Source organism: Eucyclogobius newberryi, unplaced genomic scaffold (genome assembly GCF_026437365.1).
Source record: "Eucyclogobius newberryi isolate DKJ021-1_F unplaced genomic scaffold, fEucNew1.0.hap1 SCAF_2, whole genome shotgun sequence".
NCBI lineage: Eukaryota > Metazoa > Chordata > Actinopteri > Gobiiformes > Gobiidae > Eucyclogobius > Eucyclogobius newberryi.
The window spans coordinates 23,036,840-23,156,251 of NW_027315834.1; the positions used below are offsets into that span (position 1 = coordinate 23,036,840).

Sequence of the window (119,412 nt, forward strand, 5' to 3'; positions counted from 1 at the left end):
CCCTTACCTCTTTTTTTTCAAACGTGTGATTTTCGTTTTTTTGAAGAATGTGCAAGTTGAAGTTATGAAGGAGCCCTTCCATGCTTCAGATAACAGTATCCGTTACCTTAAAAGTACACATTAAGCTGTTAAAGATGGGTAGTTTTCGTGCTCCGCTCGGGGGTGTTATCATGGCATTTGTTCCTGCGCTAGCCGCTGAGTTCGGCTTGTTGTTGTTCCGACCGGAGCCGGACGGAGCTAAGCTAAGCTAAGCTAAAACCCTGCACTGTTGAGCGCAGTGAGATCTGCAGCACTGGACCCCTGCATTGCATTTCAACGGAATTGAGGTCCTTTTACTCTAAAGGATTGCTTTAACGCTGTGTTTTATGGTGGTTTGGTGTTAGTATTCGTGATTTCCGTCACTTTTGCCTTGGGCACCGGAGCAGACGGAGCTAAGCTAAGCTAAAACACTGCTTCAGCGCACTGCTGAATCTAGCAGATTCAGATCTAGCAGTGTTATTGACTCTAAATCACAGGTTGCCAAACGTGAAGTTAAACTGACCGTCAAAGGTCTTTCTGATAAACTTGATAGACTGCAGACAAATAGGAAATCATTGATAAATAAGGCCTCGAATATTAAACGGACAATGCAGAGTTTTTAAAAAAAATGGTGAATGGTCCAAGATGCTCTTAATTTACTGGTTTTAAGTTGTGGCAAAACAAGATGTGATTTGTTAACGTGAAAATAAAATTTCACTTAACTCTGTGTTTGTGTAGATTGTTACCGTTAGCCATTAGTGTAATAAACATTTCTTAAATCTAAGGTTTTTCTGAATGCACCAAAAACAGTCAGTGTGAGGAGGGGAGGACTTATCTCAATGAGATGCAAATGAGCACATTGTCCTACCTTAGGAACCCAGGTCAGGAATGTTTGAGCCCCGTTTTCTCAGTAAAAGTTTTTCAGAGGTGTATACATTCAAATGACCACAACTTATTCCCATAGTATCAGATGTACATGAGTGAGACATCATTGGATAGCTTTGAAAGTACACTTTCAGAATCTGTGAATAAATGTATCTGGGGAGACTTGTGCCTGGTTTTAAGACGGCTGGTCACAAATGTTTCCACATAAGCTAAAATGAACCCGTGACACTAATAAAAAGATAAATTGCAGTCGTTGTTGAACTTAAAACATATACAAGTTTCAGAGTCTGAATTAGTCAAAATATTTTGTAGACTAATAGATATTGTGCAAATCCAGCTTTAGTATAATTAAGATCAATTTACAATTTAGAGAATAGACCAGCAGGGAGACAGAAAAGTCGACTTCTTTTAATTATAGTGAAGTCCTATTCACTTCAGAAGCTTTATTGTCAGTGAAGGCATTAACAGCACAGTCTATTGTTGGCTGTTTAAATTAATGGGAAACTTTACTGCACCCATCAAGCTTTGTAGACAATCGTTAACAGAGCTTTAAACCAAGAGAAACTTGACTCTTAAGTAGATATACACAGGGATACTAAGAGACAAGATTCAAAATTAAGTATCAAAACTATAAAATCTTGATTCAGAAGATTGATTCAATTACATCATCTTGGGTTATATCTATATCTCGAGTGTTATAATGGTGCTGCACTAAAGCTAACTGGGAGAGAAAAAGGAGGGATGAAAAGATAGCTGCACACGTGTGCATGCTAACGGTGCATATGATTGTTTTCCTGATAGTTTGGGCAGCTTGAAGGTAAAGACAGACGTGATGCGTTGAAATCAGATTTTTGAGTGAGGTCTTCTTTATTTGCATTTCATTCATTGGCATTTGAATAATCATGGGTGTGTCTAAAAGGAGTAGAAAAGAAGTAAAGTACTTGTATTCTTACCCCTTATTACATACATTTTCCAAGGTAACTCATATCCAGTTTAGGTTCAGTTGCAAGATACATCCATAATAACATGTTTATTGTTGTTCGTTAAATGTTAAGTTTCATTATTATATTGATTTGTTTTCCCTCAATATTGTCATATTTTATAAGTATACATTGTCGGTGTAATCCCTCATTCGTCCAGGTGTGTTCCATAGTAGAAAAAGCTTCAGTTGTAGTCATCTGGACTCAGTTTGAAAAAGTAGACGTTTCGACTCTCATCCAAGAGTCATTGTCAATAACAGAATTTAGGTCGAGAACTCCGATATTAATACTGTTCTGTGGTAAGACCCGCCCATTGGGAGGAGCCTTCCTGAAGTAGAAAGAGTTGTTGGTTTCAACAGAAAGTATACATTGTCCGTACTGTATTTTGAAGCTGATTGTATCATTGCAAATCTTCATTTCGTCATTTAAACTATTCCATAAGTCAACCACATACTTTTACTATACTTTTTTAAATTAATTTTTACGTGGAGCGAAAAGGCAATTTGTCAAAGTTCAATTTAGATTATATTTACCTTCTCATTAAACATGTTTTGTGTATATTTTGGCAGTTGTTAATACCTTGCTTTATGTATTACTTACGTTTGGAATTCTGCATTGTTTTCAATTTCCCTAAGTCAAATCCTCAGTTTGGACATCAAGAACAGCTCGTTGGTGTGGTCATTATATGGAGTCATGACTGAATGTGGTGGAGAGATGCAATGGGTAGTTATTCTAGTTGAATAGATTATCATTGGTTAAGAATGGGAAAGCCTAATAAAGAAAAGGAGTTATTGGAGTTTTAGGAGAGTTGGAGAGCAGTTGATAGAAAGACATGTGTCAAAAGGTACATAAAGATGAAAATGTTTCTTTTCATTTCTGTTTCTCAAGGATATAGGCTACATAAGACACTTTTTGGTCTGGAGTCCCACATGCTTTATTAGACAGGAGAGGACAGGGTGAAATGGGGAAAGAGGAAGAGGGAAAGACATGCAGTGAATCACCGGGGTCAGGATTCTGGCATTCATGTGCTGCGCCTTCATCTATCGACCACAGGGCAGCACAGCCACAGTGTCCATGTTCACATCTAAGTCTGTCAAACAAACAGAACTGATTGAGAGGGTGCAGTACCACCGCTCGCCAGGAGAGGGGAGGACAGAAAATATAGCAGATTTTTCTAAATATTTAATTATATCTGAAGTTTGGAGCAGTACATTTGAATGCATTTTGAAGGACACTTTGCCAGGTCATTTGTTTGTCATGTTTAGCACCATATGTAGATAATGCATTTTTCTGTGAGTGCATCTGTAGTCTAATTTCCTTCACATGCCCGTGTGAAGTGTGCATGTATATATTTGTGTTTTCTGTCATTTCCCACGTTCGTTTGCACTACAGGAGAGCTACAGAGCAGGAAGCTACGGCACTGAGACCTCTAATGTGTGCTTGTTTGGTGCGCTTCACATCTCCACAAATAAAGCATACTTGGCCGGAAGCACGCTTCAACCGGACCAAGTGTGAACACTTCCTGAAAACAGTGAGACACGATCTGTGCTTTGCTTTTGTTCAAGGAAGAACTTCTGAGTTGATTCAATCCAATGAAACACAATGTAATGTACACAAACTGTGTAGTTTAGACCAGTGGTTCCCAACATTTTTCTCCCAGTGAACCCATTTAACAGAGGATTTATTGGCGACACAAACATCCTACTCCAGCCTGATAAGATATCGTCTTATTGGGCAAAATGTAATATTTTCATGTTAATAAATATGTTACAGAGCAGCAATTATAATTAAAATAATAGAAGCAATTAACATGCCATCCCTTCTTTAAAAAAAAAACGTACAGAACGTACAAACGTAAAGAACTTCCTTGGAGACCCAAATGTGCGTCCCGACCCCCAGGTTAGGATTGAACAAATTTCAGCTGGCAATACATGCTAATCGCTTAACAAACAGGTAGGAGAAAAACATGTTTGAGCCAATTAAGGACTATTTTGGAAGTAACTATATTTCCCATACCAGCGCCGTAAGCCTTGCTTCCCTAAAAACTTTGGTTAAACAGGTTAAAACTGTAGAGTGTGAAATGTGGATGAGACTGAAGGAGACACTGCAGCAGCTGTCAACTGTCAAGGGCCGGATTCAAACTCACGGCGCTGTGAGTTAATCACACGGAGCCCACGTGTGCTATCCACTCGACCACTGAGCGACACAGCTCGCCTTTTTCAACCAGAAGTTAGCAGACATGTTTCTTTTACCAAAAGATATTAGGCATTTTTTTATCTCAACATTTAGCATTTGTTTGTCTTGAGTGCGGTCTCATTTGGGGAAGTGAGCTTTTAGTTATGTTTCTCCTACAGCTTTACAAACTGAACTGACATTTTGTGAGCTGATTCTTTTTTGCTTCATTAAAAAAAATATAAAAAACATGAAGAATTCTGTGAACATTGTTTGTGTTTTTAAATGTCCATTTCTATTCTACTGCATTTCACCCTGGAGAAACAGAAAAGGGGATGGTAGATATATATATCCTGACTGACAGGTGGCCCCAGAGGTAGAGAGGGATGGGTCAATGCAGAGGCCATATTAATCGACGAGGACAATAAAGTGCAACTTAACTAAAATATTCATAAGTTGATCGTATTGCTAAGTAAAACTATTTAAAATTACAGAAAAAGAGCTTGATTAAAAATACTCTCTCAAACAAGGGTATTTCTGATGAGGATTATGCAATACTTAAACCTCAGCTAAGACATTTACACAATTTAGCACATTACTGATGCATTGCGAAAATATTGTCTGAATATCATTATGGATATTGTAAAACATATATAGAAATATTCACTTTTGTCATTGTTACCCCCCTATCATATGGCAGACAAAAGCACAAGTATTCCATATGGTTGCTATTTTACTCTGCAGTACATAGATGGACAAACCTGTACTTTTACTATACAATAAAAACACATTTAATTTCCAATTGCTCCTGTGGCAACAATATTATAGCGAGGTTAAAGGGGAAAGCAACACGCAGATGTATTAATGTGCGCATGAGAGGCACGGATCAAGGTTAAGGCACATGTTTTTCATGCACATGCAGCAGCAATCAGTACATACTCTTCTTCTCAACATACCTTAAGGTGTGCTATTAAGACTTTTTAAAATGAGCGAGTAGTCAATAGATGTGTGTGAATAGATGTAGTGGCAAGACATAGGAGACAAAGGAGAGAAAAGACATGACTCTTATGAATAACCAATCTATATGTGGAAATATAATAATTTAGCTCATTAAATCTTGTAATAGAAAAATACTCATTTTTTTGCCAGTTTGCTTTCTCAACATATAATTTGGTTATTTTAAACGCTCACATCTTTTTAAAATGTTGAGTAAGAACATATAATACACATAATACTCACTTATGCCCTATCAAACTTTTGGTTTTACTAGGCCATAAGTTGTACTATGTTTAGATATAGGAGTAAAGTTAACTCTCACACTTTTCCATTCTCTGAAAGTCCTGTTTTATTTAGATTATTTAACTCCGTGTGTCATCATCATGTCGTCTCCTCCTGTAACAGCAGCAGAACTCTCTCTTCTTCTTCTTAAAACCACCCTTTAAACTTATGTGGAGTAAACATGTCTAAACTGATCATTTAGGGGGAAAACTAGTCAAGTAATGTTGCTTATTTTTTTATTTTTTTTTTCGTCTAAAACTTTCCCAGAGCTTTTAAAAGTCTATAACGTAATAATAATAATTTCTGGGTCTTTTGACTCAGAATAAAGACTGGAGTAAAATGTACAGTCTGTTCTGTATATATACATATATATATATATTTTGGCAAACCGAGATAAATAAAGCCAGGGAAAAAAATGAATCAATCACATGATACAGTAAGAAAATTTAATTGTTTGTTTTAATTACTTTGACGCTGCAGTGCTAAACCAACCTACGAATGTTCGATTAGACTACACAGCTAATAAATTGAGTGATCAAGAACTGAGTTTGGATCATTTACATATTTTAACTTATCATTAATCATTCCTTCCAAAGGTGTATAGCACGGTCCAATTGAAAAATTGCTTTTAAAATAGTTTCTGAAATTCTAAATCTCAAACAACCCCAGTTGTGCCTGTGTGTCTTCAGGTTTGTGTCCACTTAAGTAACTTGTGTGTGTCCATTTCTACTGTAGTTTCCAACATCAGGAGGCAACTGTCACATGTGATCAGGTGGCACATAACTCATGTTTCCAGGATTTAATTTGTAGTGCTGCCCTTGGGAAGCTAGTTTTCCTTTTCCTTAATTGGTTCATTAATTAGATCAAGAAAACATTGTGTTTCCGCACTTGAAAGCCTAGCATTACTGAAGCATCTCATATATATATATATGAATGTCTACGTCTGTCACAAATAAGGTTAATCACAGAGTCTACAGCAGTGAACAGATGACAGGGAGAGAAGCTGAAGAACCAACCACTGTTTAGTTACAGGTTACAAACTGTACCTTTAAATACGCTGCACACGGCAACAACAAAATCATTCCTAAAACATTTTTCTACAGTACAGTTGCTGCCATTAGAGATTATGCAGTGTGTCAAGATTCTATTTTACAATATATAAACATACATAAAAGCATTCCATGCACTTTTGAATGCTTTGTATTTTTTGTCCTAATTGTGAAGCACATTCTGGCGTTTGAAAGAACAGACTCAGCTGTCACTGCACTTTTTATGAAGCCCTCAAGGCTCATAGAAGTTTTATAATCCACTGAATAGCTTGTACTTGAATAATGAGAATAAGGAAAAAAAATAAGCAAGTAGTCCTGTTTCATTCCTAATTTACCCAACACGTGCATGTCTTTGGACGGTGGGAAAAGGTCAGAGAGAATCTAGGGTAACACAGGAATAATCCACAGTAACACAGGAGGGGCATGCAGACTGCACCCAGGAATTGAACACATAATCTCCTTATCGGGAGGCGAGAGCTCTAACCACTCTGCCACCGTGCACTAAGTTGGGTGCTCCGGAAGCCTCTAGTAGCCCCTCTCATCCTCAATTGGTCAGTGAGCTATTTCATTTCCAGTCTGGACGAGTACATTTCTCATCAGAAGAATACATACACATCTTAGATGAAAATCAATTTAGATATTCCAGCGATCAAAGGAATATGTAACTATTTACATCTCTGAATCATAGAATTATCCTGTCGCTCATGCTGCAGCAGAAAATGCAAATGAGAGACAGACCAACACGAGCAAAACATGCAAGCAGCTGTCCTTCACACCTTCTCTCATAATTGACTCAATTAGCAATCCTCGCTATCCCAATCCTCTAGGCTTGGTAGTGTGGGAAATATGTTCAACTTATTCCAACTAAACCTTTTCCCGCCTCCAAAGGCAGTCTCCCTGAAAACTGCCAAGAAATTAGTCTCAGCGCAGCGGTCAAACTGGCACTCAGCTGGAGAGAGTAAGTGCACATCCAACAGTCTTGTCATGTTCTATTTTATGCTCCTCCCTGTTCTGCCTTCTCTTCATTTAAAGTACACCATGCTAGCGATGTCTCATTATCAATAGCACCCCCCTAACTCCATCACAGCTGTCAGTGTATTCATCACGCAGCAGGACCTATACCCAGTCAACTGTGAGCTCCACCAGAGAGACGCACCAAACCACACTTCCCTTTTAAAAAACCCTGTCTTTGAAGGGTGGTTTTATGAAGCTCTTTGTTTGAACAGAACAAAACATGAATACAGTTCTATGTGAATGTGGAAATGTATCAAATAGAAGCAGACAAATGTATGTCCCGGCCTTAGTGATTGTACCCTTTAAAGCTTGCGCATCAATTGAAACGATTGCAATTAAAATGTTAAAATATAAACTTTTTAATGTATTTATGAAAGGCATTACTTCCAACAATAGTCTTTTGAATAAGTGTTTATAAGTGTTTTGTTTGCTTAATTTAGAAGTTATTGTTTAATTGAAGTTACTGTGTTTGCAGGTAAGATTGTACTTTTACTAATTACACTTTTCAGTATAAACCTTTCAAACCATTCTTCCATCTGATCTCGTCCATTGAGAGGAATCCAATAGGTGAAATGAGCACTTCTTGTCTCATCAGTTTATGAGGGGAATATTAAGCGTCCCTTTATAATCCTTTTTATTCTGTTCCTTTTCCCAAATCGAAAGTTCTTTTATAATTTATGTCGGTTCATATCACAGTGTCTGCAGTGAAAGTCAGTGGGCTGTCTTTGTGCATGTGTTTGTGAATGTAAATAAGGTTAGAAGTACATGCACTGCCACATGGCTCATCTGGGAGTCTTCAGCCTCAGATGAAACATTACTGCTTCACATTTGGATCTGGCAGTCACATGATGTAAGCCCACAGTCACACTCTTTTGGACACTGTCACTTGCAATAATGTTAAATATTGCACTCGCTATAAAAGAACATTTTGTGATTCTTATGCAGCTGCCTGTGTAAAAAACGCCGCTGGCATTTTGGTTGGAAAAAAAGAAAGCAATAAAGCCCCTTATCACACTTTGTACTAGAACCGCACAGCACTCAAATTTGTTTGCTCTAGCCCTGTGTGACCTGCCTGCTTTTGCATTCAGTTTGGTTTTCACTCCCGAGTGTGCAGAGCGAGAGTATTCTGTGGTTGTAAAGAAACATGAGCCAAGGAAATCAGGTGGAATCACCCATGAAGAGGCAAAAAAGGCCAATTACACACGTTTTTAGGAGGTGGCTAAAGGTCAAGATACTCTATCTGTCTAAAAAAAAGTTGCCACAAAAAAAAAAGAAGCACAAGGTCAATTATTTTGTAAGACCACCAGCTTTGATTACAGAAATTCACTGTGGTATAGTTTTAAAAAGCTTCTGCAAAATGAATTATTTATTTCCATCCAGTGTTGCATTATTTTTCACCAGTTGCTCTTGTCTTGATGATGTGAGAGAGTGACCGCTGCACAAAGCCTTCTCCAGCTCAAACACTCTCACTGGGGTTCAGATCTGTAGTAGTCATTTCTGCTTCTCCTTAGATGTTCTCTCTGCTTGATGCCAATGATCTGACTCTTCTCAAACACACTGACATATTTTCCATGACCACGGGATTTGTCTTTCCACATGGTTGTTTCAGAAATGAGAAGCCGCTCACTGCATCAATTGGGTTTAAATGTTGTGTTACAGCTGAAAGATCGTCACCCATGCAGCAATGATCCAGTAGGACGCTCGTACCTACTATTTGCTTTGTTGAAACCAAGTGGCGACTTTTTCTTTGGAATGGCAGTATATTTAAGTTTAAAAGTTGCTCGGCAAAGCAAAGATTGCACTTTTCAGTATAAACCTTTCAAATCATTCTTCCATCTGATAAAGGCACATTCCATTTCCGGTCTCGTCCATTGACAGAAATCCAATAGGTAAAATGAGCACTCCTTGTCCTATCCGTTTATGAGGGGAATATTAAGCATATCTTTATAATCCTTTAATGCTGTTCCTTTGCCTAACGCTTTTATTTTTTAAATTTTTTGTGCAACATTATAGTTTGTTTGAGCAGCACAAGCATGTTTGGCGACAGAACCCAATCGCACAAAATGATACATGTACAGAAAAGAAAATGTTTACTGAAAATTATCTTTAAACCATAATCATTTTTGGCTGTATGTAATGCAAGGCAAGTTTATTTGTAGAGCACATTTCATACACACGGCAATTCAAAGTGCTTCACACAACAGGAAAAAAAATGCATTCAAATCACAAAGAAATTACAGAAATAATTACAGTAATAATTGTCTCCGCTCTTATTATAACTTTCCGATAAGTCTAATGCCAGCCTTTGTATACTGGTTAAAGCGGTGCACATTTACATTTTCACAAGGCAAAAAGAAATCTGACTGTTATGCTATAGCTATCCTGCCGAACAATTGATCAGTGTATTGTTAAGAGGTCTTGATAATAACCGGCATGAACAACATAGCTGGAAAGAAATACAATAGGAGCAGCTGTATGGAGCTTTTTAATTACATTTCATTAGATAAGTAATTGCATCAGGCACACTGGTAATGAACTCGCATTACTTGAGGCGGTCTGGATGAAGAAATCAGTTGTGGGTACTGAAGGCCAAAGGTGACTATCTTTGGGGAAATTTGCTTGACAAATGACCATGTTTCCACTCAGCTCTACATATTGTAAAACAGAAGATAATGGGAGAGAGAATGACTTAAGATTGGTTTTCTATTTCTTTTACCGTATTTTCCGGACTATAAGTCGCACCGGAGTAATAGCACCATCCAAAAAATGCATAATAGAGAAGAAAAAAACATACATAAGTCGCACTGGAGTATGGAATGCGGTTGCAAGTGTGAAAATAACAAATAATATCACATATAAGTCGCTCCGGAGTATAAGTATATAAGTATAAATATAAGTATAAGTCGCACCCCGGCCAAAACTATGAAAAAACGTGCGACTTATAGTTACGGTAATTTTTTTCATCCATTTTCTGTGTGTCAGTCTTTTTTCCCCCAGTTGTTGTTTTCTGTATCTGGAGGCGTCTTGCCCTGCAGTGTTCAGTGTTCCTCTGTTGGCCAGCCTCTTCCATCTCCTGGCGCTTCGAGTCTTTGTGTACTTTGAGCCCAAATGCTCTGTCAGGACAGGAGATTAGTCATTCAATCAGAGTGGAGAGGAGTCATTCTGCAGATAAGGAGCTCTTCCTCCACGGCTCCATATGTGGCTAGAGATTGGAGGCTCACTTATCAACGAAAGAAATTTGCATCTTTCTCAAACACATTTTCATCAAAGAGCCATTTTCAGAGCTATCTTTAAAATGAGTGCACGTTATTTTATTTTATTTTTTCTTGTTATACAGGTCACACATTCTCAACAAAAGAGCAATTACATTTGGCTTTTTATCCCTGGTTGGTTTGTGAAACATTAAAAAAGCACCCCTTTAAAAGGACCTCCTTGTTCATATCCTTGCAGTGTGGTCATGAAAGGATTTAAAGGTGCATTGTGTAGGTTTTCCTGCGACTACAACCTGCTTGTCCATATTTAGATGTTATGAATGTTCCTCCGAATGGCATTGAACTTATCTATCTACTTGGAGACAAGCAGATGGCGCCACCAGGACAATTGATAGGTCAGATATTTTTGTAAGTATAATCACTGGAAGCTGTGATAAATTTTCACATCAGTAATTATAATTAAATCCAGCTTCGACCTGCTCCTGTGACTTTCATGTCTTTCTGTGTGTTATCTGTGTTGTCGATCTCTGCACAAGAGTTTATGCTGATTCTGAGCCTCAGGTGCGTCTCAGCGTGTCTCACTTCATGGACACTTCCTGGTTTTACTCTCATCTCTGGTTCGCTTGTGTTCACAATTCAGAAGAATTTAGTCAGAGTTTGATTCAATCTGACCAGAGGTCGCTTCTTTGGACCGGATCAGAGTTTTTTTGCGTGTTCAATTACCAAAACAAACTGAACCAACCAGGCAAACAAATCCTGATTCGAATCCAAAGTGTATTGTGAATGCACCGTAAAAGAGCTTGACACACCAAATCTCATGATACGTGTGTGAAGTGAATTAAGAACTTAGCCATGTGCAAAAAACTTTTAAGTGGCACAGATGGACCAGGAGCAGAAAAATACCAGGGTTACAAATATGGTTAATTATTCAGACCATCACATTTACACTGGTAAATATTTTGAAGCTTTATTAAATGACAAATGATCATTATAAATAATATCTGAAATAATTTAAAGATACAATATGAATATTTTCAGGACGGTTCACCTGCTTCTAGCTACTGTATGTAAGTGTAGTCTATACTTTGTCTGGAAAAGGCCTGCAATTGACTGACCTGTAATTAAATAAATGCAAGATATATTCAGTTTCATGCCAGATTGTGAAACATTCTAGACACACTAACAACGGGATAAATAAAAATTTCCTTAAAAAAATACTTTGACGCCATCTTTCAAAATAGAGGAGGACATGTTTGTCTCTGCACATTTCACATTCACCCACATACACATTCACATTTTGGCAGTGGACACCTTTTAAATATAGAGCAACAGCACAAGAATGCAAGGGCTTTACAACATCAAATATGACAGCTATGTATGTACATACCAGTATGAAGTGAAGGTAGCAGGAAGTTAAGCAGGCCAACCAATAGAAGAATCCATAGTTCAAACATCCTTGCAACCCTGCATATTATTTGTTGTGCCCTAAGACCCTTGGTCCACTGGTTGCTCACTTACTTAAGGCCAATGTGTATCTCTTAACATTGTATAAAAAAACAACTGTGTTCTCAAATACATCTACATTAACATAATTAGAGTAATGAAGCTACTACTATTATATTAATAATTGTGAAGTCTTCTCCGATATCAAACTATACTTTGTCCTTGTCTCTTCCTCCATACCGTCCTGTTCTGCCCCACCAGTTTGCAGACTATGAAATATGATTGGGCCTTTTGCTGCAGCTTCCAAAACAATGCAATTTATCAGAGTTAGAGCCATGCAAGGGAGAAGCCTAGCAAGTACACCCCCAAACAACCTCCTGAAAGCCTCTGAATACAGGTAATCAGAGCTGGCTGAAACCCTATATTTTCAGGTTTGCAGAGGAGCACCCTAAACCCCCTGACACTCTACTATCAGACCCAGGTACTGAAGAGATGCAGATGTTTCTGTGCTGCCTATGTTCTGCCACCTCCCTCTCTCGCATTGCTGTTTGTTGGCATCCTTTTGGCTTGCCTTCCATATTTTCACGACGAGTCTTGCTTCCTCTAATCTTTATTTACTTGGTACCCACAGTCGCTGTCTGCCAACCCGTGCACACAGAGGCACTCGTATACCAAAACAAAACAAGGTCTCCAAGGTCTCCATTTTACAGTTGCAAATGAGTTTTTTTTTTTTTAATGTAACATTTCTATGAGCTAATATAAAAGTTTGATACAGACTTATCAGAATTGGGAAGTAACAAAGTTCAAAAGCAAAATATTTTTGGTATCAGTACTTCTTCCCCAGTCGGAGCATTGACGATGGGTCGTGGCTAGGTGTTCCAACATGACAACGACCCGAGGCACACAGCTACAAAAACCAAGGAGTAAGAAGCATATCAAGGTTCTGGAGTGTCCTAGCTAGTCTCCAGACCTAAATCCAATAAAACATCTTTGGAGGGAGCTGAAACTCTGTGTTGCTCAGCGACAGCCATCTGTGTGGAGGAGTGGGCCAAAATCCCTGCTGCAGTGTTTGCAAATCAGGTCAAGAACTACAGGAAACATTTGACCTCTGTAATTGTAAACAAAGGTTTTTGTACCAAATATTAACGTTGATTTTCTCAGGTGTTCCATCTATTTTCTACCGCTTGTTCCCTTTCGGGATCGCGGGTGACTGGAGCCTATCCCAGTGACTTTGGGCTTTAGGCGGGGTACACCCTGAACAGTGGCCAACTCGTCGCAGGGCTAACACAGAGACATAGACATAGACACACAGATAACCAGTCACTCTCACATTCATTCACAAGGGCCAATTAAGAGTTGCCAATTTTGCCTAACACATGCATGTCTTTGGACGGTGGGAGGAGCCGGAGAACCCGGAGAAAACCCACGGTAACACGGGGAGAACATGCAGACTCCACCCAGAGAGATCTTGTGATGTTGGTCTGGTCCGGAAATCAAACCCATGATCTCCTTCTTTGGAGGCAAAGGCGTGTTTAGATACTTTTTTGCAGCAAAAGCATACACACAGTACTTAAATATCATACAATGTGATTTGCGGATTTTTTTCTTAACTGTGGAAATTCACCTACAATGAAAATTTTAGACCCCTCCATAATTCCTCCATAATTCCTACGTAAAATAACTAAATAATAATCAAATATTAATTTTCCTCACAAATACAACAACAACAACAACAACATGGCACAAGCCAAAGAGCACAGTGATTAAAACTAAATCATGCTTATATCTATATCTCTGCTCTATCCCATCTCAAGTCTCATGTAGTCTTTCATTCTGTCTGTATGTGTGGGTGTTTGAGAAGTGGGGTGAAAACTCAGTTGCAGTACAATACAGGATTACTCGAACAAGCAGGAATCAAAAAACAACGTTAACACTAATGAGGAAACACTATTGTTGGTTAAAAGCCCATTACATTTTATTTTACATTATGTACGTCGTTGGAGATGTTAATTGTCAGGAGCAGGACCACGCCTCAACCTCTACTCCTCCAGTAACCACGCCCCACTCTTTAACCACACCTCTAATTACCCAGATGCCCTATTTATAAGGCCTATTCACCTATACACATCACCACCTTATGGAGGGGGGGTTCTGAATCAGCTGGACTGATTACCCGAGACAGAGCCCCCATCCAGAATCTCTACCCAGCCAACTCTCGTCGCTTCATTGTCACTTCATCGTCGTTTAATCATCGTCGCTCCATTTCACCCTGGAGAGACTCAGACAAACACAGAAAGGACCATTTAGCGAGCTTTATTACGTGGGTTATTTGGCGCTCAGACCCCGGCGGAAGACATTGCGATCATGGGCACTCCATGATCTATTTGAATTAGATGACTCCCCCCCAGGGCCTGGAGACTGGTGGTGGTAAATATGGGGAAAAGGTAGAGAGGAGGATTAGGATGAGAGGGATGCAGAGGAGGAGAAAGGGGGAGGTGGTGGGTCGCAGTACGGTCTGAAGCGGCCGAGCCAACTGCATTAGGGTTTAAATGGGACTCGCTGTGCGCTGATTGGGAAAATAAGAGGTGCGCCGTGCCACTGGGAGTAACTTGGGTGCGTTGATTGAGGATGGGGAGTAGGTGCGAGGGGCGATGCGGGTGGCCCTGGCGTAGCAGTGGACGTAGATGTGTGGAGTTAGGTCTTCCAGGCTGAATTTACGCAGGCTTCATCATCGCTCCATCGTCGATCCATCATCACTATTATCAATAAACATTTTTTCATATTCCATTGTTGTGGCGTGGTCCTTGCTAGTGAAGTTCCCTTTAACTGAACATAAACTCCATCACAAAAGTGCACTATTTACATACAACATACAACAGCTTAAACAGTTATGTATCTACTGTATAATTGCTAAGCGATCATCTCATTGTGCAGAAAACAATGTAAACTTGCAAAGAGATTTGACATGTTAAGTGAACTATAGAATGTCATAACATTTAAGATTCACTATATGTGTCAATATAGTGGCTTTGGGATTTACGTTTTCAGCCACATTTATAAAGGCTGCTGTAATTATTCCCAAGCGTTCGATTTTACAAATTAAATTCCCAAATTACATCTAGTTGCTTAGAATTATTATTCATTCTGTTACATTCTCTCTGTCCCACATCACATCCCACAATGACACACTCCATGTCCGACTAATCCCCGGGGGCCGGTCTTTGCAATCAATGCTAACAACATTTTACTAAACAAAGTGTCAATTGCCCGTGCATTTCCTGTAAAATGACAGAGGGAGAGATTTCATGTGTGAACATATTCATCCATCACTGTCATTTGGGGTTTGATGGGGAGACACATTTACCAAAAGGGTACCACACTGTATGGATTTTATGCTGTTGTAGAAGGAAACGTGGCTAATGAATCTCAATGACTTGCAATTACGGCTGTTGTAATTACGTGCAGAGTCTGCCAAGCATGTCGAGAGGAGGGACTGGCTAATGTTTACATTGAGTATGTGCGTCAGGGACGGGTCTGGTAATATATAGACGGTTTGAAAATCACGATCAGGCAATTGCACTTGTATGAATAGTTTATTCTAAGTAAACGTTTGGGTAACAACGCAGCGAAACAGTTCCAGCCTTCACGTACTATAGAAGAGTGAACATGTGTTGCTCGGTGTGCGTGTCTCATTTCTCATTTCCAATCATCTCCCTCTCCTCCGCTCATCTATTCTCTGTTCTTTTTCGTAAATCCATAAAGCCAACGTGCTTTCTCCTCACCGTATTCAACAAGTGCATCCACAGTCATGTCGTGAAGTGAAAGTGAAAAGTGAAGCTGGTGCTGATTTTTGGATACTTCTCACAGCTTTAATTTACACTATAAATCATTAAATGTTGTTAGATGTTAAGATCTTTATTTTTGATGGCATATTTCTCCTTCTGCTCTGGTCAGATGCTGCTAATTCAACTTTCAACTTCAATCAGACCACTGCGGCATTCGTCAAATAATAGACTTGTTGCATATTTATGTATGCATATATATGAGACATTAAATCAAATGTTATCAAAATACATCAAATAAGCAGTTGCAATTACTTTGAACCAATTTTCTGTGATAAAAAATGTGAAAGTGAATTTAATGAGATTTCTTTTGTATTTGTTTTGTTCTCTCTCTGTGTCATGTTCTGTTTAAATATAAAAAAACTAAAAACGTACATTTAAAATAAATTGATGCTTGATTAAACAGCAGCTATTAAATTGACTGTGAAATAGTGTTCACCAAGGTCACCAGCACACAGCTCCTTTTGTGATTATTGTTCTATACTGACATCTCCATTATATGCTGATGCTTCAGCAAAAGCATGATGTATACCTGTATTTAAAACAATTCTGACTAACAAACACAAGGGACTGACATGTTTGTGGATGAGCTTTGCTTTGGAAGTATGACCATTTTACAAGAGGAAACCACATCACATTGTTACGTTTGTATTTATATTTAGTTTTCACTCAAATGTATTCTTCATTTTCACTATGCTACATATAGTTTAAATACTCCTATGAAAACGGTTAGTACGACAAGAAGACAGAAGTTATGGGCTTTGATCCTTATCTACAGCAGTGAGTCGCTGACACTTAAAAACAGCTTTCGCGGACATTTACATCTAAGTTTTCTTGCAAACGGACAAGCCCTCAAGATGGCAGTAGCAACGAGTGTGTCAGACCCATGAATATACTATGTTAGAACACAACACATTCGTAGTTTGTGAATGATGTTACTGCTTTTTTTACACTTTTCCCCTCCCACTCCTCCTGTTGGTCAGTTTTTATCATGTTCTGAGTGACAGGTGGATTTAACCAATTACAGAAGAAGTTGTTCTGCCTCAGTAAGGACCTAATTTCTACATGGTCAGTTTTTATCATGTTCTGAGTGACAGGTGGATTTAACCAATTACAGAAGAAGTTGTTCTGCCTCAGTAAGGACCTAATTTCTACATGTTATGTATGGCCATCTGTAAATATGACATGAATTATTTCCTAAGGAAATGTAATCCTAACGAGTCGACCAGCAGTCGAGTCCAGTGGGCCAGTGTTGTGGAGTGTTTCGAGACAGAAAAGATGTGAGAAGGGCCGAAGGAGCGGAGCGGAGGTTACAGGCAGCCATGGCTGCACAAACTGGTCTCCACTGCGGTTCTTTAAGAAGCTGTCAGCCACCGAACCTTCCTACACGTCACTTCTTTCTGTTCCATTTCATTGTGGAACAAATAGCAGTTTAAAATTTATTCACAAGTACCCCAGAATCTCAGAAAAGTTCCCAAAGTGGTATTGTTATGTTAAAGTTCCTCTAACTTCAGAAACGGCCTTAGAAAATGACAAGGCAATAACTATGCCAAAGACAAAAGGCTGTCCAAAGCAACAAAAAATAAAACAGCATAAAATAGGAATTCATGCTATGTTTTGCTACAATTTCCTATGGAAGAACCCCAAGATATTTTAATGTATTTTTTGCTGGGGAAAAAATGGTTTGATGAATGATGCATAATCTGTGCTGTGGATTTGGAAAGCAATAGCAAACATATCCAACTTTGCCATCCTGTTATATTGTATACTTGTGGCTCTTATGACGTGTTGTGGATATGATTATTGAAAGAACTGATTTTCCATTACAGTTCAGTTCTATGTTTGTGACTTTTAACTCAACTGCCTCTCCAAAAGCAGCACATGCTTTGAGTAGGAGCAATGCAAGCCTGATAAAGAGTTGAATGAAAAGGTCAGATAGAAAGCAAATGAGAAATAAGAATGTGAGAGGACTGATTTTTTATTTTTTTCTTCCAGACCTGCATGGAGCCCACAGCAGCTGTCATCAGTCTTGTGCCACTCCCCGCAGTGCCACTGAGTCCAATGAGGAATAATGAGCTTTAGAAATCCAAAAAAGGTCAGTCACTGCAAAGATCTCCCTCTTCAGAGCTGCCCAATCAGAAAGGCCACCACCAGAGCTTGAAAGGAAGCTCAGTTAGGAGATGGCAAAAGTAGGAGAATAGCCGAGCCAAGCACTCTAAAGAAGATCTTCGCCTTTCTCTGACAACCTGAGAGTAGAGCAGCAGCATGGGGTGCAGGCGGGAGATGAGAGGATGGAGCAACAACGGAAAGTAGGGAAGGGAGCAGAGAGGGGAAGTTTATTGCATGACACTGCCTCATTTTGTACCGAGAGCAGCACTATGAGATTGTCAAACTCAAGTTAAAGCCACATGATAGGGTTGAATTACTAGAGAAGAAGCTGTGCAAAAGTAGAAATGGAAAACGGAGAAGTAATAATGCAATTTAGGAGAGGGGACTGAAATCTCCGGGCAGTTTACGGTTAGAAGAGTTTGGAAATTACAATGTAAATGCAAAGGCAGTCCTGCAAGTCTTTTTGTTCGGGCACATTTTGAATTTGTTGCAGATTATTTGTGTGTACTACATCACATCTATACAAATGCAATGCCACGTGAATTATTTGTTGACTACCTGGTCGTTGCTATCAAAGTGAAACCAGGCGTATGTTTCAGAATTAAGCAGAAGACAATTGTTGTTCAAGATGAGTGTTTTTCAATTGTTTTCTTTAGTGCCTTGTCATGAAACACATTGGATCCCAGGACAGTGCTGGCCTTTTGCTGAACGCTGCATGGTGATATCAGCATATCCAACTGTCTCACAGCATTCACATCACCAACAGTCCTGTAAACATTTCAAAACGATGAAACATATTCAGGATTATCTTATCTTATCTTATCTTCAATACATATATTAAGGGAGTCATTTGTCTTTTTTCCCTTTTAGTTGTGGACGGCAATATTCATTACAATTTCTTCTATCAAATTAATGTATAATAAATAAAAGATACATGTTTATTGTGTGGATGTTTATCTATTAGAATGACTGGATAGGATATTGCTTGCTCAAACCTTTTGTGAGTTGGTACTACAGCGAGAAAATCCAGAATTTTTTTCAGTACAAACAACTCGTGTTCAGCTGACGTCTACATCTACAATCTTCAAAATACTGGTAGTTGGATTTTATGGCGTTCTTTATTTTATTTTCAGGTCATTAACCAATGCGTTAATTGGAGTTTGGGTGGAAGTCAAAATAACCAAACCAAAATGAACATGGCGATGCCAAAGAATGCACTTCAGTCTAATTTAGCATAAATACAGTCTATTTTGGTAGGTTTTTGCTAAAACAGATTCAGACGGTAAAATGTAATCTTTTATCATCTCGCACAATCCCCAAATCCTTAAAACAATTTTCAAAACTAGACTACTATTGAATAATGTTAACAATACACACACTTTCTATATTTTGGTAGGCTCAACAGTATATTGCACGCTGTCATTCTAGATACAAGCAGTCTCTAGTGATCTTTATTTCTATAAGATAAGATAAGATAATCCTTTATTGTCCCACATGGGGAAATTTCATTGGTGCGACGCAGATAGATACAGAGGTAGAAGTATAGTAGTTTACAGATACAGAGTAGTATACAGATACTACTCTACAGATATAGTAGTTTACAGATACAGAGTAGAAGTATAGTAGTTTCAACCAGTAATATACAGCAATCTGAGGACAAAACTGACTCAACACTCCAGTCGATAAGTGATACAACGTTAAAGCGGCAAACAGGCTAGCAATCAAGGCTTTCTAAACACATTTTAATTCATTCACTTTGCTTTTTTAAAAGCAGCATAATCCAGGAGTTTTTATTCAAAAGCTCTACACTTGTCCAGCCACTTGTCGTATTTTCTATCACTGCTTGTCACACATTTATTCTACAGCTTTATGTTTGATTAATTCTACTTTAACCAAACATAAAGTTGTTTAGTCATAACATTGGCATTTTTCAAACAATTAAAATGTCATAACAAATGCTTGATGCCTCATCATTTTGTATCTAATCACTCATCATTTTTGTTTTTTGGGGAATCCAATAATAACTTTAAGTAATGGAGAACTTTTATAAATTTTCTCAGCACATCCACATTTTAGTAAGTCAATATTTGAAAGTTGGAGAGGCAGGAACACAAAACAAAGTAAGTGGTGCGTTTGTCCAGTGGAGTGTGGAAAAGGTTCCAATGCCAATTATCTCTTGAGCTTGCTGCTTGAAATGTTTGTCTTGGACTAAGTCGTCCATAGCTCTGCCAAAACACAGCAAGAGGAACAAGTGAGCGGCTTCCTCCTCCGTTTACTCACTCAATGAACAGACTTCCACAAATCATTTCTGCTTTTCTTCTTTGGAAATAATACAATTAGGAGTAAATGCACACGTTTGGATAGAAATAGAATGAACAAGATTTAAGGAACACTGTGTTACTTTATGGAGGTGTTTTTAGTTTATGTCCAAAATGTTATGCGACGTGGCTTTAAATATCATTGATAATATAAAGCATACATTATTTTAATATCCAAAAAGTGGCACCTAACAAGCAGAAATAGAAGGTGCGATAGCTCCATGGATTCAGCAGTAGGCGTGGCACGGGCGAGGGCCAATCATTGCTGTTTGTGGCTATATTTATGTTTATTCATTTATTTGTTTGATTTATTTTTTCAAAAACTGTATCCATAGCTTGTGATCACATTGTATATGTCATGCAACATGAAGCAAATGTACAGTGGAGAAAGTCTGTGTATAAAATGTGTATTAAAGTATATATATATATATATATATATATATATATATATATATATATATATATATATATATATATATATATATATATGGTTTGATTGTAGACAACTTTTTCTCATAGAACATGTCGTATGCCTAATGTTTCCAACTAGAAATGCTTAAAGCTACAGTGTGTAACCTTTTGGAGGTGTGAGGGTGTCACCTGCAAGATTTCATGGAAATAGAAAGCTAAAACTTCAGAACATTCTCAATGTATGCCATACTGTGAATAATTGATGATATTGATTATATTGTATTTCTGTTGTATAGATTAATAATTTTCACTGACATTTATTATGTTAAAAAACGCTATACTTTAGAACAAGTTCGAACAAGTTTTGAATTTCACTACAAAACCATTGAAACATTGACCTAGTTTTCAGTGGCACATGATCTACTATGAATACCTCAGCGGGAGAAACAGAAGGTGTGAAACATTTCCAATCCGAAATGATGAGGTGTATCATATGCATGCTTTATCAGCTCTGAGATGGTTCATTGTTTATGTATACAGATTAAATCTGAGCAGAAAAGAGAATCAAAATGTGTGCCAAAACATGGTTAGTCACTCTTGTCTCCAAATTTGTTGAAGAAATAAGAGGAAAAGAAGATTAGAAACCAAATCTCTGTTCCTCCGGGTGACAACCCACTGAGTTAAGCCTGAATGAGGTCAATAAAGAAAACCATTAGCTGAAAAACACTGCCGCTTAATGCAAATACTAATGCTCCCTAGCAATAAACCTGAGTTTCTTTGTCTGAAATGATCATTACATTGTGTCACTCAGTTGTGAATGGGAATATTTTGGTAATTTGTATGCTTTAATTGGCTCTAACCATGCCTTTATGCATTTTTTAGGCAACAAAACTCATTCGTAATTGTACTGTATTTGTCTTTTTAATATCAGACTTGTCTCAGATTAAAACAATGATTGTAGAGGAAATATCCCCCTGAATCGAAGCACCACACTGGCTGTCAAACATGCCTCTTGCTGGTGAGATAGCTGTCCTTTCAAGCCAATGTTGTCATTATACCTATTGTTCACACTCCATCACTGCTCCGTGTACATGCTGTCCCCTTAGCCCTTTCCCTCCTCCCTCTGGTGAATATCAAATGAGCAGAGCACCCCAATGGATATATCACTAACTCCATTAAGCAGACCGTTAGCCTTTCCGAACGCCTGTAATCTTGAGTGTATGCTGCATTTGAGGAAACACCGGCTAAAGGCCAAAGCATGGGAGGTATGGAGAGAATAATTGCGTGTCAGGATTAAGTGTTTACATGGGCAGCCCCCGGGTTACTTACAACTGAGGTTAAATTTAAGCGGAAGCATATATTTCTTGATGATGGAATACAGCATTTATCTGGCAAAATACACTCAAACAATACAACAATAAAGCATGGGTTTAATTAAGCTTGAATAGACACAAGCGATTACATTTGTAAGTGGCTGGATGAGAAAAAGGGTAGATCTTTCCACTCTTGGAGGAATTTATAGCTTATCGTTGTTAGATAAAATAAAATCAATCAAAACAGAAAATCCATAATAATATATTGTCCACTTTTTTATTTTGTTCCTTGAGTGGGAGCAGTTTGTAAAGTGTCTCTTGTCCCTCACTGTGACAAACATCTTCTGCTTACAGCCAGGGCTATTATATTATATAGTGTAAATAATACTTGTGAAAAACACTCCAACAGCATCGATCTGGTCTGGTCAGGGCTATAAACTATGTCCTTAAAAATGTTTAGTATTTACACTTAACGCGAGAGGTTCTAGTCCGGACTCCTGTCTGAAGTAGTTGTTCAAATATTGCTGCAACATCTCTTCATTTGCGTATCTGCAGATACTACATAGTGTAACGAGACGAACTAGAATAAAGGTATAAATTATGTGCGAGGAGCTGGACAAGAGGTGGGCAGCAAGTAAAACATGACTGCTATATCTAAGTTGAGAGTGTCAGGAGCTGCATGCAGAGCAGAGGTGGAGGAGGCTGAAGCTGTAGAATGAGCCTGAGACATCAGAGGAGTGGATTCAGGACAAATTCTGCAATCAGTATTTTGATTTGATACGTACCCAACATTAATGTTCCAAGCCTTAAAGGTGAGTTCTCTCAGTCAATGAAACATTTTGAATGAATATCTTCATTTTCATGTAGTCTATGGACCTCCGATTTGTATATGTATTCATAGGTATATATGTATTTATACTCCAAGAGAGAGGACCACATCATGTTCCTAATTAATTGTATCGATAAAATGGTAGAATGCATCACTCTAGTCCTGTATTCTGTTTACTCATGCAATAACGTTTATTTATGATCAGTCCTCATAATGGCATCACTTGTGTGTGAGTTACATATAAAGACCAGCAGGTGGCACCAGTGTATCTAAAAATTGATTTAATCATTGGTGATTTCGGTTTTTAAACATTATATATTTATATTACTATAGGATTACATAAGAGCTCACTGAAGAAGTGAATAAACAAACAAAAAACAATAAGAAAGGAATATTATTTATTATTTAAAAAGTACATTGTATATTATTTATTTATTATTATAAAATACTTTATTATCTCATTATTTATTATTTTCATCTTCATTGACTTATGATAAGTGTATTTTAGACTAGACCTGCAGGGGCGCTGTTTTGGCGGACAAGAAAAGACTATTTTGCCCTTTTTTCACAATAGCGCCCGGCTAGTTCCGGCTGCTGTAAAAGTGCAGATCTTTACTTGGTCACTCTATGGTAACTATAGTTACCATCTTACTCAAATAAATATAAAATGAAAAATATCTCAAAGCTCGTTACAGATATTCACTGTCGGCATGATAAGACTGTTACGTACAATGTAAATATGTCACCGGAGATATGTGTTTATAAAAGTAAGCTAAAGGCTAACATACATGAACATGAATATAAAACAGACACACTTGTATATAGTACATAGATATACAGAGTGATCAGCCATATGTGACTTGCTCTCCAGTGTATATTTAATAAGGATTGATCTATTTTGGCGAGACTAATTCCCCATGAAGCATGCGTAGAGCCCAAAGTGGAGCTCAGCCGTTTGAAGGGAACCGGAACTAGTCTATTCTGGGATCTAACACGCAACCTAATATTAAAGGTGTGAGGACAGTCTGCTTATTAACCTAAAGGTACAATATCCAATTCATTTCTGGGGATTACATTTTTCAAGCGGTAACTGCAATTTACTATCTTGAATGGGTAGATGTTTTTTTGCCACTACATAAAAACATAAAAATGCACAAATGTTAAGACCTCCTCTTTTTACAGTTATTATTTAAAAAATAGCTTTGACTCATTTTCTTAAACTTTTCATGACTCTAATTACAACTATAGCACACTTTGCCAACAACTGTTGGCAAAACAGTTCATAATGTTTAAAGAATTTAACTAAAGTTGTGTGTTCAGTTGTGTGTTCTGGTGTGTGTTCAGTTGTGTGTGTTCAGTTGTGTGTTCTGGTGTGTGTTCAGTTGTGTGTGTTCTGTTGTGTGTGTTCTGTTGTGTGTTCTGTTGTGTGTTCTGTCGCGTGTTCTGTTGTGTGTTCTGTTGTGTGTTCTGTCGTGTGTTCAGTTGTGTGTTCTGTCGCGTGTTCTGTCGTGTGTGTCGTGTGTTCTGTCGTGTGTTCTGTCGTGTGTTCAGTTGTGTGTTCTGTTGTGTGTTCTGTTGTGTGTGTTCTGTCGTGTGTTCTGTTGTGTGTTCTGTCGTGTGTTCTGTTGTGTGTTCTGTCGTGTGTTCAGTTGTGTGTTCTGTTGTGTGTTCTGTTGTGTGTGTTCAGTTGTGTGTTCAGTTGTGTGTGTTCTGTTGTGTGTGTTCTGGTGTGTGTTCTGTCGTGTGTTCTGTCGTGTGTTCTGTCGTGTGTTCAGTTGTGTGTTCAGTTGTGTGTGTTCAGTTGTGTGTTCTGTCGTGTGTTCTGTTGTGTGTTCTGTTGTGTGTTCTGGTGTGTGTTCTGTCGTGTGTTCTGTCGTGTGTTCTGTTGTGTGTTTTGTCGTGTGTTCTGTTGTGTGTTCTGTCGTGTGTTCTGGTGTGTGTTCTGTCGTGTGTTCTGTTGTGTGTTCTGTTGTGTGTTCTGTCGTGTGTTCTGGTGTGTGTTCTGTCCTGTGTTCAGTTGTGTGTTCTGTTGTGTGTTCTGTCCTGTGTTCAGTTGTGTGTTCTGGTGTGTGTTCAGTCGTGTGTTCTGTCGTGTGTTCTGTTGTGTGTTCTGTCGTGTGTTCTGGTGTGTGTTCAGTTGTGTGTTCTGTCGTGTGTTCTGGTGTGTGTTCTGTCCTGTGTTCAGTTGTGTGTTCTGTCGTGTGTTCTGGTGTGTGTTCAGTTGTGTGTTCTGTCGTGTGTTCTGGTGTGTGTTCTGTCGTGTGTTCTGGTGTGTGTTCTGTCGTGTGTTCTGTCGTGTGTTCAGTTGTGTGTTCTGTTGTGTGTTCAGTTGTGTGTGTTCAGTTGTGTGTTCAGTTGTGTGTGTTCAGTTGTGTGTTCAGTTGTGTGTGTTCAGTTGTGTGTTCAGTCGTGAGTTCAGTCGTGTGTTCTGTCGTGTGTTCAGTTGTGTGTTCAGTTGTGTGTGTTCAGTTGTGTGTTCAGTCGTGTGTTCAGTCGTGTGTTCAGTCGTGTGTTCAGTTGTGTGTTCAGTTGTGTGTGTTCAGTTGTGTGTTCAGTCGTGTGTGTTCAGTTGTGTGTTCAGTTGTGTGTTCAGTCGTGTGTTCAGTCGTGTGTTCTGTCGTGTGTTCAGTTGTGTGTTCAGTTGTGTGTGTTCAGTTGTGTGTTCTGTCATGTGTTCTGTCGTGTGTTCAGTTGTGTGTTCTGTTGTGTGTTCAGTTGTGTGTGTTCAGTTGTGTGTTCAGTCGTGTGTTCAGTCGTGTGTGTTCAGTTGTGTGTTCAGTCGTGTGTGTTCAGTTGTGTGTTCAGTTGTGTGTGTTCAGTCGTGTGTTCAGTCGTGTGTTCAGTCGTGTGTTCAGTTGTGTGTTCAGTTGTGTGTGTTCAGTTGTGTGTTCAGTCGTGTGTGTTCAGTTGTGTGTTCAGTTGTGTGTTCAGTCGTGTGTTCAGTCGTGTGTTCTGTCGTGTGTTCAGTTGTGTGTTCAGTTGTGTGTGTTCAGTTGTGTGTTCTGTCATGTGTTCTGTCGTGTGTTCAGTTGTGTGTTCTGTTGTGTGTTCAGTTGTGTGTGTTCAGTTGTGTGTTCAGTCGTGTGTTCAGTCGTGTGTGTTCAGTCGTGTGTTCAGTCGTGTGTGTTCAGTTGTGTGTTCAGTTGTGTGTGTTCAGTTGTGTGTTCAGTTGTGTGTGTTCAGTTGTGTGTTCAGTCGTGTGTTCAGTCGTGTGTTCTGTCGTGTGTTCAGTTGTGTGTTCAGTTGTGTGTGTTCAGTTGTGTGTTCAGTCGTGTGTTCAGTTGTGTGTTCAGTCGTGTGTTCAGTTGTGTGTTCAGTTGTGTGTGTTCAGTTGTGTGTTCAGTCGTGTGTGTTCAGTTGTGTGTTCAGTTGTGTGTTCAGTCGTGTGTTCAGTCGTGTGTGTTCAGTTGTGTGTTCAGTTGTGTGTTCAGTCGTGTGTTCAGTCGTGTGTTCTGTCGTGTGTTCAGTTGTGTGTTCAGTTGTGTGTGTTCAGTTGTGTGTTCAGTCGTGTGTGTTCAGTTGTGTGTTCAGTTGTGTGTTCAGTTGTGTGTTCAGTCGTGTGTTCAGTCGTGTGTGTTCAGTTGTGTGTTCTGTCGTGTGTTCAGTCGTGTGTTCAGTCATGTGTTCAGTCGTGTGTTCAGTCGTGTGTTCTGTCGTGTGTTCTGTTGTGTGTTCAGTCGTGTGTTCAGTTGTGTGTTCTGTCGTGTGTTCTGTTGTGTGTTCAGTCGTGTGTTCAGTCGTGTGTTCTGTCGTGTGTTCAGTTGTGTGTTCAGTCGTGTGTTCAGTCGTGTGTTCAGTCGTGTGTTCAGTCGTGTGTTCTGTCGTGTGTTCTGTTGTGTGTTCAGTCGTGTGTTCAGTCGTGTGTTCTGTCGTGTGTTCAGTTGTGTGTTCAGTCGTGTGTTCAGTCGTGTGTTCTGTCGTGTGTTCTGTCGTGTGTTCAGTCGTGTGTTCAGTCGTGTGTTCTGTCGTGTGTTCTGTCGTGTGTTCTGTTGTGTGTTCAGTCGTGTGTTCAGTCGTGTGTTCTGTCGTGTGTTCAGTTGTGTGTTCAGTCGTGTGTTCAGTCGTGTGTTCAGTCGTGTGTTCAGTTGTGTGTTCTGTCGTGTGTTCAGTGTCAATGATCAGATTGTACAGTTTTTAGCTGTAGAATGTGTTACAACTCCGACCCGTGTTAGAAAAGTTGATCACTGTGTTAAAGGTTGTGCTGAAAGTGTTTTGCAGCTTTGGTTCGAGAGTGGAAAACAAATTCAAGGTTGTGCTAATATAAGTGTTTGATCCCTGAGTGGAAAGTTTTGGAATCTACACATTAGTGTCAAAGTGATTGCGAAAAAAATCCAATGAAACAACACTCGCACAAGCACCTTTTTCCATTTGCGAACAGCAGAAATTCAAACTGCAAATTGCAGTGTGAAAATCCAGAGTCAAATTTAAATGTAAAACTTGAAACCAGAGTGTGTGGAGCATTTTAATGAAGCCATTGAGGGGGATTAATATGCTGGGTAATTGCTGGGTCTCGCGGTCCTTTCTAAAGCCCCTTTTTAATCAACAGTCAGCTAATTACCAAACCGGGCGATGTTGGACGAGTAAAATGCTGTTGGTTTTAGGAGGATGGGTGGTCGGGGAGATAAGCTGCTCTTCACATATATTGTTTTGAGCAAGTAGTGAACATGTAATCAGTAATAATGGCATGTACTGTAAGTTTTTCAATATGGCTAATGTGAAATATTACACTAAACCGGAGTCATCATACAATGATGCTAATTTGTTCCTTCAGTGACTTCATAAGACAGAAACAAATCAATTATTAATATCAACAAATACTTCCAAAATCTGCAGCCAAAACAAAACACAAATAAATATGTGATTTTCTGACAAACCCTGCGATTGCAATTCAATTTGTGATCTGTGTTATGATCATTGGATTCTGTTGAAAGTTCACCTTCTACATTTGTCAAGGAGAACTGACAAAAAGACTGAACTATGAACTGACAAAGTATGTTTTACAGAACATAGTTGCTCAAATCTAAACAATTGTGTTGGTAGTTTTTTATGCAGAATAAGACGCTGAAGGTTTGAGTCCGGCCGCTGTGTGGCTGACCAGTCACAGCGAAGTCAAAAAGTTGAACCTAAAGAAACATGGCAACGCTGTCAGACTTACTATGGCCTATTTTAACAGATTTACAGACAATAGGGCTGCAACTAACAATTATTTTGATTATTATTTGCAATTATTATTTTGATGAATTGATTAGTTGTTTAGAATGTGAAAGGCCAGTGAATATGAGATTTACCGGGATAGAGCTGAACTAAGACATCCAGGTGGAGATTATTTGAGATGAAAGGGTGTTTTCATCAAAAACACAAAGTTTACACATTTCCCATGTCCTTTTTACGGAATTCTTGCCCTGTCTGAGTAATAAAAACCTATTTTCTCAGATCATGGCATGTTTTGGAGTCTGTGTATTGACCAGTTAACAATTATTTCATTACTTAATTAGCTGACAACTATTTATATAATCCATTTGTTGCAATTAATTGATTAACTTCTTGCAGCCTTAACAAACTAGTTTGTTTTTATAAAGTGCTTTGTGTAATTGAGTACAGGGAAGAAGTCTGTGCTTTTCTCCGAATGGATTCAACAAAAGTTTGAATTTACAACTTGTTCCGCTGTTGTGACCTTTTGCCCAATCAGATTCAAATATTTGTCATGACGTTACACCTTTTCCCAGCTTTTTTAGGTTACTCACATATTGACTGATTTAAAATTGAAACATACTTTGTAAAAACTATTTATAATTTATGATTGCCATAATTCTACAAGGAAAAAGATACATGTTACGTTATAATTATATTTGTATACTCTTGCTTCTTTGCCAAGACATGTTTCATTTCATTACATTTTGAAGGTCATAGGGCTTTTTTGAGAAAATGTGTGCAATTCCAGGTGATGTTTCTGATGATAAGGTGCTTCTAAAAGGCTCATTAGTTTCTCAGATAACGCCTTTCCCTCGGGGATGTCACTGCCACTGCCTCCTGCATCGCTAAGCGAATGCTGACAACTGTGACATCTAATCCCATAACTCAATGCAACAACATGGTGTCATCATGAAGAGGAGGCAGTCCCTGTGAGTTGTGAGTCACAGAGCAGCAAGCGTCATATCGTGACAGTCATCAGTGACATGAAAGGTTGAAGGTGACAGTAAGGCCCAACGCACTGAAGCAGATATGAGAAGTACAAAGCTTGATGAGCAGAGAAGACTACACAAATATTGATAGTTGCTTTAAAACTATGGTAAAGGTGTGACAACAATTTTCATTTTCCCTCATCCGTAACTTAGAGTTGTACAAGTCTCTCCATGGCCGAGCACCAAAGTACATCTCAGACATGTTAGTGCCATATGAACCATCTCAGACTCTGAGGACCTCAGGGACCGGCCTCCTGCTGGTGCCAGAGTCAGGACTAAACATGGACCGGCCTCCTGCTGGTGCCAGAGTCAGGACAAAACATGGACCGGCCTCCTGCTGGTGCCAGAGTCAGGACTAAACATGGACCGGCCTCCTGCTGGTGCCAGAGTCAGGACTAAACATGGACCGGCCTCCTGCTGGTGCTAGAGTCAGGACTAAACATGGACCGGCCTCCTGCTGGTGCCAGAGTCAGGACTAAACATGGACCGGCCTCCTGCTGGTGCCAGAGTCAGGACTAAACATGGACTGGCCCTCCTGCTGGTGCCAGAGTCAGGACTAAACATGGACCGGCCTCCTGCTGGTGTCAGAGTCAGGACTAAACATGGACCGGCCTCCTGCTGGTGCCAGAGTCAGGACTAAACATGGACCGGCCTCCTGCTGGTGTCAGAGTCAGGACTAAACATGGACCGGCCTCCTGCTGGTGTCAGAGTCAGGACTAAACATGGACCGGCCTCCTGCTGGTGCCAGAGTCAGGACTAAACATGGACCGGCCTCCTGCTGGTACCAGAGTCAGGACTAAACATGGACCGGCCTCCTGCTGGTGCCAGAGTCAGGACTAAACATGGACCGGCCTCCTGCTGGTGCCCAGAGTCAGGACTAAACATGGACCGGCCTCCTGCTGGTGCCAGAGTCAGGACTAAACATGGACCGGCCTCCTGCTGGTGCCAGAGTCAGGACTAAACATGGACCGGCCTCCTGCTGGTGCCAGAGTCAGGACTAAACATGGACCGGCCTCCTGCTGGTGTCAGAGTCAGGACTAAACATGGACCGGCCTCCTGCTGGTGTCAGAGTCAGGACTAAACATGGACCGGCCTCCTGCTGGTGCCAGAGTCAGGACTAAACATGGACCGGCCTCCTGCTGGTGCCAGAGTCAGGACTAAACATGGACCGGCCTCCTGCTGGTGCCAGAGTCAGGACTAAACATGGACCGGCCTCCTGCTGGTGCCAGAGTCAGGACTAAACATGGACCGGCCTCCTGCTGGTGCCAGAGTCAGGACTAAACATGGAACGGCCTCCTGCTGGTGCCAGAGTCAGGACTAAACATGGACCGGCCTCCTGCTGGTGCCAGAGTCAGGACTAATCTTTCTGTCATGTATTTTTTTTCCTGTTGTGTGAAGCACTTTGAATTGCCTTGTGTACAAATTGTGCTCTACAAATAAACTTGCCTTGCCTATTTGAGCATTTGAGTTGCGTGGTCAGAAAACTTTGGATTTTACCTACCCCCTATCCCTGCCCACAATTATTTGGGGGTGTCCTACTGCACACCTGCAGCCTCGTTCCCAGCATAGCAGCACGTTACCCTGGCTGCGCATGCGTGGTTGATATGCTGGTGTATGTTTAGTGAGTTCCTTCAGTGTACAGTTCAAAAATGACAACAGAGAAAGACTGTGTTTGAGCTCAGAAGAGACGTAAATCTGCAGAGATGAGAGATGCGATGCGATCCGTCGCGCTAATAAACAAACGCACATGTAGCAGCGGGGCTGTTGCGTGCTTCCGAACGAGGTTTGATGGTAAGCGACCTCTTAGAAACAACAGGAGGGTGGGGGGTTAGTGTTTGAACTGTCGCTTGAGTTCTCAAATTGGCAAAAAATCCTCTATTATTCCTTTAAAAAGGAAAAAAAAATGTTTTTATTTTTCATAAAACTGTATATATATGTGTGTGTATATATATATATATATATATATATATACACACTATCTTTCTAACAATAGGGTAGAGAAAGAGTAAAACACAACAACCAAAACCACAACCAAGAGAAAATTTAAATGTATTCCTCAATCAGTTAATAGCATATAATTTCTGTATAGTTGTTGTACTTGTATGATATTATTTCAGAGGGATAAAAATAATAAAAATCTAATGGTTTCTACAATCGCTGACTACACAATTGTGTACTGTATACATTCTATTACAGGCAATATTGATGTCCAAACCAACTCTGTTCTGTGTTCCAGCTTGGGCTTCACTTGTCAAAAGGGTTATAAAACAGTGGGGGTCCGGTGCAGTAATACTCTTGGGTGCCGAGCAGACGTTCCCTCTAGTTTTAGCAAACTCATGCTGAGCTCATCCAACCAACTCAAACGCTCTCTTTAGAGAGGACCTTTCTGCTGACTTTTGGGATGTGTCATTGTAAAAAAAAAAAGTTTGCTTTAATCCACAAAAACACATCTACAAGACAACATTTTAAATAAACAAGCAGATTTCTACATGTATGTATGTATGTATGTATGTATGTATGTATGTATGTATGTATGTATGTATGTATGTATGGATGGATGGATGGATGTATGGATGTATGTATGGATGTATGGATGGATGTATGTATGGATGTATGGATGGATGGATGGATGGATGGATGGATGGATGTATGGGTGGATGTATGTATGTATGTATGGATGGATGGATGTATGGATGTATGGATGGATGGATGGATGTATGGGTGGATGTATGTATGTATGTATGGATGGATGTATGTATGTATGTATGTATGGATGGATGGATGTATGGATGGATGTATGGATGGATGTATGGATGTATGTATGGATGTATGGATGGATGTATGTATGGATGTATGGATGTATGAATGGATGTATGGATGTATGTATGTATGTATGTATGTATGTATGTATGGATGGATGGATGGATGTATGGATGGATGGATGGATGGATGGATGGATGTATGGATGGATGGATGGATGTATGGATGGATGGATGGATGGATGTATGGATGGATGGATGGATGGATGTATAGATGTATGGATGGATGGATGGATGGATGGATTGATTGAATATAAATGGTAGTGCCCATGACCATATCAGGGAGGTTAAATTCTGAGATACTGCCATAATGAACTCCATTCAACTCCATGCTAACTGCATTATACACTCATCCACATTCAGCAAAACATATTTTAGCCCAGCCTGCTCTTTATTCAAAGCCAACAAAGGATTTCACAGCAAATTGATGTGGTCCCATTTACGATGTCCCTGGCTGAGTATTGATAAAGCCCCGATAAATCAAGGTAATCACAAGGAGTTATGGGGACGGCTTGGCAGAAAATCCCCATTGGATCATAAAAATACTGCATCTAATGCGTCTGTCTACAATACCAGACTGTTCTGTTTCAGACATTTCTGTCCAGCTCCCTTTCACAAACATATGTTATGATCAAACAAGTGAATGTGAACATAGTCCTTCAGTTCTATAGACTATATACAATTACTGCCTGCTAATGGTGTAAATAATGTCTTGACATTATCAACATGGAATATGATGTAAGGATTTAACTTCAAACCAACACAGCCCCTAGTGTGGAGAACAACCAGCTGCCAACACTAGAGAACGACCCCAATTAGACAGGAAGTGGTGTGGTGGAGGGGTAATAGCAGAGTGCACACCTGGGATGGAACTCTGCAGGAGTTTCAAGAGCTTTGTGAGGTCCATGACTCTTGTGTGCAAACCCTAAACAGTGACCAGTACTGACTTCTCCGGACTGTAAAATACATTGCACATTACATGGCCTCTTGATGCTTCTTTGTAAGTTGAATTGTAAGTGCAAATATTTTAAGAATTACTTCAAAATTGCTTTAACCAAATTAAAGTAGACAGTTCCGTTGGGCTGCAGTTGAATCTGTGTGAATTATCTACACCAACTCTTTACCAATTTCTGCGTGAGCGCAGACATAAAGTGAGTTTGGACACTCACGGAGGAGGTCTGGCACTAAGAGCCAGGCTAACAATATTACAGCTAACAGGCCCCACTGTGGCCCCGGACACTGCATCCCCGACTGCCTACGAGTAGAGTTCCAGCTCCGGTTCTGATTCAGGCGCCGCTGTGGACAAGAGCAGTAGCGAGATGGACCCAGTTGTTATGGCGGCTCTGCGGGAGATGACATGATGATGATAATGTAAAGGCAGTTGACGCGAAGATTGATGCAGCGCTCGGTTGTATGCAGGTCCTAAATTCAAAGACTAATGAGATGGATAGTCGAGCCACGGTAGCCGAAAAGGAAATCTCTGACTTAAAAAACATAATGTGGTGTATTTAATGAGGAAAGGTTTGCGTTATGATGGACCAAATGGACAACCAGGAGGATCATATTTGAAGAGGTGATCAATGGATTGTCGATCTTCCAAAGGACATTGGGAAGAACAACAAGGGGAAAATGTGGTCAGGATTATGGAGGCTTGGATCCACTAACATCTTAAACTTTCAACAAAAGCTGGAAAAATAAAGTGTTGACAGACACGCTTCCAGACCCTTGAACGATAACATTATTCCATTTATTTCTGTTCTTCAACTGAAGGGACCTGGACTGTATTAGAGACATGTGAATATTTACCCAATGTAGGCTGTTGTTTCTCCTTTTGCTTTTAAAAACCCAGGTGAAAATGTTTTACTGACGTATCAGAGGGCCTTTTTTATTTTTCTGCAAATGGTTTTCCCTCCATCTTCTGATCCCTTATTGTCAATCAAACAATCAATGGGCTCTTTGCAGGTTTTTGTTAAGAGCTCTTTTTTTGTGTGGTTTATTGCTTTTATTATGTATTATTCTTGTAATGTTTGTGTTTGTGTGTTGGCTCGACCAGAGAGTTTTGTAACAAGAGCAATATAGTTAATGGAATGGCATCTGAAAGAGTAAGGTTAGCCTCCTTTAACATTAATGGCAAACAAATATACACCCACACAAACACACACCCACACACACAGCTACATCCACACAAACACACACAAACCTACACACACACACAAACCTACATCCATGCACAAACACACACACACACACACACACACACACACAAACCTACAACTTAATTTGAAAATGAAACATTCGACAACCCCTTTTCCTTATTTTCTCTCTTTGGTCTCTTTTGTTGCTGTTTTATTTTCTATTAAACAATTAATGTCGACTTTACAACGTTGTTTTACAAAACATACATTTCTATATAAATCCTTCAGCTATTAGTCACTCTTCTCAAATGTAACGTATAACGTATTTGAGAAAACATAAGCAATACTTCCTTTGACTACTAGTAGGAGGAGGAAATTCAAAAAGCCCCATTATTCCCCCCCTGAAGTCCCTCCTCCTGTGTCTGGAGGGAAAACTTCTCCAACAAAGTTCTTTAGATGCCACAGAGGAGAAACATATGTGAGAGTTAACAGACTGAAGAACAAAGCCTTTGGGAAAGAGGCATTTCTAAAGATTTTTACAATGTTTTCCTTTTTACTAAACTTGAATCTGTTTGTGTAATTGAAGCTGCTTTAAAACATGGATGGATCTTTTTATTTGATACTTATTGTTTCTTTTCAATGCTGTCTTTGTGCCTGGGCTGCGATGGACTCCTGTTACAATGACGAGGGGAACCCCAGCAGCTGCATGCCCAAGTTCGAGAACATAGCATTTAATCGCACAGTTATTGCGTCCAATGCGTGCGGCTCTCCACCTGAGGACTTCTGCATGCAGACTGGCTCGACACGCTCCTGCCACATGTGCGACGCCTCTGACCCAGCGCTCAGTCACAATGCCAGTCTGCTAACTGACTTCAACAGGAACGATGACCCCACATGGTGGCAGAGCCAGTCCATGTTTTATGGCATCCAGCACCCAAACTCTGTCAACCTGACTCTGCATCTGGGTAAGGAAATAAACATTCAGTGCTTGTTCTGTCCATTTATTGTGAATTATGATAAATGGTCCAAAGGCTCCTCGTGTGTAAAATCTTTAGTGTTCTTGTCTTACAAATAGGTGTGTTTCCTCTTACATCACGGGGTACCACATTTTTCAGACCCACATAGGAAATATTAAATATTAAAGTTCATCCAAAGGCTCCAACCTTTTAGTGTAAATATATAAATTCATTAACATTTTAAGCACTGACAGCACACTGCCATATGGCCGCAGTACATCTATTGCCAGAATATACATTTAAAATGAAACCCCTTTTTGGCTGAAGTTCAAAGTAAGCACATGGTAACCTGCCTAAAGTTATGCAGGAATACCTCTGTGATAAGGCTAGCAGGGCCATCTACAGTAGACATTTACATAAAACACATTTTGAATTCAAAACATAGTCTTACTTTGGGGGAGGTACATCTCATTAACCCCCAACTAGAGTCCCTTTTGCAGAGCCAAAGACTTGGTCAGCAGGTCTGCTTTTATTAAAAAAATATGGTAATTTTCCATTTATTCCACTAAAAGTTTTCAGTTTTCACAGAACTTTGGGAAAATCCACCTCATTAAAGCGCTCCCTGATGAGTGAATTACAGAACTGTGACAGACGTTTGTGAAATCTTAAGTGAAAAATTTAATTAGTATTGTTGTAGTTGGGAACTATGTAGTATTAATTATTTACCATTTGCCTGGTAAATTATTGAATTCTCAATTTAATCATAAATTCTATACTATATAAGCGCAAGGGCAAATCTGGGATTCCATTTTGTTTGAACTGTCTTTCATCTGCCATAGTTTTATTTTCCCTTGACAAAATGTATCACTTATTGTTAAAGTTGTTATTATTAATTTACTCATATTCAAATGAATCAGAGCTTAACATAATAGCATTATTGTCCAATTACCAGACAGTGGAAAGTGTAGAAATAATAACTGAGAAGGTCTGGCATTAATTTAATTAGCAGCAATACTGCTACTAATTAAATTGCATTTTTACAAAAGCAAGTGTCCCCCACATTCTTGTATTTTTTTATTTTTTGCAACATTACCCCAATGTAAGGGAAAGGACTTAGAAATATAGGTCTTTTAAAATATCCTTTGAGTTTCCCTGTTTTAATAAATCTTTTTACAGATATATTGAAATTCAACAGTGGTTTCAGAGTTCACCCTTGGGCTTTGCCTGGAAGTCATCTCCATATCAGAGGATCTGAACAGAACACAGGACCAAATACAATCAGTGCTTTAAAATATGTTCTTTGATTTTTCTTATCTTCAATATCAACATCCCATTTGATTTTCAGACTACATAATATAAAATGTATGTATTTAGCAGAGACTGCGAAATATTTAAATATCAACTTAATATTTCATGATAAATGTTGCATTCCGTGCTTAAAACATGACTTACTTGCTCACATTTGAAATAGGTCATGACAAATATTTAAGTTCAAAGGTCAAGTTATACATGTTTATACCGGATGCTGCCAGATGTTGATCATGGAGAGTATTACGTCTTGTCTGGAAGTTTTGTTGATCGATAAACATTCCCGACAACTCGTCTAATCTTTAAAGTGACCTTAACAACCAAGTAAACGACCAATCATCTGTTTGTGCATGAGATCCAACTCTCACACTTTCATATAAATACAATACCCTTTGAATAATGTAGCCGTGGCACCCTTTTGGTCTCTCTGAAAGCTCTGTAACCCATCTGGAGCTCTGGTGGGAGGTGTCTGTGACATGCCTGTTTTCTTTTGGCTCTCCAAACAAAACAAGCTCCCCTCTGAAGGGAATGCAGGCCATCGCTGGGCAGATAAACACAGAGGTTTGATGCGTAGACACACATCCTGCAGCCCGAGCAGCGTGGGTCTGAGGCAGGCTGGGGAAAGGAAGGGGGGCGCTTCGTAGGGAGTAAACAAAACGGAACCAAGAAAGAGACCGGTAAAAATGGACAGAAGTAAGAAATCAGGGTCAGATTCTCTCCCATAGAAACACACATTCAAACAACACAGCCACGTCTACAGCTGGTTCTCATTGAGAGTCGTGAAAGGAAAGAAACATCCTGTCCCAGATGTAGAATGGTAAAGTACTGGGTTTGTATGTTTGAGGTGGCTTACATCTTATCTTGTGGTGAATGCTTATAAAGTGGCTGCAAAAGTACATGATAAATGACATTCCTGGTGCTTCTGCTGCACAGTCTAAATATTGATAGTGTAGTGGAGAGGATCACAGCAGTTTATTCTGGCCGGCAGATGCTGAAATTGACTTGAGTTCACACGGGTGAGTCAGGGCAGGTCATGCAGCAAACAACTGTATATTCTGATTACTTTAGTCTTTTTGGAACATTTTAAGGTAGTGATTAGCCAGAAAGAACAAAAAAGTATCTTAGTACATAGAGATTCTCCCTCTAACCTCCAAGTGTGGTGGTTTGACACAGCCATTGTGCTTTGGGGCAAGATACTTTGCTTACCACGCCTCCTGTGTGTGAGAGTGAGGTTGTGAACTTGTCAGTGGTAAATTATACATAAGGTGACATATGTCTGACTGATTTTTTTAGGCTTCTATAATTATTTTTGTTCATTTTTCACTCTCAAAGTTCTTAAAACACTGAAAAAAGAAACAGAATTTATTTATACATTTCTTTTTTGGGAAAAGTTGCCTAATTATGGGTTTCCTTTCAGTGTTTGGTCTCCATCAACCCAAAGGTCAGGCATAATAGTCCCAAATCAGACCAGAATCCTGGTTGAATGTGATCGCCCGCAGCTCCAGACAGGTCCTGCATCACTTGTCAGTCATTTGCTCGTCTATGAAATTACAAAATATGAATCCTAAATGTTTGCCGTAATAGACTACAATATATTATAATTTAATCGCAGGTGAAATACTTCGGATACATGTGAGAAAATATTAATCTTCTCCTGCTTTAATCCTTTTGACTATGCAGAACAGAGCTCATGTCATGCAAGTAGTACGTAAATAAAATCAAAATGATCTCCTAGAGGGAAGACACTGTTAAATACTGTACTGTGGAGACAAAAGACTGCGATGCTGCCGTGGCACAGAAAAGCAACAGATGTCAGAATGGCTGTGTCGGTGTGAGCCATGTAACAGTGGGGACTATGTGGGCTCAGTTTATCTAATGGAGGAGAAAAACACAGTGAGACAGTAACAGTGGAGCCTGTTAATAGAGTTTCTACACAGACCTCTTATGTGGTCAAGACGACTGGAGCTTGTGCTCTGCTCAGTTAATCTTTCATCAAACTGGAGCTCACATTGCCACAATCTGTCTATGTCTAGCAAAACACTTCTGCTTCTAACCACAATAAACGCTGTTATTAACGTAAAAATAAAGGCTTTAAATTGTTATTTTCATTCAGCATATCTGTCACTTTTAACCTCTCATTGTTTCCTTGGAGCAACATTTTAGATCTTTTAACACATCATTTTCAATTATTGCTACAACAAAGAGGAAAAACGCTGTATTTCTAGTGTGGTTTTGCAGTTTTCTTTCCTCCAGTTACTGTATAATAACCTGTTTTGTCTTTTATCCCTTTGACCCTTTTTTTACTTCTGGGGCCTATTATTGTGTGGATAATGAGAAAATAATCCTACATATTATTCCTCTCCTGCAGGGATGACATTCATTTACCCTGTGTCAAGGCAGGGGAAATTAAGCCTATCCCCTATTGTTTTCCTTCCTTCTATCATGCAATTATTATATCAGATTTGTTTCTAACTCTTTGGCTTTACAATGCTGTGTTTGTGTGCTTACCATAACATTGCCAAAACTGCAGTGTAACTACTACACACTTATGACTGTTTCGTTCTATATCCCAACTAAATCATAGTTGTCTTCCACAGGAAAGGCCTTTGCAATAACTTATATAAGATTGAAATTCTACACCAGCCGGCCAGAGAGCTTTGCCATCTACAAGCGCACGGACGAGGACGGGCCCTGGATACCATACCAGTTTTACAGCGCGTCCTGTGAGAAAACCTATGACAAAGCTGCCAGAGGTTATATTCGCCCAGGGGAAGACGAGCGCGCTGCTTTGTGTACGGATGAATTCAGCGATATCTCACCGCTCACTGGAGGCAACGTGGCATTTTCTACCTTAGAGGGACGCCCCAGTGCCTACAATTTCGACCAGAGTGTGGTGCTGCTGGTGAGTTACTCATTTTTCCACAGGTTAAAATAAAAAGATTTCAACATAGATGGAGGCTAAAGTGTGCCTTGTTGTAACCTTTAAAATATGCTGCACACGGTCATTATGAATTCAGAAATGAACAAACTCCAGATCTTCACATAGAGACAAATCAAAAGTGACTTACAGTATGATGTAAAGTTACAATCCAAGGATTAAGTAACCTGAAAGTGTACTACTAGAGATGGGACAAAATCTCATTCCACAAATTCACGCATATAGAAAATGATCTTGTGAAAGTCGTTTTTTTGCCTTTACAGCATGGCCCTATCAAAAATCTAGATGTGTCATTGCAAGCTTCAACCTGTCGTGAGTTGGATTAGTGGCCAATTCATTGGTACTGTAGCGAAAACAGTCAAGTCATCTACAGTCAAGAAATATTTTTTCCCTTCAAGCACAATGTACGACCAAATGCTCGGCTGACAGGATACTGTCATGGAATTGAGACATTACACACCGATGCTATTCCGTAACACATCGAGAACACAATTCAACTTAGAATATGAAACAACACGGAAATATCATACATTTGTATGGCAAGCTTGGGAGAAAACGCTGGGACTGATCACGCAAGCCGTTGTAAGCAGCCTGCGTGATCCTCCTGTGTCTCACCTCGTTTTTTCCCATGCTGGTTGGTTTTATTAGATATTCTGGAATAGGCGGGTCACATTTCTCATTGGTCAGCCTCACATCAAGGCACTTGGTATTTTTCCGTAGAGATCAAGCCTGCAAGGGGTGGTGCAACTCCCCCCCTGGGGCAACATTGTTTGGCCCATCTTTACGATACCTTCACAAACAAATGCAGTTTGTCACACACCCGTTCTTCTCTTAGACTAATGATGCAGATAAAATATCACTATTATGCAGATAAAATACATCACAGAAATATAATCATATATTCACATTTTATCACAGATACCGACCGGGGTAAAGGGTAAAGTGTTTCAAGAGTTGGAACTCACCAGAGTTACAGCTCTTGAAAAGCAGTAGTTCAATAAATAAAACAAAAACATTTTGTCCAAAAAATTCTCATCGACCCAATCACGTGTCTAATTTCATCCCTAAATAATCCAAAACCAACGTAAAACATAGAATGATAATTATTCCTCAGCGTTAGCACGTTAGCACGTTAGGCTTTAGGGTGGTATCAGAAAGCTTCTGGGTAATAAGTTGTCTGAAGACAGAAGTGGAAGCGTAGTCCTGATCAGGGACCACAGTTAAAGTATTAACTAGTTTACAGTAACTATATTAACAATAATTTTGTAATATACTTGTCTTCACCTGTCTACTTAAATCACATATTATACAAATAAAATAGATAGATATTTTAGACAGAATTCTCTCACTGATAAAAAACAAAAACAAAATGAAAACCTTCTACTGTAACCAAGTGTAAACAAAAAAACAAAGTTATTGCCCTTTAAATGAGCAAAAAATATTGAAGTGAAAGTCAAAACATCTTGTTTTTCAAAAACAGTGTTGAGACGACTATAACTGGATCTATTTGATGTTCCAGGAATAAACTTAACGAGTCCAACATCCCAACCCCTCGCTTCAACATCTTACATATCCAAATAGAGAGGATAATTTGTGCCTTGAAGCCGATTAGTTCCACAGCGACTGTAGGGAATGTAATGTTTAGCCATGGATAACAGTGGAAGGCAGGCAAACTATGAATTCATGGCAGCCCCCTGTGGGGGGCGGGTACTGAAAAGCAGAGCTAAAAAGGGTAAATAAGGCACTTAATGCAGGCCCTCCAACCAGCACACTACACATATCTACATATGAGAGTGGACGAGCTTGATTTCCAGTAATTTTGCTATGCATTATATACATATTTTTTTTTATTATCTAATGGAATATAAACTATAAAACCTTCCATAATCCTTAATAATTTCCTAGAGGAAATACTGGAGAAAAAAATGTGGTCAAATTATTAAGGATTATGGAAGGTTTTATAGTTTATATCCCGTTAGATCAAAAAATGTATGTAATGCATAGCAAAATTACTCATGGAAAAAAGCATTCTATAAACAGTTTCATTGTCAGCGTTACTGCAAAAACACAACACGTAATGCTAAGCAGACAAAAGGAAACGGCGATGTCAGATGCACATTTACTGTGTATCTGAAAGTTTTCACTTTTTTCTTATTCCAAAATGGATTAAATTCATTATTTGCCTCAAAGTTCTACAGACAATACCCCATAATCACAATGTGAATGAAGGTTGATTTGAATTCTTTGCACATTTATAAAAATGTAAAAAAATACGAAAAAGAAAAAAAAATACTTTTGTATTCACAGCCTTTGCTCAATATAAAAGCACCTTTAGCACTAATTACAGCCTCACGTCTTTTTGAGTATAATGCTACAACCTTGGCAGACCTATTCTTGGGCAGTTTCTTCCCTTTCTTTTTATTCCACTGTGAATACTTTCAGATGCGCTGTAAATGCAAAATAACAGAATACTGATTAATTGAATTGCTATTTATTTTTTTTACATACAGAAATCATGTCAGTCTCATACTATTTTTTCTACTTCCACATTTCATTTCATTTTATTATTTTATATGAGAACGCACAACAAGTAATACATAAAAGTCGTCTATATAAGTTATCTGTAAAAATCAAAATATAAAACACAGACACATATTGTACATTTAGCTTCCCCTTGATGGTGATGTGATCTGCATAAATGGATTTTTATTTTATTTCACAACAGCCAAACCCACTCTGGACATACTTGAAAAACGTCTGATTACTAGAGTGTATTTTGCGCCTTTAACTTCGAACTCCAAAAAAACACACAGTCATAATGATTTGTTCTGACCTTTCTCCTTATAGAACAGTGTAGAAATATCCAGCCATGCATAGCTCTGCATAAAATGTTGTCCTCCTCCACATCATTAAATAAGAATGAAAAGGGTATATTTTGGAAGCAGGCAGCTGGAGATGTAGTCCAACCAAAACCATGGGTCTAAGAACTAAAGGTGAAGAACAGCAACCGAGTTTAGGCAAATTGACAATCCACTTTAATTAATATTAGTGGCTTTAATAAATGGTATTGGCAAGGAGCATATTTTATTCAAGGGTAGGGCGATACAAATCTAATCGTGATATGATACTTGATCATATTGTGATTCAGTGCTTTTCTGTTTAATGCTGCATTTGGCTCTATGCACAAACACACACCCACGTTTACACACAAATCCACTACTGAACCAAGCCAAGTGTTTCAAATCCTCCAACCAAAACCAAACATTTAATCTGTGGCTCATCCTGAAAGTCACACAAATTCAACCAGAGCAGAACAATGATTTTAGACATGTGTAGAAACAAGAGAGTGGCATTTTTATTAAACTTAAAGACTGAGCTTTATTGTGGCCCAGGGCTCTATACGTATTGCACATGCCTTGACACATCCCCCACTACACGAGTGCACACACGTGCCAGATGCTGACTTCTCGTAAAACCTCCCCTAATATCAACCATGACACTTTGGATGTGGGATGTCTCCAGAAAACCACCCGCTGAGTAGAAAGTGCCAGGGATTTCATTTAGAAAGATGGAGGCTCAGACAGCAGTCCCATCACATCAGAACCGTACGGTAAGACGCACAGAGCCGTATAAAGAGCCTCACTACAACTGTTCCTGTACGTTAAACAGGATAGCCTTATCTTGCATTATTCAATTAAAAGTGTTTTTTTGTTGTGGCTAAAAACAAAACAAATGCCTTGACATAAATGCAAACTGTGAGCTACTTATCCGGAGTTGAATGCCGATCCAGAGCCATGCAGACCCGCACCAGAAAAATGTCATGGTTTATTATGAAAAACTAAGCTAAACTAATCCAGTAAATATGGTATTCATATCATCAGACAAATCGCCAATGGCTCAAAGTGAGGCTAAAGTTGATATTTTTTTACCATCCATTTATTTTTTTATTAAGCTTAATTTAAACAGGCAAGAACTTTGAGATGAAGACGTCTTTTTCAAGGGTGACTTATAGGATGAATTATACATTTACACAATTAAGGGACATTTATGAGCAAATAAAAATAGAGTTTACATTTAAAATCACAGTTGTGTTTTGTATTGCATATATTTAATATATAGATAATGCTTAAAACCAAGAAAATGCACTAAATAAATATGCAGAATTATCGCCAGAGCTAATTTCTATCCAGTCGTGTTTCCCATTTCCCAATCTATTTCAAACAGTTATATTTACTTGGCTAGTCGTGAAACTCAAACATAAATGTATCCTTTTTTTTCCTTTTTGTTTATCACACATTTCTGCTCCCGTTACGCATTATAAGTGTCATTACTGGACAATTGAAGGTGCATTCTTGATCAAATTCTGTGTACACATATATTCCTACTCGCAGATATCCTACACTCATTATGAGTAATATTAATTTCATTATATTAATTTAATCAACTTGTAGAAAAAGTTGTAGTCATCTGGACTTTATTTTTTAGGAAAAACAAAATGTTTCGACACTTATCCGAGAGTCATTCTCAATCTGCAAATCAAGACCAGGAACTCAGATATTTATCCTACTCTGAGTAGGCCCTGCCCACCGGGCGGGACCTCCTGGTAAAAGGTGTTATTGGGAAAAAGCTCGCTGACACATACACCATTACCACGAGCTCTCTGCGGCCGCATGTCAGCATTTCCTACATTACTTTTGAGAATGAATTGAAAAATGGAACATCAATCCGTCTTATTGAAATTTGTCTTGTGAATCAAAACGAAAAACTAAATTCTTCTTTTTTTGTTTATTTTGAAATAGAAAATTAATTGAAATAATCATATATTAATGTTCTTTCTTGCTGCCTCACTTGTTGGACGGGCGTCTCCTCTGCAGTGAACACTTTCTTTGCCTGGATATGAGGCCATGACAGCAAACATCCAGCCTCCAGTGGCCTCTTTACGCTAGTGTAAATGTCGTCACGGTAGAAGGAGCTTGACCTGGGATCACCCCCTGCCCAAAGCTCCCGCTATCGCCAAGATCAAGGGTAAAATACAGCCCTTGGGGTCATGGCAACAAGTTTCACGAACTACAAAAATCCTAAACAATCAGGAAAGTGTGATAACTGAAAAAATCTGCGGCATGATTTCAGAAGGCACCAAATAACGATCAATTGAGGACGTTTATTCATAGAGGGCTCATTTATAAGCGACTGTTTCCCGCAGAGAGATTGACTGGGAATTTGTGTTGGTGTTAGAAGCGCAGTCTTTATAGGTATATTCTCAGCAGAGCATAAAATGATCCTTGTTACTCTTCTGTGGCATGTTAGTGCGCCATTTCCTCCTCGTATGGCTCAAACAGAGTAATGCATTATTCATGGTTTTAAAAACCCAACTGAATCCTGTCTATTTTATTAGCATTTTAATCCCATTCCACATTTATCACACACTCTTATTCAAGCATCACTGACATGAGATGTATTTATTTTTGAGTTTTTAGTGGTCAGTAGCAGTAGCAGTGGTCAGTGGTCAGTATCATACAATCTTCTCAAATCAGCATGCAATCCATCAATCGTGTGTCACTATCAATTGTTGCACTAAGGACACATTTGAAAATGTGTTTGTTGTTTGCTTTTTATTAGTTTCAAATATTGTAAAATTGACTGAAATAAAAAAGAAAATAGATATATTATATTATACAAATATATGTTGTACTACTTGGAGTTTAATATTTTAAAACAGAGAAATGTGTGCATAATTTCCAGTCCAAATGAAATTGAATAATAATTGCAAGTACATTTATGAACCAATCGGATGGACTGTAAAAAATATAACCTCATCATCATCATCAGCATCATATTATGGCGTTCTTCCATGGTAGAAATACCCTCCTCAGAACACAACATGTATTTAGCCCTTTCAACTGTCTCAGCTCAAACTCAACTTATAACACAATATGTTTTTTTTTTTTTTTTTCACTTCAAAGCCGCTTCTGTTGACAAGTTAGTAAAGATATTTTGAACTAATCTCACCAAAGATGAAAACCGCAATGAATACAAATTAATGTGTTCAGCCATCCATTAAAATCGTTTGTCTGTCTCTTTTACGGCCAGTTTGTCCACTCTCCCTCTCCTTCACTCTGTCACTCAGCCTGCTTCTCTTAAAGGCTGTGTGGCAAATTGGAGCACCACTGCTGAATGACAATGAGTTAAAGGAGAAAATGCATATTGAGGGCAGAGTGAACTTAGGCAATTAAATTAAAAAGTTATTAACTTTGGAAGGAGGGACACTGCACAATTTGCCTGCAGCCAGACATTTTGGAATTCAAGAAAATACATGCTGGGGGAGGATGAATAAAGTGAAAATGTTGTAAAGGGGTAATAGGATGGACACAAGGTCATTTCAGAATGTGAAGGTGAGGAGCCTCAACGCAAACATACAGTATGTCTCTGTTTACTCATCATGCATTTGTGATCGTCTTTATAAATCAGCTAATTGCCATTCTCATCACCCGAGCCACAGTCAGCATCACTGCAGCATTGTGTGTCTAAATTCCATGAGAGTGGGAATCAAAGTTAATTAAGCTTTTGCTGGGGTTTGCACAAATAATAAGTAATGGACTGACTGCTAATTAACCTTAAGAAACTATTTCCGTTCAGTAAAGTGATATTTGCAACTATGTCTGCTCTTTTTAACACAATTAGCAGTGGTTCTTCAAGCAAAACTAATAAGTAATGCTCGTGTATGCTCTTCTGAGTGATGAATGAAAAAGGACTCTACGTTTTGTAGAACATAAAAAAATAAAATCAACTTTCATGTGGTTGTGAATAATTGAAAAGTAACACACAAAAGTCATTTGTTCTTTCAATCAATAAAGTTCCGTTCTTGTCTCCAAACAGCAGACTTCTTACAGTTTCATGGAAGACTGCTTTACCTGAATATAGGGCTTATAATGCAGTGGTTCTTAACCTGAGGGTCTGGTCAAAATGATTTCATTAGGTTAGGGGGATGATGTGGGGAATATTGAAAATGTATGTTACAGTCTTAAATAAGGCTTGACACACTTCAAATGCAGTGGTGGATGTAGATTCGTGTTTACTGGCCTACCAAAAGACTTTGCAGTCTATTTTTTGTGTTTGGGGGTCGTGAACACCAACAGTTATTATGGGGGTCACGAGTGAGAACCACTGTTATAATGTATAATAATTCATAATATTTTTTTTTCTGAATTTCTAATGTAAGTTCGAGTTTGTATGCTTCATTTTCAACCCTTGTTACCAAGAACTTTGAAACATGGTTGGTAGACTAATTGTTTTATTGAATTATTATCTGATTAAGACTATTTTCAAGCAACAGAAAAACCCCGTCAAGCTTTTCATTTCCTGGCTGCCCAGGTATTGTAAGACAAAGTGTAGCATCAACATCAGTTTTCTTTGGCTATTGCAGAGCCTTGAGGTCATCCGCTACTGCCCAAAACCCCATTATCCGACAGAGCTGTGTCAAGCGAGGCCAAAGTCGATAAGGAAGTACAGTAACAATGGCATGGCAGCCAACTGCACTCAATTTTGTAACACTGTATTCACGCTTATGACCAAATAGCAGTTCTATAAACCTCAATAGGATCTGTCTGGAATTGTGAGAGAGCACTGAGAGAGCTGGGCTGGCTGAAGGAACAGCGGAAAATAAAAGCAGATGCAGGATGGTTATTTGAGGCAAGTATAAACAGCAGTTCCGCGGCTTTTATTATGTACGTAACGCGCAGTGTGTAAGGCATCAAGTGCTGGAGGGGCACCAAACTGATCAGTCAGTATGGATTGTATGACAGAGGCTATTGTAATTAAATAGTGAGCCTCAATGGGCATAGCCTGTCTTTAGTTCTTTATCATTTCAAACCACTGAACGTTTCTGCTTAGGGCAGAGCACAGGACGGGGTGGGTTGCAATGTAATCCAAAAACTTCAAATTTTGATACAGCTAAATTGAAAACAAGAACTGAATAAATATGCACCAAGCAGCAGGTATGCAGAGGTCATGAATGCAGAGGACATGAAGAGAAACATGTGTGAGATATTAACACCAGATGTTCACCCTCTTGCCAGTCATGGGACCCTGCATGTGGTCTCTTACCAGTCATGGGACCCTGCATGTAGTCCTTCACTCCACAAACTGTTCAAGCAAAATGGATGCAGTACTATGACAAAAAATGCCCAAAAAAATATATCAGCTTTTTTAATCAATAAATCCACATACAACCAATGTAATTAATTAATTATTGAATTACTCTTGTCATCAGTTTACTAATGTAACATACAAAAATCATTACTGTGTGTATTAACTGGTTATTGGCAATTGCTCATTCTAAACGGTAACTCTTGTGAAAGGTGTGAATTAACTCATATTTTAAAATCTGAGGCCGTCTGTTGCCGTCTCTCTTTTTCCCACCACTTTTCCCACATCAAAGTGCGCTCAGGGGAGAGGCTTCAAAATGTACAGCCTGGCAGACTTCTTTTCAGGCCTGCCACAGAGTAAGCACACACTGTTCAAACAATCTATTTGTTTTAAACTTGTGCCTTTGTCATTTTTCCTCCCTTCTACCGGGCCTCCCTTTCATCTTCTGCCCCACTAGTGCACTTCCTGCTTCCTCTCTTTCACTTCACTTTCTTCTCCTGCCTTGTTACACCTCGTCTTTACCTTGCAGCCAGTTTTAACTGACTAACTAAAACCTGTCTCAAAGATAAGCCATGAGTCAAATTGAGAGACATTAATAATTAGGGCCGAGCGCCACAAGCTGGCAAAGTACTGCAAAGTGCTGCAAAGTGCACACAAAGTATCAAGCGCGAAGTGCTCGCCTGCTTCCAAACACTCACTGATGCACTCCTCCACTCATGCACGTCCCGTGCATACTAGTTAGTAGTAGAACAATTTTACATTATCGTTATAAATGGGCGAAGCCCATGAAAAAGTGCGTTAACTAGTCATGAATGCGTTCCCCAACTCATGCACGTTCTGTGCTTATAAGCATGTAATGCAAAAAAAATTGTAAATTGTATACAAGGCCAATAACACAAAGGGTAACTCAAAAATAACGAAAGTGCCCGTCAGTGACCAGGGACCCACACTATGACCAAAAATGTATAGTTTATGATATTTGAAAAATGGGAGAAAAAAAATCGCATTGGGATCCCGGCCCCCCGGGGCTCCGGGCGCACCACCGGCCCGTCTCGCCCGCACCGTCGGGGAGGTGGAGCATGAGCGCGTGCGATAGGACCCGAAAGATGGTGAACTATGCCTGGGCAGGGCGAAGCCAGAGAATATTATTAGACCCGAGCCCCGGCCTAGCGGTCCTACAACGCTGTCTAAGGCGATCATCCAGTCGCCCCTGGCAAAAAACAGTAAAAAAGCATGGGTCATGCATACTTACTCCTGCTGTAACAAAAATAGATCAAAGGGGGTTCAGGTCAACATTTTTGGGATAACTTTTACTGTCTATGTATGGCGCAGCCGCAAAGTTGGACAACGCATTTTGAAATTATATAGATCTAAAAGTTGCTCCTATTTGTGCAAAACGTGTCCAATTTGGATCAAATTTGAATTAGTTATTAAACATTTAAGCTTGGACCTGTTCATTGTGGGGAAAAATAGAAATTGGCGCAATAGGGCCCCCCTACAAAGTGATATTTAAAAATGTACCTTGACAGAAAGAAATGTATTTTATGACAATGTAAACAATCTTGCCAAAAATTCTACTTTGGCATCCCAATCAAAAAAGCCAATCAGACCCACGCCCTAATTTTTTCATGGTAGTCGTAGCAGTGAGAGAAATAGCCAATGTTATCCTAAAATGGGAAAATTGCAAACTCTCTGAAATATTCATTTTTACGCTTCACATTTTAACAAACTTCTCCTTGGGCGTTGGCCCAACCAACTTTAAATTTGCTGACAATCCTTTTCAGGAGTGGGGCATCAAAAGTCATCCAAAGTTGTATGGTCTATGTGCGGTCAAGCAGCAAAATTTACTAAGATCAAGTCAAGATCAAGTTATCAAGTCTAAAGTGCAGTGAAGGAAGCCCGGCGGCACCTGAGGGCCGTTAGATGCTTACGGCTTTATTTCTGTCTTTCTTCTCGGGACCAACCCCCTTTATTTTCACCCAGTGAACATTGATGAAAAGTCACGAAAATTTGCACACCTCGAAAAATGTTGCCTCTTTACATGCTGGCTATCTCCTTTTTCTAAAATTAGCAAATAGCCTGATTGTAGAATCATCAAATTTGGCACTGAGGTAGATGGTGACAAGAGAGGTAAAATATATGATTATGTCAACGCCGTCTGCCCAACCAAATGTTGGACATATTGGTATCTTTCTCGGTGTCTGTGCTGTCTGCAAACTGTAGCTGGAATTTCAGAAATGTCCCAAATTTTTTATTTTGCGAGACCCATATCATATTTGTTACGGCGTAGCATTCCATGTTACTCCAATGGGAAAAATGAGAAATCCCTGAAATTTGAACATACTTACACCCATACTTGTAACTCCAACCTAAAATTTGGTGGGACTCATCTTCAAGAGTGGACCATCAAATGTTATCCACATTTTTCTTTTAAAAATAAAGTCTTACAGTCACACAAACTTTTCTCAAAATTTAGACATTTTCAGTACACAATAATGCCCCTATTTGTAAAGACAAGGGGAGAAGTCGGTAGTAGATGAATAATTGGAAGGAAATTTGGGGAACGTTAGCGCCCCCTCCTATTGCGTTGCAGGGCAAGAGCCGATCATTGCCGCTTGCGGCTATACTTTCCCTTACTTTCTCTTAATCCAACTATAGTTTGGTTGTGCACATCAAATATGTTCAATGTATCTGCTCTATCACAACATAACTGTTACTGTGTGCTATAGCAGCATATTTCAGACTGTTTTGTAATTGTTTATAAGTCTTCAAAAGCCATTTGAGGAGATCTTTCTCACCCTCATCTGGTCTCTTTTAATTTCTTGTCCAGGAATGGGTGACTGCCACAGACCTGCTCATCTCACTGGACAGACTGAACACTTTTGGGGATGAATTCTTCAAGGACACCAAAGTGTTGAGTTCGTATTTCTATGCCATCTCGGACTTTTCTGTTGGTGGAAGGTAAGAGCCAAGACTTGAATGTCACTTTGAATAGACCTGTGTTTTCTTAAAATAAAGATATTAGGGCAAACTATGTTATTGCGAAATAAGGATTGCAAGGATCCCTTCAACATTGTATACCAACATGACAGACAAAATAAATGCCACAAAAAGGCATGGATAATTTAGTACGCATGTAAAAAGCATACATTGAAATTTTGCAGTGTAGTAGTTCTTCCTATCTGTCTAGTAGCACACGCAAAATTGTAAGATAATCTTGCATCCTAGATGGAGTTCTTGGGCTTTATTACTCACAGTAATGAGATAGGACATGGCGCCAAGGACCAGGCTGCACTTTAGCACTGCAAAATAAGTTCACGATTAACTAGTTGAGATGAAGCCTTCAGGAGGAATATAAACTTGATCTGACACCTGTCATAAACACTTAAGATCAGCACAGCAGCAAGACAAATTACCAGCCAGTGTCACAACACCTGAGGGAGAGACTGCCCATGACAACACGTTGGCCATGTAGCGTAGCTTTCTGAACAAATACTTAACACCTCACCAAGTCGCTCAATTTCTGCTGGTGCCCAGAGGATCACCGGGTATTTTAGATACACTAGTGTGTTAACCACCAGGGCAAAATACATCATTTTGCCACCTTTCCTATAAATAGTTTTCTACAATTGTCAGCATTTTAATATTGAAAATGATGGAGCGGGAGTGCCGGTGGTCGAGTGGTTAAGGCGGCAGCACACATGCCAGGCTCCATCTACAGCTCCATGTGTTGTGAGTTTGAATCCCGGCTCTGACAATTTACTGCATGTCCTCCCTTCTCTCTCACTCCCATTTCACACTCAGCTGTCCTGTCTAAGTTTACAGGACAAAACATCCTTTCAAATCAAAAAAGGAAATGAGAGGTGGGCGAAGTATTGCCTTCAAGAAAATATCAACCATGTTCATTTTGAATGGTAATATAGAGTTGGCCTATACAGTCTCTAAAATAAACAAAAAAATTCAAGAACTGCAAAAAGAGTTTTTGTGCAGTATTTAAACCAATCAACCATGACCTTTACGGGCACATTTTTGCAAAAGGTTTGATGGATTGCAAAAGTATGATCTAAATATTGCTATTGGCAGCTCGAAACATATATTAACAAGATGTTTGTCAATATTGCTATCAAAAATGCATTTTTAAACAAATAAATAATGGGAGTGGGAAAACACAAATGCCCATCGCAAATGTCATCATAGACACCAGTTCCCTTTGCTCCACTTCAGCACATGCAGAGTCGTCTTCTGTGTAACTCCACAGATGCAAGTGTAACGGCCATGCCAGCGAGTGTGTGGAGGGCGAGAATGGAGACTTGGTGTGCGCCTGCCAGCATTCCACAGAGGGAGCCGACTGCCAGAGATGTCACCCCTTCTATCAGGACAGGCCCTGGGCTCGGGCCACAGGGGACTCGGCCAATGAGTGTTTGAGTGAGTTCGGCTTCTGGGACTGTCACACATCAGCACTGCTAAATCCCCAGGGAAGTGTGAAATTCAACTGACACAGTCTGATTGCCTTCAACCAGGATGCCTTATGTCCTGTATATGGAAAGTAATTTATTTATCATTATTAACTACACAATATGTCACATTAAATGCTTTTCCAAGGGACGTTAAATACGTACGGTAAGTGAATGCGGTTATATATATTGTATAATTTTAAGTTATAAAAATGGCAAACAATATTTCAATGTTGTGATGTCATTGGTTAAAAGCAAAATATGATCAGACTCAGACACACACGTTCTCTAATTAATATTTTATATCCAGAACTACAACAACTAGCGGCTCAACAATTACCGGTCTACCTGCAAAGACCTCTAGATCATAAACACTTTAATCTTAATTTTTTTAAATTGAATTTATGAATAATCATTGGTTTTATTCCATGGCACTGGGCAGCACCTGAAAGTAATCGTAGCAAAACTGAATTTGCACTCAATAATTCCTCATTCTCTCAGAACTCTGCAATGTTCATGTTTTTTTTTTTTTAATACCACCAATCACACAGCACAATTATGGTTATCTAAAATTACCATTATTGTTGCTCAATAAAGCAGCCAGTATTTGAAAGAGATGTGGCCCAAATGTCAAATGTTTTTTTTAAGCCACTGGATTCTACTAACCCAGATAAACCATATTAGACGTGTGACCTTTTTGAGGCTTAGAAAGCCACAGAAGCAAACAAAAAACACAAATGAGTGTCTGCATATGGTTAGCGTTGACATATAAACTATTCAGATTTTCCAATTATTCTTTGCTATCATCTATTAATGTGACAATACAACAATTGCTTTTTTGCAAATACTAGATTTCAAATGAGCAAAACTCACTGAAACAGACGTGAACATTTTGAATCAATGCCATTTATAATTTACTAGTTACTATATTCTGTGAAATTGATGCTGTACTGAGATTTCTTGAGGCTTTTACGTGTCTAAAATTGTGTTATCTAGGTATGACTGAGTGGCACTTCTTTTAGACAGTTCACTTTGGAGACCTCAGTCATTCTAGCTGGAGGAAATTGCTGCAGGTCTTCATGATTTCCACAGTTTTGTTTGATGTTGTCATGGGCTTTGCTTGAGGCTGTTCTTAAAGAAAAAACATTCTTCAACCCTTTCTTAGTCACCACCGATTTAAGTCTGAAGGCTGCGGGTTTAGCCTGGGGGGTAATTGTTGTGTTTTTTTCTTTTTACATCAAGATCAACAGCATTGACAGTCAGGTCAAGCTTTAAAAAAACCTCTGACACCTAAAGCGAGTTAATTTGACTTAAGTGTTGTGACATTAGCTGCCTCCTTTTCAAACATGCAAATGGGCACCTGTCAGTACACTTCCACTTCATTTAAGCCCTTTATGCTTCATCCGGCAAATGATTTGCCTTTCACTGTGTCCAGTCCACTGTCCACAATGAAGAATCATTTGCGGCCACAGAAAGTGACACTCAACCCTCCACATATCCATCCATCCATTTTCTACCGCTTGTTCCCTTTTGGGGTCGCAGGTGACTGGAGCCTATCCCAGTGACTTCGGGCCTTAGGCGGGGTACACCCTGGACAGTGGCCAACTTGTCGCAGGGTAACATATGTGGTACAAAAGCATATAATGAAGTGTATAATCTACAATAAATGTCTTGCTCATCTTTAGATTATTCTTTACTGGATAGAACTTATAGAGTTTACTTTGTAGCTTTATCAAGTCAAATATGGGCAGTATAATGGCTACTTCCTAAACAGCATATTCTCCTGCACTATAGTCACTGCTGTTGTTGTGTCCTTGGGCCTGACCCTTCATACACCTCATCTGCATAAATGTGGTCTGTGAGTGCATGATTGGTGATCAGAGAGATGATTGGGGCAATCATTGAGCCCCAGGGCAGTTGTGGCTACAAAAGTCGTTTACCCAATTCAAGGACTAATTGAATCACTAATCAGTCACACGTGGTGTTGCCCCCATGGTCTGCCCTGGAGCTGAAGTATAAAGACATGGCAGCCATTCTGTGTCAAAGCCCCCTTTAACCACCACTTACCACACAATTACAGGTGACTACAGGTCATCTGCTAGAATTATCTATTGTATTTAAATATGTCTTAAACACTTCAAAAAGCCACTGATGTCCGTAGTGTTTCTTCTTTACAAATTATTCAGTATTCCATTTCTCAGCTCTGCTGGCGATCCGCTGTCAGAGCTGAATGTTCAGCAAAATTTAAGTTAAAATAAGAAATGATTGAGCCTGCAGGGTGTTTGCTCTTTCTGTCCTTGTATTTTGTCACAAAGCTTCTGTTCAACATTTATTCTTAATGCCTAAAGGGGAAGACAAGTGAGCTCAACAGAGACCACCCTCCTCTTGGTTCTGGAAGTAAATGTCCCAATAATTTTACTAATTTTACTGAACATTTTAGTGGCTAGGTAACTTTAAACTCTAAATATTAGTTTGTTTGAAAAGTCCATGGAAATAACAAATGGGAGACTTCCTTCCGCCAACATAGTTCACTTCGAACTGCTGTGCTCCATAACAAGGAAGTTCAGGCCAACTTAAATGAGCAGCTTCTTCTTTAGACTGGTAATCCCTCACTGGAAACAGTGGGAATTTGAAAGGAGTAAATTTAACAACACAACATAGGCAAAACATTGCAAGTTGTGTAAACGGAAGCAAAGAGAGCAGATCATCCAGTGAGAGAGTGATTCAGTGTCACCAAATACATGACGTGGCATACTGTAATTATTTTTCATCCCAGGCTTCTGCCAAAGGTCACCGCCACAGATAATAAGGCTGTAATCGCTGTAATGCTTTAAGATAAGATATTCCTTTATTGTCCCACATGGGGAAATTTCATTGGTGCAACGCAGGTAGATCCAGAGGTAGATACAGAAGAAAAGAACACTTATAGGAAGTCTGAAAAACACTTTCAGTAGAAGATCTCCTATAAATAAATAAAAACTCCCATAGACAAATGAATAAATAAATACATAAATACCATTGCATGTGATCACGACAGTAATTGCACATGAATATGTGTCACGACAGCACATAGATTGCACATGAATTTCATAGTAATTGCACATGAATTGCACATGAATTCCAACAGCAATTGTACATATGACAGAATTGCACATCAGTATTAGGTTAGGTCAGTATTGCGAGTGTTCAGTACTAACAGTTTTTGTTATAAAGTCTGACAGCAGCAGGAAGGAAAGACCTACGGAACCTTTCCTTCACACATCGAGGGTGGATCAGTCTCTCACTGAAGCTGCTCTCCAGAGCGGAGAGAGTGTCCTGCAGGGGGTGACACTCATGGTCCAGTATAGATGTGAATCTAGCCAGGACCCTCTTGTCCCCCACCTCCTGCACCGAGTCCAGAGCACAGCCCAGGACGGAGCTGGACTTCTTGATGACTCTGTCCAGCTTCTTCCTCTCCCTCTCTGTGATGCTGCTGCTCCAGCAGGCCACACCGTACAGGAGGGCTGATGCCACCACAGAGTCGTAGAAGGTCTTCAGGAGTGGCCCTGTCACTCCAAAAGACCTGAGTCTCCTCAGGAGGTAGAGCCGACTCTGGCTCTTCCTGTACAGTGCGTCTGTGTTATGAGTCCAGTCCAGTTTGTGGTTCAGATGAACACCCAGGTACTTGTATGAGTCCACTCTCTCAATGTCCCATCCCTGGATGTTCACTGGTAAGGGGGCAGTGGGGTGGCGTCTGCGGAAATCCACCACCATCTCCTTGGTCTTCCCCGCGTTGATGAGGAGGTGGTTCCGCTGACACCAGTCCACAAAGTCATGCGCCAGTCTTCTGTACTCCGCGTCATCGTCTTCCGTGATGAGTCCGATGATGGCAGAGTCGTCAGAGAACTTCTGCAGGACACAGCTGTCCGTGTCATGTCTGAAGTCTGCAGTGTAAAGGGTGAAGAGAAAGGGCGCGAGGACAGTGCCCTGGGGCGCCCCCACACTGCAGGTCCGAGTGTCAGACACACAGTTCCGGGCTCTCACAAACTGGGGTCGGTCTGTGAGGTAGTCCAGGATCCACTCTGCCAGGTCATACTCCACACCAGCCGTCTCCAGCTTGTCCCTCAGGAGCAGCGGCTGGATGGTGTTGAAGGCGCTGGAAAGATCGAAGAACAGAATCCTCACAGAGCTGCCAGGCTTTTCCAGGTGAGAGAGAGAGCGGTGCAGCAGGGAGATGACGGCGTCCTCCACTCCGATGCCAGACCAATATGCAAACTGCAGCAGGTCCATGGCTGAGCTCACGGTGGAGCGGAGGTGGTCCAGGACTAGCCGCTCCAGTGTCTTCATCAGGTGGGAAGTGAGAGCCACTGGCCTGAAGCTGTTGAGGTCTTTGGGGCGCGGTGTCTTAGGCACAGGTACCAGACAGGAGGTCTTCCAGACCTGTGGTACCACCCTCAGCTTCAGGCTCATGCTGAAGACATGCTCCACAACTCCACACAGTTCATCTGCGCAGGACTTAAGGAGCCTGGGGCTGATGCCATCAGGTCCTGCTGCCTTCCTCACTTTAATCCTCTTCAGCTCACTCCTCACCTGTGCTGCTGTGACAGTCAGTGGTTGGCAGGGGGACCGTGTGCTGGGGGGATGGGTGAGTCCAGGCGAAGTGGGGAGCTGATGGTCCGGGACAGATAAACGAAGAGGAACAGATGCAGGGCATTGTCCAGCTGTGGAAGAGGGAGCATGCAGCTGTGCAGGGGGAGGGGCGGGTGACCGATCAAACCTCAAGAAGTGAGCATTTAAATCATTCACCCACTGTAGATCCCCCTCTGTCTGGGCAGGGAGGATTTTGAAGCCCGAGATGGTTTTCAGGCTCCTCCACACTCCCTGAATGTTCTTTTGCTGCAGCTGCTCCTCCATCCTCCTCTTGTAGCCGGCCTCAGCCTGCCTGATCTTCCTCCTCAGCTCCTTCTGCACAGTCCTCAGCTCCTCCTTGTTCCCTGACCTGAAGGCTCTCTTCTTCTCCTTCAGCAGAGCCTTCAGTTCACGGTTAATCCATGGCTTGTTGTTTGGAAAACACCGCACCGTCCGGGAGGGAACAATGTTCTCAAAACAGAAGTTGATGTAGTCCGTGATGCACTCTGTGATGGTGTTGATGTCCTCCCCATGTGGGTCATAAAGCTCAGTCCAGACAGTGGTGCTGAAGCAGTCCCTCAGAGCCTCCTCGCTCTCAGCAGACCACATCCTCACCTCACGGGACACCACAGGCTGCCTGCGCACGATGGGTTCATACACAGGCCTCAGATGTACAAGGTTGTGGTCCGAGCTGCCCAGGGGAGGGAGGGGGGAAGAAGAATAAGCCTCCTTGGTGTTGGCAAAAAACAAGTCCAATGTTCTATTCTCTCTGGTGGGGCAGGTAACATACTGGGTGTATGTTGGTAGAACAGAAGAGGGAGAAGCGTGGTTAAAGTCACCAGAGATGAGGAAGAGAGCCTGTGGGTGCTGTGTTTGCAGCCTACAAGTGCAGGAGAGCAGTGCTTCACAAGCATTTTCAGCATTGGCAGACGGGGCCACATAGACTGCGATCAAAATCACATGTGAGAACTCCCGGGGCAGATAATATGGCCTCATGCCAATAGCCAATAGTTCAATATCCTTGTTACATAGCTGCTCCCTCACTGTGCAGTGTTCGGGTTTGGACCAGCTCGTGTTCACATACACCGCCAGACCTCCACCTCTTTTCATCCCGGATTTTCTCGTTCTGTCTGCCCGCAGCAGATGAAAATTGTCCAAACCTACAATAGAGTCTGGCATTTCTGCTGTTAACCAGGTCTCTGTGAAAATCAAGACGCTGCTGTCCCTATAAATCCTCTGGGACCGCATGAGGCTCGCTATTTCCGTCATTTTATTTTGAAGGGACCTCACGTTACCCATGACTACGGCGGGAACCGACTTCCTGTTTGTCCCTCTCTTCTCTCGGAGTTTACGTCCAGCCCGTCTGCCTCGTTGCGTTTTCCTTAGGATGTCCGCCGGGATAACGTGACGATCTCCGGGTAAGACGACTGTTCTCCGCAGTTTCATGAGTTCCTCCTTTGTGTAAACGCGGTACGGCGCCGGGCGGGGGGCGGGGCCGGAGCCGGGGGACTCAGAGCCAAGACACATCGCAACGACACGACGAAAACACTCTATGTACACTTTATGTAGGGCTCACTTGACTTTTAAATCTCCACCTGAACTCTATTTCTGATGAACAGAAGATAATTATTGCACCTTTTGGGTGGGCCTTATAACTGACTATCAACACACAAAACTGATTATTTGTCATTTACTTTAATAGAGGAGAATAATAAAGGGTAGAAATGGGGACTACATACTGTACATGAAATAGTAAGAAAAAGCACACTATTATTTTTGCAGGAGTGAAACATTTAAGATAATGCCTGAAAAGATTGCAAAACACAAGTCACGGGTGATTAGCGAGCGCCTTCATTTAATGACATATAAAGCGGTTCTAGATGCTTTCATATTTTTGTCGTCTCTGGGTCTATCAAGATAAAATAAAAAGTCTCCGAAAGATAAAAACCCACCTCCGTCAAAATATAGCAGTTGTAAGTCTCTGTGGGAGACGTTTAGTTCCTAAATTTACGAAGGACAGCGCAGCTTAACCTTTTCTTTTACAATCGACCACGTGTATTGACACCCGTATCAAATGAATCAGTATTACATCGAATACTGTTGCATTTCTACAGTCTACACGTATGTAAGGAAACTCAACACAGTCTGGCTTGTTGTTGACAGCATTATCAGCTTACCTGACCAACTGTGGCAGCACCACAAGCTGCCACAGCAAACACACAGGGAATGAGAGTTGACATGTCCTATTGGTGCTCTCCTTGTCCACCTGTGTCAATCGGAGCTGAGTCATGCTGCAGCAGCTCTCCAAAAGTGTTGCTTCCTGTCAGAACAGATGCATCTAGGTATCACAAGGAAACACTACCTATTGCCTCAAGAAATGTTAATAAGAATTAAACTATCATTGTATTTTCAGTTAAATATATGTTTAAATGCCTGAGTCTGAGTTGCGTCGCTCATGTTTAATTACAATCATTCTTACCACATAATTCAGTCTTACACTTTATAATTAAAACAATGACTCTTTCTCACCTTGAACTAGTTGTGCCACACAGATGCCAGACATTGTAAACAACAAAATATGTTACAGCTCATGAACCTCAAAAATGCCATAATGAGAAGAGGACACATTTATCGTACTGGCCTATTTGAGATTAAACTCATTCATTCATTTTCTACCGCTTTTTCCCTTTTGGGGTCGCGGGTGACTGGAGCCTATCCCAGTGACTTTGGGCCTTACACTGAGATTAAACACTGAGATTAAACTAATCATTTAAATTGATTAACGTTCTTTGACGTGTAGACTATTTATGTCTTGTTTCAGCAGTTCAGCAGAGCGGGCTTAGCTCTGCTGGGACATTATTAACACAGGGAAATAGTCATATCATTCCAGAACAACACATGGAAGGGTTCATAATAAAATCTGCTATTTTCACGTTAATCCGCCCTCAGGGTAGAGGGTAAACTAAAAAGGGATTTGATTTGAAGGGTATGAGAGCTGTGATGGTGCGTTATCAGCTCAGTAATTTTCTCTTGTATAAACATGAATTACTGTTATCTAAGTGCCCCCTGACAGCCGATTGGCTCCTCATTAGGCCTGCGTGAAATGAGATTAGCAACGAGCTTCTAAATGATGATCCAATCCCAGAACACATACACTCCCTCACACATATAGCGTTGCTCTGTTTCCATGTGTATCTATTTCAGTCTGATGTCTTTTTGTACCTTGTCCTTTCTTTCCTTGTGGCTGCTCACTCCTCACTTGACCTCTCGCTTTCACCTATTCCAGAATGCAACTGCAGCGGGAGATCAGATGAATGCGTGTTAGACATGGAACAGTACCGCAGCACGGGCAGTGGGGGGCGCTGCTTTAACTGCCGGGACAACACAGATGGAGCCCATTGTGAGCGCTGCAAAGAGGATCACTACAGAACTTCCCCGGAGGACGTCTGCTTGCCATGCAACTGCAATATTAATGGTGAATATGATATTTACTTGCTAGTACCACCACAAATCTTTCTGTACTAAATACAAAATCCTTAAGATTATTTGAGGCAAATTGTGAGATTAAATAGTTTATAAAAGCCTATTCATATCCACTAACACCTAGATGCTAAGGTTGATGGACACTTAATTGTCCCCATACATTTGTCCACTGCTGACCCATTATCAATGCCACAGGGGGAAACTGTCAGGAGCAGCTGGATGCTTGTCCAGATCTTTAGTTTGGGCAGGAGTACTTGATTTAATAATGTACATGTTTTGGTACAATTGGGTTAATGCGTGAAACCTTGGTCCACGGGGGAATCCCGCCCAGACATGGAAGAAACACGCAAACTTTGCATAGATAGGCCCTCTGTTAATGCAGTCCCATAAAAAATATTAATATAGACAGAGTGGCTATTAAAGACAGACAAATTTGGACTGTAAGAAAAGAATGTGGACACACAAAGCCAGTGTGAATAGTGAGGTGGTGCAGCAGAAATAAAAATGTAGTATTTATGAGTCACAGCTAATGCTATTTATTACAAAATATGACATGGATTAGAACTTAGAATGAGATATGGATTTTTGACCTTGAACTGTTCTGTTCTTGTTCTCCCTCCATGTGCCCTCTGCCGTCCTCCCAGGCTCAGTCAGCCAGCAGTGCGATCAGATGGGGAGCTGTGTTTGCAAAGAAGGGGTGACAGGGGAGAAGTGTGACACTTGTTTGCCTGGCTTTCATTCTCTTGGCCCTGGTGGCTGCAGGTGAGCGACGTGCCTTGTAGTAGAGACTCTTGTACAATCTATATTAAAAGTTAATTCATAAAATAAGCAATTGACATACATTAATAACAAGCTGAAAAAAGCCAGGGCTATCTGCTTGTGTGACACTGTGGTGAATCTGTGTAGAGCTGTAATAAGGACTGGACTGAAAAAAGTAAACCATTCAAGATTCAAACAGGTAATCAATCATAAGCACAGTGTGTGATTCGTGGAAAAACATATTTCCGTGTGTCAAAATATTACACTTTTATGTTTGCTAACTGTGTAATCAATATTCATTATGCATGCTGCAATGAATGTGCATACCATTTCTCATCAGACAAGTACCGCAGGTGTTGAATCATCATGCTTCTTCAAAAGAGTGGGCTTTGATTGTTTTTGGAGAAGCCAGCACAGGCTGTGTTATGTCTAACCCAAAACACATGCACAATACATTACAAAATATAGCTATATTGCCATTTCAGAGCATATACAACCTTTCAATCTTTCTAAAAGCTGTAATGGCTGATACTCTACATAGGATACTTGCTATTGTAAATCTGAAAGGCAATTAACAATAAACTGTATTCTTGTGCACTTTTGAGTGGTTTTATTTCGACCTTTTGATCACCTTTTTTTTACAGAAGCACATAATGAACACAAGAACGTCATTATTGTATAATATGTCCAACAAAAAAAGTATGCCGTTATGCGCAACAACGTCGCTTAAATGGCATTTTTTAATCTTTGCACTTTGGGATCTGGTTTCAAAAAGCTCAGTTTTCAGACTCCAGAAATGCCCGCTCAATGTGGATATTATCTGTTTCAAACTGAATATTTTTTGCGGATTTGCCTGAGTTTATCTTCTTGTGGACGAGGCCTAAATCACCCAAGGGTGCGGACATGCTTTGTAATTTGCCGCTGTTTGCATCGGAGAGGTCTGCATGGATTTGGACTATAAACCAGCCTTGAGAAGAGATGGTAATTTAATGCTTGCATTTGTCAGTGTGACATACAGAGAGAGGGGCTGTCAGGACGTTGATGCGGTGTCGTGCATTTGGCAATTTTGCATCAAGACGAATTGAGACATGTGTACGATGCATATCATTTCATTTAAGAATCATTACACCCCAAATAGGCAGTATCACTGTAAAACTACGAAGGTAGTTGCTATAACAAGGCGGGGGGTTTTTTGCACATATTTTTACGCAAGGCTTGAACATGGATCTATGCAACAGGGTCAAAGGGAACTTAGAAGGAAAACAATTTATTTTGAATTTTCACCACTTACCACCATGATGTTGTTTCAAAGTGTATCAATATTATTTATGTTTTGTTGATGAGATTATGTTTGTATTCAAACAGTTTTTAAAACGTGGTCTTTATTGCAGTTTCAAGGGGAACTGATGATAAGTCCATGATTTGACAGTCCTGAGCGCCTTCAACATAGGAATATTAGGTTGAATGTAAATGTTTAGATGCTGGTAGGCCACATGTGTGGTGTGCGTGTGTGCGTGTGAGCGTGTGTGCGTGTGAGCGTGTGTGCGTGGGAGCGTGTGTGCGTGTGTGCGTGTGAGCGTGTGTGCGTGTGTGCGTGTGTGCGTGTGTGCGTGTGAGCGTGTGTGCGTGTGTGCGTGTGAGCGTGTGTGCGTGTGTGCGTGTGAGCGTGTGTGCGTGTGTGCGTGTGTGCGTGTGAGCGTGTGTGCGTGTGTGCGTGTGAGCGTGCGTGCGAGCGTGTGAGCGTGTGTGCGTGTGTGCGTGTGTGCGTGTGTGCGTGTGAGCGTGTGTGCGTGTGAGCGTGTGTGCGTGTGTATGAGCGTGGTAGTCGGTTTGACATTCATAGGATGTCTATAAAGCTTTCTGACCCCCTCTACCTGCTGCATGAATGCTAATTTGTGCTGGTGTTGAAATGCATATGTAGCATGCGAGGGTAAGGCCTCCGCTTGTATGCTGGCATTTCATCTCAGCATACGGGGGCCACAGGTTCGTATTGAACAGAGGACAAGTTTGTTCAATTTGAATCATAATTTATTGATACATTAAGTTAAGTGGATGATCGGATAGTTGAAAGTGTAGTTCTTTTGCAGAGTCCATATCAATAGATAAATACAATGACGTACATTCAATCGTTAACATCTTTCCACATAAACGTCCGGGTCCAACCGGTAACAGGGAGAGTAGCTCTTGTTAAAATAAAACATAATCAAAAAGGCAGCGGTGGTTGTGCTGGACGCCCGGTGGGCTCCTGCACCTTCACCCCTTCGCGGGCACGCCGTACAGGGGCTTTAAACTGGGTTTGGAATGACCCTAGCTTCAGAGGACCACCGGACACACACACACCCGGTCTACAGGGAAGACACACCCAGCTGCGCGATGAGGCGCTCCCCGAGCGGACAGCGGCACTGCTACATGGAGTAGACGCATGGACCACACACACACCGACCGAGCGACCAGCACCCGGAAGTACAGACAGCCAGAGGACGAACAACAAAATAGAGCGTATTTTTATAGTATTAGGTCTGGCGCTCCCTGCAGGCAGGGCAAAACCAACAGACGCACACATCCACACTACTACACATATCAATGACTGTTTGCCTTTTTATCAGTTATCACTGAATATATTAAAATATTAATTTATTTTTTAGGGCAGAGATGACCATGGAACCCCAGCCAAGCTAAACCCTAATTGTTTTTTTCAAAGATAACCTAACATGTCATATTATTTGATATACTGTAAATTATTATTAAGAAAACATAATCATTCGAAGTTTTTCTGATTTGCATCTACAACAAAAATGAAAACAGGCACCACATTCATGCAGCAAAATGTGGTTGTTGAGTTGAGGTGTGATGATTATACAGTCCAGTGGAGCAGTGGACCAAGAGAGGGTTTCCCTTTGGATAATGAAATGATTTGTATTAGCACCCCATTATGATAGTCTCAGTGAAACAGGAACTAAATAAAACTAATTAGTTAATCACTAAAAGTGGACAGACTAGATATTAACATGTAATATCAAAACCAATTATGAATGGGACAATATCTTGTCCATGTCAATCCTTGTTCAAAATGCCACAAGAGTATGAACCCTTTAGAGTAGAGAATGATATCGATGTCCATATCTTGTTTTATTTCGTTACTCGTTATGGGCCTTTAAAAATTCATCATCATATTCATTTATCAGATCTGTATTTTTTTCTGATTTTCTTTCCAATTGCTCGTTTGAAATGTTCATATTTTTGATCATTTGCAACAAGATTTTTTGTGCTATTAGCAGAAAATCATTGAATCATGTAATGTTGTTACCTTCAGGCCATGTGGATGCAGTACTTTGGGAAGTGTGGGACATTGCTCTGCTGTGGGCGGACAGTGTAACTGCAAGCCAAACGTTGAGGGACACAGCTGTGACAGGTAAGGGTTCTTAACAACTGTCGTTTGGACTTGCTAAAAGTGTTTTCAAAAAGAAAATCCTAAAATTTGGCTTTGAGTCTCCTTTCACATAATTTGGATTCACGAGTATGATACTTGTTTTGCACTAGAGGAGACAACAAATTAAAATTGCTTTTGGTTTAAACAACAGAACAATTCTATATTCACCTTTACTGTGAAATTCAAGTGCAATCTATGTGCTGTCGTGACACATATTCATGTGCAATTACTGTCGTGATCACATGCAATGGTATTTATGTATTTATTTATTTATTTATTTATTTGTCTATGGGAGTTTTTGTTTATAGGAGATCTTCTACTGAAAGTGTTTTTCAGACTTCCTATAAGTGTTCTGTTCTTCTGTATCTACCTCTGTATCTACCTGCGTTGCACCAATGAAATTTCCCCATGTGGGACAATAAAGGAATATCTTATCTTATCTTATCTTACCTTGTTTGTTAAGGTTTTAATTGATGATGTTATGCCTCGTTGAGCAGTGTATTCCCCTCGGCAATGTGATAAGTGTGGCTCTTTTAGTGAAGCACTTTAATACTGCTCAATTTTCACGCCTGCAGCCAGGCCATAGGTTATGGGGCCCAAGCAGCTTCATAATGAGTTCAGATACTTACTGTTTTTAAGAGAAATATTATATGAACAAAAGTGATGCTGGATTATGTTACATAGCTGCCACTAAGCATTCTTCAAGTTTCTAATTTTCTTGTATTAATTCAGTGCTTCTTTTCTGTCCGCAGATGCAAACCAGGCTTTTTTGACCTCCAACAAATGAACCCTGCAGGATGTCAAGCATGTTTCTGCTTTGGCCATTCATTAGCCTGTTCCTCATCCAGCCACTACAGTGCTTTTAATATCACTTCCGACTTTATAGAAGGTAATTCTGAAATTGTAATGTCTGATGTGTTTTTAAGTGTTTCTATGTAATCTTTTAAAATGACTGTAAATGTATTTGTTCTGTAGCCTATATTCGGTTTATGCTGCTGCCTTTGATAAGATATTCAGTTGAACTGAACTGTGAATTCTGTTCTGGTTCAGTGCAGAATCACCTCATTTTCAGAACAGAATCACTTAATTTTTTTGACCTGGGGCAACAGTGCCCAGTCGCAGTTAGTGGATTTTTACATCGGATGTCTAGCGGTCTCAACCAGGCACAATAGACTTTCAAATGAAACAAAGAGGTCTTGTCCTTGTATTAAAACACTGTATATTGCCCCTGGATTTTGGTAGTGATGGGAGCCTTGGCCAGGGACCGGTTCCAGGTCGGGGTTCTGCTACTTTCACGACTAGCGTAAAGAGCCTGTACTGGCAGCTTGAGGCTGGAGTGGGATAGTGCCAGTACATGGTGTTTGATCCAATGAGTGATAATGGTGGCATTCAAAAGCACCACCTGTGTGTGTGATGTTTGCAGTCTTGGCCTCATATCCAGGCAAAGAAAGACGTGAGCAGTTAATTCCAGAGGACACGTTTGTTGTCGTGCAACAAGTGAACGGCGCCGATGTCGCCTCCTGGAATGGCACATATGTCCGTGGGCTTTTTCCCAGTCTGCCCAGACAAAACCAAGACTAAACCACAGTACCTGGATGCACCGAGCATCCAGGTACTGTGCTGGAGCACCTCCAGGTTTTGATAGAATTGTAATAACCTCACTTTATTTGTAATAAAATGTGTGAATAATATTACGTTTTACTACTGCTACACTTAGATAAACTTCAGTTTATGTGTCTATTATAGTTTAACATATGAATTTACAAGAGGAGGGCCTGGACTTTATATTTATTTTTGTTTTGACAACAAATAGCATACCTAACTCATCCCCTGTTGCAGATCAGGATGGCTGGGTCGGCTTGTTCTCGAGGGGACAGGAATACCCCCTGCTCTGGAAGGAAAGTGAAGTTTACCTGCTGCCTCTTACTGAAGAAGATACTGGCTTCTACAAAGCTCCTGGTGAGTCAGATATTAGCTTGTAACTCCAAGAGTAACCTCGGGCTTGCTCAAATGTCTATTTTCCAATTTAAAATGTTTTGACAGTTGAACAAATAACTCCAGTTATTATTTGACTTATGTGTAAATCAAATGAACATAAAAAACATGTGGAACAGCTATAGCCTGCTCATGTTGTTTCTTAATCAGAACATTTGGCAAAGAGTCATACAACAGTTATTTTGACACCATTTCTTAGAGCTCCTTATCTGAGCTATTAGCCGATAAGGGAATAAGCTGAGCTCACCAAAGGACTTAGCGTCCATTTCTATCAAGTGGTCAGGCAGCAAAGTCCTGATGGAATTGGATGTTCTGGGTGTATTGGAGAGGCAACAAAGTTAAAATTGGCTTGGGTTCTTCACATTGCCACTAAGTTGGTTTCAAGACATCAAACTAAACAGCCTCTCCAGTTGCAGCACAACCCAAAGCCTGAAGCAAACTGAAGAAATCCCATTAACTCCTCATCCTGAATATATAAGTGTTTATGGTAAAAGTTGACTTAGCACACATTTACATGTGACCAGTGATGTACATGAATAATTATAAATGTATGGAGCAATGTTCCTTATATAGTGCATATAATAATTCCTATCTAGGACACATTATGCAGATGACTGACCCAAGTGGACTTACGCAAACTATGCAGCCTTCTCATCTACTGTACTTCAAACATTGTATAATTTATAAAAGTGTACATCTTCTTCATTGCTACTTTTAATTACCTAGTAAAGGTTGTAGATTTAACTGTTCAATTCAAACAGTTGCCATCCAAGTTGCTTTCCAAAATTGTTTGGATTTTTTTCAGCAGAACGTTAGAAAATCCAAACAATGAAACAGTCATTGGTTAAAAATAGTGAAGCAGATTAAACATAGTTCACAGGAATTAAACAAATAGATATGTCCGTAGACCGTCCTTCTCTGTGTTAGCATACTTGTGAGTATACAAAGTTACAGATAATTCTGAGTGACAATACCCATGACCAACATCACACCAAATGCCATTTTTGGAATCCACACCATTCATTATCCTGGCTCATGCTCTTAGCAGGAGCTGTCACACCACAGGGACAGGATTCAATCATTTTCTTTTTATATTGGATTTGGTATGTTAAAAAAAATTACAGAATTCACCCAGTGCTAAAAATATAAGCTTATGCCACAATGGACAAGCCATCACACACATTCGCTGACACTTTCTGAACTCGGGTTGGCAATTGTGTCGGATGAAAAAATCACATTCTTTTTTTGCGAAGAAGCCGTTGACACCTTTCTTCGTCCTTCGTCTATTCCATCTTCTCAGCCCACTAGTTTTGGCTAAATCCAATCAGAATGTCACTCCTGTTGTCAGATGATGTTAACCCGCCATAAAGCCTCATAAACCGGCCTGGTCTGCGGCATCATGAGCGCGGGTCACATATAGAGGCAGGCAGTGAGCTTATCTATGAGAGGCATGTGCAGGGACCTCTTATAGATCACAGACATCAGCTTGACAGTTGACAAGCAGCATGGTTCGGGTCCCTGCGGTGACTCGACAGACTGAACACTTGACTGCATCTGCCAGGCACAATCATAGAGAAACATGTAGTACCTCGCTAAACAGTTGCTTTGACTCCTCTCCAAGAAACTCTTGTTGCTTGTTGTCAGAGAGGGAAGTCTTGGCTTAGTGTTGTTGCTTAAGGGGGTGCTGCTAAGGACTCACCGCCGTCTGTTCAGATGCTTACTTTCTGATTCTAGTGCATACCTGCATTAGGCATCACTTTCTCCTTTGTTTGTTGAGTGGGTGGGTTAAATTGAGTTGTTAATCCAGTATCTGTATTTAACCTTTTAATTCAGTTATAACCTTTTTTATACATAGTACACAGGATTAGGGAAATGTGCTTACTTTATGTATTACCGTCATCATTTGAACAGCAGTTGCAAATAATATTCAAGAAAGAAAGAAACCAAGGGCAGCCAGTGCTCTTGTTTTGAGTTAAGAAGTGAAGGAGTCAAAGAAGAGTCAGTATCCACTAGAGCAGCTCCAGGCTACCTGTCATTCTGGCTCAAGAGGCAATTGCTGCTAAGAGTTTCACACAAGACAAGTGCTACCCTTCACGCCACATGCAATCGACTCCTTTGGCCTTGTCCTCTAAAATGCGGCAGTCGGAAAAGGGGAAAGGTAAATAAAAGGGAAATAGTTGTGAGAGTTTACAAAGAGGCAGATCCTATCATGTAAAACAAATGTGTGTGTGTGTGTTGAATCAGTTGGTTGGTGGTTCAATTCCTGCTCTTATCAGTACTTGCATATGAGGGGGAAAAATTGCATTTGAAATTGAATAACTAAAATAAATCCACTTTGACATATTACCAAATCTTGCTAAGCCTCCTAGCGTCCCAATTCTTTCATTGAACCTAATTAGAAGCAATATGGTATTTCTTCTGTCTCCAGTTTAAACCAAGATAAACCAGGTCCTTCAGCCCCTTCTTCCCTGGATGTTATTGGTATGTGGAACAGTGAACACGGATAAAGTAGCAATTCCAGTGACTATGTGATAGCTGCTGGCCTTAAAGTGATGGGTTTTCTGCTCACGTACAGTGCCTGAAGGCACCACAGATTAGTGCCAGACTGTCTTGACACTGTTGGACCTGTTTGAAAGTTTAAAGTCTGCCTGGGCAACAGCTTCCCTCGAACGGCCTACAGTGGTCAGTGTCTCTGGGACCAGCTTTTGGAAGGCAGTGATTGAATTGAATGAAGCAAAGTTGATTTAATTCGTCAGGTCCAAGTTTAAACCAGAAGATTGATAGAGAACCTCTCCTCCATTCTCTAAATGTTTTATAGCATCTATCACTCGCTTTGTAAGTTTAATGTGTTCCTGGAAACGAGTCAACAGAGACGGTGAGCTTCAGATCATGCATAGCAAATTCTAAAACTTTGTATATTTTAGATCACACCACAGGGCTATTGTTGTCTCACATGCAAGTTACTGTCCAATGTTTACCAAATGTATATCAGGCTAGTTTCTAAAAGGACAAATAGATAGATAGTCTTTATTGTCATTCAGATACAACAAGAATGTATAGACAGCAGCAAAATAATAATAGAATGTGCATAGTTTTTAGCTTTCATCACAAAAATCAGCCGATAATGCACAGATAAAACCCCTTGAAAATTTGTAGAAAAGTAGAAACGTAAAAAAAAAAAATAGCAACTTATTTACAGAGGTGCAATATTAGGCCTCTAAACAATAATAGTGAACTGGAATTAAGGTTATTTTGTAATACCGAAGGATTATCAATCATGATAGGTTTTTTTACATAAATAATCATGTGTTGGGGCATATGATTAATTAGTTTGGGAATATCAGATCCTCCAGTGGTCTAATTACAGCTCTGTTGCTCCCCTTAAAAATTATGACAAAAACAGACATTAACATAAAAAAGTGACTCGAGAAGATGTAGTAATAAAAGCCAGACTGCAGCAGAGTAATGGCTGTGGAGTTTTTCTTCATCGGAACGCGTTCTATAACCATAAGGGAGTCCTTCAGAGGACAATATTAGCTTAGTCACACAATAGTATTACCGGGCTCATTACCCACCGTTACACATGGGGTGTCTGTGTATTTCCTATTAATCACCGTATTGCCTTACTTTTACTTTCTGTGAATCAGCGTTTTATCCATTACTCATTGTTATTATGGTCTCCAAATGTAATTATGTTCCTTACGTTGTGCCCAAAATGGAGTCACCTCTGGGACATGCATTTAAAAAATTGTGTAAAATTAATGATGAATTGTTTTGTGAGATGAAAGAAAGCCTTTAGCCCTCTGAGTAAGAATGGGCTTTGGGTTGTTTCTGTACACACCAGGTATTATTATTCAAAATATGTTTTGGACAAATATCAATGATCTATTTGGCTTCTTACATAAGATATAGCCCTGAAAATCATTCAACTGTGAAATTGTAATGGTGAAAAGTACAAGACAGCAGTACTTAATTTCAATTCATCACTTTGTTCAATTCAATTCAATTTATTTTGTAAAGCCCAAAATATCAACAACAGTCACCTCAACTGTGAAAAACATATGATGGAAAAACAATGTTCATAGGGACTTGTCCCAGCATCCGGTGTCCTTAGACAAATGTCCCAAGCTCCCCTGTCCTTAGACCCTCCTTCTCGGCCAGAAAAACTACCCAACCAGTTTGGGAAAAAGTAGGAATCTCGAGGAGTTCCACAGTGAAGGAGAGATTCAATTCCCTCGGCCGGACAGGCGGACGGAGGAGAACCAGTTCTTCAAGGCAGATAAAGTACCGTTCTCGAGGGAGTTGAGCAGCATCTGGATCCACAGGTCATCGATGTGCCTGTCCCACTCCCGGCGGGGAAGTGGGAGAAGAAGACGGAAAAGATATGAACAGATTTCAAGTGAAATTAAATATTAAATATTGTTGATGAAGCAGAGGATAGTGCTCAAGCTGCCATACTTCCCCAGCATAGTTGCTCCTAGGGCAGCGTAGCTAAGAAACTGTAGGTGTTTATTTCTGTTCCTAACTGGCCTGACCATAAGTGATTTCAAAGAGGAATGTTTTAAGCCTGGACTTAAATGAAGAGACAGTGTCGGCTTCTTGAACGTGGACAGGAGCTGATTTCATAACACAGAAGCTTGGTAGCTAAACGCTCTGCCTCCTACTGTGCTTTTAGAGACTCTTGGGACCACCAGAAGTTTGGATAATAAGGTACCATAAAAGTTAATTACATAAATATTCATCACTTTCTTAACATTTTGATTTATACAATATCCTTTAGCTGTCCCAGCAGCTATTGTCCTCTTGATGTCTCTTAATCACTGCAAACCAATTTACCCAAGGGTACGAATAAAGACACCAAACCTAACCTAACCTAACCTAACCTAGAGTTAAACTTTTAGTCTGAATAAACAAATTATTAACAGTTTCTTTGCCTCTGCTAATTTTAATGATTTTTCAAGCCAATAACCATTTCTTGCACGTTTAATTTTTTTGCACTAATCTGAACATCTTTTAATTTAGTAGATATTCAGACCAAGTATGCGTGCCCGTTTTGATATCTTTTGCTACTATTATTATTAATTGTTGTATGTTGCAAATTAAAGCCAGTCTGTTTGTGAATTATGTTCACTGATAATGACAAAAAACCCCTTTGTGATTCTGATTCTGAACTAAGAGTCAATAAACAATTCAGAAACACTGATAGTGCTTTGAGTATTTATTTTATCAGCAAGTTCTATTACAAACATCATGTATTCATTGATTATTGCATAAATTATGATATATCTTTTATCTTTTCAATGTGGCTTGTTTTTTGTCACAATAGTTGTATATTGGAAGGCTTCACAAAGTAATGCATTTCTAATTGGATTGGATTTGCGCTAAGCCTCAATGGCTGAATGTGCCTATTTAGTCCAATTCACCAAGATGTATTGACCGAGAAAGAAAACTGAGTTATGCGTGACTGAGGGCTTTGTTTCTATTGATTACAAAGTCCCATCGATATGAATGCTGCAATATTTGATTAGGAATGGAAAGCCACTGTTTATTAGTTATACAAATTAAGCATATTCACTTTTCTAACAGCATCTTTTTGCTGTTTTTTTACCATGGATGAATCCCACAATAAGCTGGGACTCTGGTGAACTTCCGTGTTGTGTTGTAAACAGAAATCAAGCTTAGAATTGTGTTGTGAAAGACTGCAGCTGGAATGTAATATTGAATATGAGGAATCCTGCAGTGAAATACCAAACGTTTGTGATTTTTGGGCTTTCAGCACAAACTGAGCAGCTTTTGACTTCATGCCTTGACTTTGGAGCTTTATTTAACAGTTGAAAAAAGTTAAGCTAATCATATCAAAGGAAAAAGGGGGGAAAAAAACTTAAAACTAAACTGTAGATGTAATAAGAATATTTTTGCTTTAAGGTCGCATCATAATCTGTTTGAACATAAACTGAACTGCGTTTGGACAATAAGGTGCATTGAATGCCATTGAATGCCCAAGATTTTTCCATCTTCTTTCAGTGCCAGCTGTACGCTGAATTGTGGCCAAATAATTATTTTTCTTCAGCACCACTTGTGTTATATTGGCCAGGTTTGAAATGGAGCACTTCTCTGAGATTATGTATCCTAATACCTTATTCAATAATAGTCTCTCCTTCGAAGAAGGTCTCACTTTGTGAGTGTATGGACTGACATACACTCATTCGTTTTTAGATATTACTTTACGACTGGAATACATTTATTTGTGCATTTTATGTAAAATATTATACTTCATAATTTGTAAACTATGCAATAGAGCTTCAAATGAAAAATCCCAAAGTCTGTGTCTGGTCAGAAAATAAAAGGTAGTGTACTGACGGATGTCATTATGTGTGATGTAGATGTCAAAAGGGCAAAAGTGTGATCAAGGATGCTGTCTGGGCTGCCATTACAAAAACACACACAAATATTTCACTGAATGCCACAGGCCCTTCACCACGCAAAATCACCCACTCAAGTCCTTAGCCCTTGCAACCCCCAGAAGAGCTTTGGATGTACTTCACACATGATTAGACTCAAAACCACGAGAGCAGTCAACCTGTCAGGCATCTTCATACCGACCCGGATTGTTCTCTACTTTATCAAATGTTTGTGAAGTGATGTATTCACAAACTGACCCAGACAGGGCAGTTATAGCTGTTTGTATGTTTGGTTTGTTTTATGGTACAAAAATAAATATAACAACATTTTCTTTCTTTTAGTCTGAGAATGTATTTGAACCTTTTTTTTTGGTAAAGGGAATTTTGTGGTTTAAGTTACGTACAAAAAATATTACATATAAATGTGCACACATATTACAAAAATGCTTTGAAATGTTTGTGACTTGTATTGCTTGCTTTCTATCTCTAATCACACATATATTAATAAGTTATATACCTATATACATAATTGAATTGAGCAATGGAAATAATTTTACTTTAACACAATTCAAATTTGGCCAACAAGTTATTTTGTCAGCAAAAGCCTTCATCCGGTTTGCCTTGTTGGCCTGGTGATAAATGTGCACTTTGACCTTTCCCCTCCAGATAAATTCCTGGGTAGCCACATCCGCAGCTACGGCCAGCCTTTCCTCATCACATTCACTTCAGAGACCACTGAGCTTCTGCCGCAACATGTCACCTTGATACTTGAAGGTTCTGGACTCACCCTGAGCGCTGACCTTTCACCTCATCCAGAGTTTGACATTGTCCCTGGGCATACGCCACGCAGCCTCTTCACAATCAGGTAAATTAATGTGTTTCTTTCCAAGCAATTATTGGAACTATATTTAAATGTGCACAATCTAACTTTTCTAATGAGGATCCACCTATTTGCTTTATTCCGGAGATGTTGTTTTACCTGGAATATTCCACAGTATGGCATTGAGCTTATCATTCTTTCATTTATCCTACAGACATTTTTACTGCTCAAAAACACACCTTGCTGTGATCTGGCTCATCTCTCCAGAGATGTGGCCTGTAACTTGGCTTGGTGGCAATACCTCCTTGTCTGCATAGCAATTAATAAGTTAAAGGAATAATAGATGATTTTTCGCCGAGTTGAGAACTCAAGCGACTGTTAGTCCCTTCTTTTTTTTTAAAAGCGCGAATGCGCACACTCACCACACGCCCACGCTCAAACCTCGTTGCTACACCTGCATCTGTTTATTAGCGCGACGGATCGCATCTCTCATCTCCTTAGATTTTCGTCTCTTCTGAGCTCGAACACAGTCTTTCTCTGTTGTAATTTTGTACTGTACACTGAAAGAATTCGCTAAACACACACCGGCATATCAACCACGCATTCGCAGTCAGGGAAACGTGCTGCTATGCTGGGAACGAGCCAGAAAGAGGCTGCAGGTGTGCAGTAGGACGCAGGGAATTATTGACATCGGGGCTGTCAACACCACGAGGAAATGAGACTCAGGTTGCACGCCAAAAATCCTATATTATTCTTTTAAGTGCCATAAAGTTGAATATTCCAGAAAAGCTACATAGAGTAATCAATATAATACAAACTTGAATCAAAATGTCACATGCCTGAATTTGCGATCAAAGAATAATTAAATGTTAAAACCTTTGAATGAAATACTGTGCCTATGATTTCACAAATGATTTGCATTTACAACTTGCCATCGAGTTTTTTTCTGAAGCTGCGCCTTTAAACTTTGCCTCATTTGTGTTAAACACCCAAAGTAAATGGAGAGCCCAGTCTATACATTAACAGTTCTGTTTTTAGGAGCTTGTTTTGTTTTTTAGAACTGTTCATTGATTCATTCATTAATCATAAAATGAAATCACAGTTGCTGCGACTTGTTGTCTTATGTTGTTGTATGGAGCTTTAAGTTTAAGTGATTAGAATTCCAATACAATACTCACTTGTGTAAGCAGTGCAGCAATCAGGCGCTGGATATTGTGATAAAATTATAATCAGAATCAAACTGTGGAGCTGTTCTTGTCACACAGAGTTGATTCTGTTTACACTGTTCGGAGATGGCAGTCTGCTGCTTTTGTTTTGGTCCTGACTACTGTTTGATTGTATAAAATGCAGGCTTGTATGTCTGTAATAGTTTGTTTGTTTATTTATGTATTTGTTTGTTTGTTTGTTTGTTTGTGTTGGCGACAGACAGCTGATTAACAGCTCATCTTCAATTTGAAGAGCACTCTACACGCAAATAACTATATTATCTTCCTCCTGCTGTTTCCCAAAAATGTTGCTGTTTTAAATTAATGAGATTTCCTGAATGAAAATGGGGGTAGAAAGAGGGTTATATATGCACTTTTGGGGTTTAAAAGGGACTACGGCTTCTGGTACAGTGCAGTACTATAGTTTTAGACTCAAGGGCAACAATAATGTATATCACTTTTGTTTAGAATCAGTTATAGGACACAGTTACTGTATTCCACTATCATTTTATGGTCCCTTGTCCGACCCATTCCACCTACCTTTCAAACAACCCTATATATATTTCTCTTACAAGCCCTCATTCTTCCTGTCCAGCCCAATGTGGCAGAGGACTTTCTCAGCTGGAATTCTTAACTATAGCCTCTCTTTCAACTAATACCAGTTGTGTTGAGAGGTTGAAATGCTTTATTCTTCACCTGACCCCTGTAGGATTTTTTTCTTATACTCTTCATGTTGAAGTGGTCAAACCAGAGATGAGTCTCCACAAAGACTCACACAAAAAATAGAGTTACAATCTCTAGTTATGTTTTTGTTTCAGATCTTTCCCTCCTCTTGGCCTGATGTCTTGAATGTGCTAATCTCTTCTCATTCCACCCGGCAGCTTTTGTAACGTTTTACACAATTTGATCATACATTTTGCTCTCTATTCTATTTCTCTCAGAAAGTCTTTCCTCCAAAAGGAGTTTCAATTTCCTTTGTTACATTTTTTTATAGCCACAACAATAAAATTAGGACCTCCACATGGACACTGACTTCCAGCAAGAGAGCCCTGCACCATCCTTTGCACTGGTTCAACAAGTGTGCAGCCCATTAGCTCGAAACCTTACTGTAGAGCCTCTGTACTTGTGGGATCACATTTATCTACTTCAGTAACAACATAATGCTTGCTACAGGCTCCTAAAAGGATGATACAGAAGGGTGTGAGCTTTTGAAAGAAAGGGTAGCTTATGGAGCTAGAGGCAAAGCAGCAGCAGTAGTTCAGAAGGGAGATGATTAAAGCATGTACTTTGAGAAGCAGTGTCAGGGTCCAGCCTGATGGGAGAGCAACTGCAGCAGTTTTGCTGAAAGGCCAGCAATTGAATTAGGGGTTTTAATAAATTACTTTATAACTTTGTAACAGGAACATTGCCCTATGGGCGATTTAAATTTTCATATGGCATTTTCTTCTGATATGAAAAAGGTAATTGTTTCTGAGTTAGTAATTAAAATAAGATGAATGCATCTGTTCAAAGACAAAAATACAAAAGTGAATCAAACCAAACACCAGCTCAGCTAAGCTCAATGTCATGTCATGCTTGGCCTCCTCATTGGGACACAGTGGTCTTGTGTCTCTTTTGATACCTCCATAGGTTCCAGGACTTTCTCTGCTGAGTGCACACAGCTAACGAGTTTCCCTCAGCCAAAGGAGCAACTGAAAAGTGCTGGATTGGGTCCAGTGCTATCATTAAGTGTTCCTGTCTCTGCAGAAGTTCTTCACAAATCTCATTATATTTAACATATACATGCACAAATGCACCTCACTACTACTACCTTTACCTCGATCATACCCATACCCATTTTGTGTGTATCTAAAAATGTATTTCACCATCTGCTGATTTGCCTTCAACTGCGCCCATATGCATCAAAACATGTATACATGCATCTGAGTGCTTCTTTAAGAGAACGGTGCACCATATGTCCCTTGACTGACAGTATATGATTTCAGAGCTTTTAAATATGTTAATGAGTTAAGTCTGTGTTTTCCCTGCACCTTTCAGAAGCAGATCAAGGAGAATGGTAGAAAAGCATTGAGATTTGAGCTCAGGGGATTGATCAAAGGGGAGGTGAGGCTTCATATGATGTGGTATCCTCTCTGAATCAGAATCAGAAAAGGTTTATTGCCATTGTCAATGAACAGAATTCACAAACATAAGAACTTGCTTTGGTGATTTGGTGTAACATAAAACAATGAACAATGATTTTTTTAAACCTATATAAGTGAAAAAGAAAAACAATTAAAATCTGCTACATAATAAAAATAAAAATAGGCTTACCATGTACACCAATTACAGTTGAATTTACATTACAATTACACTGCCTGAGGGGAGTGGCCTCCTGCCTGAGGGGCGTGGCTCAAATAGTCCATGTCCAGGGTGAGAATGGGATAAAGTACACAGTCCTGTGGAGCTCCTGTGGTGATAGTCCGAGTGTCTGAGACATTCTTCCCCAGACATTCTGGAGTCAGGCACGTTGACCTGGGAGAGCTTGTCCTGGAGCAGAGCTGGGAGGATGGTGTTGAATGCAGAGCTGAAGACCACAAACAGGATCCTGGCATAAGTTCCCGGGGAGTCCAGAAGCTGCAAGAGGAAGTGGAGTGCCAGGTTGATGAGCCTGTTGGCTCTGTAGGCGAACTGCAGGGGGTCCAGCAGGGGGGAGGTGAAGGACTTCAGGTGGGGGAGGACTAGGAGCTCAAATGACTTCATGACTACAGACGAAGTCTTCTTGGGAACAGGGACAATGATGTCCCCTGAAATTCTTATTGGTCTAATGCATGATGTAATGATGTAAAATGTATTTTTCAAGAAAGAGAGAATTGCATTTTTTTAGATGCAGCTTGTCTGCTAAGATTATTTCTGATTAAATAATTGTTCTGCTATGGATACTACTTCTGATATATGCTCCCGCCCAGTTGGTCTACTGTTGTTTGTACTGTGCACAAAGCTTTATGTGGCAGCAGTAGTGGTGCAGTGCATAGCGCCCTTGCCTCACAGAAACGTCCTTTTATTTTTCTGTCAACCTTACACACAGGTGATGTGTTTTCATTTTATTGGTTGTGTTTGGTTGTCATAAAAGTTTCATGTCTTGCATAAGCTCCACATTAAAATGGTTGTACAACTCAGCGCTAGAGCGTGTCATGTTAACAGAATGTTTCTGCTCTCATTTCCATACATAAACAGCCTACAAGAACACATATATTATTAGTGTGCTTATCCCCACATAACACCTGCATCTGTCCCTTAATATTTACTGTACAGTATCAAGCCTGCTCTTGCTCCCCTTATATCTGTATTTATTTATGGTTTGTGTCATTTATGAGCCCAGTGTTGGGCTGGGTGTTCCTCTCCCGATGATCTGCTCTGATCCTCGGCAGAGGAGCTTAATTACAGCATGGCTCTTTGTGCTCTGCTTGGTGCTGATTAAAAGGGACACTGGGGCTCCATGGGGAAAGCATGACTGGGAGTTTGTTCACTTTCATGCACACACTGCTTATCGCTATCTGACCAGCTCCATTACCATGGCTTTGAGGCCCAGTTTGTAATTGCCTCTCTTTATTACTGTGCCTCCATGTCAGGCCAGGGAGCGGGGAGCCCCTGCACCACTGGAGAGCCCGTGTGGCAGCCCATTAAGACACACACATATCTTTTATGAACAACTGTAAATGTGAAGAGGAGACAGAGGCCAGGCTCAAAAAGGCATTTTAACTGCAATTTACTGTCACACTGAGAACAATTGAACTAATAAAAGCGAGGCCACAAAACCCGCAGAAAAGTAAAGCCGAATGTTGGTAGAAATTGTGGCGACAGCACAAGGACACTTGACAATTGCCTCAGAAACATTCTTTAATTAAAGGGCATATGATGCCAAACTGATTGTAAGTTGCAGATTATTAGATGAGCACAGCATTGTTTTGAATGTATTATTAATAAAGAGGACTTGTTCATCCAGGGCCCATTGCGGAAAAGGTTCGTTTTAAAATCCTGTATGTGAATTTATTGTAGAGAACATAGTTTGAGCCAACGCTTGGCCTTAAGAGATCCAAATAGTTACACAGTTTAAAAATGTAATATTGTTTGTATCGTCATTCTCAATCATCAGATAGACAGTTTATGAGGAGAATATCAAGGATGAATGGAAAAGTCTCCGCCGTGCTGCCCAGTAGTCGAGTGCAGCAGCTTATAATGCATCAACGTTGTGAGATAAATTTCTGGCTCTGACTTTATTTTTTGAATGTCTTCCTTGCTCTTTTCTCCCTGTTAGAGCTGCTGTCCAATTCAATAAAGCCTACGGACCAAGAAAACGGTTGGAAAAGCCAAAAGATGTAAAACATTTGTCAAATCAGGCTTGAACAGATCCTTGCTCTTGGAGAAGACGTTGTGCTGTGACGGCAATGGAATTTTAATGTTGAAGTAAACCAACTAAAATGTATCTAAATTGGATCCAAAAATATTTAGGTCATACGTCTCTGCAGATGCCTAAAATCTTAGCAGTATCGGCGACTATAATATTGAATTTACATAACAATGTTTTCGTCGGCATGATTGATGAAAAAAAAAAAAAACTTTCTCTGAAACCATAAATTCTGAAGATTTCCATTTTGTCCTTTCACTTTCCTGCATACCATGAATATGACTTGTCTGTTCTGCAACAATAAGGTGCAGTACTAACCTGTAGTTGGCAGGGACGTTATTAGACACTGGTGTATATGTCCCTTCACGCTCCGGCTGGCTCCCTTTGGGACATTAACTTGAAAGTAAGGGGGCATTTCCTAACATAACATGAGCGGAGTAGAGCTGACACAGCACCTGTCACGGAGATGGAGCAGAGCCTGATACCTACAGCACTACGGGCAGATGTCAGCTGGGCAGAACGTACTGCAGCAGATGGCAGAGCTCAACGATCAAGACCCCCTCTATTTATTCGAGTCAGCACATTTACATTGAGGCCCAGCATTGCCTGTTGTGCAGCAAACACCTTAAAAAGCAAACAGATGGTTATGGCTCTTACTTACATGTATAGTACAGAGTCATAATTTGTGTATAAAGTAGACATTCATATGGATTGAGTGATTGACCTGATCTGTGTTTTGTGTTTTACAGGCTGCACGAACATGATACAAGATTTAGACCATCAGTGTCTTCATTTAACTTCCAACTTCTGCTGAACAACTTGTCTGCTTTAAAGATTAGCAATGCAGGAGGAAACAACTGTAAGTACCAGCAGAGCACTTTCATATACATATGCCATAGATTACAATATATGATGCTATATTACAGTATTGAAGGAGCATGATGGAGAGTAAATTGCCACATAGATTAGAACAAAATTAAATTTGTATTCTTATACTTTACAGCCCAGCCCTACTATTTTGCTTTTTGTTTTAATAGCACACACAAATATTATCGTTTGGTATTCTAACAGCAAACACCAGATTTCAATAGAAGTATCACAGGACTTGTAAAAGTACTCATACTACCATCTATGTACAGTATGATAACATAGCAGTAGTGTCATAGTAGCATTCTCACTTCCTAACCTTCACTACTTTCACTACTTTTAATAATGAAACCGTGAGCACAAGCACAAGCATGAATTGTTAAAAAAGCCAGCAGGAAAAACTGTGCCAGCGTTTGTGGTTAGGGAATAGTTGAAGTGAAACTAAAACATTTAAACCCAAATGCAAGCAACTACTTCTTGAAACCTTCATTTATTTATTTTTCATTCAAAGTCTGTTCCTTGTATAGTCTGCTTTGTTTGAAAAGTACAGGATCTAAAGCAGATTAGAAAACAGAACAGCTGGTCTGAATTGCCATGTTGCCACACTTTCACTTACTTCACTTTAATGAGTTTATTTGCAGACCGTTGCGACACAAAACCTTGCATATTCCATCAATCAACCCAACCACATGAATTTGCAAACAAACCCAAGGACACAATTTAGAAAAAAAGAAAAAAAACAGCATCAATAATAACATTTATACATTTTGTCAGAGCTCCAAGTCTCAAATATTGTAAGTTGAAAAAGCCAGCCTTACACAAATGGAAATACAATATTGTTCAGCATGTTTTGCTCAGTTAGCTCAGTATTTCTCTTATGTACCATTCATTTATTCAAATTGGTATCCTCCGATCTCATAACAGGAGTTAGGAATGTGAGCTGTGAATAAATATACATGTACAGTATGCCACATTAAAGACCATATCAAACAATCTATACTGTAAATAGTGATATTGAGCGTCATATTAATTATAACACATTATGTAACACATGGTAAACATACTTCTAGAAATTATTAGTGAATATAACTATAACTTATCATTGAAACTAAAACTAAAAGGAATGTGGTTTGGGTTTTTACCTTTTTCACAAAATGTTTTGAACTTAGCAAGTCTTCGTACACAGACTTTATGAGTAATCAATGGCTCAATGGCTTAATAAACTGTTACTTTAATTGGCCCAAACTGCCACACACATCTGCAGCCATCCATTGAATGAAATTAAAACCCCCCTCTTGTTTCGACATGCGTTCTCACAAGCAGGATTGATGGAGAGAGCACAAGCAGTGACTTAAAATTAAATATGTTTAATTTAACTGGGAATGGGGTTCATTTTCGAAGAACTCATTTTAATTGCACATTCTCCCCTGTTGAATGGGCTAATAGAATTGCTTGGATGAAGAAGGGGCTAAAAGGGTAGAGGCTAAGGCGGGGAGAAGTACGGACGTGCCTTCTGATCCTCTCTCCGAGGTGCAAATGACCTGGTTTCATCAGCTCTCAAGCAATGGCACTTTCACTCTTGTAAAAAGTCAAGGTCCATCCTCACTTCAGCCACTAATGCTTTTTTCTCTATGCCACATTGATTCCACTATGCAGTCTCTTTCACTAGACCCTTTGTGAGTGACGCTACAAAGAAAACTCTAATGCCAAAAGTCTTACAGTCTTAATAGTTGAAACTGTTTTAATGCCTAATTCAGGCCTTAGTAAAGGAGTAACGTGTACATCATAACTTCTTGAATGGCAAGTATAAGTTAGTTTTTTGTTTTTTTTAATTGAACGCACTGAAAAGAAAAACATTTTTAGCGTTTTGTATGGTGGGAGTACTTTTAAACGCATAAGCCACATATTTTTATTATACAAAAAATAATCTAAACTAATAGCTGAATTGCCCCCACATTCTGATGTCTCATTTGGTATTTCCTCTATTTTCTGCTTATTATTCAGTAAATGGAGATGTGCATGAATCCGCTTGGTTTACTATTCCGTGTACCTATAGTATCTTTCTGTCCTTCTCCACCTGCCTCCATCACATCTGAGAGCACAGCCTCAGTAATGAAGCAGGAACAAAAGTAATTTAGTGTTTGCAAGGCTGTGCTTTGGAGAGTGGAGGGTTAGGGGGATTCGGTTCAGGACGGGCCTGGCCCCATCACTATTCATGAGAGTGGAGAGGAATGTCAAAACCCCACAGGAGCTGCACGTCTGACATACCTCCGCAAGCCTCCTGTCTTCTTTTCTTCTTCTCGTCTTGCTCTGCTGCAGTGATTTATTCATTTGCTATATCAAAGATTCCCTCGGTGACAAGCGGACGTGTGTGGGCACATGTGGCATGCCCACGTGTGTGTGTGCAAGTGAGCATTGAGTGTAGCATTTATGGACTGGTGGGCGGATAAATGTTTTTCTTCTGTCCATCGATGAGAGAAAAGGGGTGTAAACACTGGCTCAGAGCTTTAATGAGACAGAAAGGTAGGGGCGGGCAGGCCAACATGCTTATAGCCGACTGTTTAACAAGAACTATGTAATGATTAAATATTCACCCATTTAATGAAAATCTACTGCATTCAAAAGTGCATCCAACATATGAGGTGAATGTTGTTTTTTCTATCTCCAATTTGCTAAAGCTTCCATTCTCACTGCAGACACGGCACAGCTGGATAGAGTGATCCTGAACTCAGCTTTCATCTCCACTGGGGCAGAGAGTCCCCCTGCCTCATGGGTGGAATCCTGCTCCTGTCCAGTGGGCTTCACAGGCCAGTTCTGTGAGCAGTGTTCCCCAACATTCACCAGAGAGCAGCCTGGCAGAGGACCGCTCTCAGCATGTGTTCCCTGCAACTGCCACCATCACGGGACATGTCATCCAGAGACTGGTAAGACAAATCACACTGTAAAATGCACTGGGCTTTTGTGCCGCTTTAAAGAACAATCAAATGTGGGTTTAAAGAACCCTTTAACTATGTAACTTCACCATTTTCAACTGCAACTGTGAAAATACACTTTATAAGATTTTGTGCTGCTCTGCAATGCTTGGTTCAGTCAGTAAATGCATCTATAGTACTTGAGGGCCACGACTCTGACTTGGAGACGATGACTCAGACAGAGTGGCCCTGGATTTCTAAAAGCAAGATGAGGCCGTAAGTCAAGAATTTACCCTGTAGACTCTAGTTCTGCTCACACACATTTTGGCGCTTTGTGCTGTAGTGGATTCATGGTTTGGTATATTTACAATCCCACTGCGCTCATGTAAATCCCACAATTTACATAGCCCAAACCTGACATGATTGAAGTTCTCAAAATGCTATAGTTTAATTTTAAGTGTACAGCATTTAGTGTCGGTAAAGAGAACGCCTGCATTCAAAAGCCTAGTACCACTGGTTATCTTGTCTTTAACGCATTCAATTAAATTTTTTTGTGTACTGCCCAAAGTCCCAAACTGTCCCAACCTGCTTCAAGTCATCCATCATTGTCCCTGTCCCCAAGAAACCCTGGATCACTGGACTTCATGACTACAGAAGTCAGCGCCACAGGTCTGTAGTCATTAAGTCATTTGAGAACCTGGTCCTCCCCCACCTCGAGTCCTTCACCTCCCCCCTGCTGGACCCCTGCAGTTCGCCTACAGAGCCAACAAGTCTGTGGACAACGCCATTAACCTGGCACTCCACTTTGTCTTGCATGGATATGTTTTTCATCATCACTTTTAGGCAAGATTTTTCTGATTTTAGCTATATTACGCAGATGAAAGTAGTTAAGAGGCTTGATTTATATGTGCTTTAAACAAGAGCTCTTGATCAAATATGACTCCAAGATGTTTTTTACAGTAGAACTGGAGCCCACACTGACATTGTCCAGTGTGACTATCTGCTCAGATGAAGCGTCTCGTTTAGGGCCTAGTACAATGACCTTTTTCAGGGTTAAGAAGCAAATAATTAAGTGACGTAATTAATCGACAAGCACAAAGTCTGTCTACTTGATCGGTCTGATTGGGTTTTATTGATAAATACAGCTGCGTGTCAGCTGCACAGCAGTGGAAGTTAATGCTATGCAATGTTAATCTAACATCAGCATTTAAAGAATAAACAGAATTGGGCCGAGTACTGAACCCTGTGGCAAACTGTAGGCTAATTTAGAACAAGGTGAGGAGCTCTGTTTAAATAAACAAACTGGTACCTAACTGATAAATAGGATTTAAACCAGCTGAGGGCTGTTCCGCCGACACCTACATCACATCTAACCTCTGCAGTAGAATGTTGTGGTCGATGGTGTCAAACACTGTGCTGAGGTCCAACAGAACCAGGGTTGAGACCAGTCCATCAGCAGCTAATAACAAATCATTTGTGATTTTAACTGGTGCAGTTCCAGTGCTGTGGTGGGCTCTGAACCCTGACTGGAAAATTTCAAATATATTATTGTCCTGTAGGTGGCGACAAAGCTGTTTAACTACAACTCTTTCAAGGATTTTAGAGACAAAGGGAAGATTTGAAATAGGTCTGTAGTTTACCAACAAGCCAGGCTTTTTCAGTAGTGGTTTAATGACTGTGAATGAATGTGGTTTTAACGACTGTGGAACACAACCGCTTTCTATTGACAAATCTATTATATTAAGAATAGCATCTGTAATTAGGGGGAGAATGTATTGAATGGGAACTGAATAGGAACCAGGAAGACGGTAGATAACCATAAATACAATTATTTTTTGGTTTCTTCAATTTGGACAATGTTTACTTTTAGTAAGATTTCCTTAAGATGTGTAAGATAAGTTTTATAAATGAGAAACCAGAGCCTTGTTATAAAACATTACCACGCATATACGATTTTAGCAGTGTTTTGCTTAGTTTATCTACATTAGAATAAATGGTAACAACTATGTAATATATATTTCTTAAATCCAATGTTATCCACCAAAAATACATACTCAATGTATTGCTAATAAAACCACTAAAACGCTGAACAAGTATCACATATCTTATCTTATCTAATCTTATATATAATGTGTTTGGATAGTGCAACAAATTTTGTAGCACTATCCAAACACATTATATTTTGTGTCATTTGAGGCTATGGAAGGAGCAAAAGGAACACAAATGACATGGCATTTATTTTTGTGTCTTTCTACAACTGACATCCAGTCACTTCAAGGCTGTATAACCATGTCATCCCTTAGGAGCTTTGGCAAGCCATCACTCATCAGACTGTATAACTTTACTTAACACAGGCAATATTGTTGTTTAAGAAGCACCCCAAACTAGAGTGTATATATGTATTTGACTTTTTCTGATCAGTAGCATTTCAGATGACTGCAAAAAGCAAGATTAAAGCATTAGCAGGTTGGACTGAAACCCTTATATACACTTCAAACTTGTCATGTGGCCCCCCATTGTATTGTCTTATATTTGTTCAATATTCTTCTATGGCTGCCATACCTATGACTCCCTGTCCTGGTCACAGGCCGCCTTAAGCTTCAGCTGGAAATGTATCACTTTCAAGTCATGTCATCAATAGAATTGAATGTTGTTTTGAAGATATGCTAAATTTGAAGACATGCTAAATGTGAAAATATGCTACATTTGTTGAGAATGTTGATCATGGATAAAAAATCAACAAAAATTGCTGACTTAAAATGAAAATGAGTTTACGGTGATGATACATCTGCACTTTTGAGATGCATTTTGCATTTCACTTTTGTCTGATAATCAAACCTCAGCTAATACGTTTAAAGACATGTTTTAGTCTGTAGGATCAATTATTATTCGTGTTAGTCAATATTGTCCAGCCAAGTTAGACTTTAATCTCAGCTTTGTTTTAACATAATCGGACCATTAAGAACTCACTTATTTGAAACTATAGCAGGTGATTTGTACTAAAAATGCAAGTCCCTCCGTTTCAAACAACAAAAAGGTCACAAGCTGTCATCAGCCAATGTTTTTTTGGTTTGTCAAACTCAAACGTTGTGTTTCTTTTTGTGGAAAATCAAACACTTTAATGAGACCAGGAACGCTTGCGCTGATCACAGGCTCCTGAAAATGTATTTTTTTTAATCCATTTGTTTTTTTGTTTTTTCCTTCTTTGTCTTCCGATCACCTTAAACCCATCAGGCTGCTGTGTTTGTGTGCAATTTGTCACCATGGTAACAGTGGAAGTGTGTCCCCACAGGATAATGCCAATGAAGGAGTATCAACAAGTGTCTGGAATCATTGGATAAAAATGTGTGCATTTGAGGTCCGGGAGAGAGTCTAGTGTAATTGTCTGCCTGCTTTCCCCCTAATTGGACTTGTTAACCACCTCTCAGCTAATGAGGTCTGATGTGCAGATTTTCAATGTCTCTTATGTCTCGACTCATTCCTCTGATTCACTTTCTTACATCGCTAGCTCTTAATCACCTTGGCTATCTTTAAAGACTCCTCTGCAAGTTTATGCTCGCGATTACTTACTTACTTAAAGATTTTTTACATCTTAAATACCTCATTATCCTTTTGTGGAAATATTCCGGAAGAGACCATACTCAATGTAAATATTCCATAGCTCATATTATGCCTACCGTATTCAGATTTAAAAACGCTGTATCTGAAAACATTCATCAAATTTGTGAAGCCCTGTTGTTTTGGGCTCTACAAAAATGATATGTTCCTGATTTTTACCGTCTGAAACTTGTTAATTTCAACCCGTTTGTAGTGATCCAAAATCATTCCCCACTTTCCAAATGCATCTCAAGCATCCCAATTATTCACTGCCATGAGTTTATAAGTGCATTTCACGAATTTCAGGGGCCAGAGTTGAGACTTTCATTCTGGTACTCTGAAGATCAAATGCGATCAAAGATTAAATTAGGTTTAGTCAGTACACAGCAGTCTCATTTTGATCCCACCAGATGTGTTTACAACTTATCTGTCAAAGTAAGGGAAAAAAACGGTACATCCCACTTGTGCAAAACTGCCTTTTTTAATCTTTTAATCGTGTTCAACACTGTTCCCTCATCAAAAACGTACCTGGAGCCCCATTTTGCGTCATCCATGCTAGTTTGATGAATCCTGGTTAAAAAAATCCCCTCCCCTCCGAGAATAATCTCAATAATCTTCTCGACCTGTAACATAGCTCTGAGAATTTTCTCGGCTGTTTTTTTTAACTCCATATATCATCGCTAGACTCATTCTGTGAATTTCTCATGTATATTCACAATCAGTACAACTATGTGCTGAGACCCGGAAGTGACAGTGCAGCCTGTTTATTACTCGGTTTAATGGTAGATGGCGCCAAAACTCAGTTAGTCCTGTGTCAAACAGCAGAGATCCTAACGTAATTTTGTTTGTTACTGGTGGAGTCTGCATGTTCTCCCCGTGTTACCGTGGGTTCTCTCCGGGTTCTCCGGCTCCTCCCACCGTCCAAAGACATGCATGTGTCAGGCAAAATTGGCAACTCTAAATTGGCCCTAGTGAATGAATGTGAGAGTGACTGGCTGTCTGTAATGTCTATGTCTATGTGTTGGCCCTGCGATGAGTTGGCCACTGTCCAGATTGTACCCTGCCTAAGGCCCAAAGTCACTGGGATAGGTGTAACCAGTCTATATATCATTGCAGTATAATCACACAAAATCTGTATTGTTTTTGTTTAATATTGTGCTCAACATATTTGGTCTTTGTTGTATTGTGCTGTCAGTGTCCTCCAGCCCCTACATCATGTTCCCCTTATAAATTTGACGGTCGTGACTTCCTCTTCCCTTTTAATATCTCTGTCTCTGTCTCTGAGGTCAGTCATCCATCGTGTCGTCCTTTATGTTTTATGTGTTGTATATTGATTTCATTGTTGTTATATCCTTTTTTAGTTTGGTCTGGATTTGCCTCGTTGCACATGTTAACTTGTTGGTGTTTTTCTGCATCCAAAGGATAAACCGTGTCTCGTGGCCATTCTACACATCGCATTCATAACACAACACAGGAACAATCCGGTCACATAGGCTCCAGTCACCCGTGACCCCGAAAGGGAACAAGCGGTAGAAAGTGAATGAATGATTTTTGATTTACTTTTTCTAAATCATGAGATGCCAAACTAAAGGCGCTCAAGAGCATGTTAAAATGCTAATAACAAAACAAATGATGCATAATATTTGTCCAGCAATTATTACCTGCTCAGCATAAAATAAAACCTAGTAAATACCAAATTGAATAAACGTTGTATTAAATCAATACAATTTCGAAATGTGACCGAGAAATCTGGCTCGCAAATATTAAGTCATTGAATGATTTAAGTCTATTTTTCTTTTTAATGTAATAATTAATTGAGATTGTTTTAAATACCCAATGGTATTGCTGTTGCTTTTTGTTCATTATGTAATTGAACAAATATGTATCCATAAGTTCAGGTCAAGGGGACTTATCAAAGCGAGTAATTTATAGACGCAGTGTTGATAATTTGTCACTGGGAGGCGGATCAACCTGCTGTTTCTCCTATCTGAATCTTAATTGCTGTATAATTACCTAACGGCATGGATTATGATGCAGGATGTGCCCACCGACAAGAACCGGGATGCAGTTTACTCAGTGGCTTCAGAGGGAAGCAGCAGCCAATGGCGCTCTATAATCATGATTTATTAACACTTTCTGAGTCGTGGCGTTTCCATTCACCATGGCGCTACACAACAGATTGCAAATGTTATTATTAGTGGTTGGGCTGGAATATTGCAACAGACTTCAGCTATTGGGTCAGTGGATTCAAACACAAAAGTCGTGGGCATGAATGTATAGTACATGCTTTATTGCAGTGGCGTTCGTTAAATCAGTGAATGGACAATAACATCTAAAATCAGTGTTTCACAACATAATATATCCAAATACTCCAGTTTTCTCCTCACTTCTGCTGCTTGGCTGAACTCACAGTGTCTTTAGAGGCCGCTGGGCAGTACTGCGTGGAAAGCGTGGTTCTGCTTTTACCAGAGCGGAACAGTCTGCGACCGCGTTCAGGGGCCCGTTCATGCTCCGCTCTCACGTATGAGTTTTTAGAACCAGAGCGGACAACAGCTTCTTTTAGAGGTTTGCCCATGCGCTCTGAGGACCACACAGCCTCAAGCCACGCTGAGTAAACCTGTGTGGGAATCAAGACTGCGCATGTGCGAGGAGAAGCGAAGAAACAGTAGCGCCAAGTTTCAAGTTCAAGTTTTCTTTTAGAACCAAGTCTTTGTTTGTAGCTAAAGTTCTGTTCATGTTTCCAATGATTAGATGTTAGTTAGAAATACAGGCAGTAATTTAACAACATAGAGCAAATTTGTGTGATCAATTGGTCGGTGGAGTGATCTTATCTAATCCATTTGACACTGAATTGAGGTGTGGGAGTTTGGCTCAGTAGGACAGGCGTTGGCCCATGACGCAGGAGTCAAACCCAACAAAATATTGATGAACACCTCAGGTCCGCTTGCCCTCATTCATAAAAGTCATTGTACATTTCTTCTTGGGTTTTTTGGCTCAGTAAAAGGCAATGTTACTCGAAGATCATTTTTTATAGTTTATATAGTATTGTTCTATTGAAGTTTTATTTCCTCAAGCTCGTTCGTGTGGGAGCAATCACAGCTGATCACTGAGGCAAACAATTCAAAATGGTATCAGAGACTATGGCGGCTGAAGAGATGTTCAGGCTCTGTGCACAGCAACACTGGTCAGTTCCAGCCACTAAATGTTATAGTTCTTTGAATGATTTTTTTCCCAAATTACACAGACTACATCGAGTTAATTTAGGATAATCACCAACAATACATAATCAACTTTATGAAGCATGTAACGACTTCATTAAAGGCCAACAAGAGTGACTTTTTTGGTGGAGAGTCTGCTAATCTCCATAGAGATGTTCCTACTTTACAAACAATACTTTTTGAAGCATAAGTAACAACTGCACTACATAAAAACACTTTTGGTTGTCTTTTATTAAAACATTACTTTGTTTATTTTTTGTCGCCTCAATTTCTTTGCTTCTTGGCCTGGCTTGACTGATATTTTTCCATGCTACTGGATCTGGAAAATCTACCATCTATCTCCTATTGTAGTGGATGAAATGAACAGTTACACATTGACACTGGTCGCTTGTATCACTGGTTTGTTCTACACCTCAATATTTCAGTACAAATATTACTAGAGAATAGTAATTTCTCTGTAAAATGCAATAAACCCTGGATAGTTTTTTTTTTTAACCTAATCAGATTAATTTGTCATATTCATTTGTTTTATCTTAAAATATTTGAAATGCTATTCTACTTTCTCCGTAAAATTGCTATACCATCTTGCATTTGAGTTAGCACTTTCTATCTCTCTTTCTCTTTTTCTGTCCCTCTCTTTTTCTCTCTCCTTTCTTTACGGTATCGATAATGGTAATGAAAAACGCATACCTTGAAGACGTACAACTACTGTAGGTGGCGGTAAATGCATCTTTTCTGTTGGCTGCCACACAACAACAACAACAACAACCATCTTGCATTGATGACGTCTTCGACTCTTTCCAAAGCAAATTAATTGTGTTGTGTAAATCCTCCAATTCCACCACAGGTAATGTTTCATAACTGGGACACACTATCATTTTGCAGCAGCTTGTTCTGCATATACCAGTACATGTCGGCTAATTGCATGCATACCATCCATTAAAGTGGCCAAGGCCATCTATATGCCCAGGGGGAGCGGCATAGGAATGAGAGAGATGATTGTATGGTATGTTTAAGAGGGCGACATTCAATTTTCTGTGCAGCTCAGCCCATAGGGAACAGTTATTATAAATCACCACATGAAACATACAGCTGGATGTTAAGCATTCAGCTTCTGTTCTGCCAATGGCCACTGTTTCACTCATTTTGTTCAATCAAAGTCACCAGTAGATTTTTCAGCATTAAATAAACCTCACTTGCTCTCCAATCCAGTAGCAAATTGTAGCATTAAAAAAAATGATCATAAAGTATATCAATATATTTTTGTTAACCGTGGGCTTTGGTAGAAAAGGTGTAATTGGAGAAAATAATGTAATTAAATTATAATCAAACCAATACTGTAGCACTCCGTAAATGGGAGGAGCCGTCAGCACGATCTGGCATTAAAGTGCTGTAAAGGGGCGGAGCAAAATCAGCTCTGCAGTTTTGAACCCATTTCTTTTCTAAAGTTATTTTGGATACATTTTGCAATTTCAAATATCCAAAAACGTTATAAATGCAAAATAACAATGCATGTGGGTTGTAGATTAGACATTCTATTTGTGTCTTCGCTATGGTACATGTCTCTGCGTCATTAATAAAGATTAAACTAAATGAGTGCAAGAAATAACAGATCACATGTTTTACAGAAATTTGCTTATGATCATTTACTATATCTTCTTTGCATACATGTGGGTGTAATCCCTCATACGTCCAGGAGCGTTCCATTGTAGAAAAATATTCAGTTGTAGTCTACAACTGATTATTTCTCTACTATGTCTTCTTTAATCAAGCATTGTTACTTTAAGAACAACTAGCTTGTTACAAAAAATAACGATTGTTCATGCTTAGAAGACAAAATAACTTAAAGACCCACATTTTAGAAGGATCAGTCCACTTACACTTGATATGTCGTTATTTCAAATCAAGATTTATTGAAAGATGAGTTTCTTGATTGATGTTGTTTTAGATGGGCACAATTTTAATGTTTTAAAGTTATTGTCCCTGTGGCAAAACGTCTCCTCTACATATGACCCATTCTTCAACGTCATTGGGGCAACTTGTCCGTGGCTTTTAACATTTCCATTTCCTTGTCTCTCCAAAATAGGAAATATTGAGGTATTTCTGAATTAGTGAGCCTCGAAGCTGCAGCATGTGCACATGGCTCATCTTTCTGTTTATGTGTAAAATAACACTATTGTACGAGGATGACTAAAGTATGCTGGATCAGATAGGCAGACCAAATGACATGCTGTGACTCATTCTACATCTGTCCTCTCTGCTTTCTCTCACTCATCTCCCTTCACAGTCTCTCCTCGTATCCGTTCGAGCCTGTACTGTCTGGGTTTCTAGGGGCTTTGCCAGCAACAAACACAGCTCACAAGAGAGATTAAAAAGCTGAAGAAGTCCGCTCTAAAGCCAGCTCAACTCTCTATAATTTTGTCTGAACCAACTCCCACAGATTCTTAAACTAATGACCTTTGAGAACTGAAGATGGCATTTCGACGGGCTTTAGGGAACTTCCGCATGCCCTGGTTGATTCAGTTTAGGTCTGTTTTTGGTAAACACTGACTCATAATATCATCGTTTTGAGTATTTATTGTGTATTTGATCTAGTTGGTGCCTGGTCGATGCACTGAGACAGGCATTATATCCACCAGCATTTATTAGACCCATTTTAGTGTGTCTTGCTGCAGGAACCCCCACGGTCCGTTCACTTCACCACTCACCACACAGAAAGTGCTTCTGTTCCTTCTCCTCTTCTGCCAGACTGCAGTGGGCGTGACATTTAGCTATGCAAAACAACTGTGCATTATTCACAAAATTTGGCCTCGCACAAATGTCAAAGGGACAAACAAGCATATGCTGTTATGAAACAAAACAAGCCACACAGAGACCAGAGGTTCTGCTTCAGTTATAGCTGGAGCACTTTTGAGTCCAAGTGTGGCAGTACGAGTGTTTTGATATTGTTCGAATGGTAAGTTGTCCAACAACGCCACCCCAATTTAAACTGGGGAAAATTAGTAAGGCACGCAGATAAGGATTACTGATGAGACAGAGACAGTTCCATGAATTACAACATGTTTATTATTTAAATAGATAATGCTAACAATCTAAAAACACATTTTAAGCAAGACAATAATATTTTTTAAACAATCTAATCTAAAAGCTAAAATGCTACCACTCAACACCACGCACACCCACTCACACGCACACACACATACACATGAATAAACTCAATAAGACCGTTGGAGGGGGGGCTGAGGTTTAGCCGTGGAGGTAAAACAAATGGGGCAGTAACCTAATAAGAAAACGGCAAAACAACAAAACAGTGCACCACAAACCAAAACGCGGGAACCACCACCAGGGGAATCCACCACGGTGTCAGACCATCAGCCCCTATAACACAGAAACATGTATTAAAAGTGGTACATAATTTGAGTCCAGTGTAGGCACGGCAAAGGGATATGCAGGTAGAGCAGCAGAAAAATGTCTATATCGCGCCCATGCGCGTTAGCGCGACACACCCAGCGCAGAGCTGGTACAGACCACGGGAGAGCACAATCGGGCAGCGTGGGGGCACAATCAAGCGCCGGCCTGCGCCGTCAGTCCGACCAGGAGGATGTTAGTCTGCGCAAAGCGGGTTACTCCGAGCACAGCGGCAGCGGCCAAGCGGCAGCGGCAGCAGAGCGGAACGGCAGCGGCAACGCGGAGCGGCAGCAAAGCGGCAGCTCACTTCGGAGCGCGACTTAGAGCTCCGATGAGGGAGAGGCGAGAGCGAACAGCTGCGTCAAAGCCTAAGCTTGCGGTAGTGCGTGACCAGCATCTGTTGTTACAGGTGACTGTCCGTGCTGCCGTGAGGCGCTGGAGGAACGCGGAAGTGTGACGCCGGTGGGCGGGCACAATGCGAGAGGCCAGAGGGGGCGTAACAATCAGGGGGAGGCATTTTTATGAATGGCGACCGGCATGAATGGCCAATGAGAACGCGGGCTCAGATCTAAGGGCGGCCCAAAATGCGATATGGCCACATCCACTCCCCCAATCTGCATCGGCGCCCCGCCGATGGCCTAAAACAGCCTAACAGCTGGCACTTGTGGAAGGAGCCGGGGACTCTGACTCCCCTTGAGGCTGCTGACTCACCGGTCTTGGGAGATGATGGAGGTTCTGATGTTTGCCAGCTGTTGGCTTGTGGACCTACGCACGGACCGCTCAGTTGGACGAGTCATGGTGGTAGTGACTGTCACAAACTGGGGCTGGTCGGCAAAGGAATCAGGTGGAACCAAAATGGGTCCAGCAGCATCTGGGGAAGAGCACCATATTGCCCCAGAGGGTGGTTCAAGTGCTGCAGCCAGCCGAGATGGTGTTACCTCTGTAACGGGCGGTAAAGCCTGCGGAAGCAGAAACAAATCGCCCTCGTGGGACGACCCCTCTTCAGGGTTTCGCACCGTGGGCTCCACTGGAGGGACTGATGCTGGAGCGAGATCTGGAACCTCACTCTGGATCAGGCACTTCAACAGGGAGCGGTGCACCCTCTTGATTTTAGTCGGTTGTCCAACTGGGGCAACTGTGTACACAGTTCCACCCTCATGTGGAACTTGCACAACCACATGTTTAGTGGGGCACCACTGGTCTTGAATTTTCTGGCGGCCTCTCACACCGTAGTCCCGGAGCAACACGAGCTGGCCCTCATTAAGGGGTAACTCCTGGACATGTCGGTCGTGGGTTGCCTTTCTACGGGCAGCAGCTAAACGCAGTTTCTCTCTTGCCCCATCGAAAGCCATTTGCAGACGGGCCTGGTGCTCCTTAACCCACTCGTGTACAGTCCCGCCAAGTGGGTCCTGTACCTGTCCCAGCAAGAAGTCGATAGGGAGCCGCGGTTCCTGCCCAAACATCAAAAAGAATGGAGACTCCCCAGTCGACTGATGTGGGGTGGTGTTATAGGCAAAGAGCACCTGTGGCAAGCAAGCGCTCCAGTCCCTCTTACGGGACACAGGCAGAGCACGTAGCAAGTTGTGCAGCGTCCGATTGAAGCGCTCACACTGCCCATTACCAGCAGGGTGGTAAGGAGTAGTGCGCGACTTCACAATCCCATACAGGCTGCACAACTGCTGGATCAGTTGGCTCTCAAAATTACGGCCCTGGTCAGAGTGGATGCGGGCCGGAACCCCAAACTTGCCAAACCACTCCGTTACCAGAACCTGTGCAACCGTACTGGCACGTTGGTCGCGGGTTGGCACCGCCATTGTGTACTTGCTGAAGACATCAGTCATCACAAGAACATTTTCTAGGCCAGCTGCGGTTGGCTCCAACAGCGTAAAATCAATAGCCACAATTTCATTTGGTCTTGAAGAGAGTAGGTGGCCCATGAAGGCATGTGCCGCATGATCATTGTTCTTTGCGAACTGACACCTCTCACAAGCCTGGCACCACTGGGTGACCTCCTGGGACATACCTGGCCAATAACAGCGGGGGCGAAGCAGAGCCAATGTCCTCTCCACGCCTTGATGCCCATGGTCTTGATGGACCTGATTGAGGACCTCCCGAACCAAGGCCCTAGGCAGGACGAGTTGGCAAACTGCCCCACCACCGTCGGAGCGGAACACCTGCCTGTACAACAAACCGCCCAGCTCCACCAGATGGTCCCACTGACTCACCAGAACTGAGGCCGGCTGCGAGAGGACACGCCGCTCTTCACGAGTGGGCCGGCGCTGTTCTACCCAGAAAGTCAGGACCTCCTGAATGACTGGGTCAGCCTGCTGGAGTGTATAAAGAGCAGCAGGGGAATGGTGGGGGAAGACTGTTACTACATACTGAGTTGCCACCGTCTGTACCCCCTGCAAGGCTTGCTGTAATGGCTGCGGTAGAGAGGTACTTGCTGCTACCCCGGACTCGTCCCTGGGTGAGGGCCATGGCTGACGGGACAAGGCATCAGCATTCCGGTTCGACTTACCCGATCGATACTTCAGTTCAAAATCAAACAACGCCAACTGGGCTGCCCAACGCTGCTCAACAGCACCCAGTTTAGCAGACGCGAGATAGCTCAGGGGGTTATTGTCTGTATAGACCACGCACTTGTGGCCCAACAGATACTCTCTGAACTTCTCCGTCAATGCCCATTTAAGAGCCAATAGCTCCAGTTTCATGGAGCTATAATTGGACATATTCCGCTCTGTAAGTCGGAGTCCTCTGCTAGCATATGCGATGGGTCTGACTTTCCCTTCCTGCTCCTGGGAGAGAACTGCGCCTAAGCCCACATGGCTGGCGTCTACTTCCAGGATAAAGGGAAGAGAAAAATCTGCATATGCCAGCACTGGGGCAGACGTGAGTTTGGCCTTCAAGGTCTCGAAGCTCTGCTGGCACTCCTCAGTCCAAGGGACTGCAGCACGCCGAGAGGTTCTCCTCCCCAACCGACTCCCGGTCAGCTCGGCCACTCTGCGATGTAAGGGAGCGGCCAGTTTAGCAAAGCCGTCGACAAAACGTCGGTAGTAGCTTGCAAACCCCAAGAAGGAGCGCAGGTCAGAAACCGTAGATGGGACAGGCCAGTTTGCTACTACGTCAATTTTGCCGGGATCAGTGGCCACTCCCTGGTCAGAAATCACGTGCCCCAAATAGTGCACCTCCCGCTGGAAGAACCGGCACTTGCTCTGCTTTGCCTTGAGCCCTTCCTTCTGCAACCTCCCAAGCACCACCTCCAGCCTCTCCAGGTGTTGCCTTACCGTAGATGAAAAAACCACAATATCATCCAGGTAGAGGAGGAGAGACTGGCACTGCTGGTCACCAAAAATGCGTTGCATAAGTCGTTGGAAGGTGCTGGGAGCATTGCAGAGCCCAAAAGGCATGCGATTCCACTCAAACAGACCAAAAGGTGTACAGAACGCCGTCTTGTGCCGATCGCCCTCTGCGACAGGGACCTGATTGTACCCGCTGGCCAGATCCAAAGTGGAAAACCAGCGGGCCCCCGTCAAAGCGTCGAGCGACTCTTCGATACGTGGGAGTCTTTATGTTCAGTTGGCGATAGTCAACACATAGACGAAGGCTGCCGTCCTTCTTTCTTCTTATGTCGGCATGAATGGCCAATGAGAACGCGGGCTCAGATCTAAGGGCGGCCCAAAAGGCGATATGGCCACACAAGCATTAAGTGGAAAGTGTCTTTAGTTTCAGGTTTACACTTTGTGACGGCTGTTTTAAAATGATATTCGGTAGAAGTTTTTATGACCACTGAGAGGTGAAGTGTACAGTACATTCTACAGTTTTGTTTATCATATTTTTTATTGTGTAGTGTGCACCAGTTGGCTCTAAGGCTACAAGAATAATCATAATCTAACTTGAATGTTCACAGTCATTTAACTTTATCTATAAGGGCTGCAAGATATTGGACAAAATTGCAATATGCGATACAGCTACTGCGATATCGATATTATTGCACCATTTTAACACAATTTACTCAATAATTTCAGGTATATTGAAAATATATATACATGTCTGGATTTATTAGTCAAATTGTGTCAAAATGAAAACTTTACGAAGACAAAGTCAAGACTAATCAAGGTTAATTCAGGCCTTAACAAATGGAAAATAAAATGAAAATAAAATCTGGATTGTTTTACGTTTTCTTTTTAAACCAGTCTATTTCTGTCAGATAGGGGCCCTTGTTTCAATATCAACTATTGTGTTAGCAAATATTGCAATATATTTTGCAGCAGCAGTATATACCTTTAAAAACTAGTACAATTATTGTGTTATTCTAGCTGCTCAAATTTCAGTTAATCTTCCTGGACATAGAATTATCATCATATCCAAAACATCTCCAGCTACTGCATATGGTTCATTTTCTGCATTCGTATTATTTTACAGTAAGTATAGAAAGTCCCCTACTTCTCATTGTAAAGTCAATAAGAACACATTTTAGTTGCCTCTTTCTACTTTTCAAAATAAAAGTAAAGCAGGTTTATGTCCCTTGTACACTTGTATTTTTTTAGTCACGTGTATAGTTCTGTTTGTAGGTTTACATAAAACACGCCACCTTCTACTTTAGTCCCCTTCTGCATAACTCACGACATGAGCCACATCTGCGGGCCCACGCTGCCAGCATATCTGTGTTAAATTAGAGAGCATCAAACAGTCCCGCCAGCAAATTCAGCCCTGCTCGTGCCCCTGAGGCCCTTCGAGCTGCACTCCAAATTTTTCTTTCTGTCTGGGCTGCACTATTTCAGTTTTGTTTTCATTTGGCTTGTTCATTAAGGCTGGGTGTTCACATGCATTAGTAAATAGGTTGCCTTGGCCCAGAGCCTTTTTAATGTTCCACTGGGCTGAAGATGGAAGTCAAGCCTTCTGGAAAAACATCTTGAAAAGCAGTGCATATGACATCGCATTCACTGTGTGTCTTTACGCTGCAACTGTTGCCCTATTTATTTCTGTGCCTGTCCCGCTGTGGTTGAGGTACTGCTGGTGGTCGTCTTTTGGGGTTCCTATTTATTTTGAGGGTCAGACTTTACTTTATAGTACAGTAACAGCATTGTGAAAACATAATAATAGTGTTGGGAGTTGGTAAATATCTACTGATACATGCATTTTACAAACCTGTCTTCATATTGTTACCAAGAAAATACTAACCAGTTTTACTGTTTACAGTCTTAGGAACTAGATTAAAGGACACCTATTAGGTAAATGAGTTTTAGGGGCTTTTAACCATATTAAGATTGTTTCCTCTTTTCATGAAACCACTTGCAGTTGTATATAGAGTGATTCATGCACATTTGAGTATTTTTATTTTCCTGTGGACAAGACAAGACAGTCCCTGTGTTCACCGCTCCCGTGTGAAGTTCTCTGATATTTCCTTACTTTGTTCTGCAGTTTTATTTTCTGAAAAGGATTTTTCAGTTTTGACAGAAATGAAAAAACTTTTGAGTTTGGGTTTTAAGTACAGGTTTAGAGTTTAGGAACTAATGGGAGATACAACAAATCAATAATTAAAAACTTACTTATTCCTTACCCGAGTTTTATTTATTTCCACCCCATGCCATATTACATTATTAGTACCAGTTAGAGCAGTTTATGTGACTTGGCCGGGTCCTCACTCTGATCTAAATTGAAACAATATGTTTATGTCTATTTGGATGTATTTATTTGAGTTGGCTTTGTACACACGTTTGTTTGGACAACCTTTGGTCATTCTCTTTTCAGCCAGACCTCCCAGAACACAGACGAGATTATCTGGGATTCAGGAAATGCTCTTGTTATTGAACTGGGGAAGAATATAATAATAACAAGCTCTGATTCTTGTCTATGGAACTTTTGAATCTTTATAAAGTAAAAACTGAAAAACAATGATGATGCCAATTTTAGCAAGGATTACTTTATGCAGATGAGAGCAGAATGATTCACAATCAAACAGATGTGAGAGAGCTGTGTCCATGCCCTTGCAGTTATCACTTATTGATGTATTCCAACATCCTCCATTTCTCAACAAGAGGTGTGTGTTAATGAAGTGCATTTGACATGGAGGCGTTGTAGACTCTACAACACGAGATGTGAAGGTAGAACAAAGTGTTTGTGATACTGCTCTCTACAGAAATATATTATTCTAAAGGGACACGGAGGAGATTTACACCGGGCTGGAGTGATTTGTATCTGCAAAGATATGAGTGGCTGCAATAGGATTGGAGAAGGTGCGTAGCTGTCAACACCTAAATCAAGTGGAAGTATAATTACTATATATAAAGTGCAGTTAGCGGTGAGTCTGACTGCACTATCAATTAAAATATTACATTTGACAGTCTAATAGATAAATAAAATTAGCACCTTAATGACCCTGGTGAACCCCTATGACCCTATGATGGGAATTTAGTATTTGGATATTGTGTATGCTTTTATTGGTCAAAACTTGCCATTTCTAATAGATGAATGTTAGTTGGTAAATGTAAGTGAAAGTAACGCATGCTTTGCTGGGCGTGCCGTGGTTAACCCTTGTGCTGAGTCTGGATGACCCAACTCTCTCCCTTTCAAAAAAGTATCAACACAGTTTCAAGCCTTATTTTGATGCCAAACATGTGGGAAATATTTCAGCTAACATCGTTTAGCATCTTGCATGTCTAATGTATATTTATTAAAAAGGTAATTTTTTTAAAAGACTACAGTAGAAAAAGCTTCAGTTGTAGTCATCTGGACTCAGTTTGCAAAAATAGACGTTTCGACTCTCATCCAAGAGTCATTGTCAATAACAGAATTTAGGTCGAGAACTCCGATATTAATACTGTTCTGTGGTAAGACCCGCCCATTGGGAGGAGCCTTCCTGAAGTAGAAAGAGTTGTTTGTTTCAACAGAAACTCCCCCCTTGTATCTACCGAGCTAGCCTATTCAGAATCTTAATGGGCTATTAGAATCCTCTTTGTCTTTGTGAGATCCTGGCTCAACCACCCTGAGTACCTGATTAGCATCTGAATGTCCTCTACCTTTCCAGGGGTTCAGTAACCCATTATAAATAACAGGAAGATTAAACCTTAGCCCTCCATTTCTGTTTAAAGAAGGTCTTTCTTTTTTAACAAAAATAGCTTCCTTAACTCCTCTTTCAAACCATCTTTTCTCCCTGCTTAAAACCTTCACCTCACCGTCTTCAAACGAGTGATTAGAGGCTTCAAGATGGAGATGCACGGCACTCTGTGGTCCTGAACTAGTATTTCTTCTGTGCTGATAAAGCCTCTTGTGTAGAGGCTGTTTCGTCTCACCTATGTAATGTTCTTTACAACTTTCTTCACTGCATTGGATCGAATAAACTACATTGCTCTGTTTTTGAGTCGGCAACTTGTCCTTTGGGTGAACCAGTTTTTGTCTTAAACTGACTCAAAAACAGAGCAATGTAGTTTATTCGATCCAATGCAGTGAAGAAAGCTGTAAAGAACGTTACATAGGTGAGACGAAACAGCCTCTACACAAGAGGCTTTATCAGCACAGAAGAAATACTAGTTCAGGACCACAGAGCGCCGTGCATCTCCACCTTGAAGCCTCTAATCACTCGTTTGAAGACGGTGATGTGAAGGTTTTAAGCAGGGAGAAAAGATGGTTTGAAAGAGGAGTTAAGGAAGCTATTTTTGTTAAAAAAGAAAGACCTTCTTTAAACAGAAATGGAGGGCTAAGGTTTAATCTTCCTGTTATTTATAATGGGTTACTGAACCCCTGGAAAGGTAGAGGACATTCAGATGCTAATCAGGTACTCAGGGTGGTTGAGCCAGGGTCTCACAAAGAGGATTCTAATAGCCCATTAAGATTCTGAATAGGCTAGCTCGGTAGATACAAGGGGGGAGTTTCTGTTGAAACAAACAACTCTTTCTACTTCAGGAAGGCTCCTCCCAATGGGCGGGTCTTACCACAGAACAGTATTAATATCGGAGTTCTCGACCTAAATTCTGTTATTGACAATGACTCTTGGATGAGAGTCGAAACGTCTATTTTTGCAAACTGAGTCCAGATGACTACAACTGAAGCTTTTTCTACTATGGAACACGCCTCGACGAATGAGGGATTACACCGACATATTTAAAAGACTACATTTTTTCATTTGTTTAATTGTTGCAATCTTCACATTCTGTCCTGTTCCTGAACTCCCTGTTTCCCCGATAGATGTCCGTATGATGTACTGCAACACATGCAGGGTATTTTGTATATGACGTTACATTTGTGCTCTGGTTCTATTTTGTCTTTTGGGTGTGCAAGTAGTTTTGATATTGAATATTGATGTGAAATACAGTGTGTTGTAGACAATTGAATAAATAATTGGTCTTTTATATATATATATATACATATATATATTTACATATATATATATAATATATACAGTAGTAGTATGATAAAGTATGAGAGAAAAGTAATATTCCTGTAAGTAAAACGTAATCTGAATATTCTATGTAAATTCTATGTAAATATACTTTCATCTGAGTAGATTTCTGTGTGTGCGTGTGGTTTTTTTTCTTCTTCCTATGCATAATATGACTTTGTCAGCTTAAAATGGAACAATCGAGTTCAGCAGAGAGGGGCGCTGGGGTGTAGTCCTCCATAAGAAATAAGACAGAAGATTGAGATTTGTCACAGAGAGGCTCCGCAGAGATCGCACTTCATTAGGGGGCAAATGAATGGTCATTGATTCAATGATAAGACGATACTGTGGGGATGTTACAGTATATGTTGTAACCTAATGACTCTGATGAGCCCCGCCGTGAGGGGAAAGTCATATGAAAAGCCAGCACCCCGGAACATTCATTCATTGAGCCACAGTTTGTGATGCATGCCGTTAGCTTTTCTCTGCTGCAGCCGATGGAATGATAATAGTGTCGGGGTGGTCCTCTGTGGCTCCTCTGCCTCATATCGCACTCAGTCATCTTCACACACGGTAAAGTGAGCACATTTCAGCGAACATTAAATTTGGCACGGCTCATCGAGGATCGACACCACGCACCATCAGGGTCATTGTGAAATCCTGAAAAGATTCACTTCTTTATTCCCAAGATGATCATTACAACTTAAATACACCACTGAATAGACTTGTGTTTAATCACAAATTCGCCCCCTGACTTACCAACTGATGTGGTAAAGAATGGGTCAAACAATGTGCCTCTAAAAGTCAAAGTTCCCTGATTCCCTGGTAATTGTATAAATAGTATAAGTATAAATGCTGGGACTGTACTGTACTGTAGAGCTTTTAACTAGATGTTGTATACTTAATTAATTAATCAAGTTCATTTCATTTGATTGAGTAATCCTGTATTGTGCTGCATTTACAAAATAATCTATGTTTTTTAAATATTTATTATTTTTAAAAAGATCAGACTCCAGATTCTAAAAATGTCATGAAGCCATTTTTTCAATAATAAAAACATATAAATGAACATTTGCTGGTTGTTAAAGACTTTTGAACAGGAATTCAATGAACCTGTTTCTAATATGGTTTTAGCTTAATTTTGTAATTTATAATTATCATAATCTAAAATAAAACCACGTAAATTAAGTAAATAACTGAGAGAAAAAAAGCAAAATTGTTTTTCTTTAAATAATGCCAGTATCACAATCCTCCCACATTTACATTTTTAATCCATCATTCAACCGTCAATAATTGTCCATCTTAAGGGTTTTCTGATTAGTTTTGTATTGTTCATTCCTTTTTAGATACTATACGTATTGAGTTGAAGCTTTATTTAGTTTTTGGTTGCAATGACCCCATAACTTAAGGCGAGAATTTGCTTTAGTCTGATACGCTGCGCTGTGAGCTGACTTCCTAATGCAATGGCAAAGAGCCTCTTGCTGAATCACACTGTAGGCTATGAGGGGCGTAATGGAGAATTTTAATGAGAACTCTGTAAAATTGCACGCCCTAGGATTATTTGCACTGGACTGGAAACGTGTCGGTGTTCTCTTAAAAACCTCCTCTATCGTTTTGACAGTCATTTGAGAAAATAAAGAATAAAAAGAACTTTAAATTATTTGTAAATTCTGTATTGTCGGAAATGGATTGTGAATATACAGGGGTAAAAGATCGTTGCGGCACTGAATACTAATTAATAGCGCAAAGCTCTACAAAAGCATTTATTATTTTGTAACAGTCTAAAATGCATAAATTCTGATTCAGATTTAATGAATGTCTGCTCTTTGTGACTCGCGCTAAGCTTCTCAGTCATACATTAGCTCACACAATTATGTTTTTCACTGGGTTTTTGCTGTTCAGTTATTGCCCTTCGCATGTGGTTTAAGCTTTAGTCAGTCAGTTATTAAATTACCGTAAATGCCTCCACAATATTTGACGTCAACTTGTTTGTTTTTAAGCTGCAGAACACATTTGAGTGTCCCCGTGTATGTGTATGTGGAAATAGCTTAAGCTTTTTACTTAAATGTCCTTCTCTGCAGTCCTTTATAGAAAATACCTTTTAGTTTTTGTTGACGTGCATGGTCTTTATGGGCAGCATTATTATGTTATCCAGCGCTGGCCGCTAAACTGAATTCAAATTATCTGTTTTGGCGAGCAACGAAAGTGATTGGGATTTGGTGGATGAAAACACTTAACTCTCGCTGCTATTTCACAACATATCAATCCTTTCAAGTTAAGCACGGGTTGAGAAAATAACAGTTTGTTTTTAGGACTTCATAGAAATGGTAATCTTTTACACATGGGAAAGGAAATACTTTAGACCACATTTTTGCTTCCATATTTCCCAGAACAATTATACCCGGGGTGATTCTAGTTGTCTCGTGCTCTCTGTGGTGGGCTGTATGCGATGATTCCTTATTCCAGTCTAGCCCTTGAGGTCTACAAAGATAGAGAAGACATGGACACAGAGACACAGCGCCCTCTGGTGGAGCTGAGGAAAGCACCAGCTAAACCAGTCATACAGTCATGGTCTTTACAGAAGCAGTGTTGTACAGTGTTCATTATGCTGGTGCACCTTCTGTTTTGGATTCAGTCCAAGTCAGTGTGACAAGAAAAGCACGCAGAAACCCTCAACGTTTGCAGGCTGACAATACTTGCTTTGTTGTGGTTTATAAACTTCAATAGAAAAACAAAAGATAGTCAATCATTTATGAAACCACAGATTATGAAAATTCAATCAATTCATTTCTGCTGCTATAAAGAGTCTAAGACAGTGGTTTATTGTCCTCCACTACAATGAATAATGCAATGTAAGAGGAGGCAGTCAATGGTAAGAACCCTATTGTTCACCATTAACAACTACAAAGCTTTTTTTTTAACGGATCTGAGTCATAATTTCATATAGTTCACATTAAGTAAACAATAACCAGGCATCAAATAAGTGGAGAGACTTCTGCAATGTTGCTTTACTACTCTTTCAGGGCTTGAGTAACACTTTGGACATGTCAGATCTAATTACGATATATTTGCTGTGTTTCAGGTGTGTGTGACTGCATTGATTTCACCATGGGCCCGACCTGTGAGCTGTGCCTGGATGGTTACTACGGCAACGCTCTGATTGGCACTCCTGGCGAATGTCATCCTTGCCCTTGCCCAGACCACACCAGCTGTGCTCAAATTGCAGGGACGGGACAGGTGGTCTGCACCAACTGCCCTGCAGGACAGACAGGTGAGGCAAGCACCGGCAATGTCAAATTATTATGATGGCTCTCCACTGTGATGTTATACACTGAAGGAGAAAACATATTTAATGAAAGCTGTTTTTATTACATTATGGAAAGTATTCAACTCTGCATTCACGTAGGAACACGCTGCCAGATGTGTGAAGATGGTTACCATGGTGACCCCCTTGGACAGTCTGGACACGTTCGACCCTGCGTCAGATGCGAGTGTAACGATAATGTAGACATCAATGCATTAGGCATTTGTGACCACATCACAGGAAGATGCCTCAAATGTCTTGGACACACAGAGGGGGACCACTGCGAGCGATGTCAGCAAGGTTTCTACGGTGACGCGCTAAATCAAACCGTTGTTAAAAAGTGCAGACGTAAGTAAATATGCCAGTCAATGAGAAATCTTCAGATTGTGACTCACAAATGTGATTAAGTATTAAACTGGAGAACACAAATGTCATCACAAGAAACACAGAGGAATCTGTGTGACAAGTCTCAGCTCAGCTATTATGTTAATGTATGTCTTTCAAATAGTCATCACAGAGATTTCAGAAATCTTTGTGTTCAGAACTCCATGACAATGTTGTATGCCAGATTTTGTGATTTCTAGTATAAAAACGTCTAAGCCTTTGCTGTATATTTGACAGCATCTATTAAAAATATCCTAATAGGCTTGGGTAATTAATTCACAAGTTACAGCATGCATGATTCATAAGGCTCACAAGCTGAGAAGAGCCACAAATTACAGCCATTATTAAATGCCTAAAATCATAAATTTGTCAAATTAAAAGTAAACCATACCTCTTTACCTATAATTATAATCTTGTTTTGGTGACAGCCTTTTCTCAGGGACAAGTAATTTGTGATCTCTGATTCCGTAATAATTAGGCGGCATCAATGTCTCTAGCCTGCAGGTGCAATCCTGGTGGTACGTTTGGACTCGCTAATGAATGCCACCCAGAGACGGGAGACTGTCTCTGCCTCAGTCACGTGATCGGACGTGACTGCAGCTCCTGTGAAGTGGGATTCTTCAACATACAGCCAGGTTTGGGATGTGAAAGGTAAACATCCACATTATAAGCAAATGTGCTAAATAAAAGCATCAAACAGGTATGTAAACTTTGAAACTGTTTTTTCTCTCCTTTTCTTAGATGTCAGTGTAATCCAATTGGCTCGTCGTCATCTGCATGTCATCCAGTCACGGGCCAGTGTGTGTGCAGAGCGGGAGTGGAGGGGAGGCTGTGTGAGACTTGCCGCTTTGGTTTTTTTGGATTCTCCTCACGCGGCTGCAGAGGTACAGAACGGCTTGAAGAATCACTACTGCACTAGGATCTATAGCGACTAATCCTTTAATGCATCGTCTAATACAAAATACACAAACAACTACTTACTTGTTTTCCCATGACCCGACCTGCTGCCCTCTCCTCTCTGCAGCTTGTAACTGTGACCCAATGGGCTCGGTGTCCATGCAGTGTCATGGCAACGGCACCTGCCACTGTCGACCGGGATTTGTGGGATACAAGTGTGACAAATGTGAAATGAATTACTTCCAAAACCGGGTTACACACCAGTGTGAAGAATGCCCTGTTTGCTATGGTCTGGTCAAAAAACAGGTAAGACAAGGATTCTGCAGTAGGATAACCAAAGTAACATACAGTTGCTTTTTTCTTTTTTAAGTATGTGACTTATCTGGGTGCATATCTTCAAAACAACATTCACAATATTATCTAAATGTCTATATACTGTCGACCAATACTTGTAAAACATGCATTGAAGAGTTACCTCTTCACAAATCTGATCCGTATCTTGGCCTGGTCACGTTTAAAATGAATGCCATACTGTGGGACATTACAAGGCAAAGCAATGAAATCCTTTTGTAGACAAACAGGTGGTGGACCCTCCAACAGAAAAGTCACACAATTCACCCTCAAAGTGAAGGTATTTCCAGAAACTTTCAGTGAACAGATGCAGTGTTTCTCCTGGCTATAGTTCATTTTGGGGCTTGGTAGGAATTAGCTGCATTTTCTAAAGTTCTTTCCTATTTCTGCACCTACGCACCACCTATAAATGAGCTTCAGTGTCTTGTTACAAACTATAGCCCATATTGCTCTTTTAAGCTGATTGCTGGAAAACAGTATCTGCACATGAGATAAGAAAGACATTTGGCCTAATGATCTCCTGTGCTGCGCTTCTGTCCCTTCAGATTTGTTGCCGACTCAGTGCGCTCGTTTTCCACCTATGCATTTGCCTTCCGAATCTAATATCATGGACATATTCTATCTTTGGCCCTCACTAAAGCTTCACTGTTCTTTTTACCTGGCAGAACAGAAGCTCTGGTTTCCACAGTGAAAGCAATTCAGTCTACATCCAAGACTTGTCTGCTGTGAACACCTGCTATTACTCTCACTGTCCACCGCCTCCCTCCGCTCTTCTCTTATGCGGCTCACATTTTCTCTTCGCCTCGCATACAAGAAGCAGAAAGACTAACAAGCATAGTACCACAAAGGTGCAAATCTGTCATAAAAAGACACAATTTTGAAACCTGGATTAAAAAAACGCATACAAATGTTATGCTGTATAGTTCTGAGTCCAAGGCGTTTCTTATAAAAGAGGATTTGAACATTATGAGTCACAGATGAGGACGTTACATCTACAAAACTGGACCCAGAGAGGACGTGCACTAGCTCATTACACCATGTTATTTCAGGTGCAGTGCATTTTCTGTTCGATAGCGATGACATGATTTTTTTTTTTTAGAGGTGTGGAGCCAGGGTCAACAAATTGTCAGGGAAGGACACAAGTGTGTTTGCATGTTCAGACAAGATTTGTTTTTTATTTTTTTAAGTCTAATCGTGTGGGTGAGCGTGGTTGTGAAAAAGCCCATTCTTCCCTTATCCTGTCATTGATATTCATTTATTCATTGCTTTTTGTAGAAATACTACATTTTGATGTTATGGTGTACCAAACATCTGTCTTATCTCAATCCTGGTGTCTGAATGAATACACACACATTTTGATAGATGTATTTCTTGTGGTTGCAGCCTTTTTATATTTGGGTCGAGCATTTATATTGTGGCGGTGAGAGTGATAAATCTGGTTGCTTTTTACAGGCAGAAAAGCTGCAGACTCAACTGCAGGATTTGGAGAAGCTGCTGGCTCAGTTTGATTGCAAAAGTAGATCTGGGAGACAGCCTCACCTGCTCAAGTATCACAGAACTAGGCTTTATGGACATGAGCACCAAGGGGAGGATACTCTTCCCAACGCTCTGGAGGATTTCTTTGCATTCCAAGGTACAGATAACTGTCACTCTTTCAATTAATGACACTGGAAACACACAAAAGAGACATTCTATTATGAAAGGACACATAGCATGTCTTCCTTGTGACTCATAATTGTGAAAACAGAAAGGATTGAGATGGACAATAGGAAAACAAAATTATTTTCAAATTGATCAGATACCATTTTGGTGACTGGTTGCACATTTTCTAAACTCAGGTGATTGTTTTATTCAGGATTGTTATTATCTTCCCAAAGTCCTCTTAGGAAGGTGTGGTGATAAACCAATAACACGTTATGCACATGTGGAGCCCGAGCTAGTCTATGTTGCATAATCGCAATAATCTACAGTCTCATCTGGAGTTAATATTGCTCGACAAGTATCAAATTACACAATGCATAATATATGGGCTGCCTTACAAGCTTTAGGCAAGTAGTTATACTCTTAAGCCTAGTATTTTTCTGCAAGGCAATAAAACATCATATAATGACTTGAATTGTATGAATTTTAGCACCTCTTGGCATTTTCTTCCCCATAAAAACATATATTTGATCCGGAGGCGGCAAGACAAATATTCCCCCAATACTTTAACACAATGCTAATATATTCTCATTATCTTTGTGACCAAAGGGGCTCACAGGCTCAGCCACGCACACCAAATGGAGACAAATCAGGACAATATAGCCCCAGCCACCATGTGTCCAACTTTATTCATTTCCCAATCCTTATTATGATCATAGCTGTATTTGTGTTATGTTGAAAATTAAGTGACAGAATAGACCAACTCCCCAATGTTGCTGTGTTGTAAAATAAGGAATTAATGAGTCATATAGTATAATGACTGTGTGGGCTTGCTGTTGAACACATTTCACCTACTCAAAACTCACAAAGACAATGTCAGGGTGAAACAAAATATGGTGACAACCATCCCAACATATTGTTGAAATGTCTTTGAATTTACTCTACTGCCACTCAGTTTGCACACAAAACCGGATAAAAAGAAAATCCATTTGGCACAAACATCTGGACATGTTAATTGACAACCAAAAAGCACAACAAAAAAGATAGACTTCATGTCTGGCTTCCCACGGCGAATTAAAGAGATGTTTTCCGAAAGCAACCACAAAGCAAGACGAATGAGCAAAGTGAAATAAACCATGAATGAGTTGGTGTGAATTTATATGCTATGTGTTCATTGTTCTCACAGAAGCTCGGGAGGACTTCATAAAACAATTTTCCTCACTGGAAGCGTCCACGGCTACGCTCTCCGCCCAGTTACATGGCATTACAGCGACTCTGAACTGCACCGACACCACAGGTCTGACCGAGGAGGAGGAAGAAGGAGAGAAGGAGAAGAAAGAGGAGAAAGGACAAAGAGCTGTTATGTGTCAAACATTCACAAGTACGGTGGTCATGGTCACAGCGTCACAGGGGCGACTGAAGCAGGCGACGCTCGACATGGACGACATGGTGAGTCAATCAAAGACATGGAAAAAGACGCTGAGGTAATTGTATTTTTTTCATCCGTGTTTTGCTAGTCTTCAATATCCCAACACGTTCCAACTTATTTATTTTCACTGTGACATCTCTAGCAGGGTGTAAGCGTGGTGTGATGCCCTCTGCGCACTCTAGAGCAGCTTGTATGATCATTGATTTCTTGTCCTCATTTGGACTGCTGCAGTTTAATCCTCTTCACAGAGCTCCTCAGTATAGATCCACATAGGCCCCCAAAGCGAAACAATATCGCTGCATCACACCACACGCTGCTTCTGAGAAATTGTCTTCATAAAAAAAGTGTTTGATGGACATTTGAATTAACAACTTGTTCTTTCCTTACTAAAAGGCCTTTTTTGTTGTCTTTTTGGGACATTGTTATTGAATTTATTGCCACTTTTTGGCAGAATTAGAGAGGTGATGGTGCACATTTTTTGGAACTACATCTGCATTTAGTGTGTGTGTTCACATAGCTTCCAAGCCCTTATCACTTAAGCCTGGAGCTGCAGCAATTTTATTCCATATTAATAAACATAGCGGCACACCAAAATGTTATGCAGCTCTCTTGTTTATCCCATTATTATTATTATTTTATTATTTGCATGTTTTGCTATTAAATGTCACCTGGGGAAACATTCTGTATGCAAAACATTTAAACTTAATTGGGAGTAAACTAACGGCAGATATAAATTGGGTGTATTTTCTCTTCACTTCACCTCTGAAATGTGTTGATGCGTACAGTATATTTGAGTTAAAGCCCATTTATACCGTATTTTAAATTGGCTTGTCATTAAATGGAGCCATTTGTGCAAAAGAGTGCAGAAACATTGAACATTATTTGCTGGCCACTTTTTATGCACACGTTGCAGCTCTTTATTATGTGCCAATGCTTGATGATGAAACTGCTATCATGTGGATTATTTATTTGCCAGAAATTGCCAGACTATAACATCAATTTCTTATACTGTATAATGATGAAGATTGATTGTAAAATGAATATTACAATATAGGTCTCCGTAGATCACCAGATGCACTTTATTTATGTAGCACATTTTATAACAAACTGTTCTGAAAAGGACGGCACAGAGACAGAGAACAATAAACACACAACAAACTGAATTCATTTAATCTTACTTGCCCTGAAACAATAAAATAATATAAAACCATATAAAAGCAACAACAAAAAACATAGAATGCATTATGGTTTTCTGTGTGTGTGTGTTTTAGGTCATTCCTTTTGAGATGCCGTCAGGCCCCAACAAGTGGAACATTATGGTCAATGATTCACACTGGCTTATGAAAAGGTATAGCATATCTCGTTAATTATTTAAAAGTGGGCAATTATATAGAAGTAATTCCTTGGCCATTACCTCAATTTCCTGGAATTGGCTACACCTGACATTTATTTTGCAGCCGGGACAACCAACAGTATCCCTCTGGGAATGTTGCTCTATGATGTGGTATTTAGAGAGGGCTGGACTGGCTAAAGGAAGCTGTCAGTGCCTGAATCTGTCCCATCCATCCCTCCTCAGGCTGTTTAACGACTCTTGTTCAACCGACTTCAAATTTGTCTTGTCTTGCAGTCACAACGAGGCAGCAGACCACATTGAGGCCATTGCTAGCAGCACGCTACAAGCCTCAAAGCAGGCCTTCACTCTCTTGATGGATCTCCTAATGGACAACTCCACCGAGGAGTACATCAGGAACCTAACCAGGCAGTGAGCACTAAGCACGCCGACACTCGCACAAGCATTACCCAGCATAAATAAACAACAGGGAAATCATGCTCTCACAATAGCTTCAGAAAATAGTGCCAATATTCAACACCAAAGACGTGATTGTTGTCGGTTGAAAGAACATGTATCCAGGCGATATTTTCACACTGCTTCAGAATTTTGCTAAATGTGCCATAAGATGAACCACAAAAGACCAGAATATATACTATATCCTTGTGAGGAGATTACTCTAGACTTTTTTTTAGGTCACTTTTAATAGTTTTAATTTGGGACACGCATTGTTGTGAAGTAATTAAATATGTATACTGAAAATGCATATTCAGAATAATAATCAAGATTAACTATATTCTGGTACATTTCTCTTTCATTTGGTGCTGTTCAGAAGTTTCTTTCTTAAAATCACTGTGTAAGAAAAATAGAAAACACTGCTTTTGTGCATTTACAATGTATCCTTCAACTATGTTTTTAATCAGTATTCAGAACGCACAGTATTTTGTAATTGGACTATGTAACAAAATGCAAAATACAATTTAATGTAGATATTCAATATTCTGTAATTGAATATATTTTAAAGCAACACAGCTCCCAACACATTTGATGTTATTCTCTATATTCTAATTTGTTCTATATTCTAAAATGTCAAATAATAAGTCAAACTAATCTCTGCTAGAGTTATATAGAGTTTTATGAAGGCTCCTGCCGCCTGAAAACCTCTAAACCTGGAACATGAAGCTAACCTATTGCCAAATTCTTTCGTGCTCTATGACTCCCTGGATTATTGTTCCTAGTCTGTATATTTTGAACAAAGTACACGCATCGCTGTACAACAGTTCAAGGTTCCATTTTTCACAAGGAGCTTTATTGCATCTCAGTGTTCAGGAATAAGACGTTTAGCCACAGGGGAATAGCTTCTCTTTCCACTGTAAGCCTATTGCTTTCCTGGCTTTTCTGCACTCCTACTGCAACCTCTAGCGTGAGATTGCTGTGAGGATTATCTCAAATGCAAGACAGAATGATGCAAAATGCCCTCCAGTGGCCATGATGAGAAGAAAAATTGAGAAACTCAAAATTGATTACCCCTCCTCCTCCTCGCGCCACCATCACTAACAGCACTCTGTTTTGGTCTAGGACATTTGAGCTAATCTCAAGTCTTTATTTTGTGCTTATTATACAATGTAACTCAAGTTATTAGTGCTAAAATGCGTGGTATAAAATTGAATTACATACATTCTTATTGCTATACATTATTACCAAGAAGATCAATGGAATTTTATTGGCATGATGCAAAACTAGTGGCACAGCTGATTAACACACGACAAAGTCAGGAATAGACCAGGCTTTGGAAAACTCCCTCCAGACAACTTATTTTGTCGATTGTGGTCTGGGATGTATTTCAAACAGATGCTACTAAGACCTTTGGTTTAGTGTTTATAGCAGTAATATTAGTGTATTTTATGAGTAGATATCTTCACTTTCTGGATTTTGCTGAATAGTTTGTGATAAGATGCAGTGACAAAGACGTGTTTAGGGTAAATGTGGGGTTCAAATTATTATTGTTCCAATGAATTATCCCCGGTTTTGGGCTTGAGCATGTAGTTGCTACATCAGGCTCCAGCCGCCCAATAATACATTTTCTGTGTAAGGTGGTGCCTTTGCCCAAGTGATTTACTTAACTTCTGTAGCCTCTGCTGCCCAGGGACAAGTTAATGCAAATCAACACTTACGACCACAAATCACACAACTCTTGAAGCATCTTGCCCAATGACACAACAATTCTAGCCTATAACCTACATAATGATGTCACTCACAAGGATGTAAAGCTTAAATGAAGGTAAGAAAACCTTTATTTACCCCACAATAGGGAAATTCCAGTGTTACAACATACAGTTTAAGTGCAGCCAGGAAGGGGAAAAAAGCTTGAAAATAAGAGGAAATAGTACAACCATCAGCTGGCTCTCACCTTTGAAGTCTTTTTAGATGGAAATATAGAGGTCTATATGCCACTGTGGAACTTGATCGATATGCACAGATCTTTTTTGGGAAAGGGCTAAATAATTCTGACTGCTGTATGCCCTTAAATCATTGACTCACAAGCGCTTTATTTAATAATTGACCAATCTTGAAATCAAATATAATAAGGCTGCCACTGGAGACAAATTACTGAACTCTGTGCAGAATAACCCAAATGCAACAATGGAAGGAAGCTCTAGAGGTGCAGGTGAATGAGACTGCAGCCGCACAGAGAGCCATGGAGGACGAGGCTGCCGACTGGAGCTCTGCCCTGAAGAACATCACATCATCCTTACATCATCTGCCATCAACATCCGTCAACACATCAGCAGAGCCAGGCCAGACATCACTCAACCAAACCCTTCAAAACAACCAAACAACAGTGGTCAGTGTTGACTTCACTAAGACTACAGCACACTTTGTAGACAATTTTAGGAAATACATCTTTAAAAACTGTACACACTCTAGAACCAGTATCTCTCCATCCCTTTCTAATCATCCAATGAATCCACAATTATTATTAGGTATATCATTAACCCATGACGCTGAATAATTCATATCTGATTCATCACATGTCTATTATTTCAGTGTACTCTAGATGCCTAACTTTGTGCCCCAAAAATGGAATAATGGGTTATGTTTTATAGACATCCAGTGGTACTCCGTCTAAGGCTTTTATGTCCACTCAATTTCTTGTGACAGCTAAAAGGAGTAGCTCTCTGTCATTTTGGTTTTGTAAAAGCTTTCCAGGGCAAAAGGTTTGAAGACCCTGCTCCAGAGAATTTATTTCTTCACTACTAAATACACAACTATGAAATAAGTTTGAATACTGTATATGAAGTGTAATAATAATAGATCATTGCAGGATCAGAGTTAGCGTTTGTTTGATTTGGCACTATGTTACACTACATTATAATTTCTCCCTAGACGGTTACCAAAATGTGTATGGATCCGTTATTATTCAAGCATAAGAATTGTATACATCTGTCTTTGATTGTCAGCATAACATTGACTGCATCGGTTGTAACAATATAAATTTGCTTTTAGCTGGACTTAGAGAAAATGGTAAAAGATATGGACTTTCACATTGAGACAACAGACAGCCACATCAGAGAGATCCGGACCAAGATGGAAGCACAAACACAGGCTGCAAATGAGAAGTTAGCGATGGGCGACAAGGTGGATCAATCCATCTATGAGGTATGTTTACCAAGCTCACCAAGGCATGTCTATATATCATTGAATTGTACAAACCTTGGATCCTTTGCCATTTAATGTGCAGTTTTGTTTTTTTTTATGTTATTTTATATGTTAGATTATAAAAAAGGTTGTGCATATTCATCAAACATATTCTTTGATGGGCAAAAAACGAGCCTCTTTGTCATTTAACAGCTGTAAATACGAGTGTTACAATTGTTATTATTATTTTTTATTAAGAGTTTAAGAGTTTTTTTATAAGAATGTTTTTTATAAGTTTTCTTTTCTTTTTTTTTTCATCATTATTTACTTCTGTACCTACTTTGTGTTGCAACACTGAAATGTCCCCATTGTGGTACAAATAAAGGCTTATCTTATCTTATTTAATACATGTGAGAAGATGTCAGAATGGGTGGAAATTCCGCTTATTATGTACAACTAAATTACAGCAACAAAATTGTGTGGTGATACAGTCACTCATGTGTCTGTAAAATAGCTTTTTCTGTGTTCCAAATAAGGATGTCAGATTAAAAACTGGACTATGCAGTTCAATCCTGAAAAGGATGGCTAATTTAACTCAAACATGGGCCCGCCTTATTATGACAAGTGATCCTTTCATAAAACATTCTGTCCTTTTTTTAATTTATGTTTTACAATAACCACTTTTTCCCTCTCCTCATTCTCTAGATGCAAGCTCAGGCACAAGAGGCGAAGATTACAGCGCTGTCATCTGTGGTGTCAGGCAAAGAGGTGGAATCAGAGGCAATTGCCTTGCACCGAAGACTGGAATGTGAGTCTTTGCCTTCTTGAAAATCTTGTACATTTGAATATTTCTTGTAAAATTGAACTGTCAAGTGCAAAGACAAACCGTCCAATTTGTTTGTTCTACCATTTCCAGACATGGTGAAGGAATGGCCCCGACAGCAGCTCCAAACCAAAGCGGTTTTGAAGAAAGAAAGACCACTGAGAGAGAAGGTTCTGGCTGAGGTGAAAAGAAAGGTAGCACAGGTGGAAGTGATGGTAAAACCTGCACTAAAGAACTCCAGTGACGCTGCCAATATCTCTGACACTGCCGAACAAATTGCACAGTCTGCCGCTAAGGTAGTATGGCTTTCTGTTTTTGCAGCTTTAGGCTCATTATTTTTAGTGAATAGTTTTTCAGGTACAACTTCCATCTGTGCACAGGAAACTAAAAGCCTTCTAAGTCAAGCCAAGCATACAAGGACTGCATCCGCTCTCCTCAGCTCCCATATAGATTCAGCAGTGCACAGGCTGACTGAGCAGGAGATATTAAGCCATCAGAACAATTCCCATCTATTCACTGAGGTACATATGACATAATCCTTGAATATTGAGCTTTTGTTTTTAGATTAAGCACTTTCTATTTTGCCAGCCTGAAGTGTCGCTGAAAAACGTAAAGGAGGACATGAAGTTGGCCAAGATCCAGTTAGAGGCCTATTCCGCCACACTAACTGAACTAATCAGCAAAATTGGTATGTTTTTTTCTCAACCAGATCATTTTCAATATGGCTTCCTTTTAGTCTTGCATGCCTAAGATTATCATAAATCTTCATTATTTCTCAAATGTCATATCACTAAAGAGTTCTTTGCTCTTTAATGGCTCATTTAACATGGAAAGATTTCCCACTCTTTTATTCCCATAGTAAAGTAAGAATAACTGCCGTTCACAGAGACCTTTGCTTTGGAATTTAAAAGTACTGTGATAAATTAGATTTTACTGCCTGACCTAAACATTAAAGTCATTGTCCGTAATGGGGTAATGCATTGTATAATTTGAGAAATTAATAAGGAAGGGAGAGTCTTGCATGTCTTGGCCATTTTCTTTAAGATTACACAAGGGATTAGAGAAAAGTAATTGGAAACAAGAAATCAAATTAAAGTATTTAACTGTGTTGATATGTGTATTTTTTAATTGAATCACAAAACAAACACATGAAAACATGAATAATCCGTTTGAAATACATTTTCAAATATAACAATAATAGACAGAGTAAACATTAAAAAGATGTGTCCAAATAAGTGTACTGAAATGTTCTTGTTACATTTTGACAATAACACCCAACACACTTTACTGAATAGAACCATTTTGACTGTTTTTCTGTTTCTGCATGGAGATGGAAGCATTCCCCTGGAGCGTTTTGACCGCATTTTGAACAATACAGCGCAGCGACTGAGCATGCTCCGCGGGAGTGTGGAGAACCCAGCACTGACGCTAAAGATCCAGAAGTTGAATTCAGCAGCTAAGGAGCAACAAACTCGCCTGACCCTCATCGAGCAGGACATACATGAGATCACCGTGGAGAGAGACAGTCTGAAGGACATAGCCTTGAACTTACCCCAGTCCTGCCCACAAATCTCAGAGGCAGGAAAGGTCTAACTGCAACTGATGACAGCTGTATTGAATCACTTCTGCCTCACAATCCGCCACTTCCCCTGCACATTTATAGACATTTCTGTATATTTTCACTCCAAAAATGAGCCTATGATTAAAATGAGCCAAAATTAGGGCAAACATGGTGAGTAAGAAGCGACAGAATATGGACAAAACCAACAAAATATTTTCAAAAAAGAAAATTAAAGAGGTTCCAGACAGCACAACAAAGAAAAGGTCAGAATACTTCAGCACAATTCTTTATAATTTGGTAAATAAGAACCTCTTAATAAACACTAACAAGCATGTATTTGAAAATGTTTGTGTTAACAAAATGAGCCATTGCCTATTTAGGAGCAGCTGATATTTACTGTGAATTAAACACACACTTGTGGCAATGTTGGCCTTTTTAGGATTGGAATATGTAGTATATATATTGTGTTTATTATTGAAACATTAAAAAACTACATTCAACTTGAGTCTGTTTTGGTCCTACTTTAAACACACTAGTTTTACCTGAACCGAACTGACTCCTTGACGAAATCTTATTCTTGCACCTACCAGTAACTTTTGCACAAACTGTTATGTTTAAGTGCCACATCAAAACATCCGAGATCCCCCTCTTTGTCACAGGAAAGAGTTGTTCATGAACTCAGATAGGCACATTCATTTTCACTTTGTTTCATCAGCCAGGCTCAATTCCATGTTATTTTTCACCATTGTCACATCATGGTCCACCAGTATATTTGCCATTTGTATGTGTTTGTTTATTTTATATTTTATATTTTATCAGTATGTTTAACTTTTTAAAATATATAAAGTTGTTCTATGTTTATAAAATGTCTGTATTTGTGGATAGACTCTAGAGTGAGTTGATTTTATTGGGAAATATAATTAAAATTGAGCCCTGACATGGTGGTTAGATGCGTGTGAATATTTACTATCAGAGCCCTGCTGTTGGTAACTAAACATGAGTTTGAGGTCTCAAAAGCTGATGCTGCAGTGTGCACAGAGCTGCATATATCACACGCTGGCTGTCTCTCTGTCTGTGATTTGTTGCTGCTCAGGGGCTTGTACTCTCAGTGTTTATAGCCAATATTGCCAGGTTACCAGTTCAAGCATCAGCGCTGCTCGTACTCCAGTCATTTGTCAAATGTTGCAGACAAGAAAAACTGCTCTCCGATCTTGACGATGTGACTGAAGCTTCAGAGTTATGCATATCTGCCCCAACAGTCTATAAACGTGTCTTTGTGCAGAGCAAAGGCGGAGATCGACATAAGTGGTCTTTTCACAGCTTACATTTTGGTTGGTGGCTTTTACACAGGATTTCTATGAGGCAATAGTAGAATGTGGTCCTTTTACATGGAGATTTCTAAGGTGGATTATCTTAGCTCAGCATGTACAATCCAATGTATTATTGGCTATGACACTTTTAAATTAAGCTTACATTTCAGAGAATTCCAATGCCCAAAGAGATCAGTTCATAAAAATAGCACATTACTAACTTCTTCAAACAGATTATTTTCATTTGGGGTGTGAAAGTAAAGTTGGCAGCTGTGCGATGTATAATGTATCATTTGCAGCGTAATCAGATTTTTTTAAAGTTCAATTGTCTCACCATGTAACTAATTAATTCATATGCCAGACTAGTGTGTTCAAGTACGTCTTGCATCACCGATCTTTAGCTCAACTTCACATTATGGACTTACATTATAAGAGAATTTGTAATAACGGGGCTTTTTGCAGACTTTGCCTCTGAGTGAGAATATTGTATGTTTTGTTAAAATACATTATTAAAGAGCAGCAAAAAAAGGAGATGTGTTTCAAATTCTGGCCCTACTCAACACTGACCTTAGTTTCTCAAAAATAAAAATGTCAACAATAATCACAGTGATCGGCCCTCGAGTTACATATAACTAAAACCTGAAATCTCCAGCAATGTTCCTGACATTGATAAGTCGAAACAGACGTAGCAGCTCAGAAGGGGCTTCATATTAAGGAGAAGACATTACTTCCCCATAAAGCATGACGCCACTGTTTATTGCTTACACACAGTTTTACCGAGACTATAAAAGCAATTGTGTTCACAAACATAATATCTGTTATTTTCAGTTTTTTGACATGCTGTTGTTGAACCACAAAATGAAATCTTCAAGAGGGATATAGCCTTTGTACTATTTAAAATTGAGCAATAGTTTAATTTGTGCTGCTCACAACTTTTGGGGAAATATTGTGTTTTGCATAGAGGACTACACTTTCACTCTTCATGGAAAACATGATGAAAAGCATGATCTTATACCTGACACCTGTCTCCTTCTGCCCCCTCCTGTTTTTCAGGTGCACCCTTGAAAACCATGTCAGATTACCCAAATGGGGAGGGTGCTGAATTATTAATGGATGCAATGATATCTGTCAAATTAGCAGACATTAAATCCTCACAAATCTGAGAAAAAACGTGTCAGTAAAAGCAGCTGTCAGGGCGGACACAGCAGCTCAAATCCTTAACATCAAAGATAGTTAGTGACATAACCCCTGCTTTGCCTCTCATCCCGCTGCACAGCCGGTCTCCAAATGAGAGCCGGAATCTGAGCTAAATTTAAGTGGCCCAAAAATCTGTTCCCCGCCAGGAATACCACAATTCAAGCTCTGGAAATATAATTGTTGACGTTCTCATTATTTTGTTGGACCAAATAGTGGAATGGTAAACAGGAATTTAGATGAGGAAAAGGCTCCACATTTAAATATAG

At 40.1% G+C, this 119,412-nt stretch overlaps 1 protein-coding gene across 1 annotated transcript; it reads left to right on the forward strand.

Annotated features, from left to right (window-relative positions):
• Positions 1–34,501: 34,501 nt before the first annotated feature.
• lamc3 (laminin, gamma 3) lies at positions 34,502–117,059 on the forward strand. Its single transcript, XM_072454568.1, has 28 exons — positions 34,502–34,974; positions 38,871–39,175; positions 50,187–50,317; positions 51,615–51,781; positions 59,705–59,893; positions 60,546–60,663; positions 63,974–64,072; positions 64,843–64,979; positions 65,930–66,049; positions 73,153–73,351; positions 79,648–79,757; positions 82,462–82,689; positions 104,363–104,551; positions 104,687–104,932; positions 105,466–105,619; positions 105,710–105,852; positions 105,993–106,171; positions 107,669–107,849; positions 109,044–109,306; positions 110,558–110,634; positions 110,914–111,048; positions 113,242–113,461; positions 114,124–114,276; positions 114,961–115,063; positions 115,172–115,374; positions 115,459–115,599; positions 115,667–115,766; positions 116,409–117,059. Exons 1-28 carry the CDS (start codon positions 34,608–34,610, stop codon positions 116,669–116,671), a joined length of 4,920 nt encoding a protein of 1,639 aa, XP_072310669.1. The 5' UTR covers positions 34,502–34,607; the 3' UTR covers positions 116,672–117,059.
• The last annotated feature ends 2,353 nt before the right edge of the window (positions 117,060–119,412 follow it).

Excerpts from the sequence above, each read along its gene's own strand:
- lamc3 (XM_072454568.1), top strand. The coding sequence starts at position 34,608 with ATGGATGGATCTTTTTATTTGATACTTATTGTTTCTTTTCAATGCTGT. Across the intron at positions 82,690-104,362 it reads GACATGTCATCCAGAGACTG|GTGTGTGTGACTGCATTGAT; the intron begins GTAAGACAAATC and ends GCTGTGTTTCAG. Across the intron at positions 104,552-104,686 it reads CTGCCCTGCAGGACAGACAG|GAACACGCTGCCAGATGTGT; the intron begins GTGAGGCAAGCA and ends GCATTCACGTAG.